Source organism: Ascaphus truei, chromosome 3, assembly GCF_040206685.1.
Source record: "Ascaphus truei isolate aAscTru1 chromosome 3, aAscTru1.hap1, whole genome shotgun sequence".
NCBI classification, from domain to species: Eukaryota; Metazoa; Chordata; class Amphibia; order Anura; family Ascaphidae; genus Ascaphus; species Ascaphus truei.
Window position 1 is genome coordinate 314,267,805 of NC_134485.1, and position 144,179 is coordinate 314,411,983.

The window sequence follows — 144,179 nt, forward strand, 5'->3', positions numbered from 1 at the left end:
GTATGTGTGAGGCTCATGCTGCCTAAGAACAGGGAAGGCCAAAACACAGGTAAAATCAAGACTCCATTTTGTGGTCTTGATTGACATTGCCTCAGGTACCACTCGTTCCATGGCCAAGGAGTATGATTGAAAAACCTTTGTATAAAATGAATGCAATCTATAATGCATGGAGTGCCTGCCTAGATTGTACTTCAGTTGCATGATGTATCTGATACTAAAAACTAAAAAAAAAAAAAAAACTTGAACAACTTTTATATCAATTTTAATAAGGTTTAATTTATTACTACTGAGGTGTCTGTTGGTTAAAGGCAATTTTCTATTATGTGTTGTATAATATTTTGCATGAACTTGTTCTGTGGCAAGGGATTTGTGGATGTGAACACGTAGCTTATGTGCCATATATATTCAGAAAATGATGTGCATTATGTATGAAAAACATATTTATTATAGCTAGTCAATATCTTTTAATAATTAATGTAGATCGAAATAGTGCTTCTCAAAAACAACTTTTGCTAACATGGTTACCTCACAAAATAATTGTCGTTTCTGTTGAAAATCCATGGGGACCATTCCTTTCCTAATGCCTTATAACATGTCTTGGACATACATATTTACTTTAATATTGACAAGAGCAATTCTTTTCAATTGCATTGAAAATTTGAGGTCATTTAAGTGTCACAGAACAATCATGGCGGTGATCACGTTTTAATGGGGAAGAAGCAACACATTTTGGGCCAAGTTGTGGGACTGGCAAACAAAACCCATTATGCTCTTATAGCAGCATCCCACAAATTACTCAAATATATTTTTACTGATGTAGCATTTTAAATGTGCAGTCCCTCATTTGTCCAACACCCCTGAAAAGCAAGTTGTACCAAATACTTTTTGAATGCTGGTGATGCTCTCCATTGCAAAACCCTCCAGCAATGTTCTATTCTGAAGAAATAATGACGGAACAGTTTTTCCTGGGGCTCTGAAACATATACGCCACTGTGATTTCCTTAAAAGCATCTTTAATAGTTCAATTGGCATCTTCATTTTGCAGCTGTATGCTGTCCTTAACATGTGCTGGAAACAAGAATGACACAAGGCACTTCGGATTTTCTAATGCTGAATTTAGCAACAAAAAAAAGACGACGTTTAGACTTAAAATGGTCTTTTTCAAGTGATGAAACGGCCATTTCATCACTTGAAAAACACCATTTTAGGTCGAAACGTCATCTTTTTTTGGCCCATTAAATTCAGCATTAGAAAATCCGAAGTGCCTTGTGTCATTCCTGTTTCCTGACACTTTCTGGGTCTCCAGCAGGCTACCCTTCAACACGAGCACTGGTAACTAAACATATTCTGTGAATATGGTGTGCAGCAGGTAACCTTCTTTGCATCTTAACATGTGCTGTACATTTTATTTTGCTTTTGTAGTTCTGTCCTCAAATTGGAAAGCTATTCAATATATGTTAAATTATGAAGCTATCATCGAACTATATTTTGCTTTTGTAGTTCTGTCCTCAAATTGGAAAGCTATTCAATATATGTTAAATTATGAAGCTATAGTATCCCCATGTAATGAATAACCCCTCTGTTGTTATCTGCAGTTCACATTTAGAACACACTTGAGAAAGGAGATACTGAAAGCAGCAATCCCCTTGCCCCCAAAGGCCTATACGAGTTTGCCTTGTATAATGTTTAATATGAAACATGATTTTCTCAATCTCTAGCTTCTGAGATTACCATGGTGGCCTTGAAACTGCAATGGCCTCTGGGAAGAACTTAATTTTACCTTCCCTGGGCACTTACTATTTCAAATATGTACAGTATGTCTCCTGAATGGAGCATCCGAATAAAAAAAAGATTTAATTCTTGCTTTCAGAAGAGTGCTATTCAGAATAGGACCAGATACACCTTCTATTTAGTGCAGAGCCACAAGAAAATGAACATCTGAAATCCCGAGATGATATATGCTGCCCCCCACAATTACTGATCGCCTTAAAATCCCATTATGTATGTATATCTTTATTTATATAGCGCCATTAATGTACATAGCGCTTCACAGCAGTAATACACGTGACATAATAATATAAATAACAAATAATACAAATAACACATAATGAGAAGAAGTGCTTCAAACATATGAAAAGAAGTCCCTGCCCCGAAGAGCTTACAATCTAATTACAGGGAGCTCCTGTCCAGGGACTGCAAGATCCAGACCCATATTGCTGGAAAGCAGCAGGCTCATTTTAAATATTTCCCCCATGAAACGGCTTTATTAAATATTTTTTCCCCTCAAACATGAATGGTTTCGCTTAAACGACCTCTGTTTTCTTTCTTGCAAAGTAGAAAACTTTATGATGTGCAATATTTATATACGAAGAAGAATTATTATGCAGATTGTGTTTTAAAATTGATCAGCAAATATTTTTGTGGGGTAATTTATCACACCGCCTATAATAATGGGATTACCAGTGCACTACCGTACTCCATCTGTTTAGAATCTGATCTCCTCTCACCATTATAATGCAGTTGATCTGCATATTTGTATATCTTTGTTTTCAGCACTATTACAGACAGAATAATTATCTGTGTTAAATTGTTAAATGTAAAACAGTATCTAATATGTGTACAGTAATTAATAGTGAACTTTTGAACTAATATTTTTATTTCAATATTTACATATAGCAGCTGCCTCTTTGTTTCATCACTAGTTTTTGTGTTTTTACCAAAAATAACATTTTGTAAAAACAACAGAATCTGACATTTGACTGTGTTTGCTGGCGTTTGTGTTGGATAGCAAAGTGGTAAATGTATATAAAAAAAAGTGGTTTGCATGGTTACAAGCGTGCGGGTGTATGTATGTATATATATATATATATATATATGTATATATATATATATTATATATATATATATATATACGTGTGTGTGTGTGTGTGTGTGTGTGTGTGTGTGTGTGTGTATGTATATATATCTATATATCCTGTTGGTAAGAAGGGGAGCTATGTATTAATGCTATATTCAGCTGTGTTGGTGTTAAATTGGTGCCAAGAGATTCAATTTTAAGTTGCATCTTAGAACATAAATGTAGATGGCTATTTTGAGTTGACTAAGCAGTCTCATCAATGTGCGATTTTTTTAATTTTATTTTTTGAAAGAAGTGAGTAAAGCTAACTGGTGTAGTACTTCTATCACTTCTCATTCACACTAGGCACACGCTGCTTTTGCTCGCCAGACTCGAGGATAGAAATGGCTTTGAGATATGATAGAATAAGTTTGTTTGCTGCACAGACTGCAGGGGTTGAAGTCCATGGTGGGTGCTTGGAAGCTGCACAAGATAAAATAATCACACTGAGACCCCAAATAATTAAATAAAAATGTGCCTCACAATCGCAGTAGAATGACCTAAATCCTAACAATCCTAACATTCCCCCTTCTATCGAATTTCAGGGGAAACCCTTTGTAACATAAGGTTATATAACCTAGGACACGGGTGCCCAATGCTACATCCAATTGACAAAACATATATGGTAATAGTATAAAGTTTAAATACTTCAATAATAATAATAATTACTTGGTTATTAAGTTAAACCCTTTGGCCAAAGCGTTATATAACATAACCTACTGTATGACGAAATCTTCTGTTGGTCTGTCTAAACCTATATCCTGCAAGTAACTTGTATATAATACAAAACAGTAGAAAAAGTCATACCAAATACAGTATGTTACACAGCTGTTTTTACAAAGTACTATTCTGCAAACCTCCCGTGTATTATTATTATTATTATTATTATACTTTTTCCTGCATACCTTATAAGAAACGGTCAACATAAGATACACAAGTGTGTTATATAATGTGAACTGTTCTTTCTATACCTGAGCAGAAATGCAATATTGAAGAAGTCTCCTCTTAGAAAATGTTTGACTATAAATATGTGTGCACAAAGTGAAGCAGTAAGGGAGAGTTTGTAAGATTTAAACCGCAAACCGCTTTACATTTTGTATGTGCTTTGTTTTTTTTAATACATGTTGCACTAATGTGCATCATACAGCTGAACTGCACCATTTTGAGTCCCGGAATCCCCAAGACATTTTTTTTTTGTATCCTCGTATGAAATAGAGAGAACAAGATTCCTGGCGGAATTAACCATTTGAGTGCAGCAGGGACCAGGGCACAAGTGCCACGGCCTCTCCAGCACGCGCGACCCCGTGACCACTGCTCCACTGATGATGAAACGTTCCACCTAGAAAAACGAGCAGGATTGTTATGACGTAGCTAACATGTCATGGGGGCCCCTTGACCGCCAGACCCAATGATGTAGTAGTTACGTCTAAAGGGTATCATAGGGTTAAGCAATAGTGGTCATGGTCCCTGCGATGTTAACGATTTCTATTGGTTCAGCAAAATGATGCGGACCAGGGGCAAAAGAGAATAAAATAAACCGCTAAACAAAAATATAAATAGGTTGGGCAGGGATTTTTCTGGGTTCAAAATAGTGTGGCTGTTCCTGGGGGGAAGCCTAGTGCAAAATATGGTTTAAAAAAAAAAGTTATCCGTTTTTCAGCAAATGGACGATAGAAGAAATAAACCCTCTTTGTGATCATATAGGTGGAGTTATAATTTAACACTTCAGGCGCCTTATCCAACAGTGCCCAAAGTGGTTTCAACTGAAAATCTGTATTGAACTCCACTTGGATATTCGGTCGAAAAAACACCCAAACGGCCACTTCTGACTTGATATAATGATCTCCTTAGTGTTAGAGAGGGCATGACAAGACTGATTCCTCACAATACCATGAATTCCATCGGCAGTGCAGCTTTGTTACCGTATTAGAAGAACTACTGATTATGCAGTAAAGTACCTCTCTTTCCAATGTGTAATATTCCCCAGTGCACTTCTAAAAACGTAAATACGTCATTAAAGCAGAAGTTTGTTTTAAATTAAAATTACCCAGACCCTGGAAAATGACTGTTTTCATGTGTACCAATAATTCTAACCTTATATTTGTCTACTCCTTTACACAATTTAATTAGCCAATACATGTTAATTTTCCAAGTCCACTTTCTGCCTTGATTACCCAAAATGCCTTATACTCCTCCGAGATACCACTATTGATTATCAGAATGGGAGTGGCAGGGAATTCGGGATGGGCAGGCATGCTATATTGGGTGCATTCCCAAGATTACTTCCATGGTGTATTTATGCTATGAAGCATATATAATGTCTAAGGTGTGTGGAAACGAATTGGCTTCAACACAAACTCCAGCTTCAACTGCCTGAGTGCCAGAGACTAGCAACGCCTCACTACTGTATGTTTGTGGTCTTTCTGGCATTTAAGGGGTTTATTCATTATGGTAGACATTAAATTAATTTCCTGCTTTTAGAGTTTTGATATATGTTATCATAAAGATGTAATGAAAAAGAAACAAAACTTACCAGCTTAGTTTTAATTTTCCAAAGCCTAACATCTGGTCAATTCAAAGCGTATATTTGTTCTTGTGTGCGTTGATTCCATCTGGTCTCACTTTTCCCCCACACGGGTCTTTGCGATGCATTTCAAGCGCACCTTGACAGTGAGGGGTTAATCTTATTAATAAACACCCACTGTCTAACATGTATTTGATACATAAATTTTTTACCTTAGGGGTATTTTCTTGAACACTTCTTCCAAATGACCTTGATGTAGCATGACTAGATACTATAGTCGTCCATTCGGTGTGTAAGAAAACACTTACCGTATTAGCAAATAATTACAGAATGTATACATAAAAAAAAAAGTATTAAAAAATAAAACGGTTGACACTGAAATATTATTTATATTTTCATTACATACCTACTACTGAATAGTTTCTTCAAAATAAAAGCACCTATCGTCTTGCTTAAAGCATTTTTTTTTTTTTTTGGCCATAAATGAACTTTAGCGGCATCATCAAATTTCTCAAAGTGCATTGCAAAAATCATGATAAGATTTGAAACGTGCGACAAAAAACATCAAATTTCACAATTTGCACCAATTGTCTACGTACTCGTGCAAAATTGAATCCCAGAGACACACTATTTGGTGATTTCTGGCAGTTAGCCATTTTTACAACTTTTTCCAAACTTGCCAATGCTTAAATTGGCAGATCTTGCATTCACATGGAAGTGTTTTGCTCATCGTTATGTAATAGTTTTCGCTTAGTGCGGTAAAGAAACGTTAACACCATTTGGCTCTGTCAGACTATCGTATCAAAGTCGCTCATCAGTTAAAGCCAATATATTTTTTTCTAGTAACATATCAAAGTACAGTATAACCTTTTTACTTCCAGGTGGGTCAGCAATGCAGTCATCAGCAGAGTATGTTAATACAGTATATGAATAACAAACATGTTTTTGTTACTGCAGCTTTCATGTTCCTACTTAGTAAAGCAAATCTCTTCTTGTTGCACATTTACAGTACCACTAAGACGAGTGGTTCAGATCAGTGTCTAGTACACAACGTACTTAGACGTATTTTAAGAGGAAGTGTGCAAACGGCTGATTTTATAAGGCTGCGCTTATAGTACTGGCGACGGAGTGCAAGTACTTGAAGTCCGTCGCGGGTGCCGATAGTGGGCAACCAAAATCGCTGTAGTCAAAGAATTTTGACTTTGGCCAGCGACGGAAGCGTCACGTGAGCAGTTCAGCCAATGAGGGTAAACCGCTCGCGTGATATCATGAGCCACGTCCCTTCCCCCCCACCCCCCCGAGATCTCCTGCACCTAGTGCAACAATCGCTATGGCGACGTGTGACGTCACGCGGTTGCCGTAGCCATTACTATGAGTTTTGGTTGCACTTTCTACTAGTATCTGTGCTGCAAGCAAGAATTGACAAAAAAAATAGACCATCTATAAATATATAATTCACAAGTCCTTATAAATATATAATTCCATCCTTCTGCCACCCTCTCTCTCTCACACACTTTCCATCCTTCTGCCACCTCTCTCACACACACTTTCCATCCTTCTGCCACCCTCTCTCTCACACACTTTCCATCCTTCTGCCACCCTCTCTCTCACACACACTTTCCATCCTTCTGCCACCCTCTCTCTCACACACTTTCCATCCTTCTGCCACCCTCTCTCTCACACACACTTTCCATCCTTCTGCCACCCTCTCTCTCACACACTTTCCATCCTTCTGCCACCCTCTCTCTCACACACACTTTCCATCCTTCTGCCACCCTCTCTCTCACACACACTTTCCATCCTTCTGCCACCTTCTCTCTCACACACACTTTCCATCCTTCTGTCACCCTCTCTCTCACACACTTTCCATCCTTCTGCCACCCTCTCTCTCACACACACTTTCCATCCTTCTGCCACCCTCTCTCACACACTTTCCATCCTTCTGCCACCCTCTCTCTCACACACACTTTCCATCCTTCTGCCACCCTCTCTCTCACACACACTTTCCATCCTTCTGCCACCCTCTCTCTCACACACACTTTCCATCCTTCTGCCACCCTCTCTCTCACACACACTTTCCATCCTTCTGCCACCCTCTCTCTCACACACACTTTCCATCCTTCTGCCACCCTCTCTCTCACACACACTTTCCATCCTTCTGCCACCCTCTCTCTCACACACACTTTCCATCCTTCTGCCACCCTCTCTCTCTCACACACTTTTTTTAAACTCCATTATGTTTTGCATTGATGGAAAACTCTTCTAACAGTCCCTTACATTTTACTATTTGAGTTCCCAAAACTTTGACCCCCCACGATTTTCCCAAATTGTTTTGGTCTCCACTGTTCCATAATCTGGGTTTCTTTATTCTATTGGCCTGTCAAGGTTAGATAGAGTAAGAAAATATTGTTAGTAACGTTTTAAATTGAGGAAGATACTGTTGTTAAGGTTTCTAGCGCAAGATCTCGGATTGGCCAAGTACTGTTAGACGTAGCTCTCCTTTAAGGATTGATAAATAATGTCTTATAAAAGTTGTAAATAAGCCTTCTATAAGGTCAGGGCACATATTACTATCTGTCTGTATCCTCCTAATTTAAAGCAGCAATCCCAAGCAAATTGATTTATTTATTTACATATTTGGAACCAAGGGATCTTCCAGAGCTAAACTACTCTATTTCCCACTCCTGTAACTCACCGCTTCCCCAGATAATCACAGTTTTTCACATGGAGATTTCAGTATGACCTGCGCCGGCTTTGTGCAAATAGAAGCTGCAATGTCATAAGTTGCCGCTCCCTATTGGCCTGCAGCCATATTGTTTCCTTAGGGGGGAGCATGATGAGTACATCGGTGTTATCTCGGTTCATAGGACCCACTAGTAAAAAAACAAAAGTTACAAAATCCCTCGTGTGACTGCTGCTTTAAAGTCGTCAGTGCAATATGTGTTAGTGTTCCTGATTTAAAAATTCAACTTTCAGACCTCAGCAATTCCATTTTTTAAATCACAATCCATGTCTGCTTGGATGTTGACGTGAAAATCTATCTGAACATCAACAGCTGTGTGAGGTAGAACATGACATCTACAGTATGTCACCTGTACTTTTTCTATGACTATGTAAGCTTAGCTAAGTGTTCGGATTTCACCATAGTCCTTCTTAGACACAGGTGTAGCGTGGGAGCCTTTTCATGCCACTTTTTGTAAACAAAGTCAGGTGTTGGGAAATGATATGAAGGCCAGTTGTAGGAGTCCCGTGAATGTGGCCTATGATGCTATCTTAACATGTTTGTACTGAATTTATTAGTATGTTCTGTTTTAGTATGTTCTGTTTTACAAAATGTTTTTGGATGCTATGCAAGATTTACCCTTATTTACCTGTGATTTGACGTTTTGCCCACGTTCTGTAAGTTTGTGGAGTTATTACTAATTCAAAGATAACTGTTTTGAGTTACCATGAATGCAAAATAGGCTGCTTCAAGATTACATGTGTTTGTTTATATGTACAGTATGATAAACTATGAAACCAAGGGTCTTATTTAATGAGAGCTGCAATGCCAAGTGGCTCTCGACTGTGAAATAGGATCCAAGTGCTTGGCACTTTCGGTTCAGTTTTGCAGCTCAGGACTTTGCTATTGTGCTGCAGTTTTCAAAACTCCCCTCAACATTGTTTTATAAGGCACGTGTTTTCTAGTTCCTTTTTGTACTGTTTTTTAATAAGGTAATTGTGTACATCTTCTAACTGTTTTCAAGCATACATTTTAAGTGCCCAATCCTGCTTTTTTGGAAGCTTTAGTTTTTAGAATATTTACTTACCGCATATGGCAGTATGAAAATGCAAATATGAAATACAGTTGTTAAAAGGCAGGGTTATTACTATGCTTTAGATTTAGAGAATAAACCCCTCTATTGGTTAACGCTAAATTGTTAAATCACAAATGCACAGTACTTGCTGCATTTACATTGAATTGTCTGCATTGTACATTAATAGCGACTGCTCTTTATTACATTAATGACCCCCAGATCAATGTGTTCATTTAAGCCAGTCTTGTTGACATTTTTGTTTACTATAATTTATCATTTAAAGCAGCACAAATTTATGCTGCTCATAATTCTCTCCCCTCACCCCTCTATTAACTGCGCAGTGAGTCCGCTGGAGTTGAATGATGGTTCTTTGACGTCTAGGAGCCCCCTGTTCCTGAAACAATAACTTTTAAATTGTCTGAGAAAAATATGGTGATTAGGATCAACCTCAAGACAATCATTAAAATGTTCATTTCAAGGGAGCTGCTTCAAAAGGTCAGATAAGGCAAACAAAATAAATAATAATGTCATATTCTGGAATATTGCTTCTTGAAGGAGATCAAGTAGTTGATGGTGCTCTATAGAGTCGTATATAAAACACATCACATGCAGTAACTCACCTGTCCCTGAAATTACTAATTGGTATTGAATTAATGTATGCCACTATTGAATATGCTGTGAAGTCGCCATCACCTTGTTAGTGAAGCCTTATGGACTTATTCTATATCAACCGAAGTGGCCGATCGTGCTGTTTTTGGCCGAAGTTCCTATCTGAAGTCAATAGGACATTTTAGCCAAAATGTCCCAAATGTTCACTTTGGTTTATATAGAATAAGCCCCTTAGAAGTTAAAAAAAAAAAAATACAGTAGACAGTAAAAAGAAGTTCTGACCAACAATATAAAAAAATATGCAACCAATTAGGGCCCTCTGTAAATGTCTGAGACATTATACACTATATGTTGCTATGTGGGACCGTACGTTTAAATGGCTTCTCTTCCATTACCTTCTAATCTAGTAGCTCTAACTTCATAAAATTACTTAAGCGCTGCAAGGTGTGCATTGTATTACTTGCTATCACATATAACTGCAACGTCTGACGTGCTTCATTTTGTATGATATTGCAAGTAAATATCGCTAGCAAAAGATAGATATGTCAGGTGTTTGAGTCTATTGTCTACATACTGTCCAGGTTCTAAAGCTTGTTATACCCAACTAGAGGCTGTAATGCAGATCAGTACTTTGTATGGCAGGGAAGTGTCCTCTCCAAGTGTTGTATTTGCTCTGATATCAGAAGGTAACATGTATACAACACATAAACTGATCACAGTGGGAGAAGGTTGTAACCAACTTTTTGAGCTACAGTAACACCAGTCATGTTTACTACAGTACTGTGCAGATTTGTTTGACTTTACAAAATAGTATTAAAACATTCGGCTGTACTTAAAATAAGGTTCGCTTTCTAACGTACTGTAACCACTTTTTCCAGCTGTCTCTAAACACTCATATTCTTCATTGGCACCACAAAATCTGGGTCACCCAGGTCAAGCTCCAGGAACCCCACAAGCTCGAGAGTTAACGCTCACTTCCTTGGCCAGTCTTTTGGATGGAAAAAATATGGCCACAAACAGGAAGCTTAAAAAAAAGGCAACCAATTACAATGGCATTAATATTTGGCTCTCTAGTAGGACGCCGCCTGCTTGATATCTGGGGAAAAGGCCAATACTTACTTTAAAAATGTTAATAAAAGGGTCAATATTACCGCCCAACAACCTTAATGCAGCAATTCTTCCCAATGGACATCTTGTTTCCCCAAACTGGCTACATTTTTTCAGTAGTAGTAGACCTTAGTACGCACATAATAATGTAAATGTAGTCCGTGCCAATAAAGGACGTCTGAACAAATCATGCCAAGGTTACCAGGTCCGTGCCAATAAAGGAAGTCTGAACATACCATGCCACGGTTACCAGGTCCATGCCAATAAAGGAAGTCTGAACATACCATGCCACGGTTACCAGGTTGAAATGTCCTGTTGATAAATGCACAAAAAAAGAATTGCCTTCTATCATGATTTTTTTGGCTTTTACGGATGCAGGGGTTACATTTTACAGCTGAAAAGCTAAGGAAATATCTGCTATTTAAAAAAGAGCCTTCTTTAAAAGGCAATTCTCAACACGCAATTGTTAGATTTATTGATTTTAGTTGAACATGCTTTCAACCCTTTCACTGCTGTAGGGACCTTCCATGCATTGCTATGCAATGCACACTGTTATCTGTGCAGTGAAGGGATTCATATTTAAATCACTATTTTGACATTTTGTCCACTGGGTCTTTCTTGCACATTTCACTTGTGGAAGGGGACTACTGTTTTTTTTTTGTTTTTTTAAAAATTTTTATATACATATATGGATTTTAATATTGATTTTGTGTACTGTACCTGTATACACATTTTCTTTTGTGAGCCTACTTTGTTCAAACTCAGAATTAAAGCAAATCTGCTACAGAAGAGCACCATATTCATATATATATATATATATATATATATATATATATATATATATATATATATATATAGATCAAGGAAGAAAGTCTGGCACTCACACAACTTGATGAATAAATCATTTATTTTATTCATCTAGTCTTGTAAGAGTTTCTCCCTTCATACGCTCTCTTTAGATATCTATATCTACACGTGTATATATAGATATGTATGTATATAGATAGATATCTAAAGATATGAAGGGAGAAACTCTTACAAGACTAGATGAATAAAATAAATGATTTATTCATCAAGTTGTGCGAGTGCCAGACTTTCTTCCTTGATACCACCAACCTCAATGCCAAGCACCCAGGCAGCTGAACAAAGTACACTATAGTGTGTGTGTGTGTGTGTGTGTGTGTGTGTGTGTGTGTGTGTACACCTTTTTAAACAGCTTGTAGAATAGGTGGTTTGCACACTTTGTGGTGTCCTTATTACTGCTTACAAATGTGCTACTGGTACTCCTGACCTGTAAGGAGTTAAGACATATATGCAATTATTTATTTTTACCCAGGTAGAGGAAGGAACATGTAATAGTGCTTCCTATATCCTAAAGTATGTTTAAAGGTGTTTTTTGGAAATGGGTTTTTATATGTAAATTAGCATTGTTTTTTTTTAGATCAGTTATTGTACTGAAGTATTTGCATACATAAGTACACAAGGTTTATATTATATAATGTGCATTCCGGTGAACACACTATCTTTTTAATAAAAAAAAATGTTTTCCTGTGTTAACATTTTTGCTATTCCAAATCATGCAGAGCCCATGCATAGCTCTTCAATACAGATGTGTAAAACGGTTATCTTTCATTGCCAAATGTCTACTATATCCATTGTGAGAGTACTCGGGCAGATCTAATGAGAATTAAAATGTACCATTTACAACTTTAACAGAATACATTTCATATAGGAGTCTGTGCTGCTGGGAAGAGGTCATTGTTCTGTTTTCTCCAGACCACTCACTATGGCATAAACAAGGTGCTTGTGTTATCATTGTGTGTGATTTTAACAGTTACAAAAACAGATACGGAGTTAAATGTTAGAGGGGATGTATTTACCATTTCAGTCCTGGCATATGCTTCCTTCTCTCCAGTATCTATTTGATATGCTATGCTTATCTAGTCTTAATTACATGACAAACAAGATAGCGCTATATAAACCCTCTAATTCAGGGTGCACCAGAAGCACAGTTGAGGACCAAATCTTTTGCAGCCCCAATAGCAGATAAGTCCGTGTTTTGTCCTTGATGCGAAAACACTGCTTCCAAGACATGCTGCTTTCCCTTTGTATCCCCTTATATATGGTAAACCAGTATTACCTGTTGTGTTACATCTTTGTACTGGGTTTGCTTTTTATCTTGGTCATGTTAATCGGAGGGGGCATACTACTTGGCCTCCGCATTGAGTTCAATGACCCATTTCCTTTCAAGCCATGGAAAAAGGTGACTATATACTGTAGAATGGTCTTTGCTGCAGCAAATAACTTACACTCACACAATTGCCAGGCAAACTTGCTAATGATGTATATTTAAAAGAGCAGATGTTGTAACTTTTTTTTTGGCTTTATTTACTTATAATGGTAAGAAAAGGTGAGTTTTATTTGTTTACATACTGTTTACAATGGCACAGTTTTTAATTTTATTATATACAACTTTCAGATATTTATTGCATACTATTTTAAAGATGTTTTATGTGGTTTCACCTTTGGAATATAATGTTACAATTCCCTGTACAGACATTGGGTGGCTTTGTTTATGTAGTTAGTAATTTTTATGACTACTAAGTGACCCGTTTTCTGTGCCTTTTCTCGTTGGACGCATCATTACATATTTATTACTGTATGGAAGTCACTGAGATGTGTATTTTTGTATTCTGCTGGAAGCAATGGTGGATTTTTGTTGTAAAAGACTGAGATGCCTTCTTTGTTAGGCACTCGGTTGAGATCTTCCTTCTCAAATAAACAAAATGCATTCACTGAACGTAATGACCTCCGAGTTGTTTGTGTGTCTGGATATTGTCTCAAAAGCAAAACCACGTCAAACAGATGTGAAACATAACCTTGCAATTGCTTTCCATGCAAGACATTACTCCATTGTCACTCATACTGTATGCAGCATTGCACTTGTGGAAGACTCGTTATATCATATGTGTACCGTGTAAGTATAATAGCAGCATTTATTGTTTGCTTAATCCTAAACCCCATTTAAAAAAATGGAATATTTATATATTGAACTATGAAAAGCTGCCTAAAGAATAAATACCCTAAAATATATTCTTTTGTAAACAGACTATTAAAAGAATCAAAGCATTTGCCTGCTTCTAATGCTTTTGCACCCATTATATATTCAGTACACTATAGTTTCATCTAGGAAGAACTCGTGTTGGTCTATTAAAGGATATTACAAATATACCCTTTGCCAGAACTAGGACTGTTACTACAATTATGAACTACGACAAATTGCAATGTGGATAATAGTTTTTATTGTGGTAATGAATCACCATTCATAATTAACAAAGCAACACTTGCGGAAACACATGGTTTGAGACACATTCCCAATTCAGAAACCCAAAAGAAAAGGAAAGTGCTCAAATAAAAATAAATAAATCGGACAACCCTTTGCTTTAAATATGGTTACAGTTGCTTAAGGAAGCTAATTAGATGATTAAATGATTGACAAGATATCATTTTTGGTCATCTATCAGTGATTGCACTTATAAATATTATTTTAAAAAATTAGCCATTGGCATAAACACTGACTATCATCCAACAATGATCACAACTTTATTTAAAGTTATAGTTCAGATTTGTATGTGCCCCCACTACCTCCCTGTTCTCTTATTGTACTCCCTTCTCCACCCATTTTATTTTCTGTACCCACCAACCTAATTATAAACTAAAAACTTACATTTGAAAGCAAATGTGCAACCATATCAAGAGTGGAATGGTTACTGCACACTTCTGTCCATCTTATCTATGATGATTTCTTAAAAAATGGTGAGATGTGTAAACTGATTAAACGTATACTGGAGCCCATGATCTCTGTATCCACGGCTGAAAGAAGACACCCCAAAGGCATACACAAACGCAGAACTCCATGGATAAAAACTAGTCATCATTATGGCCAATCCAAATAAGACTAATTTCTATGGAACTTGAATAGAGGTTCCTTCATCAATGTGTGTTATACAGTAGCACTTTTTTTGCCATGTAGAATAAGGCACTATACCAGTGTTTTTTCATGTAAGTTCTTCTTTATGTGAATGTGTAAATGTTTGGGTATCCACAAAACATCGTTTCCCAGATGAGCGGGTTAAGAAACAGCTAGTTAAATAAATTAATTTAAAAAAAAGTGGCCTAAAAGAACATTAGTGTGTTTTATTTTTCCAATGCAGCAAAGATTTAAACCTTTTGGGTTCGTTCATAATGAAATCACAAAACCTTCATATAGGATGTCAGGATATTTTCAATTTCTATACCAATAGCTCTTACATGTTTCAATGTCCTTTGCAATTTTTGTGCTTCAATAATATTAATGATTAATAAAAATGATTAATATTTTCTTGATAAACTCCTGCAAATAAAAATATCACTTGTGAGCACATTCACATGTCTCAGGTCTGCACCCTGCTTTTCACCATTTTCTTAGCATACAATGATTCCACTACAGCAAGGGATTCTGGGTATGGACATGTAAATAAGCACAGTGTCACATTTTGCTTCTAATCTATCTTAACATGGAGCCCTATAAGTGTGTGCCTGCTGCATTCCATAGCTTTTCAGCACAGCCTGTGTGATAAACTCCTGGAGGACTGCTTTTCAAAATGAAGGTGGACCTGTGACAAATAATGTGGCATTGGACAGTGGGGCTTCCAAAAAAAAGCAACCAGTACTGGGGACAAGTTCTGAGAACTCTGGCATAGACTATGTACAGTAAGAGTGAGTTTAGGGGTGATTGAACTGTAACTATAACATTCAATTTTAATGAAATGTGAGGCATATTGAAGAAAAGAAAATGCAATGGCTGATTGTTTAAAGGGACCAAAAAGATGGCTTGAACAGTAATGTGAGAAGAGCAGATGTACCAGTAACCAAACCAAGTAATTACCTCTGTATCTCTGCTAAGAGTGATGATTAACCACGGTGGCAAGTCGCCTACATTTTGTAATATCAGTCTACATCTTAAAAGAGCATCTATAACCCTAGGAGCCATTCTGCTTTGTTACCATATGCAAAGTCAATGCAATACTGTATGTCTGGAGATATAGTTCAATAGGCGGGAGAGGATCTTCAGAATTCGCATGAATCCCTGTTACCTGCTAGCATTGCACACAATATATAAACAAATCAATTTCTCGTGAACAAGAGGGACAATTAACTGAACAATTTATATTTCAACTGCAACACAGATTGTGTTTGTGTTCTGAATATTGGTGAGAACCAAATCATATATCTTGGTTCGCATGTTGAATTCCGCTATATTTGGTCAGTGAAGGATAAAACACGCAGGGCAGGCTACACCACAAACATTTGAAGTACTTCTTTTTCTTTTGAAGTTAAATACATATAACAAATTAGAACAGGTAGATGTCCCGGTGCCACTTTGGTTAACTACGGTACAGGAGGTTCTAAGTAGCATAGTTAATGTCATTTCACAATACTTTCAGTTCTCCATAGATGATGGGAAGATAAAATGTAACTAAATTATCTAGAACGACAACAAAAAAAAAGAGGAAACACATGCAGGGTTACAATGAAAATAATGCATCAACATACAATAAACCCCATTCTTCACTTGCATATCAAAAAGTGTAAAACCGCCCCTGCTCATCACCACACAAAGGCAAAATCGCGGCGTGATAAAGAGAGACAGTTTTGTCTCCTGGGGCAGCGTTCTCTTTTAGTAAAGGAAATCTGTCTCTACCGAGTGATACAAGGTATCACTGCTGCTCTTTCCTCCGCTGGTACGGTTTAGAGAGATTCCCTTCGTTCGTCCACGCGATGCCCTACGTGATGATGAGGGGTATAAGCCGACTACCTATGCATTTTGTAAAGTCCATGCTTCATCAGGGGTAGGCATCCTGACAGTCTCTCATAGTATATATACCCTCTCCAACTGGTTATTCAATTGAAAGAGCTTCAATATCAATTTATAGCCTTATAAACACAATGTAACCTGTAAGATTTTCATATTTATTATATTGTAATTAGGGTTGATTGGAATATAGGAACAATAATTATTCTGCCACGCAAAGGAATGTTCTGTAGATATTTTTACATAGGATATGGTCAGAACCTATAGATAGACAGGGAGGCCATACAGCTGTGTTGAGATGTCTGGGGGAGGGCCAACTATTGACAACTGATGGTAAAAGCTGATGCAATCAAATCTGATAATAACTAGGGTAGTTCCTTATACGTACATAAGCAGATATGATATCCGTGTTAAGCTGGATGACACATGGTAATACCATATTCGCTCATAATGTTAGCAGTAGGAAGTACGGACTTAGGGCTATTTCCTGTATAAAAGATTGACAGACTAGTTAGCGAAGACAGACAGTATAACACCAGGAAAGGCATCTCACAGGGCAGCACGTTTCAAGCAGAGAAAGAAAGGTGTCCACTCAGGAAAATAATGATTATGTAATCTTTTTTAAATCATTATAATTTATTTGATGTCACCACCATTTAGCTACTATTTCTGAACGTAAGTAATATATTTGGAATAAAAGTTTTTTGTGCTAAAACTGTAATGAAGAATGGTTTTAACCTGCTGTCAAACATACAAAAGTCATAGTACATTTTACATAACCCTATACATGTAAAAAGAAAACTACACATATCAAAATATAGTGAGGTGTACTCAAAATACAACTATACATAGAAGATCTCTCTCTCTCTCTCTCTCTCTCTCTCTCTCTCTCTCTCTCTCTCTCTCTCTCTCTCTCTCTCTCTCTCTCTGAGATAGAATGCACTCTCCTAGAGAAATATTGCTTAAACAGTTTTAATAAAAAAAAGAGGTTAAAATCCTCAATGGTTACACTCACAAACATAGAATAATAAAGTGCATGTATGAGTTCAATACTCAATCTCTGTCTCAGCTCCTTGGGTCCACACTATCTCCCTCTCGTGCATCCGCCGTGGTGTAGGACTACCGGAAACTGAAAGTGGAGATGCCGCACTCCAAACTTTGTCCTCCTGCAATACGTGGCACTAGCATGGGATTCCCCCTTCGTTGTAGTCATCAGTGGGAGCTTGGTTCACAGTGTGGGACCACTTCAGCACACGTCGGAGACAGACTCAACCTTACGCGTTTCTTTGTATTAATGCAACTTCGTCAGAGGCTGAGGTTGTTTTGTAACTTCCCATATTTATGTCAAAAGAGTCCTGCTGGTATTAGTTAAGTGGTAATCGGCATCCTGATGTATCATGGTACTTTTAAAGCTACAACACTAAACTATATGGGATGATGCACAAAACAACCTATAGCGTATTTACATAACATGGATACATATCGAAACATTTCAAAAGTAGTACAATATTTTATACAAAAAAAATTCATAAAAACTTGTCAATTAATTGGACTGGTGTGGATATGAAAAACTCATTTATTAATAGATAACTCAAACTCTAGAATACAAACCAATTGAGGTGATTAACACAATGATTAGTGCTCTGAAAAATAGATGGTAATTAGTTAAGGGATAAAGCTGGATAGCTAAAGGATAGATACTCTAGATGTAATTTCCAAAATAAGAGACTGCTGATCTAATGTGAACCATATTAATCCATCTGTACACCGCGTGCAGAGCCAGGACACAACCAAAAGATATTGTTGACAGCTTAGTAGATCCAACCTGTATCAAGAATAGAGAGGGCTAGCGGAATAAGGAGAAGATAAATATGGGAAGTTCCAAAACAAACCTCAGCCTCTGATGAAGTTGCATAAATGCAAAGAAACGCGTAAGGTTCAGTTTGTCTCCGACTTGTGCTGAAGCGGTCCCACATTGCGAACCAGGCTCCCCCTGAAGACTACAACGAAGGGGGAATCCCATGCTTGTGCCACGTATTGCAGGGGGACAAAGTTTGGAGTGCGGCATCTCCACTTCCAGTTTGCGGAAGGCGTCCTACACCACGGAGGATGCACGAGGAAGGTAGTGTGGACACAAGGAGCTGAGACAGAGATTGAGAATTGAACTCATACATGCACTTTATTATTCTATGTTTGTGAGTGTAACCATTGCGGATTTTAACCTCTTATTAAAACTTTAAGCAATATTTCTCTAGGAGAGTGCGTCTTCTCTTTCCTTTTCCCTTTTCCTAGATTCACATTGGGAGTAGTTTTTCCCCGTGGAGAAGGCAGCATGCAACTCCTAAGGATCAATTATGGGTTTTATTACTATTGCTTGGACTTTCATGTTATTCAATAATTTTATGATGTCAATATCTTCCAGCTATTAAGTTGTTTGTTTTTTTGTTTGACTAAGGTTATTATTTAAGTTATCATTAGTTTACGTTAAACAGTTACATTTGAGTAGTTATTTGAGTCGACTTGAACAGTATATCATTAGCACTGCCCTTTATTTTTGTTATATAATATAAACAAATATGAATACACTAATAACATAAATTCCTATATAGGTATTATATTAATCCTATAAATATGTTCCCACATACCAATATTATTAAATCTGCTCTGTTAAGTTAAATAACGATTTTATCATATAAGCTAAATAGAGTTCTAATTAACTATCATTATATTTATTCATTAAATTCATCTTGCCTCCATAAGTCAAGCGGGTGCGGGCGTGCGCATCCGGAAGGTGCGGGTGTCGCCAGAGTCAGCGGCCGACCGCCTGCTCAACAGGAGGGTGGGGGCAGTGTGCAGGGAGCACACCGGAGGCTCCACAGTGGCCCGAGTGCTCAGTGCTCAGGGCGCTGCAATTTTGTAAGTTGCGCATGCGCAATGGATGCGATTAGCGCGGTGGCCATTACTAAGTCCCGCATGAGCAGGGAAAGGCTCAGAGTGGGAACTACAGGTCCCATGAGCCTCAGGGGTGGTCATCTGTTGCTCAGCAGCCAATAGGGCTCTAGAATTCCCCCGACTGACAAGATATAATCATCGGACCCAGACCATGTTAGTCAGTGGGTGCCAGGAGAGGCTAGGGGAAGGAGGTGCAGGTGCAGAGGGCAAGTAGCCTCTGCACTAGGCCAGTAATTATCCCTAGGCCCCAGTTAGGCCCTGAGACATATGTTGAGCTTGTGGCTGCTTTAGGGACAGGCCCTGGGATAGGGAATCTGTCCCATTAGGACTGCAGTGAGAGTGAGGGAGACAGTGGACGTTGCATACCCTGAAGAGAGGTCTGGGACTAGCCCCCCCTCAATCCAGAGAGACTGCCCCAAGGTGGGATCACCTCAGAGGACAGCCTTCCACGTGGAGATCATGATGCTGGAGAAAGCGTGTTGGATCGCGGATCCATACTGATCGCTGTTGGAGTGACCGGGTGCTGGAGCGCCCGGCAGATACACTTTACAACAAGTGCACCAACTGTAACATTCTCACACTAGTGGGCCGCGCGGTCACCACACACTTAGGGTTTGAGTGTGGGACATTGGGAAACCTTGAAGGATTGGGAGTCTCATTGGACACGGCGTGGGGTACACGGTGGTGGGAGTCAGCCCTGAGAGGTGTGTGGGTAGTTGTACTCTTAGTGCGCAAGGGTATGCTATATCTTTATGCATATTAGAGTGATAAAATTCATGTGCTTAAGTAAAGGTCGTTATATTTTATGGTGTGTGTATTCATTGGTTGGGTCCTGTGAGAGGCTTCTCCCACTTCGTTGGGATCCCTCCCAGGTGGAGGCGCTGCACTTAGTTATAAATATATATTGCTCCAGGCTCCCCGTGGCGGAGGCTCAAGACCTGCAAGCCTACAGGTTTAAGAGCAGCATCAGTAGCTTCTGTGTTCAGGGGGAAACAGGGCTACACATGGATTATTGATAGGTCCTAAAATGGGAAAATCCTTCATAATTGATCTAAAAATATTTAATACAATTTCCCTGATACGTATTTATACCATACCCATACCATAACTAAAGTGACATATACACGTATTGTCGATGTATTTTTATAAATTTTTATTATAAAATCTTTCACCAGGAAATATGCATTGAGAGTTGCCTCTCGTTTTCAAGTTTGTCTGGGCACAGAATTATGATGACAATACATGGTTACATTAAATGAACAGAGGTTATACAATATACAGTATTTACAGACGTTTCATGGACAGTTACAGACAATATATGTTATGTGCGTATGTAATAGTTAGGCCAGATTAAAATGTGAGACAGCTGAAGTCTTGAAAGATGTAGCAGACGTTATTGCACCGTTAATGCAATGTGTTGTGTTAACGCTGGCACTTTATATAATAGCAAAGAATCATACACATCCCGATGGGTATATGCAACAATGATAGCAATGATAACTAAAACGTGTGAATGGTAAAGGGAGGGGAGGGAGAAACAAGGGGAAAGGTGGGGGAAGGAAAGACCAAGGAAAAAGATAATGCCGGGGTAAAGAAGGGTGATGCAGGGGAATAGGGAGGGCGACGTTTCGGGCAGTGAGCCCCTTCTTCAAGCCCGATCCCAAAGGTTAGAATGACCGATAGTACTTCCCTTGTACCCTGTTGCAAAAACTCCCTAAAAACAGTGAACAAACTAAAGATGCAGTGTTGCAGAGAACACACCCTATAAATGTAAGCAATGCCAAGCCAAATGGGAAATAAAGCTCTGAAGTCTGTAGCGTTGGAGCAAAGTCACCAGAGGGATACCACCTGATGTCCCTCTATCTGTCCCGCATATGGAGGTGGTAGGGGTGCGGGACTGATACAGAGGAACGTCAGGGACTGATTTCCCACAACAGTGGTATCCTGTCACGGGAGACCCGGCAATCCACACCTTTTATACCAGGATCATTTCACTGAGCAAAACGCGTAATGAAATAAATTGTAATTTATTCACTTAACATAGGCAAACACACAATGTTTCACAAAATACAGGAAAAAGCACACTTACTTGGGACTGGGATAACCACCTAACTTTCCTAGGTGCAGGGAATCTTTATTTAAGGATTTCCCCCTGATCACAGTTGCAAAAACAGGACAGAAAATATCCAGGCAGCTTTCTGCTGAAGCCCCTTTTCTTCCTGGCTGCAGACGGAAAACCCTTAGAATCCTGAGAAACTAAAAACGTGAGTGAATCTTGGAGAACCTTAGAACAACTGCCAAATCTGAGGTGTGCAAGGGTTTATAATACCTCTCACTTTCATTCCTAAATTATTATTGCCCAATCAAGAAGCCTGAGAAATTACCCTAGCAACCAATCTGAGACAACTAAACTGGGTTTCTTAAACACCTGAGTGTCCTCAGGGGCAGGTGAAATATTCCTCTCGGCCTCTGCTCCCCCCTATGTACCCCCACGGTGATTGACTGTCTGGGGTAGGCCACATGGACGCTTTGATCTGAGGATGTGGGTGCTTCACTTAGCCCCGACATCAGGCGCGTCTACCTCGAAGGTGAATGGTAGTTTGGGATCTGGATGTATAAGGATAGCAGCAGACACAAAGGCATTTTTCAGGTGATCGAAAGCTTGAATGGTGGCTGGCGGCCAAGAAGCAGAATCCGCACCTTTCTTGGTCAAGGCTGTGATGGGGGCTACCGTAGAGGAGACATTCCGAATAAACCTGCGATAATTCGCGAAGCCCAAAAAACGTTGTACTGCCTTGAGAGTCGTTGGACGAGGCCAGTCCAGACCTGCGTTGACTTTAGCTGGATCCATGGTGAACCCGGAGTGAGAGATGACATATCCCAAGAATGCCATGGAAGTTTGATGGAACTGGCATTTCTCCAATTTGGCGAACAGATGATTTTCGCGAAGGCGTAATAGTACCTATTTGACATGGCCGATATGTTCTTGAACAGATTTGTCAAAATCATTATGTCGTCCAAGTAGGCAATAAGAAACTGGTTAGAAGGTCCCAGAAGATCTCGTTGACGAAGTCTTTGAAGACGGCAGGAGCATTGCAGAGGCCAAAGGGCATGACAAGGTATTCATAATGACCATCTTGTGTGTTGAAGGCTGTTTTCCATTCGCACCCTGGCTAATTCTCACCAAATTGTAGGCACCACGCAAATCCAACTTGGAGAAGATGGTTGCCCCTTGAAGGCGGTCGAAAAGTTCTGAGATCAAAGGCAATGGGTAACGATTCTTGAGGGTAATCTTGTGAAGACCTCTATAATCTATGCAGGGGCGAAGAGATCCATCCTTTTTTTTTTTTTACGAAAACAATCCTGCTCCGGCTGGGGAAAAAGATTTCCGGATGAACCCCCTTTTAAGATTTTCTTGAATGTAGTCATTCATGGCTTTAGTCTCCGGGAGTGAGAGTGGATAAGACCTACCCCTAGGAAGAACTGAACCGGGTAAAAGGTCAATAGGGCAATCGAAGGGACGATGCGGCGGTAGGTCCTCTGATCGTGCTTTGTCAAAGACATCACGGAATTTGGTATATACCTCGGGTAAGAAGCTCATCTCTTCTGTGGGGGTGACCAACCCACATATCTTTTGGACGGGAACCGCGCAGGCTTATGCACAAGGGGTACTCCACTGAACAAGTTCTTTATTGGTCCAGTCGATGCGGGGATTATGGCGTTGAAGCCATGGAAGGCCCAGGATCACTTCAATGGCAGGAGTGTGAATCACGTCCAGATGGATCTCCTCCTTATGATCCTCATGCGTTTGTAAGTAGAAAAGGATAGTCTGCAGGGAAATGAAGGCTGGTTGTAATGGTCGACCATCGATGGCTACTAAACCTACCGGAACTCTTTTGCGGTTAAGCGGGCTGTTGTTCCTCTCCGCGAAGCTTTGGTCGATAAAGTTGCCTCCAGACCCTGAATCCACAAATGCCAACATGGTGGAACGAAAACTCTCCCCAGTAAGTGAAACTGGGATCAATATCCTGGTCGGCAAGATCTTCTTGGTGATGGGGGCGATGGAGTGTTCCTAATGAGAATCCCCTAGACCTCATTGGGAGTTGGCTTTTCCCGACTTGTGAGGACAAAGGAGCACTTGATGTCCGGATTGCTGCAGTATAGACAGAGTTCGGTGTTGCGTCGGCGTTGCTTCTCAGTGGGAGACAACTTATTACCACCCAGTTGCATGGGTTTAGAAGAATCAGAGTGAGACGATTCCGGTGTAACGAAGTGGAGAGAAGGTGATATGGGAGCAATTTGACGATAATGGGATTGTTCGGACCTCCTTTCTTGCAACCGTTGGTCTACGCGGATACAGACAGCGATAAGTTCCTCAAGATCCGTCGGGCGCTCTTATGCGGCGAGTTCGTCTTTTAGTGACTTCGAAAGGCCCTGCCAGAAAGCAGATGGCAACGCCTCATTATTCCACCCGGTCTCCACAGCAATGATATGAAATTCAAGAGCGTATCTGGTGACCGGCAAGTTTCCCTATGAGATGTGAAAAATAGAAGAGGCAGCAGTTACCTTGCGACCAGGTGTGTCAAAGACTCTGCAGAATTCCCTGGCGAATAGCCCGATGTCCTGCGTTAGATCAGATCTTTGTTTCCAGATGGGGGAAGCCTAAGCCAGGGTGTCATCAGTGAGATGATGTATGCCACCTCGGAGCTTTGGAAAGGAAATCGAGAAGGCATGATCTTGAACTGGATGAAGCATTGGTTCAAGAACCCTCTGCATTCATGAGGATTCCCAGCACAGCGGTTGGGAGTCGGGAGTCAGGGTTCAGATGTAGTAGTCGTAGGCATAGTGGCAGAAAGACCCAACGGAGTGGAGCTAGGAGAGGCATGCTCCTGGAAAGTGAGAGAAAGAAGGTTGTGTTTTAACAGGTCCATACATCGGTCGTTCTGCTCTAGATATTTCTCTAATTTAGAGAACATGTTGGTGTGCGAGATCAAGACACACCCCACCTCAGCGGGGTCCATGTTTGTGGGGCTGAGCATACTGTCATGATGTGCTCACCACAAACAAGGCGTGACTGCGGGTCTGAGGTGGGGATGGATATAGACGTCACCCACAGTCGCGTGGGCGCGTCTGGAGTGTAGGTTGGTCGAAGTAGCCAGGTTAGGGTTTGAGAGGTATGGATAGTCAGTATACTTGCCAAGGTCTGGGTTGGAGAGGTACGGATCGTTGCAGGTACTATTAGCCGTGGTCAGGGTTGGAAAGGTGAGAATAGTCGATGTCTGGGTGCTGAGGTCGGGGTTGGAGACTAGCGGATGGTCTGGTAGCCGGGGTCAGGAGTTCGGAAGAGCGGAGTCCAAAAGCGAAGCCAGATCAGTAACAGATAGCGAGGAACAATGGAACGAGACAAGACTGAAGACAGATGAGAGGTAAACACAACGTAACAAGGATTATGCTCAGTCGATGAGCCAGTGGGCCAGCTGAGCATTAGAGAGAGTGAGGAACCAATGGGAATACCGCAGAGCGGAAGCTGGGTCAGTGCAGGCTGTGATTGGAGGCAGTGATGCAGGAAAAAGGTGTGGGTAGTGTAGTTTAAGCAATCTGATGACACGGAGGCCGGGTGCGTTGAGCGTGTGGGGCGCTGATGTCCCAGCGCTGACGCAACCTGGAGGCGGGACTACGGTGCTCGGTATTTCTCTCCGCGTGTGATGCCCGTAGTTCAGCGGGTGAAGGAAGAAGAGGTGGATGGTGTGCTGCAGGGATCGGAGTATCCGGCCAGGGGTTGCGGTAAGATGGGAGCGCGCCGAGGGCGGCTTGACTCCCGAATCCTTATATTGGGTTAGAGGGGGACCTGACTACCGAACAGCCAGTCATTTACGTGGGTTGCACTGACATTTGGCGCCGAAAGGATGCAACTTGGGGTTGCAAAGGTTTGCATTTTGCAGCAACAAACCATGCGGTCCTGATTCCAGGCGGAAACGCAATTTTAGATGCTGAAAACTGGCAACCACGCGGTGGCTGCCATCTTAGAACAGTCCACACTATAACTCTGATGGTAAAGTCCATAGCATAGTTCAATCATACATTGCTCTTTGTGATACAGAGATGGGGTACACACTTCCAGGATACATTTCCTACTGGAAACCCTCAGGACACGATCATAGAAGTAATAGGAAAGTGGGGGTCACGCTTCCGGAGAGCACCTCTACCCGGTGCCCCTCCCCCACTGTACAGTACATTGTGCTAGTTGAGTGAATGGGTGCCCAGAGTCATGTTTCTTACAATTCCCTGACCCCAACCTTTCAACAGGGTAGAACATGCTCGAAGGTTCCACTCTCTCTGGAGTTGCCTCAGGGAGAAAGTCCTTCTTTTAATTGAATGGGTGCCCAAGGGTCCCTGGGGTAGCATCAGGAGCCCTGGCCCCTCTCTGTACCATTTCCCTTGCTGCATCCTGCTGTTACTGCTGCTTGATGTTACTGCTGCTGCTGAATCCCTGAAAGCCTGTCCTGATCTCAGCAGCGCCTCCAATTGTAGCACATGTACCCCCGCCCTCTAGGAGATACTTGTTGCGGCTACAGGTGTTTGTGGTGCGCATACCTGTGAGGGTCAGGAAAGCGGAGTCGTCTGCGATGGTGAGGAGACCAGGAAAGGCTTTTGGTGTCATCTTGGGTGCGTTCTCTGATGTTCAGCGCCTCCAGCTTCATTAGGCTCTAGGGGGTCCTAGAGGCAGTCCCATCTGAAGCACATCTCCTACATGCAGGCCTGCTGACTCAAATCCAGGCAGATGTAAAAATTAACAAGGGATTTTTTATTGATCATTCACTGTAGATCTTTCACAGCGGTGCATAGGTCTCAGAGGATTCCAGACCTCTGGATGGTGCTTGCTCTTTGAGTCTGGAGCAGGGGTCTCCAAACTCAGTCCTCAAGAGCCGCACACAGGCCAGCTCTTATGGATATCCCTGTTTCAGCACAGGTGGCTCAATCAGTGGCCCAGTCAAGCACTTAGTCACTGATTGAGACACCTGTGCTGAACAGGAATATCCATAAAAGCTGACCTGTGTGCGGCTTTTGAGGACTGAGTTTGGAGACCCTGGTCTGGAGCATTCAGATCTTGTATGGCCAGTCAGCCATGAGGGCTGACTGGCCTCTCTCACTCCAAGCTGGGAGGAAAGGCTCTCTCACTCCCACTCCTTAGGAAGGAGGGGAACAGACTGACTAAATGTGGCAACAGAAGAAAAAAGTGGTAGTGCGCAGCTAATAACTAGTGGACAACAAATATCAAGTGAACAGTGCACCGTGATTAAACAAACAATATTGTGGACCTTAAATGTGGATCTTGCACTAATCGTCGGTCTGCAGCCTTTCTTGGGGGTGGCTCGACACCCCAGGAACTAGACAAAAAATAAAAGAACAAGGCGCACAACGCACATAGTGTAGTAGAGTTAAAAATGTGACTTTATGGTTAAAAGTAAATATATCTGCGTACATCAAGTAAGAATAAACAAGCAGTTGGTATATTGGTTTACCACACCAGGAGATGACACTGTGCGACGCCCTTGGATGGATCTCGGCATGCAATGGGTCAGGAGACGTCTCATCTGTCCCTTACAGCGTCCTCCGTTTAGGGGTAGTGTGGATATGTCCCTTGTAGAGAAAGCCCCACAGCACACAGCTCACAGGATGGTAAAAGAGCCGCAGGAATCAGCGTCTGTGGATCACTGCACCGTTTGCCGCCACTCCTCGTTGTGCGCTCGGCGATGACGTCACGAGTCGTCTATGCTCTTCTCCCCCCATCTTGTGTGATTCTGGACACTGTTCATAAGCCGCCTGCCTAGTATCCCTCCCCGCTGCCAAGTACCATTGGACTGACACGCACGCTGTGCGTTCCACGAGAAGCATCGCGGAAGTTGCGGAGCGACTCGTGATGTCATCGCCGAGCGCACAACGAGGAGTGGCGGCAAACGGTGCAGTGATCCACAGACGCTGATTCCTGTGGCTCTTTTACCATCCTGTGAGCTGTGTGGTGTGGGGCTTTCTCTACAAGGGACATATCCACACTACCCCTAAACGGAGGACGCTGTAAGGGACAGATGAGACGTCTCCTGACCCATTGCATGCCGAGATCCATCCAAGGGCGTCGCACAGTGTCATCTCCTGGTGTGGTAAACCAATATACCAACTGCTTGTTTATTCTTACTTGATGTACGCAGATATATTTACTTTTAACCATAAAGTCACATTTTTAACTCTACTACACTATGTGCGTTGTGCGCCTTGTTCTTTTGTTTTTAGACTAAATGTGGCACTGCCTCTGTGAAGAACCAGAAGGGGAGGGATCAAGGTCTGGGGGGGGTCAAAAGCCCACATGATGGCCTGTCACAGTCTAGACTGCTTAGGGCTTATATGACAGGGGGGAAAGAGAGGCATAATAGACTAACCATACATACATTATTCCTTTCTCTCATTCTAGTAGACTTTCTCCTACTATATTATAAGTTCCTTTAATTTAATACATGATATTTAATTTATTAACAATTCCCCTATTTCATCCTTTTCCCATTTGACGTTGCACATTTTTTTTGCCAAATATAACTAATATTCATCCTATTTCTACATTATATTCTACTTTCATTCTGTTTTATCAACTAGTCTATGCCTGATATTCGTTCAGTTTCACATATTACTTCAGACCTGTCAACTCACATTGTGTGAGTCCCGGATTCGACCCCCTTCTCATGGTCTCCCATCGAGTGTTCAACTCACATGGGGGGCATGTGGGGGGTTACTGTGTCTGGGTTTTTTTCTGTAGAGTTCATGTTCGTCACCACGCTGGGAAGGCGGAGCGTCATATGTCCTTATTCTCACTATAACACTGAAAACATGTTCCAGTTTGGCAGGTCTGTATGCTCATTCTTTTTCACACTCCCAATCATTCTGACCAACATCTGAAAGCTTGTACGGTGAATTTAGTAGGGAAATGTGGAGGATCTCTTCATTATTCAGTGACTTGATAGGTATATGGGATTTTTTTCCGCAATAGAATAAAAAAATAAAAAATAAATAAATAAAAAAAGATATGCTTTAGCAAGTTAATTATGAGGGACTCTCCCACATCAATGGGTAGAGTTGATGACAGGCTCTCCAACCCAGTCTATTTACTTTATTGTCCAGTTATACATTTTTAAATTTTCTTCATCTTAATTTTATTCCACTTCCTACACTATGTTTTAATGCAATTACTTTTAATTTTTTTTATTTTTTTTAGAATAATGTCCCCCCTTTCGTCCTATGCTCACCCAATGGCCAAATACTTTTGTATTAATTCGGTCAATTTCACCACTCGATATTCGGATTTTTAAAATGTATTTGTTTTAACATATCTTATGTTCGCTCTGTTTTGACCAAATATTGATTTCCTGTCGTGTTCATCCTTTGTACAATATCCTTTGCTCCCCAGAGCAGCGCTCCACTCTCCCACAGCACAGCACGCCCCCATTCTGCGCGGTTGGTTGGCAACGCTCTTACCAACCATCGCCGTGTTAGCGTGTGCACGCAGACGTATGACGTGCTCCTGACGTCTGCAGCTGGAACCCAAACCCCGCGTCAGCTGCTCGCAGCCTCCTCCCCTGTGGTGTTGGTGTCCGGGGCCCCGCGGATGATGTCGCCGCCGCGGCTCAGTGCCGGACCCTGAGCTGTCTCCGGGGAGGGAGCGCAGGATAGGGGGCTCTGGACATCTTCTAGGCCGCGGCTGTCACCGGCCTGCCCTCCCTGCTCCGGTGTAACCCCCTCCCGTCCCCCTGCACCGGAGGAGCCCCGGGTAATGGTGACACTTTTATGTTATTAAACCTTCCCTCTGTATCCTGTTACTCACTCCGTCATATGCACTTGCATAACGGACCTGCCACTTGCTGCTTTCCCCCTGGTAAAAGTTACCCACTGGTGCCAGTGTCTGTGTGTCTGAATGGGAGGTGAAGAGTTAACCCCTTTGCTGTCAGGAGGGCCGGCAACGCTTTGCCAAGAAAATGGGGGTATGGACTGCGGCAGCGAAGGGGTTAATGCGATTATGGACTGCGGCAGCGAAAGGGTGAATGGGTACCTGGCCTGCGGCAGCAAATGGGTTAGTGGGATTATGGACTGTGCCAGTGAAGGGGTTAATGCGATTATGGACTGCGGCAGCAAAGGGGTTAATGGTATGGACTGCACCAGTGAAGGAGTTAATGGGATTGTGGACTGCGCCAGTGAAGGGGTTAATGGGATTATTGACTTTGCCAGTGAAGGGGTTAATGCGATTATGGACTGGGGCACCACAGGGGTTAATGGTATGGACTGCACCAGTGAAAGGGTTAATGGGATTGTGGACTGCGCCAGTGAAGGGGTTAATGGGATTATGGACTTTGCCAGTGAAGGGGTTAATGTGATTATGGACTGGGGCACCACAGGGGTTAATGGTATGGACTGCACCAGTGAAAGGGTTAATGGGATTGTGGACTGCGCCAGTGAAGGGGTTAATGGGTGTCTTGTCTGCGGCAGTGAAGAGGTTAATTTCATCTGCCTCATTTCCTCCTTTGGCAAAGAAATTGATGGTTAACTGTAAGATGCTTTATTTCTGATTGTTTCCTCCTCATCCCAGTAAAGGGGTAAATTACAGTATATCGCCTGACTCTCAATGGGACTCCCTGATATTTAGCTTTGTCTGCTTCTCACCAGATAAATGTACCCACATCCTAATGCCAGTGGAAGATTAAGATCATTTGTTGGTTTCCCAGAATTGGTTGGGCCTCTGATGGCAGATTTCACTTGCTAGCTGCAATGCTGAGTCTGTCTTGGTTGAAATGTCGATTTTTAACAAAAATATGTTGTTGTTTTTTATGTTTACCTTTGCTGTCAGGTAGGCCTGCAAAGCAAGTTAATGATGCTGGCTCCTCTGGCATTTATGGGGATAAATAAGAAGGCAGGGTTCTATGGACCTATGTGGTATATTTATTACATAATAGAGGAGTATTGAGTATACATGGAGTCATTTTTTCATTTAGATTAATATTTTTTTTTTTTAAAGCTCATTTTCTGATAGGGCTACTGTACAACACCTTGCTCACTAGTGTATCTGGCATGTCTGGCGGTACAGAAGTGAAAATAAAAACGAATTGAAGTGCAGATAATAAAGGGAAACGATTGTGAAGGGCTGCTTTAAACCCACCCCATTACAGTCAATGGTCTAATACAGTATACTGAGGAAAACTATGCAGTCAGGAAATAAGTATTCAACATTTTATCAATTAGAACTTTGCTATATGTGTATTTTGTAAGCTCTTTAAATGTTACCTAATATTACATTGTGAGATGAAGCTGTCTGCTATATGATTTGTAATTTAAAGCCGACATTAAAAAAGTTATGAGGGGTAAAAACAAGTGACAAACCCTCCATTGTGCAGTGTATAGTAAATAAAAATACAGCTTTGTGGTGCATTTGCAAGTCTCCGACAAATTTTAAAGCAGCAATGTAGGCTTATCACCATTTAAAAAAACAAAAAAACAATTTGGTCATTTACTTTACGAGACATTTTCTTGCCCTTTCTAACGCTGTTTTTACTTTTACAATCTGATGCTCCATTAAGGAGATGTGTTTCAAATATTAATTGTCCGGGAGGTTAAAATGGCGTGCTCCCCGGTGTGGTTACAATGGTAACCTGAGAAGCTAGAGGTGACTTATAACACCAACATACTTATTTAGTTATTTTAAAGAGTAGGACATAGAATTTTGCCCCCTAACATGTATACGAGTTCAACTCCTACAGTATATGCTTCTGGAGGAGGTGGAGTGCTGCTTTAAACACAAGGGTGAAGGGATACAAGTTGAAGACTAGACCGTGGCAGAACTGTCAAAATCAGTTTCCTCAACGTTCCTTTCAAAATCCGTTCCGTTGGGAAAAATCCAGCTGCGGATTGAGTATTAAACAATCCGAATCAGCATTTGAATTCCATATTGAATCCGAAATCCGCACCGTAGATTGTAAAAAATCTTCCCTCTCCCCCTTCCCCTCAGATTTAATCTGAGTGCAGATTAATAACAATCCGATTATGAATCCGCCACGTGGATATACCAAAAAAATGGGCGGGTTGACCTTTTTGGATACTGATCCACGGACCAAAGGAACCAGACAATCTGAGACGGATCCAAATCCGCCCTAAAATGTTGCCATCTCTACTGGAGACCCCAATATTGAAATTGCATGTTTTTAGCAGGGGGAGAGCAGTCTGAGTTAAAAATATATATATAGTGATTTCTCTAGCTGAATGGACGTGTATGTACACGAAAAGCATAATGTGTGGGAGCCTGCTATGAGTTAAATATAGAATGATTTTCTGATGAATTAATAAAAATATTAACCAAAATATAAAAATGTGTTCCAGCACTCACTGACTGATAGAATACTATAAAACGTGGGAATATGCCAATAAATGAACAAGTTTTAATAATAGAAGCACAAGATATATAAATTGGAACATAGCAAGTGAAAATCACACAAGTACAAAAATGACCCTATAACTGCATACAATGTGGGGGAGCTATACAGGGGAAGGGAAAACCACAATGGGGAAGAGGGGGGCGGGATAAAGGGGGGCAACATTTCGGGTTTTAAACCCGTTCCTCAGGCCCATTTCCTCAGGTCTAATAGGAACAAAGGTACTTCCCTTACCCTGCGGCCCCAATAGACTGAGTCAACCCAAAAAAAGATGGTAATAATATAAATGCACTAATGTCCAATGCAAATAAATGAAGTCCTGATGCAACAAAAATAATATGTATCCAACCTTCAAAGTCCTCAAAATGTGAAACGTCCGCTCTCACTCTCTCTCTCTCTGCTTCAACCCCAGGGTGAAGCAGCGAGAGAGTGAGAGAGCTGACATTTCATATTTTGAGGACTTTGACGGTTGGATACATATTTCTTTTGTTGCATCAGGACTTCATTTATTTGCATTGGACATTAGTGCATTTATATTACTATCTTTTTTGGGGTTGACCCAGTCTATTGGGGGCGCAGGGTAAGGGAAGTACCTATTGGGCCTGAGGAAGGGGTCCTAACCCCGAAATGTTGCCCCCCTATATCCCTCTCCCAAACCCCTTCCTCCCCCCCGCCCCCCACTTCCCCGTTGTTGTTTTCCCTGTCTTTTTCCCTTCCCCTGTATCGTTCCCCCACATTGTATGAATTTATAGGGTAATGTTTGTACTTGTGTGATTTTCACTTGCATTCTTCCAATTTATATATCTTGTGCTTCTATTATTAAAACGTTTTCATTTTTTGGCATACTCCCACATTTTATAGTATTCTATCAGTCAGTGAGTGCTGGAACGCATTTTTATGTTTTTGTAATTATTTTGGAGGAATTTGGATCCTCTTTGTTCCTTTTGCACCCTGCAGTTGGTTCATTGTAATTTTGAGTGCTGTGTATCCCTTTTGTTACTAATACAAATATTGTTTGAGTGAAAGCCTGTACTGGATAAATGTTTGTAATACTGTATGGGTACTTACACTGTTTTAAGGGGAACATGTCTTATGTTCTGTGGTATAATGGGAGCTGCAATGCTCAAAAAGTAGGGCAATTCAGCATCAAAGTCAAGATCTCACTTAATTAAAAGTGCTATCTGCTTTAGTCACACATCTTAGTCACACATTCAACTGACTCACGTAGGCGTGCAAAGCAAACCCTTTAATATTTTTGCAGTTTGTTTCAGAATGTAATAATAAATATAGATACTGTATTTGACAACACAAGTGTTTGAATGCTTTTCACATTTGGCCCTCAAAGCCTAACACTAAGGCCACGATTTCAGTGGCCGCGCTCGCACGAGCCCGTGACGTCACGCGCAAAACATGAACTAGGCTGGAGGTGACAGGGAGGCGTGGCTGTGATGTTACGTGAGCGGTTAGCCCTCATTGGCTGAACCGCTCACGTGACTTGGCTGTCGCGCTGCCAGAACAAATGCAACTGTATTTTCAAAACATGCTCTACATTCATGTGTTCCGGCGTCGTGCAGCGACACACACATGCCGCCACTATAGTCGTGGCATAAGAAGCACTATAGCAAATATGGAATACATAATACTTACATCAATAGCTAGCTAGTGTAGTGAAGGAGGAATAGATGCCTTAACAACTGTCATTCCTTTATTGCAATTATCAGACCAGGGATATAACACTGTTTTTTAAACAGTGACAAACATTGTAAATGACATTAGCGGTCCCTAAATTTCACCATTTTGCGTCAATATTTCTCCAAAATAGATTGCAGGAAGGTTTGACGGTGAATCATTTGATCGGCTGAAGGTGAAAAATATAATCTTGGATAGCTAGGAAATGATCTCCAGAAGGAGTGGCTCAGTGAGTCAAGACACTGACTGTAAAAAAACCAGTTTGAATTAGGGGAACCTTATTCAATTCCCGGTGTTGGATCCTTGTGACTTTGGTTAAGTCACTTTATCTCCCTGTGCTTCAGACGCTAAAATCATATATTGTAAGCTCACCTGAGCAGGGACTGTCTGAAAAATAACTACGTGCGGAGTACCGCACGCTATACTGTAATTGTGAAGCGCTTTGAGCCCCATTGGGAGAAAAGCATTGTATGAAATAACTTAATAATAAACTATTAATATAGCTGCAATAAGAGCATTGACGAACTGTATGTGATATAAAAGTGAACATTGTGATAATGATCCAATCCTTGTTTTGTATTTCAATCTGCGAATCTGTTTGTGACTAAAGCATATGAAGAAATACAGACCTGTTGACCCACAGTGCATTGGCAGGTGTGGCCTGTAGCATTTAGGTAAATGTCTGTGATCTGCTGCTCATTTTAGTATATTGCGTGTCTAGCTTTCATAAAGTTATACGCGTTATAGCTTCCCTATTTCGTCCTATTCTAAATGAACTAATTTCCTGCCACAGTGGTCTGCACTGCGTTACAGAACAAGCTGTTCAGACCGTTAAAGGTTTACTCGCCTGTTTTTTGTGTATGGTTGTTTTGTTTTTCTCTGGATAGGAATAACTTGTTCGAGAAATACACTGAACACATAAAGGTAATAAGTATGGGCCTTAGGACGCTACCGTAAAAACCCACATACTATTTATGTTACGGAGACGTACTGTTTAAAGACTGCCTAACAAGCAGAAGTCCCTTGTGACAGTTTAATTGCTTGGCGTGGATGATATTTACATGCCTGTATTATCTGGCTTTATAAATAGATTGTTTCTCTGGATGTATTGTCATGGTAAAAACACTGCTGGCTGGCTGTGTTATCACAGTGTTCTTTATGAAAGCATGCTGCAAAGTTGTAAGGACCAAGGGTGAGTGAGAGGGGGAAGCGTGAGATTCCCCCAAGTATTTTTTATCTTTCTCTAATTGTAATTAAAGTTTATCATATGTTACTGCACACACAGGTATATATAAGCATTATGTGTTTGTGGGGGTGTATCCATGTATGTGTTGCGACTCAAAATATTTTGGTTAAAGAAGTGTAGCGCAGTTTCCCCCACCCTATGGGAGATATGGCGTCGTGTGTGGTGCGTTACCTGTGGCTCACAGGAGGCCTGAACCTCCGTTGCTGGGATCCTGGGGTGTACCTGATCCATCTGGTGACAGTGCTTCCACCTGTGCGGGATCCTAACAGTCAGATAACCCTGTCACAGGACCCAATGCAAGAATACACACACTGGTATAGATAACAGTTTACTGCATGCAGAGAATAATAGGAATAACAATGTAACACCCACACCAACTAGGCCACGCATGGCCGTAACCCCACAGTACCCTCCAACAGTGTCCACACCCTGATGGGATATCCACCCAAAGTACTGAGGTGCCCCTGGGCCCCCAACCACCCTGGTGTCCACAAGAGACAACCCACCCAATGTGGTGCGAAAGCGCTGCCCAGAACTAAAGTGTTATTGTTTTTGTTGGTGCACTTGGTGATGTGATGATACCTGCCGTGTGCTCCAGCATCCGGTAGCACTGACTGAAGAGAAGTCACCGTTCGGTCCCACGCCGTCAGGGATAAGTCCACCTCCACGTGGGGTGGTATCCAGCTGGAGGGTCCCACCGTAACAGTCTCTGTATACGTTGGTGGTCTCGTCCCAGACCACAGGCTACAACTGATGTGCGGTGTCCTTCTGTTTCCCTGACACTATGAATGCTAATTGGGGCAGTGTCCCTGTCTAAGGGCCTGTCCCTGTGGCAGCAACAAACTTTACAGGGGAGTCGAGGCCTAGCTGGGGTCTATGGGGGTCTCTGGCCTAGTACAGGGGCCACAGACACCCTGCACACACACCCTTTCCTCTCCTTGTCCCAGCTCAGACTGGCGTGCTCCTCCGCGCGCCAAATGTATCAATCTTGTGGCAGGAGCAATGCTGCAGCCCTATTGGCTGTATTTCCCCATCTGATCTTCAGCCACATGGCCTTCTGGGGGCTGTAGTCACCACAGAGCGCCTTTCTGTAATGTCCGCACGATCTGATTTTCTGCGCATGCGCGGGGGTGTACCAATATGGCCGCCACAACTATATGGCCATTGTTCATGCCTGCGAATGTCAAGATGGCGGCTCCCGCTAGCCAGGTGTGCTGCGGACATCCGGCGACCCGCTGGCCCGGCGCAACCTCCCTGCTCCTGTCAGAGGTTCCCCCTCTTTGTGGAGGTAAGCGGGGGGCCCAGAGGGAGACCTGGTCACAGAAGTAAACAAAAAATTTACTTTTTTTCCTTGTAAGGTCACAGATCCCTGGATTAGGGCCATTGAATAAAGCAGTTTTGGGTTATGTGCAATAGTCCCTGCAAATCTTCTATGTCCGTTTTTCTCCAATGAAAAATAATCCTGGGCATTTCACAGTGAAATATTTTTGAGCGGCACAATAAGCATGAATTTCCGGGGGGATAAAATTGAAGGCATACTATACTCCTATCCTTTTAATAAATAAGTCAGTTTAATAATTTGTGTGTTTAACAGTTTTGTGTATTGAAATAATGCAAATCATTACAACTCAAAAATTGTCCCTTGCTTTTTAAAAAGTTTGGTGTGGTACATAAACATTTTTACAAATTTATGCTTGCTCCCTTTTTTTTTTTTTGCTTTTTGTTTAGATAGGTAGTTTTCACTATTGAGAGACTTGCAGATGTCAAACACTAGCATACTGTAGTTATACTTGCTAGCTTTGATTTTAATTAGCAGGAAAATGTACGTAACGGAATGTTGTTTAGCCAGTGAGTGCTAAGGCCCCGCGCGTGTTCGTCTCGGATTCCTGGCGGTCAATGGTAGTGTTCAGTATTGAAACGACCATTGGCTGCAAAGTGCGGCGTCGACGCTGCTGCAGTCGGGGGAGTCTTTTCAATCTGTGATTCCTGGCTGCAGCAGCATGACATCAGTTTCAGCAGCCAATCAATGTCCAGACGTTTTCATTGATTGTCTGCTGAAATTGAGACTCAGCAGTGAAACCGGAGGGACTGGGATGGACGGAGGGAGAAAACATAAATAAAATACATTTTCCCCCTACTTCTGACCAGCCTAGTGTTTGCTGAGGGCTGCTGGCGCAACCCCCTCCCCCCCCCCCCCCCCGGGTCCTGCTGCACACGCCCCCCGCCGCGACCCGACTCCTGCAGCTTGAGCAGAGATCACTGGGCTGCAGGAGCGAGCGGCGGAGACGCGCATGGAAGCAGTGTGAGCTCGGCCCAAGTGTATTTTATAGCTACGTGAGGGTCACAATAAAAAAGCACATTTTGCTGTCTGAAGGAGGAGCCTAGAAAAAAAAATGTTTTAAAGAATTTAGCAAAATAATTGGATTTCTTAAAACAATGTTATTCTCCTAAAATCAGAATTTCTAATTTTTTGTGTTTATGATGAAGTTTTTAGTTGCGTTGAAATGCTGAAGAGCAGACTGTAGCTGTTCCGTACATACTGTACTTGCCCTGACCCTCTTCCTTTCAGAGGACCAAGCATGAGAAGGGGGAAGCATACTTCAGGAAGAAGCTATGGGAAGTACGACACACACTGTATAAACACAAATCATGTAATGGGCTACAGGCCATTCATTCCATGAGAAAGGGAGAACAAAGGTTTTAGACGTATGTAATCAAATTGCAACTATATATAGGCATTTGAGAATTGGCTACAGTATAAGTGGAACGTGTGTGTGTGTGTGTGTGTGTGTGTGTGTGTGTGTGTGTGTGTGTGTGTGTGTGTGTGTGTGTGTGTGTGTGTGTGTGTGTGTGTGTGTGTGTGTGTGTGTGTGTGTGTGTGTGTGTGTGTGTGTGTATACTTACTGTATTTAATCTCGCCAAGATTTAACAACTGAAACATGTCCCTGCCAAAGTTTCATTTTTATACTAATAGAAACACACTTGAATGCAGTGACTTCATTGCAATCTTTAGATAATACTTTGTGTTCACTTATGTGTATTTTTTTTTTAATAATAAAAATAACCCTATGCTAACATTGTACATAGTAGATGAGGTTGAAAAAAAGACGTATGTCCATCATGTTCAACCTATGTTAAATTTAGACAACAGATACTATGTCCTATATTTATATTTACTTATTGATCCAGAGGAAGACAAAAACCCCCAGAGATATCATCCAATGATATCTCATAAGGGGAAAAATAAATTCCTTCCTGACTCCAAGAATTGGCAATCTGATTAATCCCTGGATCAACATCCTTCCCATGTATACTTATTTGGTCTATCCCTGTATACCTTTCCTTTCTAAAATGATGTCCTACCTTTTTTTTTTAACAAATCTATAGTGTCTGCCATCACAGTCTCCATGGGTAATGAATTCCACATTTTAACTGCCCTTATTGTAAAGAAACCTTTCCTTTGTTGCTGGTGAAATCTCCTTTCCTCCAACCTAAAGGGATGCCCTCCGAGTCCTTTGTACTGCCCGTGGGATGAATGAATTGTAGTTCCATATTGTTTATTTAGGTGGGGTATAAATGTTTTGTTGTAATCCTGTTAATGTTTGCAAGTACAATTGCTTCTATATGTCATTTAAAATGCCCTAATGTAAGTGCAATGGGGGGATCTTTCAGTTTTTAAATGCTTTCCCCCTCCCTTTTTTTTTTTATTATACATTTACAGTAGCTGACTACCTTCTCTGGACATCTTCAATCATGGACACTTTTACAAGAAACCAGGGCTGCCAAATGAAGCCTAAAATATCAGTGAAAAAAGAAGTAAGCTTTTCCTTGTTTGTGTTTTACTTATGATCCATGTCCTTGTGGGACTATTTGTGACTGAGGACACGTATATGAAGCAGGTGCCAGTAACATCCATACTTACCAATGTTTGTGCTCAGATTGAGTCCTTGACATAAAATGAATGAATACAACTGTTCATAATTCTTTTAATCAGTAGGTCCTGTGTAGTAACAGCATGTGAGAATTGTTTCTTCTGTACGCACTCTTTTTTTTTAATAAATGCATCTATTTCACTATTGTATTAATGTCTGAAATATCTGATAAAATCCCAAGATATCTTCAAATCCAAAGTTTTCCGTAGCTTTCGTAATGCGTCACTTTCTTGCAATTCTCTTCATATTTCACATTTGTTTTTCTGTTATGACGGATAAGATGGAAAATGTTTGAGTCTCTATTAGTGGCGCAGTATGCAACGTTGTTAACCTGCCACTCCTGGGTTAGTTTGCTCGGCTCAAATAAACACTGCAAAATGTGGCTGTGTAACGGAAATGCAAACATTTCCTTTTCTCTCTCACTATCTGCAATATTTTGAGCAAATGTTTGCTTGACAGCTCTCCAAGCAGATTGTTTAAAAAAAAATAATAATAATAATTAAAAGAAAATGTCTTATCTTGGGAAAAGAAATAAGTTACAGCTGAAGCTAACAGTGGAATATCCAAGCGTCTTAGCAATACCAAGAGCAGCTTCTGATGTGTGTAGCTAAAATCAGTCCATCTCTTGCAAGGAACTAGCAAATGATCTACACAACCTCCGTCACAAAACATAAGTCTACTGAAAACCACCAGAGGAAGAGGAACCTGTGGCTATTATCTGGTCATTTAAAATTGTGGTGTTTTTAAAATCTTAAATGTAGTGAAAAGCTTCATACATATAAAAGCAAAGTCAATGTTACAAAAAAGTAATTATATTCAACTACATGCTAAAATCAGGCCAGTTGGACAGAAATAGAAGCTGAAACTCACACATTTGATAAAGAATTTAGGCCGGACCACAAGAAAGCTCTTGAATATCTTTCAGAAGGAATATGACGTGCACCAAGGTTTCTGAATCTCCCCTAATACTAATACAGGGAATCCAAAAATAGAATGAATTTCCAGCACACTCAAGAATGAGACCAAAGAAGGTACAGTATATAGAAAAAAAGTTATTTATGTATTGGAAAGTATCACAATGTGATCATCATGTTCTCTCCCACAATATGTTGGAGCTATGCGTATAGTATACAACATCATATACCCTCCCCCAACAAGTAGAGCCCAATCTAAGTGAAAAGACCAGAAGCAGAAACATGTCTATATGAAATAGCCTGGAATGGGAGCGTGCACACTACGCTAGAGAATCAACATAAAACAACCTGACTGAGACATAAAAACAGACTATTACAAGACCTATTCAATACAGACATATACTAATAAACACACGTCTTGGTAAGATGCAAGAAGTGAAAACCGACTGAAACATAGAATAAGGGGGCTATGTTTCAAGCACATTCCCACACCTTGCGTATGGTACTTCCCTGTCACAAAATCTGCTGGCAAGCATAATAAAGGAAGAAAAAGCAACAGCTTGTATTCTCTCATCCCATGGGGTAAACCAGGAGAGCGCAATCTTTTTTCCCTGCGCCCCCCTGCCGGCTGTTCCCCTCTCTTCGCACCCCCTCTTACCTTGCCTTCGGCGTCACATGATGTCGCGTTACCATGGCGACACGTCTACAGAAGCAAGGTAAGTAAGGTTTACAGAGGCCTTTGCCGCTTCTCCGGGCACTTAAGTGCCATCGGGAATCACACGGGGCCTCTGTAAACCCCGCGCACTCCGCAGCGAATCTCGCACCCCCCAGTTTGCGCATCACTGGAGTAAACCATGCTCTCAGTACGTCCGCTCACAGTGTCTGTGACAAGTTCCAGCGTCTCAGGGGTGTAGCTTAATTATAGCCTGGGATCTCTGCCTTTAAGTACTCTCACCTTGTGATGTCATGATGTATCGGGGGCCGTCTCTTCCGCCCCTGTGTCACCTGCTCACTGAAGCCAATGCAACATGTATCCATTGCCAGGGTAACCCCATAATGTCGCAGGTCAGGACTCTATTTCTCATATAAGTAAAAAGGGTGAAAACAGATATTTAGATTCGGTACCTTTCTTAAATTGAATCTACAATGTGGATAATACTACTAAAAAAACCCACACTCCTACTGTATGTACCTTGCATTCTATAATCACTCATAAGAGCTACACATTCCCTCCTGTGATCAAACTACCATATAGGGTCCAGTACACCTAATAGATCTCTTATTTATTAAAAACATGCAGAAGAAGAAGACGATGAGTCTATCTAGCTCCAGTCTGCCTGCCTGACATTTTAGAGTGGCGGTGGTGTACTGACTCCTATACGTTGGTCTTAGGAGGTTCTATCTTTGTATTCACATATTTGATGTTTCAAATCTATTCCTTTGACTTGGGTTATTATATTGTATAATTAAGAATTCTGTTTTTCAGGGATTATTAATTGGGGGGGGGGGGGGTGAAATCAGTGATTTGAATGTATTTCTATTCCAAATCTGTGTCAACCATTTAAAAAATGCATTCATTTGACTTTGGTGTTGTATCAGTGCACTTGTTTTCTAGTTTGCACCTTTTGCTGTTTCATTTGTATTTTACCTATGGCTGGGCTGCTACAAGAGTGGGAACTCAACATGAAATAGTTTCTTTTTTTGATTTGAATAGGTTCTAGCAGGAAGTGATAAATGATCAGTCGTGGTGTTTTTTGGTTAACACTGAAACCTCAATGTATAAGCCATTCAGCACTGGCGGAGGCTGCAACGCTTTGCAATGTGAAATATCCCTCCCAGTACTGGGGTCAAGTGTGCGGGTTATCCTTTCTTTTTCTTTTTTTCTTCTAATTTATGGGTTGCTTTTGATATCTGGCAATTGCTTTATTTGGCAATGTTGACTGCTTATTTTTTTTAACTTTTTCTGCAGCAGGCCCTTCTTGGTAGCCACTTTTTTCAACATAAGCCAAAGTGATTTAGTGTTTATAAATAATAAAATAATAATAAACCCCCTATCCCCCTTCCATTTTTTTTATTGCCTTCCATGAGAGAGTAATGTTGTGTAGTTTCCACCATTTTGTGGTTACAGGGTAGTAGAAAACTAGATCATTTTTCTCCCCTTGTCTGTCCATCTGAAGGTAGGACATAGATTTCTGACCTCTTCTTGGCCTTCTAAGCCCCCTTTTTATGCCTGCTTCAGGTCAGTTGTCTGTGTCCTATGCTGTAGAAGGACCAGAGCCGCTATCATGCTGCGCTCGGTGTTCTCTGGTGGGGTGCTCAACCTTTGGCCGACGTCCCCCCACCCTGGACCCACGCTATTGCCCTGTCAGTTGTAAGAGCTTGAGATTCTCACTATGTTGGAGGTACAGGGAGGTTATATCTAGTGGGGATTCGTTTGCTAGAATATTTATTGTCCCTCTTTCTATTTTCTTTGCTGTGTCTAACTCTAATCCCTCCTCTTGCAGTAAATCATTCTCTCCCTGAAGACCCTATAATCAAACCAAAAATGTGTGCTGCTAAATCTAATAATCTAAATTGCATGGGCTGTAGCAAAAGGCGGCCTATGGGTTACCATGGAAATTGTCAGACAACCGCAGTCACGATTCGCTCAGTCCTCCATCCCCCCCAAATTAGAAGCGCTTCATCAGTGTTTGAAGAATGGGCCAAGAACATCTAGGGTTCTACGCTAACCTCTTTGATACAAAAAAAAGGCTCATTTTGCCCAGTGATCTGAAGGAACTGAGCAAATTGATCAAAATAACACATTTCAAGCTGGAATTATTCAGGTTGTTCATAAGTACCTTTATGTCTGGGAAATTTCTGGGCAGCCGTGGATCTCAAAGATACGTACCTACATGTAAATGCTTTCCACAAACCAAAAATGTCTGCGGTTCAGCGTCCTCATCCAATTCGCAGCTCTCCCCTTTGGTCTTGCAGCAGCTCCTTGGATATTTATGAATATTCTGACAGCCCTTGTTGCACACATTAGGAAGCAACTAATATTATTTATCCCATATGTGGACAATATTCTGATAAAAGCCAATTCCAGAGCGAGCAAAAGAACACGTGATATAAGTCCTTCACATATCTCAACAAGGATGTTTGAGAAATTTAAAAGAGAGCACACTTGCCTCCCCCCCCCTCCCGGATGTGCAGACTTTTGGGAATACACTTCGATACAACAGGGAAGGTGTACTGACCTTCAGAGAAGGCATCTATGCAGGAAAATGGGATGCAACATCCTATGGCGCAGCTGTATGTCGCTCTTGAGAAGTATCATGGCCTCTATAGAAACGGTACCCTGAGCTCTATTCCATCTAAGAAAGATTCGAGCCAACCTTCTGTCCAGATGGAACTAGAGCCATCAATATCTGTTCCAGAGTATACCGCTTCTTCCAGAAACTCGGCTGTTGCCGACATGGGAATCAGAAGACCGTTCAGAAAAGGGTCATCATTAGGAGCATCCAACCCACAGGGCCTAACAACAGATGCAAGCTCTTCCGGATGGGGACCTAACTGCCAAGGAATGTTCGTCCAAGGAATTTGGACAACAGATGTAGCACTTTCAAGCAACTTTCTGGAGATGAGAGTGATCCTCGTCGCTTTTGGCATTTCCCCAATCGTTTGCAGCGACTACGTTCAAAATACACTCCGACAAGATCTATAAACCACGAGGGAGGTACCAGGATTGTTCCAGCCGCAAGAGAAGTTGCCAACATTTTCAGATGGGCAGAGCCCAACATTCCAGCCATCATGGCACATACTGTAGTTGGTCACCAGAATTTCCAAGTTTACTTTTTAAGCTGAACTTTTTAGACTCAGGAGAGTGGTCTCTGTTAGGACATTTTTTTTTTATACATTGTTAGCAGATTGGGTCAACCAGCAATAAACCTCATGGCAACAGGGCGCAACACCAAATGCCATATCTTCTCTTCTCCAGATACAAGCATCACCAAGCATCAGCTGTAGATGCTCTCACCAGAAAGTGGCAAACAAGTGTTATTTTAGAAAGGCACTTATCGGATAGTTGAAAACTTAATTATGATAGTGATATTTCAGTGAAATTCAAATGAAATACATGTGCAATATATGCAGAAGTAGTGTCATGGTGAAAAAAAATAAATAAACGAACCATTGATTGCAGTTCAGACCCTTTGTGGATTGCTTTCTCAACCCAGTTTTGCAGTATTTTCGAGTTTTGGGGAGAGCAGTTATATAAGAAAAAATTGAAAAGCACAATAGTGCAAATATGTCTGTGACAATTGGAGGGGCTCGGATGGAGAACCTGCAGGGGATATACTCGCATATTCCCCATTCTTTTAGGCATGACCTGTGGCAATGGTGTATGTCTCTATCCTGTGTAGTCTTTAGGATGGGGCGACCTTTGTAGATAAGGTAAAAAGAACCCAATAGTGCAGACTGATACAAAAGTTTATCAATAAAATGCATAAGCGTAATACACTCACTTGGTGTCAGTTAAAAGCAATGAGCATATCAGAGTACAGCAGCCAGGGATCGATAGCGCTTTCTCCGCACCACTAAGCGTTTGTGTCTTACGAACCGGCTCCTGCACTTCTTGGTTGAGTCCCCGGATGATCGGCGACAGCAACGGAGGCAACAGTGTATCGGTGTCGTCCACAGCTCTTCTCTCTCACAGCATTTCATCGGCTTGCGATTTCATCAGGAGTGATGTCAGACGGAGATACTACCATTAAATACTTTGGCTAAAAATGATTCAACTGTCGTGAGTCATCAACACATCTAAATAGTATGAAGTCTCCATTGCTTATGTAACTATATAGGCAGTAAATGATTCCAGTCATTTTTTATGATGTTTATTATGCCCACGTATTTTTATTATGCATCATGGCAGTTTAATCTCACCAGGAAGTGACCAGTTCCCGTTAGTCTAGGTCTTTCCAGCAATTCCTCTGAGACAGATCAAAGCCGAGGGCATGAATCTGTATTTATAGTCCCAGAGTAACCAAGAAGATTCTGGTTCACAGAGCTAAAAGAAATGTCAGTGGACTTACCATGCCTAATCCACCATCCAAACTTACACTTGTTGCACCTTACAGGTTACAGAAAAGCGATAAGTATCAGACAACTGATTAAGACTAGAAAGCCAGTAAGAGCCAAAATCCTATTGCAGAATATGTTGTGTGCTCCCCAGAATGGGAATGTACAAGTAGCAATATTTACAAATATAAGGCGGTAAGTGGAAAAAAAAACTGAAAAATATATGTACTGTACTTTGTGCAAAGGCATATCCCCTCTTGTTGTTGTTCATTCTCATTTGTACATATATTTAATTTTTTTTCACTTACCACCGTATATCTCTTGGTAAATTGTTGCTTGTACTCCACCCATTATACCCATGTGGACATACATTTTTGTAAATATGATTGTGCAACGTGTTGGATTATATAGTTCAGTCATCCAGTAAGATTAGATTTTCTCTCTTCTTACCTTATGTTGGGATACCCGCTTATTTAACGATAAGTATTATTGATATAATATTATAGCCTGTTTTCCATAAAATCGCTAACATCAAGATATTTATAAGTGGGGGTTACCCTGAAACAATGTGGCTGTTTTCAAACTAATTAGCCAACACTTTTATAATGTGTATAGCATTCTTTTTTAATATATTTTCTTTCTCTATATGTGTCATATGACTATATGTAGCCATACTCTGAAATCGTAGTGATCTACCCTGTATGATTTAATGTCAAAATAACGTTTTGTTTTTGTAACATTTGCATTTATAAACCAACTTGAGTGCTGGGGACCACACATCATTTTTGTAAAGTGTTTGGTATAGAATAGCTATTCAGTCCTATCTTTTAGTTGTAGTGCTGTCTGGACACTAATATTGTATCTATTATAGAATCTATATCAGAATCAGCTCTCAGCAGACCTGATCGGAACACCGACGGAGCCTTCTCAAGCTGCGCACTCACCACGCTTGCTATACCAGGATCGTGTCCCCACAGGGCAAGCTCAGCTAAGTTGTTTGAGGGTCTTCTCTCCCTCTTTTCTGTCCTCTCCCCGCCCCTCTCCCCCCCGTGTGCTGTAGGGGTATGTTATTGAGGGCCAGATTGGGGGAGTACACGATCCTGCTGCACTGATATCCACCCGCAGGGTCAGTATATATTGGTGTGTAGGGATCTCCCCTTCTTTCATCTCCTGTCCCTGTGTGTAGTTACTGACGCTCAGGGTCAGTTTATGCGGGGTTCTCCCATTCGGCTTATTTAGCTACACATTCAAGTGTTTGTCCACTTACCAGAGTGGCAAACACTGCAAGCATGCACCTGTGTGTTATTTAGTCAGTGTATGAGCTTATAATCACCTTACACTGTTGTTCACCACACCACATTGTTGCCCTCATTCGTTATCACTTTTACAGTAGACTATACACTGATGAGAGGCTTTACATGTTAGGTGCCATACAATCAATTACACACTAGTGCTTATTGTGAGTGCTGTGATCTTTAAGCGATCCAGTGACGTCATTTACCAGAAGCAGCCCAATTAGCCAAGTTATATTAGGCATTGGGAATCTGTGCTTCTGGTTTTTCACTGTGCTGATGTTTTAGTCACACTTGGACTACATTTGGCAATCTGCCAAACAGAGACCCCTACGGGGCATCAGCACCATAATACTTTCAGTTTCCTTTACTCACTACATTCTGTCACCATCTCATTTTAATAGTATTTCTTTAATAAAGTATTTTAATAAACACAATTTACCTTACTACTTGGTCCAGACTCCCTCCTGTGTACTGCAAATTTAGTAGGACACTCTCTCTCCCCCAGACCTTGAGTGCATCATTTAGGGCCTTATCTGTATGTACAGTGTCTTTGCTCCATACAGTGTTCTGTGTGTTTGACAATTATCTCCTTGCCCTATTGCACCTGTTTCTCTGACCGCCTTGGTCATATTAGGTTGAGCGGGTGCATTTTCGTTTGTCTCCTATTATAGAATATGCAGAAAACGGATACAAACCGGCACCTTAAAGATATAGTCCAAGCAAATGTCCAAATGCACTAGTAAGTATGTGGCATCTAGTCCTTATAGATGCCACCTACTTATTAGTGCATATGGACATTTGTTTTCTGCATTGTTTTCTCTGATTTGGTTCGGTTAGTGTTTCCCGGCAGCTGTGGCTCATTTATAGGAGTTTACTTTGCACTCTTGAATTATTAGAGTACATTTCACAGTATTGTTTTATTGTTTACTAAGCTTAAGCGCTTTTTCCAGCACCTTTCTTTTTGTTGTATTATAGAATATGGTCAATCTTCAGAACCTGGTGCGCCAACAGTAACGTCAGCATACATACAATTGGTGTCGATTCCTGGACATCTTGCATTTCCTTCAGGAGGGTTTCAAGAAGGGTCTCTGTCACTAATTCCTTAAAGTCCAAGTGGCCGTACTTGGCGTCTTCTTTCAGGACCGGATTGCAAACAAAAGTTTTTACAGCAGTTCTTAAAGGCAATGGGAAAAATAAGAACTACTGTAGGATCATAGATCCAATCCCAACATGGGATTTAAATCTAGTGCTACTGCACCGACACACTTTATTCGAGCAAATACCCGGTATGTACCTGGCAGATACCTGGAATGCGCCGCTCCTCACCTCTGACAAGCCCCGTTGCATTTGCCTTCCCAGCCTGGGTTCATGCCTGGCTGATGGGCGGCTGATCTGTTAAATGATAATGATTAGGATTTAATAGGCTGCAATGCTTCGCGTGTCTACCAGATGGCATAAATTCATGAATTGTAATGCAGTATATATATATATACTGTGCAGTATTGCAGCCAGCGGGAATAAAATGCTTCAATCCAGGCCTGGAAAATAACTCAATGCACTCGGGCAGAAAACAGTCACAAACCTCAATACACCCGGGTATACCCGAATTCGTGGGACTAGCCGAGCTCGAATAAAGTGTGTCGTCAGTGTACAGGCACTATGGACACACCCTTTCAAACCTCTCCATTCTGTACCAATCAGATGGTTGCACATGCAAAGCTGTATTTCTCATGGCAATAACAACAACCGGAAGAGGGGACGAACTAGGAGCACTATCCTGTGATGGTAAACCATGCACCCAATATGGGCATATATTGGCATAGTCTGATGTGTGGTGAGCAAGTCTCTGGCACTACTGTTCTTCTGTAATATTTATTTAACTTAACGTATTCAGCATTGCACTATACCTAGAGAATAAAGACAGTGGCATAAAAATTACATAACATACTGTAGCAACTCCCCAAATACAAATATGAAGTCATAACATCTGATACTTCGTTGTGCTGATCTTTAACTAACTTTTTAATTTTTTTCAATATCTTCATTTTTTTGCAGTTTTCACCAGTTTATTATTTAATTGGCACCAGCTGTTACAATCGCAATACAGGTTATCTTAAGTGTGCAAGTCAGTCAATGGGCTACCTAAAAAAAAATACACTAAATACAATCAATGTGTTTCCTACCTTTGCTGTATTCACCCTCTGAATCCTACTCTGGCACCATCTCTTGACGCACGACGCAATGCTCCTCAATGGCCGATGCAAAGAAGTTCACCCACCCGTAAGGCCTAAACACCCACCCTGGGGCAACTACAAGCTCCACCCACCCCATGTACCAACAACATAGCAGTGCCTGCTATTTAACCCTTTCATTACCTTTAGCGGTTAGTAAACTGTCTGTAATTTTATTTTTATTACATAAGATTGAATCTGGGGGCCTCCAGAGCTGAAATAAATATGCAGGTCTGCTCCAGAGACCCCCGGTATCAGTCCTATGCAGTAAAAATAAAAGAAACTCCTTGATTTGCACATCGTGATTCGGATATCACCACCGATTGGGTTGCGAGAAAAGAATGCAAGTTTTTATAGTACGATATGAATATCGGAGTTTAGTGAATAGCAGTTAATGACAAAAAATTTTGTTGGTATTTTTTCAGCTACCGCACTACTTGTTATTTTTCCTGGAACCAGGGTCACGAATGATGTATGAATAGTTCCAGTAAGCTTAACTCATGCCTTCCCTCTTCCAAAGCACAAGTCCTTTTGTCTTTCATAGTTTTATTGAGGAAAAATCACAGGAAGAAAGGGACTTGCAGATGTAGTGTAGGTAGAGAGTGCTTCTCTGTCTGAAGTGCAGTGTATGAAGGATAAAGCAGTGTAAAACAAAAAGGCCTTGCTGGGGTAAATAGTAGGCAGTTACTCACTCAGAGTCCAGGGTGAAAAGGAAGTGAGGAGCAAGGGTCACACTAGAAGGGAAGTGAGACTATACTCACTGTCAGCAAGGACAGGGGGGTAGGAATAGCCCACTCTCAGCTAGGAGAATAGGAGATGCAGGCAACCAACACAGGCTGTGTAAACAACATGTAACAATAATGTTGCCTTTTCACATGCAGCTTGATGCTGGGACAGGGAAAAAAACAGGCAGCTGAACTAGGGAGAAATGAATCCCATGAGCTGCAAAGGGAGACAGAGAATATGGAATCTGGTTCCAGGACGTTATAGCTTGATAAAAAGCCGTTTTTATGGACCATAAAAGGGAAAACCAGCATCTAACACAGCCAAGCCTGATGGATAAGAAACCTCATTATACAGACTTTATAAAGCATCAGGAAATGCACTGCCAATCTCTTTGAAGGCTTACTCTGCCAGAGCGATCACAACTTCCTGGGCTATGACACAGCAGGCATCCGCAGAGCCAATCTGCAAAGCAGCAACTTGGCCTTCAATACATACATTCTCAGAACACTACCCAAAATCTTAATGGCTTGACAGACTGGGCCATAAGCTAACCTTACACACCACCCCTTACCCTATAATGAGCAGCCACCTTACCTTCTTATTTCACCATTGTCCCTAATTCCCTCTAGAATGTAAACTCTCACGAACAGGGCCCTCATTGTGTATCTATGCATGTCTGTCCTCACCTGTATGTAACTGTTCATGTTTTTGTAATATATACACAACTCTGTACCCCATGGCAGTACTGCTGTATTTTGAGATCTGTTGCAAATGGAGTGATCTATGATTATTCTAGGTATAAGATGCATGCATTCACATTTTAATGGTTCTCTTGTGTATTTAATGTATGTAGAGGGAAATGTGGTTAATTCTCTGAACAATTGTTTATTTGATTTTTTTTTTATTTTTTCTCCACCAGACTTTCGGTGAAGTTGTGCTCAACACTATGAAGTCCTTGCTACAGAGCAGGAAGGAACTGTGCAGCGTCTCAGCCAGCGAGTGTCTGAAGGGAGGCAAAAAAGGAAATGTTATTGAGGTTAGCTCTGTTCACTTGATATTTTGGTTGTGTAAGTACTGTCATTCTAGCTTCAGACGGTGACATTTCCCCAAATTGTCACGTTCAACTTTTATGGATTGGGTTAAAAAGGGGAGACATTGAATGCGCAAACATCACATATTGGCATAGTCTGAGGTGTGGTGAGCTAGTTTCTGGCACTACTGTTCTGTAGCATTTATTTAACTTAACATATTCAGCATTGCACTATACCTAGAGAATAAAGACAGTGGCATAAAAATTACATAACATACTGTAGCAACCCCCCCCCCCCCAAATACAAATATGATGTCATAACATCTGATACTTCGTTGTGCTGATCTTTAACTTTTTAATTTTTTTCAATATCTTCATTTTTTTTTTGCACACTTTTCACCAGTTTATTTAATTGGCACCAGCTGTTACAATTGCAATACAGGTTATCTCAAGTGTGCAAGTCTATAGCCATTTTAGCTTTCCTGGAAGGCAGATTGTTAGCAACTGATATCTCTGGAATTCAACTTCAGAATGGAAAAAGTGTTGGACAAATAACATTAAAAAGGAATGACCAGAAATATAATTTTCCTCTCAGCGGATTCCCCAAAAAGTAAAATTGCTTTTATTGTCCTCTATTCTTGCATATTTTTAGGATGTTCAATTTACTCCCCCCCCCCCCAACGAGGTCTTGGGATTGCTCCTTCATTGTTTATTAACTAGCCCTTTAAAGAAGTTACATATACAGTACTCAGTAATTTTTGTTAGTGTAATTTCTGTTACAGCAAAATTAATCTGATCTTAAATGAGAAAACGACCATTAAAACGTGATCGCCATTTGCCGGAGGGACTGTGACACTTTGGTGCTGTGGCCTCTCCGGCATCCATAGGGTTAAAGCCGTGGACTCCACCGTGACCCTCATTTGTTAAATTATCTAAGCCAGAAGAGAAGGTAACAACGGCAAAGAGCAAAGATCAAACAGAAACAACACTTATCACTATAATGCTTTTTCTTTAATAATATAGAAGTGGTTTCCACTTTTGTGACAGCTTGGTGATACATTGTGATTATGAGAGAGATGTTTTATTCATATGTTTTAAAAAATGGTTTGAAACTAAACTATCCTTTTTTTAGATTTTTTTTAACTTTTACATTGTTTCGTTCTTACGACTGAGTGCACAGGAAATGATCCGTCTGTGACCTAATTTTTACTAGATAAGAATCAATTTACAGTAAGGTAGTGGGAAGGTAGGCAGTACTACAGGGGTCACGGCAAAACTTCCAAAGCGCAAACTCTCGTGGTGGAGATGATATTCAAACGTTTTTCAAACTACAATTTGGTCTGGGTAGTGGGTTGATGCATCAGGAACTCCCCAAATCATAACGAGAGAAGAGGTATACATAGTACAGACCAGCTTTATAAATAAAAAAACACAACTGAGCAGTGAGCCCATACAAACTCACATGCTCCAAAGTAAAATCGAGCATTTAGACTAGTGTTGTACCGGGTAGTGAATTAAAAAAAAACGGTTAACGGGTACCCGGCCAAAATCAATGGTTCTACCCGGCTGGCTACCCGGCATGACACTTACCTGCAGGGTTGCGGCGACATCTAGGACAAGCAGCAGCGGTCCTCTGGCAGCATCAGAGGTACCTTCAGCGGCCTGCTCCTCTTCCGTCCGACCTCCGCTCCTCTTCTGCTCGCTCCCCCCACCTCCACTCTACTCTACCGACCTCTGCTCCACTTCTGCTGCCGCCTGTCCCACCTGTGCTCCTGCCCGCCCCAACTCCGCAACCACCTGACCTCCGCTACTGCCGGACATACGCTCCTATTCCGCTCCCCCCACCTCCTCTGCACCGCTCCTCCTCCACTCCAGCGACCTCCGCTCCTCTTCTGCTGCCACGTCCCAACTCCGCACCCACCCGACCTCTGTTCCTGCCCGACCTCCGCTTCTCCTCTGCACCTGGGTTGCTTGACTCCGGTGCCACTATTACCCTGGTCCGACCTGATATGGACCAGCTAGGTGCAAGTGACCATGCCAGACGGTGGACCATGGTCCATCCAGGTTGCTGGGTTTTTCTTGATTGGGGTGGCATGGGGAAGGTGTGGGGGGGAGGGGAGAGCATCCTGTGGTGTACCTGAGCAGAAATTTACTGCCCAGGGAGGTGGCTTATGCCACAATTGAAAAATGTTTGGCCGTTGTGTGGGCTTTGAGGAAACTGCAGCCCTATTTGTATGGCCGAACATTTACAGTGATTACTGATCACAACCCCTTGAGTTGGTTACCGAGAGTGTCTGGGGAAAATGGCAAGCGCCTTCGTTAGAGTCTTGCCCTGCAAGAATTTGACTTTACATCCAGCACAAAAAAGGCAGTGAGCTTGGAAATGTAGATGGACTTTCACACCAGGACAGTCCCAGCAGCCTCATACCCAGATGTGACAACCAGTTAAACCGCCGGACAAGGCGATCGTAACACGGCCTGCTACTTGAGTGTGGAGGTGTGATGGTGAAGGGGTTAACTGGGCTTATCAATAAAGGTCAAGCCCACCTGGTTACCCCTGACCCGTGTGTGGGGATCCTGGAGTGTCAGCTCTGGGACCCAGATGTCGAAAATACATTACTGAGATTGTATGCTAATTTGCGACATTAAAGATTTGTTTGACTTTTGTCTTTACTGGGGTGCTGGAATCGGGAGATTTCTAGGCTGTAAGTTTCAGGGTGGGGTTGTCGGAGAAAGTCTTTACAGAATGTGGCTATGTATCGGGGTTCCAAAATTATGGGATACCCCAAAAGTTGTATCGGGGAATTAAGTGAGTGAGATTCTCGGATACAGCCAAACACATTACTGCGCCAAACTCTGACTCAAGCATTATTGCGGCTTACCACCAGGATCCCTGCTGCAGCATCATCCAGACAATGTAAATGGGTATGAAGGGGTTAAACTATGTCTGCAGCGATACACAGAGTCCCTAGTGTAACCGGGGTTCCCCAATGTGGAAAAAGAAAAATGTGAATAAAAGCGCTAATGCTTAAAACATATTTAATAAAATGAATTATTAAAAGTGATTACAAAAACCTTAAAAAAAGGACGAGGCAGCCTGATCAATATGATCGATACAGATCACTACCAATAGTACAACACAATATATCTGCGCCTAGATAAGAAACATAAATCACCTAAGTGATCACTGACCCAATGACAGTCCAGCCATTACGATCCAAACATTACCCAAAAGGATCTTGATTGATGTCTCATGACATTGGGGATAAAAGAAAGAAAATATCATAGTGCAACACTAAAATACAAACATATACTAACAATAAATAAAAAATAATAACATGGAAAACAGAATAGCTACAATTAAACTGGTGACATTTAATGAATATTGTTATAATACACAAAATCCTTAAAAAATATATAACAATATTCATTCAATGTCACCAGTTTATTTGTAGCTATTCTGTTTTCCATGTTATTATTTTTTATATATTGTTAGTATATGTTTGTATTTTAGTGTTGCACTTTGATATTTTCTTTCTTTTATCCCCACATGTCATGAGACATCAATCAAGATCCTTTTGGGTAATGTTTGGACAGTAAGGGCTGGACTGTCATTGGGTCAGTGATCACTTAGGTGATATATGGGTTTTTTTTTAATCCAGGCGCTGATATATTGTGTTGCGGGGTTCCCCAATATCACAGAGATACCCAGGTACACTGAACCTAGTGTAGGAGTTCAGGGGATGCTCCAGCTAAGTTATAAAGCTGAGCATGATCACAGTGTCCAAAAGTTTTAAAAGTTATATGTATTTCTAATGTGTGCCAAGAATGAGACTAGGGACTGTAGGGAATATATACACTCACTCCATCCCTGACACCAGAATAGGAATTCATACCTTTTAGCACACAGAAAACAGGACACAATATATTCTATTAAATGGTTACAGTTTAATGTGTGTGTGTGTATATGTGTATATATATATATAGATAGATAGATAGATAGATAACCTGTATATGAACTGTGCGGAGTCCGTACTTGAAAGCCTCAGGGATGCCAAGGTGTTAGAACAGGAGGGGTACTGCAGCTCTGCTTGAGTACCCATATTCTGGGCTAACACAAGGCGATCCGGCAACCATTTGTCCAACCCCAGACTCTGTGTAGCCTGGACAGCGGGGATGGGGGGGCTCAGTATGCAAAGAGGCAGAGGTGCCAGGTTGACGCATGACCCTTTGCAACATGAGAAAATGTGCCCTCCTGGCTTTACAATACCGGCAAATCGGTGATTGGCTGGCAGGAAAATTCCCACGCTCTGATAAGGCTTTCATTGACTAACCTGGGCAGCCTAAGAGAACTTGCAGCCAATCATGAGCGCAGATTCCCCCCTTCTCCCTTTTTTTTTTTGTGTACTCTATTGTATTTTTTCATTTTTAATATATATAACTACTTGCATGTGAGTGCGCACCAGATCTTCTCACTCAACCTCAAGTTGCTGAAAAAATTGATCAAAATAATACTTTTCAAGATGGAATCCGTCAGGTCAATCACAAGTACCTTGCATACAGGAATTTTTGTTGGCAGCTGTGGACCTCCAAAGATGCATTCCTAGATGTACCTGTTCTTCCGCGTACACAATTCCTCCGGTTCAGCGTCTTCAACCGACACTACCAATTCACAGCTCGCGCGTTTGGCCTTGCAACAGCTCCTCGGGTGTTTACGAAATTGTGAAAGAGTAGAAATAATATCAATGAGTCAAGGGTTCAAAGTATCAACGTGAGTTTATCTGCACCAAGGTACAAGTGAGAGAGAAATCAAAAATGAACTCATGCCTCTCAAAACATATTGCTTGGTATCACATTTTTTATACATTTCAAAATGAGTAATACGCCCCTTAAGTGGGCTGGCTTAGAGATAAAAAAACAATATGATGACATACAAAAATACTTATTGATACATAAATATGCTTCACATGCTATATTCTTATCCTATATATCACCATAATGTGGGCCCCTTAACCTTCTGACTTAAGGAGTGTCACGGTAACTTTATGACAAGGTATAATTTACACCAAAAAATACCTGGGTTGAACTGAACACGGCTGAGATATGATAAAATATAATTTATTCCTTGAAAAAGGTGAACACACGAGATATACAAATAACAGACAAAATATAGACACTTACTTAAGATGGAATGATGAAACAGTCAAATCTGGACTGGCAGTTCATACAGCAATCTTGAAAATCACAAAGACAATAGTCATAGGCTGAGCCGTGTTTATATACAATTATTTCCCATTGAACACAACCTAAACCCAGCCCCTCTCATAAATCAGTGGTGAGGTTGACAGTCTTTCCCAGAGTAAAACTCCCACCCAAGGACGTTTAAAAACTGCTTTTCCTATCTAAATAACTTCATAACTTCAGTTTAGTAATACTTACTGGCACGCGAGACATATTAATACATTCTGGCACGCATGACGCTCCCAATGAGACTAAATATTACCGTGTAATATTAAAATTAAGAGAGATATTAATATCTGTCTCTTAGTACCTGCTAGACATCATGTCTGTAATCATTATGTGCAAATCGGTCCCACGAATACACACATCTAGCTTTTAGCACGTTAAGCGGAGGACATCTCATAATATTCTTATATTTAATAAGGTCACTCATTCTGATATCTCCTTGTGTAACCGCACCCCTGGCCCCCATAACCCCTTGTCAAGAAATCCTTTGAAGCTGGGCCTCGTGTGTAGAGAACATTTGTCACAGGTGCTATATTTCACACATAATGCTCCAGACCTGGGTCCAAGCTGTCTCTACCAGCAATATACCCTTGGTTTGCCAATTAGGTATTAACATACTGTACACTAAACCCCCTCTGTACTTGTCACACCCAACTTCAATCAAGCCTTTTGAAGCCCAGATATTTCTGAAAAGACACCACACATATTTGTATTTTCCTAAACTGCAGCTCATTAACCCCTTAAGCCTCCCGCATCAATCCCAATGTATGTGTTGGTGCAAACACTGGAACAGAAACAATACATTTTTACAGGGGAATATACATTAGGATTCTGAAGCAGGATAAAAACATATTACTGGACCCCAGTCCAGTTAACCCCTTGCTCCCCAAGTGAGAGCAGGGGGTGGCCAAATGGGGTGTAACACCTTTAATACCGGGCCAAACCCCCTCTCCCTTGACAAGGAGTAACCCTGTTTAGCCCTCTGTGTGTACTGTATCTGTCAGATAACAGAACCTAAGGTCAGCAGAAATGTCTAAGGCAGAAAAAACCTCTTACGAATGCAATTTCAATTTCGTGACTCGTAGGAATTATACAAGGGCGAGTTACAGCCAGGAGCGATACTCTGCAGGATATCAATCATTCACAAATAAACAGATAAGCATACATACAAGCAAACACTCAAAATGGCGGTTGGGCCAAAATGGAGGTGATAGTCTGTCTTCATATAGCCTGAGCCACACACATTATCTCAATCTTCACAGTCCTCTCTTTTTAGTCTTAAAAACATAGTCTTTTAAGGATAATTCAGATAAAACTCCAGAAACGTTGCGCTTGCCTGGAGGGTCCAAATTTTGAATGACTTTGATAGTTCTGGAAACTCAGAGCTGCTGGCTATCATATTAGCCAGGTTGGTCTTTCTGCCATCATCTTCATCTGTATTCCATTGAGGGGGACTGACTTTTCCTTCTGAGATTGCATCTTCCGTGGTGTCGTCTGTGATCAGTGGCATGGCCTGGGTAGAGGGTGTTACACACCTTTGCAGATGGATTTACTGCACATGACACAGACATACAAAACAACCAGAACTGCAAGCACACAGACAAATCCATTCATCAGTTTCGCTCCTAGGAAACCAATCAATTTGCTAATTCCTAACAGAACCCACCTCTCATCACCGCCTTTCCTTAATCTCTCCTGTATCTCTGCGATCTTCTCTAGCTCATGTTCAATCTTAACACTTTGATCTTTAATAAAAACACAACATTGCTCTTTAACTAGGGCACATATGCTAAAATATAGTCCAGAGCCATTCTATTCTATAGGGCCATTAATCTAATCTGTACCTGTTCTTGATTAAGTATGTTAATGGATAAAATTAAGGCCATATCCTCCCTATACATTTTTAGTTCAGGGCTGTAAATACATTTTTACACAAGTTTCATTGGTTGGTGGTGGCACCTGACTCATAAATTGATTGTTGTTCCAGTGTAAAATCCCGCTACAGGAACCTCATTTACCAGTGGAATTCGGGTTAAAAGTTTAGAAAAGCACTCTCCTAAAAGGAATTCCATTGAATGTTATTTTTTATTTTGCTAAATGTGAGTGTATTTTTGCACTGGGTTTCCCCCAGCAGGTGACGTTGATAAATTGTGAAGATAAAATTAGGATGGGAGTAAGGTTGGTAATGTGAATATAGTGTTATACAATATCTCTGCTGCAAAAGATAATATAAAAAATCCCAGATTGCTACCTTATGAATCTTTAGTAGACCATTAGGAGTATGTCCATGCTCATTTTTAACTTGTTTGATTTTGTGGCACATTTGAGCTATTTGCTGTCCAAATAAGGTAAAAAGATCATCTGTAATGTAACAAATACTGTATGATTGCTTTTCACCATAACTCACCAGAGTGGCCTAAATTATCTCCACTGTCATATCATTATGTTAAATCTCCTATGATTGTTTTGCAGATTATGTTTCTAGGCCTTTCCGAAGAGTCAGGAGCTGCACATATTCAGGTAGGATACAATGGAAATAATTTTGTAAATGTTTATACATTATACTTTTATTACCTTGTATATTCCCATTGGTACTGAGCATCAGTATATATAATGCTTACCATGCTTCTTGAGAATGTTGACATACTGTTCTCTACACTGCATTCTAAACACTGCTGGTCACTCTTGGGAGATTCCCTTCCACTGCAGGCTCAATGCTTTTTGGTAGTGTAAGCAAATTTAAATTTTGACGCCCCTGGTTCAGATTCCTCAAATCCTTGGTGCAATTCATATTGGGGGTGCTTTGGTCTTTGGGGTTACTTCCAATCACAGCACAAAGAGCAAAGTCATGCCCCTAAATACACAGTGCGACCGCAGGGTAGTCAGGTACTGACTATGAAAGGGGGCCAGGGGAGTCGGGAAGTGGCAATAAAAGGAGCCAGGGGAGTTGGGGACTAGCTCTGGTGAAGGGGGAGCAGGAGAGTCGGGGACTGATTATATGAAGGGGGGAAACAGGAGACTGGCTATGAAGGAGGGAAGCAGGGCTCTGGCTATGAAGTGGGGGGGAAGGGGAGCCAGGGACTGATTATTAAGGGGGGGGAATGGGGACTGGCTATAAATGAGCAGAGCTGGGGATCCAGGCTATTGCTATGAAGGGGACACACAAAGAATAATAGAGTTCTGGCTATGATGTGGGGGGTGGGGAAACCTGGGGTAATAGAGTACTGGGGGGGAGACAGAGTAATTGGGTCCTGGCTAGGATGTTGGGTGCAGGGTAATCGGGTCCTGGAAATGAATAGGGCAGGTGAGTTGGGACTGCCTGAAGGGTGCTAAGAGAAGTGGGGGCATTCCTAAAGCAGATCACAGGCTGTCCCTACCGCCTCCACTCAGCTGCATCCCTCTGGTGTTCAGATTACATGTCCATGCACCTCATTCCTGCTATACACTAGCAGCCAGCTGCAGACACCACTCCTGAATCGGCGTGCTGATAGAAGTAAGGGATGAGGGGGTAACAATGAGCTGTCACGCTCAAACCGGGACACTTGGGATGTATGCGATCTCCAAGCTTTTGCTGTCATAGGCAAATGCCCATTTTGCCTATACTTGGGGTCAGCGATTAATTATTAGTGACTTTCTTTTGTCATTGCGGTGTGTTTGAGAACATTGGTAATGTGTGTCACAGGGGACCAGGGACTTTTGTTCACTTTTACCTTCCGGGAACATTTACCACCAGACGGCACAAAGGTTGAATAAATAGGTTTAATCGGGAAGCCCGCAGACACACAGAAATACATAAAAATGGAAATACATACCGTCTGGGGGGAGACACTGGCCTCAACTAGGTGCAGGGCGCCTGCTTGAGTAGGCTTACCCTGTCTGCTCCATGTCCAGGAAACACATACTACTCTTTTCGGGAGAGCCATTGTGTTCTCCCCGCTAGTTGGAGCTCCGTCCAATTCTCAGAACTTGGTCTGAGAACTTGGCCGCGAGAACTTGCTTCCAGCACTTATTCTCTGCTTGGCCAGGCTGCTCCAGCACCTCAATGCCGAGTACCCGCTAGTTGTCGTGTCTTTGGTCCAAGCCTGGAGCAAGTAGGATCGTTCCTCAGAACTTGGCCCCATCCTCAGCTTGGCCGGGCTGCTGCGGCACCTCCAGTGCCGAGTGTTTTGCTTTCGGAGCAACGCACTTTTCAAAAAGCCCGCCACAGCCTCACCGACCAAGTCCCAAGATTGTCTGGTTCTCTGATCGAGCAGTCCCCTTACATAGACCTCGGTGTCCTATGTTTAACATGGAAAAGGGACTGGCGACCAATCAGGGACGGGTTTTCCCACAGGAGCCAGTCACGAGCTGGAGGCTTGCCTGCCTGTAACCAATCAAAAGAGGGGGCATGCTTAGGCTCAGTTTGCTGGCAAGTGGGAATTTCGAACTGGCCAATGGTAACCGCATCGACGAGCTTCGTCTCGGCAACGGTTTCCCATGACCAGCTTCATTCTGCTCGCTGGGCTGGCGCCACAGTGTCTGCTAGTACAAAGGGTCTCCCTCGCTGGTTAACCATTCACAGACCTGTTCCCCTGCCCTTCCCCACCTGCCAGATGGCCCGACAACTCGTCGCTCCCATTTTTTGTTACAATCCGCATTTCTATAGAGGCGATCGGCTAACTCAATTACCGGGTCTACCGCCCGTAGAAATGCTTTACAAACCACTCCAATGCATTTTAATACAAAAGGAGAACTTGGGCTTTAAAACTTGTTTTCTAGAACTTTGTCCTGAAACTTTGTCCGAGAACCGGTTGGGGGGGCAATGTTTTACATACAGTAGGGAAAAGACTGGGACACGTTACACTTGCGTACCCGCAAAACAAGCATGATTTGTGGGTACAATTACAGTACTACCGGTAGCTCCGTTCAGTGACATTTTATAACTATTTTAATCCTTTTTGCCCCCCAACATCCACCCTAAAACTCCTTTTCCCGAAGCCCCTGTTCTGCAGCTATTTCCCTTTAAGTGGCCCAAATACACAAATTGGACCCAGCTTAGGAGCTCACATAGGCGGCTAGGGAAACATGGTTTGAAGGGGTCACAGTCAATACACTTTACCGGCCCTATGGGTTTACATAGTCGACCAGTTACACACGGTTTAGGGGAAGCCAGCCGGGCTTCACCTTTATTATGTGAGGCCGGCTACCCCTACCGTGACAATGGGTACTACACAAAGTGAATACTGTATGATGGACCTGATTTGTATGTTATCACAATAAGTTTTGTCTCTACATTATAATGTTGTTCATTATGATAATTGCATTTTTCACAGGCCAAAAAGTCTGTTTTCCAGAGGACCCTCATGCAATAATGTATTTGTTTTAGCCATACTGTATAAAGTACTACTTACAATTGCAATAGTGCACTTTAAACCATTATGGCTTAGTATGCCCAGATGTATTCTTTATTATGTGAAACTCGTATATGCTATTAACTTTTTGTGTTCCTTTTAGGCTCTTTAAGCAGTGAAGACATTGACATTTACATGGTTACATTACATTACACATTTGTTGCGCGAGAACTTGCCTACCATACTCCACTGTACGGTCATTTAAACAAATCGAGCAATTCATTACGTCATTGCACATGGTTTGCGTGATCAAGGGATCCCACTTTCATGTTTCTTGTGAATTAAATTAATTGTGTCAGTAAATAAGACCTTGCATTTGTATTACTTTTGAGATGAGAATATCAGAGATTGCAATGACTGCTTTGTGCATAATCTGCTTTCATGTAGGATCTAGCTGCTTTACACTTGGATCTCCCTGAGTTGATCAGATCACTTCACCTCTGCAGTGTAAATGATAATGAAGTTATTTTTCTAAAAGATTGGAAGACCATTACAAAGGCTTCTGAATCACAGGTAAGAATAAACTGTAAAACTGTCTTGCAGAAGTTTTTTTTTTTAAAGTGGATATTTATTGCAACAATGTATTCTCTGCGTAAAGCACAATTATTGCTTGGTTTTACTTCACTGAATGTACAACTAAAGTATGACGCCTATTACCAACAACCCGAAATTCCCCCCGGGTTGTGGATCTAGTCTGTTCGACCAACTCAAACGACGGGGTATCGGGGCGATTGCAGACCTCCTAAGCCTTGGGAAGCTCCTGAGCTATCACGATTTAAGGGCCAAATATCAAATCAGAGAATTGGACACATTCAAATACCTTCAAATCAGACATTTTATCCGTCAAATATGCCCACTCCCAGAGTACCCCACTCTCACGAGATTCGAATATCTCTGTAAGGTCAAGACCCATCAGAAAGGGCTCATATCTGAGATCTATCGGACCTTGGAGAATCCAAAGGTCTTAATCCAGCACGATTATATGCTCAAATGGGCCTCAGACCTGAACATCCCTATAGACAGAGAGATCTGGGAAGAAATCTGGCAGGCAGCCTCAGAAACTTCCCTATGTACCACAATAAAGGAAAATATATATAAAGTTCTGTTTGGCTGGTATCTTACCCCAGCACGTTTAAACCAAATCTACCCTCTGGCATCAGACCAATGTTGGAGAGGCTGTGGCAATAGAGGGGACATGGTTCACATCTGGTGGACATGTCCAGAAATTGTGAAGTACTGGACCAAGGTCCAAATTCTGCTGAAAGAGGTCACAGACCTAGATCTACCTATTGATCCACTGACCTTCCTTCTGGCCAGACCGATGTCCGACATTGTCCGGCCAACTAGGAAATTAATATCCTTCATTCTCACTGCGGCGAGATGTGAGATAGCGGCCTCCTGGAGGAGAATGACCGCGCCAGCCTTGGGATCGATCAAAAAGAGAATAAACGAGGTGATGCACATGGAGCGGCTGACTGCCGTCCTTAGACAAAACCTCCCTGCGCACGATTCAGTTTGGGACCCGTGGTTTCTTCTAACCCGGGACAGACGCCCCGCCCCAACAGGGTAGGGAACAAAAATTCCCTCCCCCCAAAGACAGAAAAATTCTGAGTAGATAAAACTCTAACGAACTTATCAATCATACCCCCCTCAGCCAGGAGGCAAATCCCCCTTACCCACTCTACTCCTCCCCCCCTACCCTCCCCCTTATCCCCTCCCCTCTCTGCCTTCACCTCTGGAAGGCGATCCCCCCGTCTCGACAACTTAGTTTGTCTTTCTCTACTCCCCAAAAAATGTTAAAATTATTAGGTACTGTAAATTGCACTGTATTTTTGCCATACCTGTTGAAACAATGCCTAATAAAAAACTTTATGGAAAAAAAAAAAAAAAAGTATGTAAATACCTTCATTCATGTTTATATCATTATTTCAAGATCTAGCAGCTTTTCTTACTTGGACCTAAAAACCATGTTCTCATTGAAATAGTGACAACCATATGTTAATGTACAATGTGTATTGCTTTGCCTCGAATTGTGCATTTAACAAATTGGATTGGATGCTGGCGATGAGTACATTTATTTAAGAAGTGCTGAGAACAACTGTTGCCATTTGCAGCAGCAATCCGGCCTACTACCTTTTTTGTTTAGTTTTTTTCTCTAATGAATTCTTTTATTACTTTTTTTTATTAAATTTTTTACAGAATTTGAACTGGAGGTGGGTAGGTCCTAAAGAGCTAATCAGCGCCATCTCTAGCCCCACGGCTTTCCTGTTTCCCCACCCCTCCTGGTTTCCAAGATACTTACCTTTCAGTTTTCACGGTGAATCAGGAAATCAAAATGGACGCCAAACCCCATAAGTCCCGCAGGCCATTAGCTCAGTTTAACAAAATAATAGAGCGTGACGCTCAACACTGGATTATAATATTAATCAAACCTTAAATAGAATATAATCAAGGTGAAAAATAGTGAATATTCCAAATAATCTGATCAATAATTACTATAGTAGTACTATTGATGAAGTGAACAATCAAGTGAACGGTAAAAAAAAATTCTGGTGCAAAAATAACTGAACCATATAATACAACAAGTGATAAAATATATATATATATCCTCCACTCGTAAACCATGGAAGAGGATATGTCTCAATAGCCTCCACAAGCGATATCCAAAAAAACAGGGGAGTGGGGGGTGCGTCACCATAGGAGAGAAAAAACAACATAGGCCAATAGTGCAGGATTCAGTGTAGTTCTTGTGACTTGAATCTATGAAGATTATACTTACTATACAAACAGAGAATAAAGTAAGTCATATGCAAACGTGGGTAGGACGCCACTTGCCCCAACAGGCCTCAAGGAGAGAAAGATTGCAATAGTGCAGATATCCTTATAAAATGATTTTACTCGCATAAAATAATACCCCCCTGAATTAAAGGCTTACATCATGGTTCATATTTAAAAGCAGTGTATGCACAAATGAAAAAGCAGTTGTAACTCCCGTATGTGTGGTGAGTCGCGTTCTTTTAGATCGCATCACTTCCGGTATCCCGATGGTGCTTCCCTCAGCACTGGTCCCATGCTCTGTCTCCTACTTTGGCAAGTGTCGGACTCAACGCGTTTCGCTCTGGTTCGCTTTGACAGGAGTCCGTAACCCCCACCCACGCCTGCACTTCTACATGTACCCTGTCTGATCAAGCACTAATTGAACAAACGTACTTGGAGGTGGGACCAGCGGCAGTGGCCATACAATACATGCTATAAAGACCTAACAGCAGATCATATGTCTCTAAAATAAATGCCACAATAAGCATTATCTATCTTCTAACAAAGTAAATATAAACATTTACATGAGAATGTACATACAATGAATGCTGCATTGACCAAATAACAGATCACACAGTACTAATGAATTTGAGAATGTGTGGATATCAATAGCTCAATTTAGAAATATACTGTATATATCTATATATATATATATATATATATATAGATATATACATAGATACATATATATACACACATATATATACATGACACACACACTGACACACACACACTGACTGACGCGCACACACACAGTGGAAGGATCAGTTTATGTGAGCCAGTACTACAGTATATTGGACATGGAGGAAAAGGCTGCTCGAAATAATGTAACCTCTTATAAAACTGTTTTATTTTAAATTAACATTTTATGCTTTTTGTAGTTAGTTCTGACCTATTTGCGCTTCTTTACGAATATGTGCAAACCGTAATGGCGAGTGAATCAGGACATTTGGCACCTTTTCATATTGAAAGACGTACTTGTAACCATAATATCCTAAAGTAATTGAGCTGTGATGATTTCACTTGATGCCCTCTGGCTTATTCTTCAATAGTATGTAAATTTATCATATTCATAAATAGGAAACTTTTATTAGAACATTTATTTTTGTCTTGAGATTGAAGGAGAATTGTTTGTAAAATCTTAAAAAAAGAACCTAGTAAAATTGTTGTGTTTTATACACATCTGTCTGCACCAGGAATGGCTGTCCTTGGACAATATGGCTTTATCAGATTGGTACAAATCTGAGCATATAGAATTAACACCGTTTACTATCCCATCGTGCTTATTTAACATTGGTACATATTTTGTCTAAGGTCACTCATTTGTGTTAAAACTGAAGATAACCAAGCTGTTGTGGACTAAATAATAATGATCGGTGCAATACTTAGAAAAACCTTTTTAGGGAAGCACAAACCACACTTACATACTGTATTCAACATTTGAAATCATCATCATCAGTATAAAAAAATATAGAATAAAAAGTATTGCAGGCCTTAATCCGAACACTTTTTATGGCCCGTGTACACCATTATCTGGGAAGTGTGTCTTGCTCCTTCGTACAGTATCACAGAGTTTTGGCATTGATGCCAATTAGTTCTGTACTATTTCTCTTTCCCAGCTAACCCTTGGGTTCTAAAACACTTGTGTATGAGGGAAGGTGGTTGTGCATCTTTATATTGGCTGGCAGGAGGTCTTTATTGACATGCCCAAGCACCTCAGATGCACCTTTTGTACATGGAACAGTCTTCCTGTCAGGTATATGCAGCTATGACGGCTTTCGAGTATATGCGGATATGACACCATTTTCGGCTATGAAACGTTAATTTATGGACTATAGGAGTGGCTCGGTGAGTAAGGCATTGACTCGGGAGCTTGATTTCAATCCCAGTGTCGGCTCCTTGTAACTTTAGAGACATCCCTTTATTTAGATTGTAAGCTCTATGGGGCACAGACTCGATTGAGCCTGCAAAATTCTGTGTAAGAATCAGGTTTCTCTTTTCCTGTAAAGAGTGTGCTAAACCTAAAAACAGATTTTCCTACATGATGATAGACAAACCTTGGAAGGTGAACAGATCCACATCACTATTTCTGTTTAGATTGTGTTACTCTGATGGCTTTTGACTTCTTTTTTTTCTTTTCTTCCCCAAGAACCCTTTTCCTGGTGCAGTGTGTGTGATGACATTGGCAACACTCCCGCACTTTAAAAGTGATTCGTTATTTGTCCTGCTGAGCAAATACACAACGGGTGTAAGGTATTCCATGGAGCAGCACTGCTTGAAGAAAATTAATAGAAAGACATCTCATAATGAGGATGATGATACCAATCAGTCTGTTTCTTCAATTGAGGATGATTTTGTCACTGCTTTTGAGCATTTAGATGAAGAAGAGTCAACAACAAATGAAAAACAAGGTACTGTTTCTTTTGACTTGAAATGTATGTATATCTTTATATAGCGCTATCTACAGTATGTACATTGCACTTCACAGCAGTAATACATGTGACATAATATAAAACTGTGGGAATAAGCGCTTCACACAAGTAAAAGATGTCCTTGCTCCAAAGAACTTAGTCTAAGTGTTAAGAAGAACGTAGAGACAGTAGGAAGATGTTCTGGTAAGTGCGTCTGCAAGGGGCCGAGGTCTATATGAGGTGTATAGTATCCGCCAAGGAGCTACCCATATGCCTTATTGAAGAGGTGTGTTTTAAGATGGGTGTTAAAGGTGGATAGAGAGGGTACCAGTTGGATGTTGAGGGGAAGGGCATTCCAGAGGTGTGGGGCAGTGTGAGAGGTGTTAGTCTCAAGGTTCAGCAAAGTATCCGTCCGCTCCTCCTTCTCTTACCGTGCACCCCAAAACTATAACAATCTACCGGAGACTCTCACAGCCACCACAAGTTTAAGTTCTTTCAAAACTAAAGTTGAGAAAATAGAGCAAGTGAGATAATACAAGGCATTCAAGGAGTTAAGAGGCAAAAGGCAGGAGAGAGACAGGTAGGGTCCAGCTCCCGGTTTTTGAGTAATGGTATAACTTGCGTGTTTGCAGGAGGAGGGAAAGAAACCAGAGTAGAGGGAGGAGTTGAAAATGTGTGAGCGTGGGGTTTAGACTAGGAGCAAGATGTTTGAGGAGATGGGAGGGAATGGGTTTGGGAGGTTAAATGGTGGAGGTTGACGAGGCGATCAGTAGCGACACATCCTCCTTTGTGACAGTGGCAAGAGTTGCGGAAGGCTGGGGGAGAGTTAGGAAGAGGTGTAGAATTTGAGGAAGATACAGAGGGTATGTCTTGCCGAATGGAATCCACCTTTGTCTTGAAATAGTCAGCAAAGTCCTGAGGTGAAATGGAGAAAAGAAAAACAGGTAACAGATGGCGATCTGAGTCATTGACAGAGAAGAGTCAGTGCGTGTTGATTAGTGAAGAAAAGTAGAGTTTTTTTTAGCACTGTTTTTAAGATGTTCAAAAAATTAGCAGATTGAGGCTTGCCCACTCATCAGTTACAATTAGTTGATCCGTTAGAGAGTATTTGGCCAGGGGGCATTCTGTCTTATTGTATGTTATTGTGATGATAATGATCAAGCTATTAAGACTGTAGGGGTTATTTATGAAGGCCATTACAGGTTAACGCACCCTATCTTGCGGTAACTCCCATGTATGATCGGGTGCTCCAACCAGTAACTGACCGTACTAAATAGGCCCCTATGTTTGTCATTACAAACCTATAGAATATGCTAAGCTTAGTACTGTAGGTAGTGAAGATGAAAATTGAGTCTTGTTTTTAAAACATTTAAAATATATTTGTACCATAAATGTTTTTTTAATTTATTTTTCAGAAATAAGATGTGGAATAATGAGAAATCAACGTGATGTAGCTTCTCAAACGCAACCTGCTCATTGCTTAGACATCAGTGGGTCAAAAATCATTTTTAGCTCTGTGCGCCGGAGATCATCTATAAAATCTGCAACATTAATGGGCTTCATGGGATTTCAAGACTTAACTTCTGTCAAAAATACGGTCACAACCTCTATATGTGATCCCTGGAGGCAAAGGCATTGTTCAGGCCAAGACAAAACAATACTCTCCTCCTCCCCTGCGGAGTCCTCTGAATCTGATTGCTCAAGTCCAAGTCCTATTATTTTCCTAGATGAGGAAGGATATCAAAAAAGCTTGAGAGCAAAACTTAACCTGCCAAAAATTCCTGTTGTGAAAGATGGTATTGAAGACTCAGATTCCGAACTAAGTGAATTTTTTGATAGCTTTGATCGCTTTGATGATCCAGAACTATTTCTAGAAAACAACTATAAACTTCATCCGAAAGCCATTCTTGCTTGTCCACCTAAAAAGAGAAATTGTGCCCAAAACCATCTTATTACTGTCTCTATGAATCCTCAAAAGTTTAAGTTTGATGCCCCTACACTGCCAGCCAATATAAGAAAGCCAACCCCTCGTAAGCCAGAATCTCCATACAGTAGCATATGTGATGTACCAGATTCCCCCCGACCAGTGAAGACCTCTGCAGAGGATACTGGTACTCTATTTAGTCCCATTAGATCATCTGCTTTTAGCCCTCTTGGCATTGCCTCGCCTGCAGAGGCCTTTTACCACTTGGATGGTAATGAAAATGTTACTTCAAGGAAAGACCAATCTTCCACTGCTTACAGTGATTATGCAAACCGTGTATGCATTGAACTGTTTGACTCTGTATTGAATTCTAAACCTTCCATTAACTTAGGTGTATCAAAAAAAGGGCTGGAGAAAACTACGAAACTTAAACGCAAATCCTACAACAAAGAGTCAGAGCTGAAACAGAAATCAAAGCAAAAATCTGTTAAGGTTGGTATTCAAAAATTTGCCACAGAACTGGTTGAAAAAAGTTTTGGCAGTGCGTTTAAAGACCTGCAAAAGGGAGTTTCAACTTGTACGACTGCACTGTGTCATTTAGCTGCTAGGTTAACTTCATATGTGTTTCAAATGGCTTTTTATGAAATTGGAAGGAGGCAAGCATTTTCAATAAAAAAACGAGCTATTAATAGTCTAGCAAACCTCATGGTGAGTGAAGTCATTACAAGTGCTCTACAGGAACTCAGGTTTATAAAGAAGCAGATGTTTACCAATGCAGTTACCCGCTTTGCTGCAGACTTGGCTGAGGAGCTTGTTTTTGAAGGTATTATGGAAGTATGCCAGTTTTCACATCCGCCTACCCCAACGGTGGCATCATTGCGGTCTTTTGATTATGATAATGTAGTAGTAAGTTCTTACGCTAAAGATTTATCAGAATCTGTGATTCAGGAAGCATTTATTGAGCTATCCCAGGTAAATGTAACTTTTACCACTCAAGCAGCAATCAGTGTTTCCATGGACAACCTAAAGTACGGAAGCTCAGAAGGTATGATGCAATCAACACAAACATCTATGACTTTCCCCAACTTACCTGATAGATTACAAGTACCACTGACTACTGGACCGGAGTCAGATAAGGACTACACCGTACAGCATGCCTTGTTCTTTACATCTGGCCTTGTAAGTTCTATTCCGGTACCTGTTGCTGCCAAAGCCCTTAGCCAGCAACACATTTTAAATGATATTTTTACTGTTAATGAAAGAACGCAAATTTCAGTCAGTGATGTGTATATAAATACTGTCGAAAAATCAAACCTCTCCCCCAAAAAGACAGACGAAATAGCAGCCGATAAAAATGTATTGCCTGCTTCTGGAAGCAGTGGTGATAAAAGCCAAAGAGCGCAAGAAGGAAATAAAGATTCGGAGACGAGAGAACTGAAGGGACCGAAAACTTTCTCTGTAACGATGGTGGACATGATTGTCAATGAAGCGTATGAAGTTACATCGTCCAAACTGGCGAGAACTGTAGAAGATGATTCTGAATTGTTAACAAAGAAAGTTGTTGAAATTCCTTCTCAACATCTGATCTTGGAGGGGGAAACATCGAGCAATAATTTTGCAGATGATTTGGCCAAGTGTATATTGCAACATTCTGTAGATGAAACTACACGCGTGCTTTTAAACAAATGTGAGGCAACTACACCCAACATTGACTTGGCAATTCCTGCCATTGATCAAAATAAATGCATGACACAGGACTCTGAAATGCTAAATTGTTCACCAAAAGCTACGGAGCAGCAGCTAATGATTTCCAAATGCCCCCCATCCCAGGAACACCTTCCCCAGTGCTCACTCTTAGTTGCAAAACCGTATACCCAAGAAAATGAGGGCACAGTTGTAGATAAACATTCCTGTAGCACGTCTATGCTAAATTCAAATGTTTCATTTAACAAAATGAGTTCAGAGGGAATGTCTTCAAAAATAAATATTCATAATACTGATCTTCCAGTTTCATCCATGTTTGGTCTGCAGAGCTGTCTTTCACACATCAATAGTTTTTCCTCTGTAATGTGTAGTTGTGGCGATGATTTCTTTTTTGAAGATAAAACAAGTCAAAGAGATGCAAATTTCATTTCACTGCCTGGTACACCACCCCCCACTCCTCTGGCATCATATAAAATAAGCCCTGACCGAAGCCTGAAAAAGCTAAGCAAGAAGCTCAAAGGACAGTTGGCAAAAGAGTTTTCTCCAGCCACCCCACCCTCTACACCACATCTGTCTGTTTTAGAAAATGACTCTAGTAGGAAAGATGATTTCATGCTGAAACTCATGAGGTCACTATCAGAAGAAGTTGAAAGCACCAGCAGCGACGACAATTATGAAGACGTTGAGGTTTCTGAAGAAACTTTCCGATATGCAGATTATTTATCCAGTCAAATCATATCCATGTCCACTGAAATTGCTGCTTATTGTTTAGATGATGAATCGGCCCCAGTAGCAACTGTTAAAAACAAGTCACTGTTAAGTGTCTTAAGTGATAAATGGGGACATCCTGCATACATGAGAAATATTACTGAAGAAACTTTAGAGACATTGTGCATATATGCAGGCGGAATTTCTGGTGAAATTATTGATGATGCAAAGAAAGCATTAAGCAAGAGGCAGTACACACTAATGAAGAAATTCAATTGTGATGTTGATTGCCGTTACTTTAGAAAACGTGACAAAGATTGTAGACCAAAAGAGAGAGGGTGTACATATACATGTATGACGTATAAAGAAGTTGATCCTTGCACTCTCTCTTTGCCTCAAAATAACTTTGGTGCTGGTTTGACCTCAAAATATCCAAGCTGTGAAAGTGTGACAGAGGAATATGCAGATCACATTATACGTGTACTAAAAAAGGAAGGAGGGAACCGTGAGTTGATCATGGATCAGTATGCCAGCAGACTAGCTTATAGTGCTATCAAGTTTGGTCTACAGCAAGCTTCCAAAAACATGAAACTAAAACGTAATAGGAGAATTGTACCTAGAAGGCACTCGGAAGCAAATAGTACACAGGAAATACTAAGACTTCTGAGCAGAACCCACCACCAAGAAAAGCCGAACAGAGGTAGCGTTGGTCATCATTCTTATGGTGAGGAACCTTTCATAAATGGGAAAAACGTACAAAGGCCGGAATTCATCGGACTACTTCATTTTGCGGAAACTCTTGCACACACCATAACGTGTGATGTAAGGAGAAAGTTAAAGATGTCTGCTGCTTCTCTTCCAAAATCTCTGACCGATTCTTGTCTCTATACAAAATCCAAAATAGATGATGTTACTGGTGACCTTGTTAAAACATCATTTTCCAAAACGCTTCTTCCTATTTCACAGAATCGCAAATTATACCACAGCACCGGCAGTCTAAATGAGAATGGTTTTAGTGAGAGTATTATTCAAACTATTGAGCAATATGCATGCAAGGTTGTTGACAACACCTTAGAAATTGGAATGGAGACTGCAAGACTGCAAGCTGTGGAAAATAGAAAACATTTGGATAAAATTCCATATGCTGGAAAACTTGTACCTTCATATGGTACAGCTTGTGGACATTGTAGTGCAAAAGAACAACAATGTTACCCCTTGTCTTCATGTCATTCCTTGTTGGGACAGGAAGCCTCCAGAAAAATACAGCAACCTTCTAAGTCTAAACACAACAACGCTTGTCAGAAATCAAGGCGTTTTCATCTAAATGTGCCTAAAATACACATTGATCGTGATAAAAGAGCAATATTTGCAGAGAAAATAGTTAGCGCTGCTATTGAGAAAGCAGAGCGTGAATTAAGCAACACGAGTTTGGCAGCTGACAGCGGCATTGGACATGATGGGATCAGCTTTGCAGAAAGCCTTACCACAGGGATAATGATGTCCACTATGAAGACTATTGGCCATGTTGTTAACATGAGGTAAGAGTAAACCACGCTCACTCACGCACACACATGCACGTATGTGTTTTATATATTTACTTTTTTGAAAGTCTAGTGTAGTATCCATTTTTTTTCTTTTCTTAGTTTAACACAGCATATCATAAGCTATCACATTACATAATGTTTGCAACTAGGATACAGATGGTGCCCTATACTATTCTCGGTGTGCAAAGTTACACAGTATATGTAAACATTGTACATTACATTCTAGTTCTCTGTTACTTGTTGGAGCTGATCAAGAGTAATCCAAACATCACATAAATTATACGTACAATTTATGTAGGAATTAAAAAAAATTCTCAGACTTTTATGTTATACTTTGGTATAGCTACAGCATGGCGTGACGTTTAAAAAAAAAAATATATATGTATATGCAGTGGTTGACAAATCACCAAAAAATCTACCCGCCACACAAAAAAAATCTACTCGCCACCTAGTACCAAACGTGTGCTGCTTGGGCCAATATTTACTCGCCCGGGGGTTAAATCCACCCGGGGCGAGCAAATGTATAGGTTTGTCGAACACTGTGTATGTGTGTATATATATATATATATATATATATATATATATATATATATATATATATATATATATATATATATATATATAGTGTTTATATGTATATGTATTTGCATGGCCTCCCAGTTATGTCAGGCAGTTCTACTACACTTTTGCCCCAAAGGCATTTTTTGGAACTCCCACATTTAAATATGAAATATTTCTCTTAATTTTATGTTTTTATTATTATTAAGAGAGAAATACTGCAGTGTAAAGTCATGCACTGGGAGTATATTTATACAGCCATTGTGTGTATGAATATTGTATATATACACCGCCAAGTCTATCTGGACAGGAGGAAATGACAGTTGCGCTCATGGTTGACGTAGTGAGCTCAGTGACATTTCTTGCCGGACATTACGGAAATCTAGGGAACTACCATTTGATTGGGAGTTGGCAGGCTGCTATTCTGTACCCTACTACTGCACTTGATGTATCACACGCCATGCTCAAAATCTGTTCCATGTTTTTTGTTTAGTTCTAATGGGAGAGATGGGTTTCAGTCAGCTGACTCTGTTACCAGTCAGCAGACAAGCGTCAGTGTTGGTGATGACAGCACAGGCAGCTGGTCCAACTTGAGTTTTGAAGACGAACACCACGATGAGAGCAGCAGCTTTCTTCACCTCAGTGACAGGTACATTGAACACTATATCATACTTATTAACAGCCTGCAAACTATTGGGCTACCATCCACTGAATAATTCCATCAGTGAAGTGATTTCTGGATTAATGAACTTGGCACTATCTAACACAGGATAAATGGCATTAAAGAAAATCCATTTTTCTTTTTTCTTATTGCAAAGATTATAACCAGAGATTCTCCAAATTTATAATTTCACCATTTACATTTCAGTAAGCGGTTTGTGTTCCAATATGATTGCATAAGTCAATACCAGGTATATTGAACGTAGCTGGGAAAATGTATTGCAATTGTAGGATGCCTTACTTTTTCAGTTCTAGACCAGTGGATTTCAACCTGTTTTCTCTCGGTATACCCCTAACCACAGTGCTGAGTTGCTTAGACACCCCTACAATAGGACAGGGTCACAGAAAACAGGGAGACTGTCACCGGAGATAGGGGGCAGGGGAGGGACAGACGGGAGTCAGAGGGGGGCAGAAGGGGGTCAGGGGGAGTCGCAGAAAACACACTTGCACCCTCACCTCTCTACTGCCCATGCTGCTTCCTTCTTTGCTTGGCTGCACCCCGCAGGCTCCTGACACCACCTCCTGATTGGCTGCTGCTGGGTAATGAAGCCAATCAGGATAGAGGAAACTGCCCTGCTCTGGGTGATCAATGTAATCCCGCAGCACCCTTTTGATCCTCTCACGGAACCCCAGGGTGCCATAGAACCCCGGTTAGGAAACACTGAGCTAGACCATTATCAGGAAAATTTGCATGCAAGAAAAATATTTCTGCTGGCCTTTGGTTTTAGCATTTCTCCTTGCAAGATTTTCCTCTACTTTCCACAAGAATACACCATTTTAATATCCTATTCCATCAACATTAGTAGTATGCACAAAATATATGAGCCACAAGGGAATCCACAAACTGCCCCAGGTCTCAAAGGTGACAATTAAAACAAAGTAGATGCTGTATGTATTTTTCTGCACAAGTGTTTAATCTTCTCTGCATGTAATATACTCGTTTCTGAGCTTGCTTGAACAGATTAGCAACAGATACAATTGTGTGAATTAGAATTTGAGTCACACAGTTGTTCAAAACTGGGACACTCGCATAAACGCAGCCGTTGATTACAGAACCCTAATTGCTTGCAATAAAAATACATCAAAAAAAACTGTTGTCTCGCTCATAGGCTGGTTAATGATTAATTTCTGAAATGTATGTATCATTATATTTCTACACCGTCAGGTCAGCAGTGTATGCAACACTTTACAAAATTACAATCTGGGGAAATAAAGTTCAGACAGTGGGGGAAAGTGCAGCAAGTAAATGATTAACATCAAGCAAAGGGAGGAAATATAGACTATACATATCAACATAGAGCATCAGCCCCCAGCAAACACATGAGATGAAAATGATTACCCATGACACCACTCTCGTGCAGGTTTTGGGCCTAACTTAGTATTTGAAGTCCCGACTCCCAAGAGCCACAGATCACTGCTAAAAACATCACTTGAATTACTTTTTTTGTCAAGCACCTGAAATCTGACAAGATGACACATTAAATAATATAAGCAGTTGGTCTTTAATAGTAATGTTTCTAGCATTTAAAAAAAAAATGTAATTTCAAGTTCTTCAGATGTTTAGCAATATTGTCTTCTCCTGGTAGTAATGGTAACAGCAGTAGCTGGAGCAGTCTTGGTTTAGAAGGAGACATGTACGAGGAGAATATATCCTTTCCACCATCAGACAGGTTGGTCTAGCTACTGGGCCCTTTGGTAATAATGCATGCACATAGGTTATGGATCAGCCATGTAATCATTATCAACATGAATGACATTTCATTTATCATTTACAATGGAATTGGTATAAAGAATCTTCTTCTGGTGTGATTTATGATTATGCATGTTTGGCCTTTTTCTATTCAGAACCTTTTTATTTTACATAAAGTAAACTTTTGCTTCCATAAGTATATTTCTTTCTGATTTAACATACATTTTTTTTTTTAACCAATTTCAAATTATGGTCTTGTTTTTCATGACATTTGTATTCTCATGTCTTACAATTACCCACACTTTCTAAGCATGGACAGATATGAACCAGTCTAGAAAGATGATCACTCCATAGTGATAATATTCTTGATCGTGGCACTGAGAATCGGGATCATTCAAAAGAACTATCAGGCTGTATGTAAATTTGAGTTAATCTGAAGGTGTTTTTGGCCTTGTTAAGTGGGAATTTTTTTTCTCTTCAATCTTTTCATTTGAGTACGTTTTGAAGTAGGAAAAACAACACTGTTATTTAAGACTTTGGAGTAGACACTGTCATCCAAGGAGCGGAATCATGGGAAACACACTCACAAATGATAGCTAAGCATCTTTAGCCCCCCTTGCCACCTATGCCCACCAGTGATCTCTAATCCTCAACCATGTAGATTAAAAAAAAAATAACCTGCATGGTTTGTACAATAATCTGTGTGTGATACAAAGGCATATTTCATTGACCTATTGATCTCTTGGATACCATCTATTTCAATGCTACAAGCCAGTCGTGAGTCAATATAGGAAAATACTGTTGGAAGCAAATCATTTACTTATTTGTGTGTACTTTCCTCCTTTCTCTGTGAAATCCTGCATGTTATAAACATGTCTTTATAGGTCATCAATGTTTTGTTTTGTTTTTCCGCTTCTTTTACTCTTCCTTAATTTTTCTGTGACTAAAATCCACTTTTTTTTTGTTGAAACATAGTGACAGTGCAGAAGAAAAAAATGAAGATCCAAAAGTAACCGCAGAAGGTAATAATTTGATTGTTATATATGTTAACATTCGTACTTGAGGTATAAATAAATGCTGTACAGACCCACATTCAGCGAGATTATGGAGTTAAAAACTTTAAGATTGGTGTACCATGAGTAACTTTGAGCCCCGGGTAGCAGTCTTTCCCAGGCACTGTATAAGCTATCGATCCTTGCCACAAAAAAGTTTTCACCAACTGCTATCCAAGAGTTGATGGGGAGAGATTTCTTCCCACCCCCCTCCCCCCCACTTCCGCCAGTGAGGTTGAAACTCGCATACGTATTCGAAGAACTAATTTATCCAAATATTGAGTAAAATGCAACAGTACTTTTACATTACGTAACAAAATACATTTTTCATTCTTCAGTTTGGGACATCTTTGCACAGAGCCTGAGAAATCTAAACCTGATACTACTAGTTTGAATACTAGATTGTAGAAATCTTGTGGATAGACCTTAGCAGTGGAGGAAAAAATACACAGGAAATATTTGTAGGGATATGCTATAAACCAACAAATGTCTGAGATAGAGGAAGCCAAAAAACTTTTGCAAATAGAGAAGGCATCAAAACTAGGTCATGTTTGCGTGATGGGTGATTTTAAATTATCCAGACATAGACGGGGGCACTGAAATTAACATTATAACGAAAGGAAACAGGTTTTTGGAGGTGTTAAAACACAATTGCATGACCCAAATTATGGAGGAACCAACCAGGAGAGGGACATTACTAGATTTGGTGATATCAAACAATGCAGAAGTAATAACGTATTCACGTCCGGGAACATTTGGGAAACAGTGATCATAACATCATCTCATCTATCTATATCTATATTTTTGAAACCATTGTATTTCACTGTGTCTAGGGGCAATCACATTGGACCTTGGGCCCGTCACTCCGCCTCAGGCCAATGAGATTGCTCCCTTGGCCCTCCCGCCCCCGCACACCTCTCATTGGCCTGCGGACAACACACCTACTCCACTGCCACACTCTCCCAGCCCTCACTGAGGTTTGGGAACGCTTCACAGCACCTAACCCTCACTGCTCTGGGAGATTTGCACAGCACCTAACCCTCACTGCTCTGGGAGATTTGGGAACGCTTCACAGCACCTAACCCTCACTGCTCTGGGAGACGACGCTTCACAGCTCTCACCTCTCAACTCACAAAACCCTCACCGGCTGCTACCACCAAAAGAACTGCGGAATCAGGTACAGACTCTTGCCATTTACAACACTTGACACACACACACACAACACCATGCCCGCAACACTCCCCAACCTCACCCATCAGGAGCGCACGCCCTCACGGGAACGCAGGTCCGCTACCGCAGACCCTCTCCGTCCCACACACACACTCATGACTGCCAGCACCCCTCCCCTTCAACCCGCGCGGACTCACTTCAAACCTGCAGACAACAGTGCACGATCACCGCTTACCCACAAACACCGGCCTGAATACCACCTCCACACACCTCACGCTCACGGAGCGCACACCGACGGCCAGCGCCTCTTAAACACCCCCCCCCCTTACCCACCAATGCAGACCACGACCGCACGCAACACCTCTCCCGGTACCGCAGACCCTCTACAAAACGCACACACTCCTGCCTACCCTGCCACCACCCTCCCCGTCACCTTAACACAACCATGCCGGACCGCACGTTCACCGCCAAAACACGAGACACTCTCTGCTACTCACTTTCACCGCCACAGAACCTCATCACTACCGGACAACGCCCGCATCTCAGCAACACCGTCCCTCCTACGGAGGCCGCATCCAGAGCCAGCAACACCCCAACAACATTCCCCTCACCTAGCCCGCAACCCCACACCCCCCCAAAGCCTCCCGTAGCCCGCAACCACTCCCGTAAGACGCAAACCCTCCCGTAAGACGCAAACCCTCCCGTAAGACGCGTCGCATCCGGAGGCAGCAACATTCCCATCACCTAGCCCGCAAACACCCCCCCTTCCCCCCAACAGCCTCCCGTAGACCGCAACACACCACAACCACTCCCGTGCCGCGCAACCACTCCCGTCAGCCGAAACACCTCCCGTAGCCCGCAAAGCCCCCCCCTCCACAACCCCTCCCGTCAGCCAAAACACCTCCCGTAGGCCGCAAAGCCCCCCCTCCACAACCCCTCCCGTCAGCCGAAACACCTCCCGTAGGCCGCAACCCCCCAAAAACACCTCCCGTAGCACGCAACCCCTCCCGTAGCCCGCAAACTCCCCCCCACAACCCCTCCCGTCAGCCGAAACACCTCCCGTAGCCTGCAACCCCCCTCCCCCACAACCCCTCCCGTCAGCCGGAACACCTACCGTAGACCGCAACCCCCCCCAAAACAACTCCCGTAGCACGCAACCCCTCCCGTAGCCCGCAACCCCCCAAAAACCATCACGTACCCCACAAACCCACCCCTAGCCCGCAAACACAACAACCACTCCCGTAGGCCGCAACAACACCCCTCCAGGGGCCACACCTCACCTTCACCGTACTGCCACATCAGTGCTTCACAATACAAGATAGCACTGATTCCATTCAACACGTCCTGCCACATGTCTGCTCACAGCGTCACTTAGACAGAAACACACACACAACAGTCAACCACACTCACTCGCCGCACGCCCTCAGCCCCGCTGCACGCCCTCAGCCACGCCCCACGCCTTCAGCCACGCCCCACGCCTTCAGCCACGCCGCACGCCCTCAGCCATGCCGGACGCCCACAGCCACACCGCACACGCCCTCACCCACGCCCTCACACACGCTCTCACACACGCCACGCGGCCTCACACATGCCACACGCCCTCACACACGCCACACGCCCTCACACACGCCACGAGCCTCACACACGCCACACGCCTCACACACGCCACACGCCACACGCCTCACACACGTCACAGTCACTCAGCTCTTCGTTGAAATAAAAAATATTCGGAACACAATGCAAATTGAGTCGTCTGTGTCATTTCTTGCACAAACAACAGTCAGCACACCCACACACAACACTCACAAACACACACTCCACCAACCACACAAACAACACTACAACATCCACACACACACACACACACCACCCAGACACACAACACTCACACAACCACCCCCCACACAACAGCCACCCACCACTCGCACAAACACACCCACCACTGACACCCACAACTCAATCACACACCCCCCCACGCACCCACCCCTCACACCCTCATCCACCCACCACTCACACCCCCACCCACCACTCACATACAACTCACACACACCCACCCACCACTCACACACAACCACACTACAATCACCCAACAGTCACTCACCTACACAAAACTCTCCAACATCCACACACACAGCAAGCAACCAAACACACATCACCCCACGCGCGCACTCGCCGCCCGCTCCCACGGTCAGCACGCTCCACACGCCCACACGCTCCACAGCGTAACAAGTAACATACACTTTGGAAAATTGGGCTCAGATACATGTTCTTTGTACTGTTGTTGGTTTACAAACACACTTTGGAAAAAGATTACATAACATTTACATGAAATTACAAATTTTCACTACACATTATTATACAACATTAACACATATTATTCAGGGTTCACATCCCGGGCAATGCCGGGTCTCTCAGCTAGTTTGATATAAATGATCAAAAACCATACAGTATTACATGGGTGCAACAAAGACTTAACATTTTAGAAAGGCAAATTTTAATAAACTGAGGAATATTCTACAATGAATACATTGGGATGATGTTTTTGCAGGGAAAAATATGGAAGGTAAATGGGCAGTCTTTAAAACATTGTTAGAAAAGCACACTTATCAGTGTATACCAGTGATTCCCATATTGGAATATATAAACTATGTTTAAAAGTTTGTGAATCGTCTTGTTTTGGGGGTTTTGTTCATATGTTCAGGTTTAGCATGTAGCATGTATCTGCAAAGGCTTTTTTTCAGGCTTTGTGATGAGGAAGTGTGCACTGAGAGATTTTATGGGCTTTTCATTAACCATTTGAGGGCCGGAGGGGTGGTGGAGTGGGCTGACTACGCCGGCGCAGTGTGGCGGCCATTTTGGCGAAAACGGAAGAGGAGGGATCCACAGTCGTTTCCTCACTGGGCAGATAGCGTCTTGCGCCGAATGGGAGCGCAGGACCCGATCTAACCACGAAAAACAAGCCCTTTGAGCATAATGTAGTGACTACATCCTGGGCCCCTGAAAGGGTTAACGAGATAGTGGGTTGGTCCCTACTTCACGGAACCTCCCATTTTTAAGCAGCAATCCCCTCCAACAACCCTCCGCCTTGTCTTTATTTGCAGAATGGGAAGCGGGGGTCCCCCGGATCTGAATCCTGCTATTTTCAGTGCCGGAGACCCCCATGGTATTTCTTCCTGGTTTTAAATAGTTGTTCAATAGGTTGCTGCAACAGATGACTTTAAGGCTTCCAATTGGCTCAAGATTTTGCAACCATTTTGTTTCCCTCGGAGAACGGTTGAAACCCTGTAGCTTTACCAGTAACTTATGCTGGGATTCAGCAGGACCCCGGAGCTGAATATACCATGGTTCAGCTCAGGAAGACACCCTGCTTCCCATCTTGAAAAAAAAAAAGTGGGAGTAAACAAATGAAACCAGGTAGGGGGAATTGCTGCTTTAAGTAAATGGGAGGTTCTGTGCGGTAGTTCCGATCAGCACTGTCTCTCTTTCGCACAACAATGCATTCTGTTGTGACATAGGAAGCATATCACATGTCCTATAGTGTCATTCAGGAAACTAGGTATTGCGATCTAATTTAAACCAGGCTTAAAGTTTTGCATCTACAGGTATTAATAGTTTCTGAAACTAGATGGTAGAAATAATTTCTTGTTGGTTTGACAAGTAAGCCCAAACCTTTACCTACTAACAGTGCCATTCAATTTCTAAACATCTCACAGTGGGAGTACAGAGATGAGAAAATAGGAAAAAAAATAAAGCTTGTAGTATAAGAAATCATTAAGAGTTGGTTTTATAGTTGAATGCATAATAACCACTTTTTTTTTTTTCCGTTCAGCCATTAGGCCGCATAGCAAGATATTACTGATCAGAAATATTGACGTTGGACCATCTACTGTTGATTCACAATTGAGGACAACATTACAATGGATTGTTGCCTCAGAGTCTGACATATCTGACCTGTACTTTCCAGAGACTGCCAGAAAAGAGCTATTGGCTGTGAGTGTTTTTCCTGTATTGCTAAAATGTTTACTGCTGCACGTGTTAAAAATGCAGAATGTTGACCACTTCGGAGCACAGCCATAACTGCTTACAGACTCCAGTCCTCAAGTTTCCCCAACAGGTAAGGTTTTAAGGATATCCCTGCTTCAGAAAATGTGGCTCAGTCTTTGACTTTGAGACATCTGTGCTGAAGCAGGGAGTGAGGCTTGGTTGTGAGGCGGTGCTGCTGCCGTAGGGAAAAAAATGTAAAACCGGACTGCCGTCGGATGAAGTACAACAAAAGATTTATTGGCACATGAATATAGCGAAGGATGATTCTCTAATGCATTTCACGCGGATGACTGCCCTTTATCAAAGCACAGGCACCTGCGTGAAACGCGTAAGAGGTTCATCACTCGCTGTATTCATGTGCCAATAAATCTTTTGTTGTACTTCATCCGACGGCAGTCCGGTTTTACATTTTTTTCCCCTACAGCAGCTGCACCGCCTCACAACTATGCCTCTCTACCGATTTTCTCCCCGACAGGAGCACGCCGACAGCCCCCGACGACCCACGGAACGGAGTAATTTATTCAGCTTTTACACTCACTCCACCACGGACTTTTATCATATTGGGCTTCATTGCTTTACACAACTGCAGACTCGCACAATATGCTCCTAAACATTTAGGCTTGTGAGCCTGCTTCCATTGTGGTTTCCAAAACACCCATCAGGTTATATAATGGCTTCATGATATCAGTAACAATTACTGACTCCGTGGGACAATTTATTCGGGTTTATAGACACTGTCTGGGACAGCATGTATATTTTTCTTTACACTCAGAGATGAACTTTCATTTTTTATATTGTATAGACTATCATCTTAGTTGCATCGCTGGGGTTTTTGCTCCCATTACCTGTGCTGAAGCAGGGAGCCACTGATGGAGACACCCATGCTGAAGCAGGGAAAACCTGGTTGAGGACTGGAGTTGAGAACCCCTGGCTTACAGACATCCTAAAAATACACCAAAACGCATACAACGGATAATTTGTTATGGTATCAAGTGTGCTAATGTAAAATCAAATGAGCCACATTAAGGTCCATTCAGTTTTGTTGCTCTTTTATGACACTATTCCAACTAGTTAATAACTAAATATCGGGAGCTGTGCCTGATTAGTAAGATTTCACGTATTATTAAATACACAAGGGGAGAGGTGAAAAAAGCTAGAGAAATAATACAAATGGATTGTGAAAGATTCACCCAAATTTGCACTTGTAACTGTTACCATTGTTGAGACCTACAGCAACCGTTCATGAGTCTACAAATGAGGCTCTTGGATGTTGGCTGTATAGTGTAAGACAGTAAATTCCCAAATCTACTGTTAACATTCGATACCTAAAACCCTAGCTTCGTCATCAACTGATACTCTTCTACTGCTCTTGCATACTCTGCAGACTACAAAAGGGTTGGAAATCCTCCTTTTTGTCCTCTAGTGTCTGTTGAGCTTTGTCAATCTTACATTTAAATGTTTCTGTAATTTGTGTTTATTGAACTTGTGCATGTTTAAACACTTCTCCACTGTTGTACTATAAACGTTCATATTCCCTTCTAACTCATAAAGCCCTTGCAATCAGGCTGTTGCTGAGGGTCTGTTTGTCACGTGAGACCAGGCATTTACACCTTTATACCGACCGGGATCATATCACTGAGCAAAACCTAATGATAAAACAAATTGTCATTTATTCCATTGAAACAGACGTACACACACAGTGGATTACAAAATACAAGAGAGAGAGACACACTTACTGGGGGTCTGGGGGGAAAACTAGACTTTCCTAGCTTCTACAGTCCATAAAACAAAGTTTGAAGTTGACTGGGACTTAGCCCGAAAAGTCCTGGAACTCAAATCGGCATGAAGTTCCTGACGCCACCACTGTATCCGCTCTGGAGACACCGAAATCCCTTGACCGGGAGATAGCACCAAATGTCCTGGTACTCTTTTCGGCTTGAAGTTCCAGCCGCGACCGCTACGTTCTCTTCTCAGAACTTTGCCCCGAAAAGTGGGACTTAGAAAATTTCTTGCCTTGAAATTTCTGAAGCCGGCTCGCGTCTATTTCTCCCAGAGCATCTTTTGGTGAGTTCAAATTTGCTGCTGCTGTCTTGGAGCTCAAACCTTAGAGAATCATAACACCGGGTTGGCTGCCGGGTTTCTTATAGTAGTTTGGAGTTCATTCACGAAATACTACAGCCAATCCCAGCGTGGGAACTTTACAACCAGCCAATCACATGCTTGCCAGTCTTCTGAAGCCGGGCAAGCGGATCTTCTGAATGAAACAAGGGCATGTGCGAGTTTGCCACCTTATCCACTTGCCATGCAGAAGCCACCCACTGGCTTAGGTGCCTCCAGGTCAAGCCGGGACGACTTGTATTGATCCCAGGACGTGCGTACTTCACCTAGCCATCCTGCCCAAATGTTCTTCACACCTCCGGCAGCATCTGTGGCTTCCAAGTCAGGACCCTGAGTAGACACAGTGGCACCACAGTTTGGTAGCCATCTGGCTCATTCAGAATACCAGCTTTGAAAGTCCCAGCTTATTTTACAGTGCACAAGTATAATACATTTTAAACATACCAGTTTAATAAAATATACTTTTACACTTTTATCCTGTCTAAGTCTTTTGGTTATGAGGGGTAGAATGGGACTCTATACTTTTATTCCCACTAGCCATATCCCTCAGACACTGCAAACCTGACTTAGACCTCATAGCCTTCTGGGCTATTACACATTTATGAAACAGAAAATATTTTTCACCATATTTCTTCTAAGTCCCAAAGTAGAATGAAAAGACGCTTGGGTTCACTCCCAGAACTGTAGCTTATTCCCTTAAGAAAAACCAAACTCTGATAGAACTAAGAAACGCTTAGGTTCATTCTCAGAGCTGTATCGCCTTCCTTTACTGGAAATAGGATTTAGGTTTCATAAAAACTCTCGCAATGGTTGGAGTAACCCCCAGAACTTGTATACTGGTTTGGGGAACCCTGGGCATATACTGGGGGACCTTCACTAACTTAGGGACCACTGACTGTACCCGGAATACTCATATCCCTATGCCCACCTTTACCTTTCTGGTCTGTGCTGAAGCAGGGAAACCTGGCGGTGAGTCGCGTAACTGTTTTCAAGGGAGGATTTTGACCGGGGCGATGTGTCTATCTGTCCCCGGGAATCTGACCGGATTCCCGGATACTTTTTTGGGGTGGCCAGCAGCTCTGGTCCCCGGCTACCTAGACACAATCTGACAACACTTTTACCTCAAAACCCCCCCTTGAAACTCATAGCCTCTCAATCTCCACTGGTTAGCGCTCCTGGAAAGGTAAAACACACACATTCTTTATTGTTATACAATCTTATGCATTTCATGTGAGACAGACAGGTGCAAGAGATGACACTCTAAAACCCTAAATATGGATCAAAGGTAACCAGCCAGGCATAATACCTTTATTGATGGCCTGGTCACCCCCTCACACTCACACTGTAACATTTATTTTTAAACACGCAAACACAGGGCGTTTATGTATGAAGATTTATTTTTTTGAAAAACATCCAAACCAGCACAACAATTTGCAGTTTATTTCTATTTTTTTAGTTCTAGAATGGAAGCAGTGGGTCTCCGGAGCTGAACTGCGTTGATTTCAGCTCCAGGGACCTGTTGATTCCCGAGATACCTCTGTACGGGGTGCCGGTATCTCTGCAGGTAGCATCTCCAAGCTTTATAAATATGATGCATCTGGAAAATCATGCAAACATAGTTTTTTAGTATGCTATAAGCGTTCATAAAAATAATCGCCGGGCCATTTAATGAGCTACAGTATTATCCATATCTGGATAATTTTGCCCATTACTGTACTGCATGTGTTGGGGGGGAGGGGGGATGTATTTATTTCAATGTATTGCACATTTTTTATTTGCCACAGGATTGGTACCACAGGCCAGCGGGGACCACCCAAGGGCCCCCAGACACGGGCGGGGACCACCCGAGAGCCCCCAGACACGGGCGGGGACCACCCACGGCCTCTGATATCAATCATGTGGGGGTAGAAGAGGTGGTATTAGTGTTTATTGTGGCTAGCGGGGTGGGTGAAGGGGGGTATTTTGCACTTGGTGAGTAGCGGTGGGGGTTAGCCCCTTCATTACTTTTAGTGGTTTGACGCTAAGGTAATGAAGTTGCCTGTAAATGCATTTGTATTGCATGGGATTCATGCCGGGGGTCCCCGGTGCTGATATCAATGGATATCAGCTCCGGAGACTCCCGGCATCAATCCAATGCACCCCCTAAGTCCTGTCTCGCCGCCTCTCAGCTGTTTCTCACCAGCCTCACGCCAACTTTTCCTGTTGTAACGATTTTGGGAGAAACTTATCGCGATAGGCCTTGATAACCTAATCGCAGCTACTAGAATTGCACGAGTTTCATAACCTGCCGATAACTTGCCTGGCTTATCGCCGCTCACCCGGCGATCTTTTTTTTTTTTTGACGGCTGAAAAATGTGGCGATTTATTCCTTTATCGCCCACTTATCGAGGCTTACTAGTAGTAAGCATTTTGGCCGATAAGTGCTCGATAAGTGACTTATGAACACTTATAGTATAGGCCCCTTAGTCTCCAAGGGGGTGGAGGGGGTGACTGCTGCTTTAATCCACTTGCCAAGTTAAACTTGACTGACAATTTTGACACATTTATGGCACAAAAAAGAGACGCATGCTTGCATTTTGTTTACACATATTGGGATATGCGTGACAATAACAATCTCCAAACCTCGAACTCCTCCCTCAGTGTCATTTTTTTATTCTTAGTGAAGAAAAAGTGACGCATCTGTCACACACAAATCCATATCTGGTTTATACACTGATGCACTAAAACACATGAGTTTGTTACTCTTCTGTGCATCATTTTTATGACAGAATTGCTTTTGGCGATTTTTTACACACATAGGCTACATAGAATTTGATGGCAGATCAGAATCCCCGTACTTTGCCCATTGTCCGATCTGCTGTAAAACCTCCGACTCTATTTAATCATTGGCATTCTTTTATCATCTAGACTAGTTTTGTTTTATCCCAAACTATTTTTTCATTTCCTTTACGGTATTATCCTCTGCCTCCTCTGTTAGGAGGCTACTCCATGAATTCACCACCCATTCCATCAAGGAATAAATACTTCCTTGCATTTCCCCTGAGCTCGCCGCTCCCCAGTTTGCGCACCCCTGCTCTAATAGACATAAATCATTAATAATGTTGTTGACCCCACTGGAGTATCAAGCCTGTTACAGGCCTTTGTGTCATCTGCAAAAAGGAAATATCTCCTTCCATGAGTGGTTATTCCATGTGCAGCTGCTTTTCTAAGTGTGCGTTGCAATGGATCGAGAGCTGTAGTTTTCTGAGAGACATTCTGGAAATTCAGGCACTGTCCCAGTTGCAGGCACTTATTTCAATTTTGGGAGAAGATTGATAGGCTGCAGGCTGAAATAGGATATTTGTCTCCTCCCTCCCAAACAGATACCACCGCTGCCTAAAGTCCTCCCAGGAGGACGGAGGTCTCGACTACTTGGGGATTTGGGAGGGTGAGAGTTGTAGATCGCATGCATATTCCACATATAACTTCTACTCTTTCTACTACATGACCAATTTATTTCAGTCATACTTTCTCCATTTTTCACCTGGTCTACCTGCTTCTAAAGTCTTCTTTCTGCAGTCTTTACTTCAAGATATTATACCTTACTGCCATATCATCTCATTCTCTACACAAGAATATCTTCTCTTAGGAGAGTCAGTTGGCGGCCTTACCAACCCAATGAACTTGACTGGATTGTTTTGTTTTTTGCAAATAGCCTCTTAATTTTCCCACATCTGGAAATAGTAGATCAAAAATAGTTTTATATAAATATATATAATGGACTTATAATTGCCCAATTTTGCTTTAAGTGATATTTTAAGAAAATATATTGTAAAAAAAAAGTGAATTCCTAAAAACAAGAAAATGTTTTCATAGAAGGTGGAAACAGACATACCACTCTAAATTCCGTAATAGGAAAAATCCACATAATTTATTAAGCATAATGTCTGTTTCCATGTATAGTATTTGGGTGTGGTGGCAAACGTATTACCATTGTGGTCAAAGTTTTTATGAGCTTTTTGAAAACCGCAGGCCACTAGATTGTAGGGGTTCATTACTTAAAATCTTTATCCTGTCAAATAAATAAACAAAAACTAAAACGCTGATCCTGTTGTCGAGGACGATCTGCTGTGTTGGCCTGATCTTAAATTAAGTATGTGCAGAGCAAATGTATCATTGCTGTCTGGTTAACTGTAATTGCTCTCTTGACTTTACGATTTTTCTTTTTTTTTACAGCTTTCTAGAAGACTAAGAGAGAGAGACTGGAAAGTCGGTGATCTTTTACAAGCTGTTCTTCAATACTATGACACCCTGCAAATGTCACCAAGTGATATTAACAAATCTTTGTTTGGTTGGCTTTTGGAAAATTCCTAGAAGGCACTTTATTTACAGTTTCACAATACTGAAAAAAAGTAAAAGGCGCAGTGGTGAAGTTTGAATTATATCTGCTACTGAGTAACTGGCAGCGTTTAAAATAAGCAGTCAATATGCTGTAGCTTTGCATTGTGGAATACTTGTACTGTACATGCAAGTATGCATATATAACTAAATGCATATCCTTATTACTACCAGGACATCGTGAGTAACTGTGCGTCCTTGGTATTGTTTAGTTTTGAAACTTCTTCAATGAAAAGCTATATTGAGCACTTGTTGTATCAATGTTGTGATTGTATGTTTTTGAATTACACATATCAGTAGCTCCAATAGTTTCTTTTTTTTTTCTAGATAAAGTTTACAAACAAAATGTACAACATTCTTGTTAACATTGTCTGCCACCTTCAAGGCCAATTTTTGTCTCAATTGTAATTTCATAGACTGTGCATTTCTGACTCTCCTTAACTTAAATTTGATTTGCTGTATTTTTGGCAGCAACTAACATTTCATCAGTAAGTGATTAAACTATGAATGCTTAGTTTAGGTGGTGACTGCCACCCTCAATTGGAACAAAGCTAATAAAATAGATGAATAAAAACTGCCAGCAGAAGAGAATGTTACTAACCTTGTCTGCCCATTATCCCTACTTACTGTAAAGCTTTACACCAAGTATGATTTCTCTCTAATATATTGAGGTGTGCAGCATATGAGCCATCTTTGCTACATGTTTTGCGTGCACACTTGTACATATTAATAAAGTATTTTTCGTGAAGTTGGCTTAAACCCACTTAACTAAGCAAAGCTTTTGTTTTCTGCCTTATAACCTATGGATACTTGTGTATGCCCTCAGTACTGGAAGGGCCAGTAATGCATTGGAGAGCAATGGGCTTTCTTAATGATCTGATTTTTGATATCATGATGTCAAATGTCTCCCTGCCACAACAGAAGGAAACTCTACATATTGCAGCCTTTCACTAGTTATAGCAGTACAGGGGACCATATCAAAATATAAAATGCCAATCAGTGACTACATTCTCAGTATCAGACTGTCATTATAGCTTTGGTTCATATGTCCTGATTTGTTAAAGGGTACTAAACTTTAACATGCCCCATCTTCTATTCCTTTGAGGGGGAGTTGTGGTGTGATAAAGCTTAGCATCCTTTAGTGAATCTGGGCGATGGTGGTGGAACTCCTGACCCTGCACCCAGCTCTTCTTTCTCTAGTGCAAGGCGATATCACATAGTCATCCCAGTGCAGAGCCTACTATGGGTGATAATTACTGGACACAGATCTCCCTCAGGCACGCTTTGGAATTTGACTCTGAAACACATTGTCATAACTCTGTGCCCAAGATTTACTTGAAAACGAGAGGTAACTCTCAATGTATTACTTCCTGGTAAAACATTTTATAAATAAATAAAAAATAACATTGGAGAACACAGCAATTCTAATAGTTTTAGGTGCCAGATAAACGTTTAAATGCAGGTTGTGATACGATTTACTTAGTCCATCCCTATAAGCCTGCCTCTCCTTCAATAACCAATATGGTGAGCCACTTATGTGAGATGGACAATGGAGTAAGGGCGCATGCATGACATAAAATGGCACAACTCCTGCTTTAGTGTTAAACACAACTTTCCAGGAAGACTTTCACAAATGCATCTAATTATAAAGTACGGCCATTCACTGCAGCACGCTCATGTGTGTTATTTATTTTTTATTGGGAGCTGGAATTTATCATAATTGTAACCAGGAAGACTAGACTTGTTTTTTATTGAGAGGTTGGCGGGGGGGGGGGAGGGGTGGGAGGGTTCGCAGTCATTTCCACTTAGAACCCTGACTGTCTATCTTATGGAGGGAAGGGGAAGTAAGCATAAGAGAGACATTGCGGAAGGCGTGAGGCATCGAGGGTGTACTTCAGTTCTGCCTGTACTCCCCAATACAGGAGGAGCAGGAATACTACAATCTCCCAGGCTTTCTGAGGCAGAGAAAATATGCAATGTAGTAATGATTGAGGCACTGAGCAGAGTAGACAGGTAGAAGTTGTAATCTGGATCTGAAGTGTCCCCACTCATTCAGCACCATGGAGAGAGGGCAAAGGTTATGAGCAGCACCCAGACTCTTCACAGTTTGGAGGTGGCCTATGGGCTGCCAGTTTAACATCATGGTTGTATATGAACTTTTGGCAATTATAGCTTGTACACAATAAAATATTGATACTAGTGTGGTTTCTTTCGCAATCCCTTGGCATGTTGCTTCAGACCACATATTGCTGTTGACACCGTCAGTGCAGCACTGATGTGTTAATGACTCCTCTTTGTAGGAATTCAATCAGAACATCGATTTCTACATTTTCTCTTATATTTTGTAACAATTTAATGTTTACAGGTTTCCTAAAACCAATCATTAAATATGGCATTCTTTAACCCAAGGCAATGCCCCCACCACAGAAATGTTATTTACACAAGTAGAGTATAAAAAAAGAGTGTGCAATCTTATTTCTGTTTCAAATTTTGAAGCTAGTAAAGATTCATTTTGTTCACTGTAGATTTATGCAGGTATTATTTCTAAGGCTACACTTTTATACAGTCAAGCAATTTAGTTTGTAGTTTTTAATACCAATTCTGTGGGTGTGTAATATTTGAAATTCCTTCAAAATTATTGCAGGGTAACAGAATGACAAACTGCTTTGATCTTCTTGCCAGGCTTTAGTGGTTTTATTAGGTACAATGTCCCACTCTTTTTTTTTTCTTTCTCTTTATGAGAATCCACAGACCTTCCCGAAAGTGATATTAAATTCTGCCTGGCGCGATTCCACCTTTACTGTGCAAGGGAACCAATGGAAGGAACAGGTTTCTGCCGTTAAACCTTGTCCACCGCCTTTATTCTATTCTAAGGCTAAACTGTAATAAAATAAATATATATCTATATACAGTATATCTCTAGTGACCTATTGATGAACATGGTTAACGCAAGCTTGACTATTTACTTCCTGTAACCCCTCCTTGGTGTTTGTTGTCACTGTACATTGAGTAGTGCATGGGAGTTGACATGGATACTTCTAATGATATCATAGTGGGTGTACGGCCAATCAGGCCAAGGGTTAAAAGGGCCATAAGGGGCCGCGCAGACTGTTTCCTGCGACAATCCTCTTAAATGGTTATAGAATAAGCCCCTAAGTGGAAAACAATTTGACATTTTAAAGAAACCAGATGTTTGATGTTTTGGTTAAGGAAGCTGGTTACATCGGTAAGAAGCTTATACAATGTTTATTGTAAGCTAAATTGGCCTGCCTCTTTAAATGAAAAAATAAATAAAAGGTTTTTGGAATTTTGCACTTTCACGCCTTTTACAATAGCTGCAGCTAAGCGTTTAGCAACATTTAGGCCCTACTTATATTTACTGAAAGGGTGATCACATCAGCGGCTCTTGGGAAACTGTGCTGAAGAGAAGGACCTCCTCTTCTGTTCCCTTGACAGCCTGGTGCTGCTTGAAACACTGATCATAACAAAAGTAATCACATGCGCGGGGTGCTGGGATGTCCATTGCACTCTGGTGCCGCAGTTATTCTGACAGCAAAGAGGTAACGGGATTAGACCCCGTGCTGCATAGTAACTGTTTGCCAGTGGACCATAAACAAACGTGGTTATTTTAAACATTTTATTTTCATTATAAAGTTCCCCTACATTTCTGGTTCTGTGAATTATATGTATGTATCTATACCTCATTAAGTTGGGTATGTTGTAATCTTGTAATATCGACAATATTTGTAATCTGATGGGCCTGGTTCAAGTGTGTGTGTGTCTCTATGAGATTATTGCCACTGTCATTCACACTCCTTAAGACTACAGAGTTTGCCTTGGTGGTAGCTGACACCCGGTAAATGATAAACATGTGAAAACTCAGCCAAAAGTGCAGGTATTGAAAGGTAGAAATGGATCAGCACCACAAGAACTTACACTTGGTATGGCTTCATTTTAGTTTTCTCGGGGGGTGATTGCTGCATTAAGGTATTTCAGACATCAGAAATTACTGTACAGCGCTGCCCCTGTAGCCAAAAGATTCATCTTGTTTCTAGCAGTAGAGTATGGGTTAAATTTGCTTTAGATCGAAGGAATTCAATAGAGTAAAACGGATGTTACTATTATATACAACAGACTAACAGAATGTTGTAAAAAGCATAAACTGTAAAACAAAACATGTTTGAGCATTTTGGATTTCTATCGTTAATACATTCTTGTATTTGAGAAGATTAACGAGATTTATGTAGGAAAAACATTTTGTATTTTCTAGATCACATTATTTTCATGCACACAAAGAACACCTAGGCTCATAAAAAATAGGACCTAAATCATTAACACGTCAGTGATAAACATATATTCTACATCTTGTGTAATGACTTGTACGTTTAACTTGTAATGCAGAAAAATATAAAATTACAGACACTAAATCTTGATATTCCCACAATATATTTTCTTCTGGATTATGCTCTGGAATCAATACTCAAAGATGAATCAAAATTACTATTGCAGTAGTGCTTTATATTGTATTGCTTTTCTTAAAGGAGCTATCCAAGCATTTTTTTTTAATACAGTATTGAAGCAGGGGGGTCTCTGGATCTGAACCCCGTTAATTTCAGCTCCCGGGGCACCCTGCTTCTGAACATACCACCGAAGGTATCGCTGCATTTTTCTGCAGTTAACATGTAACGAATAAATAGTAAACCGCACCAGATGACATCACGGCTTCCTATTGGCCCGCAGGCCCGGGTGCTTTGAAAAGCGGCCATAATGTGAACCCTGGAGTGGCTACTTGCACCCCCTGCAGAGCTAAGTATCTCCTGTAGCGGGCGGTGCCCAGAGCTGAAATGAATGGGGTTCAGCTCCAGAAACCCTCTGCTTCAATCCTGTATTATAAAAATGAAGAAAAGACTGTTTGGATTGTCTCTTTAAATGGTAAATTGGTTAAACATTAACATCTGAACTGATTTTTCTATTTTAGAGAAAACAGCTGTTTGACGCACACCCAACAACAAAAACCCCAGACTAGAATCACTGCGCAACTTCGGTATCTTGTTTTGCACTTATTAGGGGCTGTTACCATGTAAAACATGTTGTACAGGTTGCTGGTGCTTTCCATCGTTATCCATGACACATGTTTCATTGCAGTATTATACAATACTTTAACTGCAGACAGTTCTGAGGGATCCCAATATATTGCAATAGTGGAAAGTAGAAATGCCTCTTTATATGGGAATTTTGATAAAATACCAAGATCAACCTTCAACTGCAACATTTCAGTTTATATATTACATGTATCTTGTAAAAACCTGTTTGTTTTCTGCAGTTTCTTTCACGTACATTATTGCTATAGAGGTTTTTTGTTTAGAAACATTTCCCCTGATGTGATGTTAATGTAATTCGGAAACCATACTGTTCCCATAACTTTGCATAGTGTTAATGTATTTTCCACTCCTGCCTATTAAATTGTCTATCAGGATTAATAAAAACAGCCAATGAAATGTGTTATCATACTGCACTTATGTGTTATTGCTGACAATGTTTGTGTACTGTCAGTAGAGATAAATATCTTTTGTCATTAGTAATAATAATGTATTTATTTTCTGAATTTCAGGTTGCACTAAATCTGACCTCGTTTAGTGGCCCAAAATAAATATGTATATCAAAAGCTTTTCTTTATGTGTATGTGGGTATAATGGGCAACAAATAAACACATTCACATTTAAGGCTGATCCAAAGGGCAGTCCCAAATAACTGGACAAATTATTTTGTTTTAAAAAAAAAAACATTTTAATTAGCTTCCTACAAAAGATGTTATACCTGCCAAAATAACATTTTATTGAATTGTATCCTGTGCACCGAATTTATTCTTCTGAACTTCCAGTATATTTATCTGTTTGACTTAATATGACATCATAACTACCTTACAAACATTTAAAGCCAATAAACGATTTGATTTGAAGGAGAACAGTCTTACCACAAGAGATAGAATGTCACCTTAAAAACCATCCAAAGCATTTAACATTAAAAATAAACTAAAAGGAAAAGTGGTATGATACCTTTCATGGTTAAACGTTCTTGGTTAAGACTAGTATTCCAAACCTAAATGTTTAAAAAAAATACCTAGACTTTTATTTAAAGACACCAGTCCACCTATAGGTAACCTTCTAAACATACTACCAACTATTCAGTTTGGACTGTTTACTATCTATCGCTATTTATATATATGTACATACAAGAACTGTATGACATAATCTATGTGGATGCATAACCCCTGCATACCTGAGTCGGTAGAGGTGATATGATATGTCCAAAGCACCACATTGTACTGAAACAGATAACACTGAAACGTTTCTTAAAACCTCTTTGATGCAAAAGATAAATTATTTTATTCATAAGGTGCCAACATATTCTGCAGTACAGTGCGGTTAAGAACAGGAAGAAAAGATAAAATACATACAATTTAACATAATGAACCAATAGGTAATGAGGTCCCTGCTCTGAGAAAGTTTATAATCTAAAAGGAGTGGGTGAGTAATGACAAGGACAGGTGAGGGGTTACAAGACAACTTGTAGGCTTGTAAGGATAGGTCTCATTTAGGAGGTGGGTTTTGAGGGAACTTTTGAAAGTGTGGCGGAGTCTGATAGTAAGACGTTCAGTGTTTGGGGTGCAGGCCCGGAAGTGATGAGAGAGGAGGAGAGCCATAGGTCATATGCCAAGAGGAGACGGTGTGTGGGAAAGTACTTGAGGATTAGCTTTGAAATGCAGAGATTATGTCATGGAGAGTTTTGTATGTGAGAACCTTGAAATAGATTCTGCTGGGTATAATTATCCAGTGTAGAGATTTGCACAGTGCAACAGCAGCCGACAAAGTGTGAAATTCTGTAGATGAGCCGGGCAGCAGCATTTAGGGTGGACTGGAAGACTTGGGAGAGGGGAGACGGACTAGGCGCAAGTTACAGTAGTCAAGTTGGGATATTAAAGTGTATGAATAAGAATTTGTGTTTACTGTACTGAGCAGTGGTGGATTTCCCATTAGGCGCGATAGGCCCAGGCCTAGGACGGCAAAAGTTTCCACCCCCCATACACATATTAGGTTGGTGCCTTAGGCTTATCAAGTCTTTATAGTTGGTATGGCAAACCTTTTAGGAAGTGTGGGACGGGACTCATTTGAATATACTTTGCATGGACATTAGCATCTCTCAGCCGGGTACCTCAGGTGTGCTCCTTTTCCAGCACAGGCATGTCTCCCTAATTTATTTGAGGGGATATATATACATCTGTCGACTGGTAATAAAACTGCGTGCGTATCTGCAAATGGATTAAGAATCTGCAGATTAAAAAAAATGTTTTAATCCGGATTGCAGTCAAGGAGCGAATTTGAATGAATCTGTCCGGATCTTCAAGTATGAATGCCATGCTGTTACTAATTGGGTATGATTCTTTACTAGCTAGTTACTGTTAAATGAAGCATTATTTGTATTGAATCCCCATATTATTTTTCCCTTTTCTATGGGAATATTTTAATTATTGTGATTTATGTTTTAATGATTCTTATTAAATGTTATATTTTGTTTCATAGTGTGCACTCAAGTGAGTTGCTTTTGGAGGGAAGTGCATAAAGCACTTAATGTAATAGTGCAGGTGAAAAAATGTGTTTCAGTGCAAGTGACCAAGTTAAAGTCCAAAAGAATGATGAGGAAAATATTGGAGAAACGTTCCTTGTAGATTGAGAGTCTGCTGCTAATCAGAAATGATGGCTCAGCATCACCAAGCTAAAGTGGATGAAAAAAAAGAAAAGCACAGAAAACTATCATAGTGCCGTATTATAAAAATGTTTTCGTAGTATACAAAAGGTGGTAATACAGTGTATATGCACGTACAAAAAAAATAATTAAAACAAGCATTGAAGGTATGAAAACTGTACAAATGATCTCTCCCAGGCTGGAGGGACCTTCGTACCGGCACTCGATCAGAATATGGTGAAAACCGAAGTCAGATAAGAGTAAGTCCCAAGAGTGATGCAGGACGCCAAGTAGATTCGGCAAGCACCTATTGTCCTAGCCCTGAAAGAGGATGCCGCTACCCGCCGCTCAGGCAGACGGAGATGGGTGATCTGGAACTCGGCCTCTCAGGAAGTGGATTATAGGCGCTTGCCGAATCAACTTCGCATCCTGCATCACTCTTGGGACTTACTCCTATCTAGGCACCGAAGTTGTTAATATACAACATAACCATATCGGGTGTGTATAGAGCAGTGCACAGCAAGAGATATCCTATATATTGTGCACATCTACTGAGAATAGTGACTGATGACTAAATGGTTGTACAGTAGATCAATAAAATATAACTTTTAATAAAAAGCAGAATATCAGTGGTCAGCTAGACATGAGTTGACCATGACAAACTTGCTCCCTGGACTACTAATGGGTTCAAATAATAATGTGCTCTGCAATGTTAATATAATGTATTTTTTATCACCTATCTTGGCTATTCTTATCTTGCCTATTTTTATAGTGACGATTTATAGACGTGGAAAGATCATCTTAACGCCTGCCTGGAATAGGTGATAAAAATGTGCAGTATTTGTTGGTGGTAGCCAGATATCTCCAGATATCAGAGTTCAGTGAATAAATAATGTGGCTTTAATTGTTTATTTGCATACGCTGCATTAAAAATAATGTTGACATATTGCCACCCTTATCACTGCGGTACCACTGGCAATATGGCTTTAATGAATACGTTGATAAATAAAATTAGCGTTAAACATCTCAAGTGACTGCACGCCTTTCTAAAATCTGCAACAGGGTTGACACTCCAGCGGGGTAAATAAAATAATTTAATGATTTAGGTTGATTAGAGCTATGGTCAATTTATAGGTGCAGTCCCAGGTAATTATCTGTTCCACATCTCGTGTTTTTTTTTTTTTTTTCAACTTCAATTTTCTTTATTGGGGATACACATTCTGACAGTATATCACAGCCCATTGTAATACAATACCCCAACATTTTTTTTTCTTTTCTCTTTAACAACATCTTTCAATTATTAAAGCTACTTTGGTTTGAAACAGAGACAGTACGTAAAGGACATACAAGACAAACCGGACATCGGACAAGGGAGGGGGAGGGAAGGAGGGGGAGGGGGGGGGTGGGGTCTACTCCAGAAGTTTCTGCCGTCGAGGAGTCAGTTTACATCTTCTTTTCCGTGGAGGTAATTCTTTTTGCTATCCTGCTTTCAGCTCTAGTTAATCACCTTGACTCTGTATAGTAGGTTCGTCGGGTTGTTACATAGGGGGCTGTCTTCTACCTGTATGTCTCTATGTGTCTATCGGGTTCTGCCCTCCAAAGGAGAACGCGTTCGCGATTATTATAGCAGAATTGCGGTGGTGTCCACCCCGGGGATGTCCGTCTGTGCTAGCCATGGTGACCAGACTTTCAGGAAGTTTGTGCCGGTGTCATTAACCAAACTCGTTAATTGTTCCATCCGACAAACGTGCCAAATTCGATTGCGAATCTTTGGGATAACTGGGATTGCTGGCTGCTTCCATAATGCTGCAATCTCGCACCTAGTGGCTATTGCGAAATGCGTTATTAATTTGTGTGTCGCATTTGGCATACCCTGGACCCGCCTGCCCAGCAGGAACAACCACGGGTCCAGGGGGATCTCCCAACCGAGAATCCGCTGTAACCAATCTCTAATCTGTTCCCAAATCGGGACCACTTTAGTGCAAGACCACAGCATGTGTTGCAGGTCGGCCGCCTCCCCACACTGTTTTGGGCAGAGCGGGGAGTAGCCCTTAACAAATTTAGCCAATCTAGTTGGGGTGTAGTACCACCGCATCAGGACCGTATACGCGTTCTCCTTCAGTGTGGTACAGATGGAACTTTTAGCAGCTGCTTGTGTAATCTGCTCCCACTCCTCGTCCTCTAACGTCTCCCCTAAGTCTGTCTCCCACTGTCGGATGTAGTGTAACCGCGTCTCGCTTGTCATTTTCGGACAGACCACTTCCCTGTACATCCTAGATCTGAGTCGCCTTGTGTCCGTGTCTCTGGAACACAGCTGCTCAAAATTAGTACGTTTTGGTCTAATTGTAGTTTTGTTATAGAAATCCCTGATCTGGAGGTACTTAAAAAATTCTGTATTTGGGATATTTTTTGCGGATTTGATTTGTTCAAATGATTGTATATGTATCCTGTCCCTCAGATCATTAAGTCGGATAATGCCCGCTTGCGTCCAATATTTCATGTTCTTACTGTTCAGGCCCGGAGCGAAATCTGGGTTGCCGATGATTGGCGTCATAAGTGATGCCTTTGTGGTTAATTTACAACTAAATTTGGTGGCCTCCCACACCCGAATAGAATTGGCAATGGTCTGTAGCGGCGTGCCGATCTGACGTGCCCTTCCCTTGGGCAACCAGATCAGCGTTTGGATATCAATTGGCGCACAACACTTTTTCTCCAACTCTACCCATCTCCTAAGGCTTGGGTCTGTGTGCCATTGGAGAATTTGGGCTAATTGAGCCGCTTTGTAGTAAGCGAACAAACAAGGTACCGCTAGTCCTCCCCTGGTTGTGGGTCTCATCAGGATACCCTTAGCAATTCTTGGGTTTTTCTTATTCCAGATGAATTTCATTATTGCCGACTGGAGGGAAAGGATGTCAGAATGCACCAATGGTATAGGTAGGCTCTGGAAAAGATATAACATCCTTGGAAGGAGATTCATCTTCACGCTTTGTATCCTTCCAATCCATGAGATGCCCCCTTTTGCCCATATTCTGAAATCCTCTCTCAGCGTCTTTATTAACCTGGGAAAGTTTGCTTTATATAGAGTTTTGTAGTCCCTTGTAAGATAGACCCCTAAATATTTGATAGCGGAGGGTTGCCATTTGAAATTGAAGTTAAGATCAATCAGTTTTTCGACTTCTTTGGGAAGATTTATATTGAGGGCTTCTGATTTAGACTGATTAATCTTAAAGCCAGAGATATGGTTAAATTTGTTCAGAATTTCGAAAACATTAGGAAGGGACGTGAGCGGTTTAGATAATGTTAAAATGACATCATCTGCATACAGGGCGGCCTTATACTCTTGCTCACCAATTGAGATTCCCGTAATGTCGGGGCTATTTCGTATGTGTGCTGCCAGGGGCTCTACACATAGCGCAAACAGCAGCGGCGAAAGTGGACACCCCTGTCTCGTTCCACTTTTTATGTGGAATTGCTCAGAGGGAAAACCCTGGTGCCTCACTCTCGCCGTAGGGCTCTCATATAGTGCCATGATGGCCCGCATGAGGCGTCCTCCAAAGCCAAACGCCCCCAGCGTTTCTGATAAGTAGGGCCAGTCTATTCTATCGAAGGCTTTCTCCGCGTCTAGACTCAACACCATAGAATGTATATTTTTCTTTTGGGCCAGATCAATCAGGTTTATGATTCTTCTGGTGTTGTCTGCCGCTTGCCTTCCTCCGATAAACCCTACTTGATCCGTGTGGATTAACCTGGGAAGGACACTACCCACCCTGTTCGCTATAAGTTTAGAGTAGATTTTGATATCCGAATTGATCAGTGAAATGGGCCGGTAGCTCTTACAGTCTGCCGGGTCCTTTCCAGGTTTGTGGATCACCGAGATAGACGCCTGGAGCATCTGTGCCGGGAAGGAGTCCCCCTCCAGTACACCATTAAACAATTTTAGCATATGTGGGGCTAGAATTTTAATATATTTCTTATAATATAGATTAGAGAAGCCATCGGGCCCCGGTGCTTTGGCCGGTTTTAATGCTTTGATGACTTCTTTGAGTTCTTCCAGGGTAAAGTCCGCCTGTAGTGCTTCACGCTCTGCCCTTGCTAAGGTTGGTAATTTTGCCTCTTTCAGGAAAGTGGACAATAGGTCCCCCGTTTTCCTGTTATGGGTGACCTTATCTCCATTATAAAGTTTTTCATAGTAGACTTTGAATTGCTCCACTATTTTCCCAGGTATGGAGGTAAGGTCTCCCTTGTGGTTCCGAATTGCGTGGATAGTTATTTTGAAGATTAAAAAGTTAACGAATAACCACCAAGTCCTGTTGTTTGAACCTGGCACCGTTCCCTTAGCGCAGTTCTTCAACCGCAAGACAAATGCCGAAAAATGAACAATTATAATAACACCACTTACCTTGACAAGGTGTGAGAGCAGCTTGGAAGATCCCGGCGGCATCAACAGGAAAAACACGATGGTTCCCTTACAAAGAAGATGGCGGCGACACACGAGGCAGCTGGAGCCAAGGTGAGACGCAGGAGCCGGAAGGCAGCTTCAGGCGGGAAGCAGGAACGCGCTCACACTCAACCGCCAGGGATGAAAGCTCAATCCAAAATGGCGCCGGACCGGAAGGACGTCACCAAACAAGAGGTAGATCCGGTGAGAGAGACGCCATCTTGAAGGTGGCAGCACAACGGAAGGCCCCAAGAAGTGGCGAAGGAGCGCCTGACTGAGACAACTCCCCGCACAGGCATAAAATAGACAGCCTCAGCAAAAAATTCAAACAAACGCCCGCGAAAAACAGCAATTGACGTCGGTACAGTCCCAGACAAGACACAGAAGGAAGAGTAGACAGCGTGAAGGGCGGGACAAAGGTAGATGAGGGTAGAGAAGGGGGAAATCCCACACAGAGAAGGAAAGAAGGAATAGCAGGTAAGGTGACTAACAGTTTAATGAGGTAGTATGCAGGCACTAAAAGTAGCATAGCGATAGCTGGGAAGACAACACTAGCAGGCGAATATAGAAAGGTAAAAGGATGGGGATAGTAAGATTAAGAATGGGGAACAGGAGAGAGAGGGAGAGAAGAGGGTACAGCAGGTGTTTAAGAAGGTTTGGAAAGTAGAAAGGGAGGGATTGCAAGGATAGTAGAAAGAACAGAGAGCTAACGCAACTGTGTAAAGAGAGATGACACACTAGGAGGGTATCCATAGCAGTTGGAGAGCAGAAAGTGTTAAGACAGTGAGGGGGAAGTAGATAGATGAGGGAGGAAAAAAGGGAGGTGGGGGGAGGAAAGGGGGGGGGGGGAGGAAAGGGGAGGGGGGGGAAACGAAGGAAGATATGAGAACGTTACAAGAAGGGAGGCAGGAAGGTTGTACTGAGCCCAAGACAGATGGAGGATAAGTGGATAGACTCTAAGAGAAGATAATGGAATAGCATCCGTGAAATGGGATAGAGCAATAGCCCGGGCAGAAATAGACAATAGGCAGAGCTGAGCAGGGGGAAGGGATACAAAACCCAGAAAGGTGGAAGCCAGGGAGCACCGCAACAAACGACCAAGGACTGCAAATGCGACAAGACCAGCGCTATAGTAATAAGGGACACAGGATTACGGGGATTTGGTTGGTTTACCCTAAGTTCAGTGAGTGAGAAGTTTAACGTTTATTAGAAGGGGAGAGGCGGGAGAGGTGGGAGGTAGCCTGCCCTGAAGTCTGCATGGGCCTGGCGTTAGTAAATAGGGGAAAATTCCCTATGCACACTAGCGCAACCCTTTGGGTTGGATGTTCGGGGAAAGGAGGTAAACACCCGGCCTCGGGTCCGAACATTCGAATTCTGGACTATAAACCCAAAGGAGGAAATCTCGGCGGAAGGAGTGAGGAAAGAGAACGCCGAGAAAGTTTATATGTTTTGATTGTTTCTGAGTTTTCTTGTGATGTTGTGTACATGTTCACCCCCATGTTCCCTCGTGTGTGTCCCCCTCCCTTTATCCCTACAGATGGGGCCATCAAGATAAAGGTGGCTGGAGCTCACTGGAAGCACAGAAGTGGACTTGCCCGGGAAGGCAGAGAACAACTACGACAGCCGGATCCACACAGCTCTACTAATGAGTAAGGATATAGTTCTAATATCCCATAATGTTAAGGGCCTGAATAGCCCGGCTAAAAGGCGAGTCGCATTTAGAGATTATAGACGTAAGGGCGCAGAAGTACTCTTCCTACAAGAGACCCATTTCTCCCAAACTAACTTCCCCAAGTATTTCGATAAAAACTTCCGAACCCATTTCCTAGCTTCAGATCAAGTTAAAAAGAGAGGGGTCGCCATTCTAATTCATAATCATATCCCATATAGACATGCCAAAACGTACCAGGACAAAGAAGGGAGATACCTGATCATCACGGGTTTCATCCGAGAATCCCCAATAACATTTGCTACTGTATACGCCCCAAATGATAACGCCACATCCTTTTTCGATGGCTTCTTTAATAAACTAAGTAAAGTTGCAAAAGGCAATATCATAATGGCAGGCGACTGGAACAGAGTCCTTAACCCTAGTCTAGACCGATGCACGACCACTAACAAACAACACAGACAGGACGTATTAACTCTAACAAAAGGTATAACAAATTGTCAACTAATTGACATATGGAGAGAACTGCATCAAGGAGAACGAGAGTATACTTTCTACTCTCACCCACATAACTCATACAGTAGGATAGACTACTTGCTCGTGTCTAATGGTATGGTCCCTGGGGTCTCTCGCACAGAGATACATGATTTGTACAGAGATTTCATGGTCCGACCATGCACCAATAGAGCTGCGGTGCACACTAATCCCACTGGACAGACCTAGAGCGAACTGGAAACTAAATGAGATCCTATTAAAGATCCCGGATCTCGGAAGAGAAGTAGGTGCTAGAATTCAGGAATATTTTGAGGAGAATGAGGGAAGTGTGGCATCACAAGCCACATTATGGGAAGCTCATAAGGCGACTCTCAGGGGGACATTGATGAATCTGGCAGCCAAACGGAAAAGGGAAAGAGAGAAAAAAACTAAGGCCTTAGAAATCCAAATAGCGGAACTCTCTACCCTGCACAAATCTAATAAAAAGGCACATATACTCAAACAACTGCTAGACACCAAAATTAAACTCAACCTCCTCCTTACCTCCCAGGCTGAGAAGGAAATAGCTTGGTCTAACCGGAAATTCTATGAAAAGGCGAACAAACCTGATACACTACTTGCCAATAAGCTAAAAAAGAAGCTTCAAAATAACTCTATCCACATCTCGTGTTTTTTAATGAAACCATTTAACATAGTTTCCTGTACTTGTGTGTTTTTTTTTTTTTTTTTAAATATATTTGTATTGATTTTGTTAATTGTTGGAGGAGGAGGATACAACAGCATCCTCGACAAATATACATTCAGAATATTTTGTTTACATTATCGACTTGGATGGAACATCAAGTATATATATATATAAAAAAAAATAACAAAGTATACATTTCATCCAGAGAGTTGTACCAGGAAAATATACAGATTGAACAGTACAGTGTCATTATAATACTTTTGTTATAATGCTAGATTGAAGTCTACTATTTCCGCCACCACATGACTGCAAAGATTTGCCCCAGGTTATCATTGAGAGTCCTACAGGAGAATATTAGTTTGATTGAGAGGTTGGCAGCCATTTGATTGAAGGCTTTCATGTATCAGCCAGGGTTGCCACACCTTCTGGAATTTTGATCATGAATCCCTGAGTATGCCCATTAATTTTTTCATTTTAAGGGAGTACCATATATATATATTTTGTATAAGAATTGAAAGGTATGGAATCATCCAAGGGGAGGCTATGGAACATCTCGGTGCAGTCATGATGTGAGCTAACAGTTTATTTGAATGTTTATTAATGTCAATTAGAGGTCTGTATAGGAGACATAACCAATAAAAAAGGTTGAAAACCACTGATCTAGACTGACATAGGATTGTTTTATTTACACGTGGAGTTTTTTTTTTTGTTCCATACAGTATAAAAGATTTTATGTGGGATTGTAAATCTTGTATTGTGCCCAGAGGTACTGGAATGTGGAGTGTATGAAACCGAGAGAGGATTCTTTGTAAGAGATTCATTTTTACTGTGTTAATTCTTCCAATCCAAGAGATATTATATTTGGACCATTTTACAACATCTGCTTTTAAGTTTTTGATTGGACCAGGGAAATTTGACTGGTAAAGTGAATCATAGACGCCTTTGAAGAATGTGCTGAGGAACCTCCAAGCAGCTCTGCACATTTAAAATCAAAGTTTATGGAGATTAGCTTGATTACGGTAGTTTGATATTTAGTGCTTCTGACTTGTTGGTTGTTTTGAAACCCGAGAGCTTATTAAAAGCTCAGAGTTCCTAGAATACATTTGGTAGGTATGTAAAGGGTTTGGTGATCATTAGGAGAGCGTTATCAGCAAAAAGTGAAATCTTATATAGTTTGTCCTGTACTGGTATACTGTTAATATTGAGGTTGGCTCGAATGTGGCAAGACAGAGGTTCCAAAGATAGAGAAAACAACTGAAGGGGAGGAATATCGTGCTAGGCTGAAGCAAAGGAATTTCCCTGTCAATCTGTATCGTGTCAGGTTCCCTGTCATCTATTCCCAGTCCAGTCCGGCAAATGCCTTTTCGGCATCGAGGGATAGCATTAGTGTTGGGATGTTTGACTGTTTTGCTTCGGCTATGAGATCAAAAGCCCATCTGGTATTGCTTGTGGCCAGCCTACCAGGGACGCATTCCACTTGGTCAGGATGGACCATTCTAGGTAAGACCTCATTCAGGGACTTTGCTAAGACTTTAAAGAAAATGTTTTGGTCTACATTAATAAGAGGTATAGGTCTGTAACAGGGGCAGCATGCAGGATCCTTGCCTGGTTTAGGGATGAGACATATATGGGCTTGTAACATATTGCTGGTAAACTGTTCTCCATCTATTATTGAGTTGAAAAGATTTTGCGTGTGAGGTGGGCACATTTCCTGAAGTATGAGCTTGAGAACCCATCTAGGCCTGGAGCTTTATTTGATTTTAGGGCTTTAATCACCTCCATTATCTCCTATGGGGTGATTGGTTTGTTCAGGTTCTCTAGCTCTTCCCCGGACAGAGTGGGAAGGCCTGATTCGACCAAATAGATTTCTAGCTCTTGGTTGTTATTTTGGTTTTAATCAATTTCTTTTTACCATCCTACAAAGTGCTCATGGAATTCTTTAGCAATTGTCATTGGTTTTGAAGTCAGAAACCCTGTTTTGGTGCGGATCATATTGATCCTGTGCAGGGGTGGTCTGTGTCTGTCGATAGGCCAGCAGGCCCGAATAGTCCAGCTTGTTAGCCTTTCAAACAATTTGTCTTTGGTCCAGATCATTGCTTTTTCCACTTCCTCAGTGTGACGGGGAGGAAAGGGTTAATACCTGATTTGCTATGCATTACTGTTGTTGCCCTGTCCCCGCCATTTTTATTCCCCATTTGCAGGCCATTTCCTGTCTGCGAGGGTAAAAGACAAGATGCATTGCTTGCCATACCCTCTAACCGACACATGATGGCAGATCTTAAATGTAAGGCAGGAGGTATTTTTTTGTAAGTCCAAGCAGGAATTACTTGGACATCCAGCTGTGATATGGGTGAATGAGCTGGGGCTATTTTTATGACCAAGCCTCAAAGGGCTGTAGTTATTTTTATGACGGAGCCTCAAAGGGCTCTCACAGATTTAGAGTCTGCCTGTCTAAAAGAGTGTCAATTATGAAAAGACCCAGAGACCCATAATGTATACAATACTGGCATACTGATGCACAGCAGATGTCAGGCTAGTGACACCTTTGAGTCAGAGACCAGACACAATAGCCCCAAGTTATGGGTGTAGCCCAGGTATGCTAAGTGGCCTGGGCGTCAACCTGACCCATGCGCCCTGCCCACCGGACAGCCCTTTTGACCGGTCTGATGAACTGTGGGTATTCGTGGGTTTTTTTTGTTCCCACGAGGGGATTGGATCCTCATGTTAAAGATAGCTTTGGGCAGTCTATAACTGTGGTTTCCCAGTTATTCCCAGTGTGATTCCTGAATTTTAATCGATGATGTAAAGATGCAAGACTTTGTTCCAGTACAGCAGCAACCAGTCCAGGAGTGAAGGGGTTAATACCCACATAACCACAGGACTTTTAAAACCAAGGCTGCATTTCTTGCTTGCAAGCAGAGGACAATTTCTTTTGTTTCAAAGGACAATTTCTTTCATTCCCTTATTCCAGTAAGTGTTGTTTTCAAGTGTATTCTGCAGATGTCGTGTGTTTGTCTATTAAGGAAATAAATCACAATTTATTTTGCAACTTGTTCTGTTCAATCAAGTACCCAGAAATATAAATGTGTTGATAAAGTTGGTGTCATCGTGACACTCAGAAAAGCAGATATTTAGTGCTCCTCAACGAGCGTCAGGAATATAAAAAAAATTTGGGAAGGGTTACGTTTATGCGCTAACTCTAAGGCCCCAATCGCTTCACTGAGAGATTCTATTTTCACAAGCCTCATCTTTTTTTTTCTAGCTGCAGCTATCCCGATAATATTTCCTCTGAGTACCAACTTGTGGGCTTCCCAGAGGGAAGACTGTGTTGAGACGCTGTTTACGTTGTAATGGAAATAGTTTGTTCTCTTGATCTACTGCTTCTTACAGGATTTTAAATCAGAGATTCATTTTGGTTTTACCAGGTCTTTAAGTTTAATTTCCACTGGTGCGTGATCAAACTAGGTGATTACTTTGATATTTGATGACTGTATTTGAGAGATTAGGGAGGCTGAGATGAAGATGTAGTCTATTCTGGTGTAAAGTCTCTTGATTTAAGGTTTAGCTCTGTCCAGAAATCCATGAAGCCGAAGACCTTTAATTGTCCTAGTAGTTTCGCGTGTTCATCTGAGCTTTGTGCGTATTGACTCTCTGGCATGGGGGATGATCTATCTATGGATTTATTTAATGTGATGTTAAAATATCCACCTAGTATGATTTGACCGTTAGCTATATTTCCTAATCTCTTGAAGAATTTCTCAAAGAAATTAGTTCTTTCAACGTTGGACACCAATATATTGGCAATAGTTATATCTGAGTCATACACTGTGCCTGTTACGATCAGGTATCTGCCCTCTCTGTCCGGTACCACTCTGCCTGGGGCGAATGGGAATTGTTTGTGGAGAAGAATTGCCACTTTTTTTTTTTTTAAACTGGGGCTTTTTTAACCCCTTTTCATCCATGAAAGTTCTCGGGCCCCCCTGCCTGATGTAATCAAAATCACATGAAAAAAAAACCTTTATTAAACGGTATACAATGTAAATACAAATACGTCTAAATACTTACATATTTCAACATTTTTAAAACATTTAAACATTACAATTTGTGTTTTTAATTTTTAGTAACATGGCTTGGGTCGGCTCATTTTATCTAATGGGATTATGGTGCTAGTGTCGCTTGTGTGCACGCGCCCAGCAACCACTCTGCTGTATTTTATTATGGGAGCTACCCCCGTGCCTGCGCCTAGAGGTGGAGAGGCGCATTGACGCGGCAACGTTTTGAAAATACAACAAATGTATTTTCAGCCGGCTGCCGCGTGACTGTGCACGTGATCTGGTTCAGCCAATGAGGGCGAACCAGCTTTGTGACGCGTCCGCCATGCCCCCGCCACGCGTCTACAATCTCCTGCAGCCAAGTTTAGAAATCGCCTGGACTGCAGGAGTGCGCACGGCTGCGTGTTTGCACGTGGACTGTCAATATCACAAAGGCAATCCATTTGGGTGCATTGATCCACCCCTTTGCCATCTCCCTGCCACCTCCCTGCCTTCTCTCCCCCTCCCTTTTTTTGTTCCTTCTCCCATTTGACTTTTTCCCTCCTGCTCTTTAGCTTGCTTTCCCCAGTGTCACCCACCCTCCTACAGTACCTACCAGTATTATTTATTTATTTTTCTGTTTTTAATGTTGTGCTTTTTCTTTGTATTATTTTATTGCATTCAAAGTACTGTAACATTTAGATAGCTGCAGCTTACCCTTTCAAATCTCAGCTGTGCAGATTGTCACAGCAAATCAGTGTGCCAGCGTAGAGCAGGACCAGAGAGTTATTGCAGGACAGACACTGGGAGGGACATTCAACGATACCGCGCTGGTTTGTGCCCCTCCCTTGCCGTCCTACTGCAGTTCTGGCCTCTTCTGATTTTTCTTGTGGAGCCGCCGTACCTCCGTGCGCACGCGCACACACCAAGTTCAGACAGCTACCCGGCAAAAGGGGGTTGGTGGGAAGGTATCCATGTAGTTTAGAGAACCTGGACAAAATAGCCCTTGGTGCGGAGTAAGAGGGGAGAAACAAGGCTAATAGCACTGGGAGGATGATGCAGGGCCAGCCTGCATACTTTTACTGCAGCATAGCATACTGGCAGTAGGAGTTAGAGACAAGCCAAGGGGGAAAATGAGCAGGCCCAAACTGCGGCCACAAAACCGGTCTTAGATCAACAGGGGACCACTGGTCCGAATGAATTCATTAATTTTATTCAGAGGGTACCTCCTATGGTGAATGAATGTAGGTATTGCCGTTGGCAAATAGTTGAACAAAGCAATATATATTCCGCCCCTTATTGAAACATTAGGGCAGTTCTAAGTAGGAAGCCCTCTTTTGTGTGTGATCATTATTTTTTGTATAAGCTTTTATGTACCTTTTATCTGGATCATTAGGGTGAGTCTAGATATAAGACCTCTTGTGGAGTGGGCACCCAGATGCAGATTTATCCAAATGTAGCCAATAAAGACTGAACCGGGTTTAAAAAATATATATATATATTTATATATTAGGGGGGGGGGAGGTTGGGAGGGGGAGGAGGAGGAGTAGGATGCCCATTTTGATACATTTGTAGACATGTGTAGCGGTACCCCCTTTTTTTTGCCTTTTTCTGAATCAGTAAGGTGAATCAGGATAGGAGACCTCTTGTGGTGTCTAAAGCAGGTATAGATATGTCCATATATAACCAGTTAAACACATATATATTTATATATATATTTGGTAAAGTATACTGTTTATCAAAAGATTTTATTATGGCTGTCCAATTGTCCAGCTGTAGGTACCTTGGGCTGAGGTTACCTCATCCAGATGGGACTCCTGGAAGACACCAAGTGAGGGTGTTCACTTTGGGATTCAGGGTCAGTTAGCCATCCTTTTCCATCAGAGTTGGTGTGCGGGATTGTTATCTGTTCGTGCGTCTTCTTTCTGAAGTCCGGAGCCACTCTGGGTCTGGGGTCCGTTGTGATTTTAGGCCTTGTGTAGGCCTTATGTTGCAGTGATCCCCAGGCTCTCTAGAAAGGGGGCCGACCTCTCAATCGACCCAAGAGCGAAGGTACATCCTTCGTGGCTCACCAGGATTTTACATCCATCATCGATAGTGGACCTTGTTTTCCCGTAAAACCTCAGTCACTGGTCTCAGGGCCCTTCTGGGCATTTTGAACACTTCTCGAACGAGTTTGCATATGAAGCTATTCAGAAGGCTTCTATAACATGCCAAACTAGCTCGAGAAGTGCTTCTTCCCGAGCGGTAGCTCTCCTGCTCAGACAAACAGACTGGGAGCTCAAAAAATGCTCAAAATCGCATTTTTGAAATATCAAGCAATTCAGGTAGCTCCGAGAGTCACATCGCGGCTGCAACTCGCAGGTTCTTATCTCGTCATCTCGAGGGTGGTGAGATGGGATCCGTGATGTGACTTAGAAGAAAACATTTCTTTTTTCTGCATCGGATTGAAGCCGGGAGTCTCCGGAGTTGCCCTGCATTAATATCCGCTCCAGAGACGCCCTTTGCTTCAATCCTATGTAATACAAATATATTTACAGGCAGCTTCATTACCTTTGCCTTAGCCGTTAGCTGCTATGAAGGGGTGTCACGCTGCACCCACCACAAACAGGACTAGACCGCGGGGCTGAGGTGGGGATGTATATAACCGCCGCCCTACAACCACGGAGCCAGGTCCAGAATACGTAGTCGGAGTCGCGGAGCTGGGTCGGGGTAGGAAAGTTCGGGGAAGCCGTGGTACTTGCCGCGATCCGGGGTTGGAGAGAGAAGAATGGTCATTTTCCGAAGCCGTGATCAAGGAGAGGAGAGAGCGGGGGTCCAATAATAAGCTGAAGTCCAGGGGTAGAGAAGAGACAGGTCCAGGTACAAGCAGGGGTCAAAACACGAGTCAGGCAAGGCACAGGAACAGGTAAGATCCAAGAAGAGGCAAGCACAGCACAACAGTGTTTATGTCCGGCAAAGTGAAAGTGCGTCGAGGAGTGCGACGCAGAGAGGGTGCCGTGGTGATACTGCGGGAGCGCGCCTCCGTGGATGAAGCATTGTGCAGCTGCGTGCGCACAGATAGCGGTCTGTGAATGCCAGAGGTACAGCCATGTGACACGTGCTGGGGGCGGGGCCTGGTGGCGACCCTGACAGTACCCCCCTCCCCCCCCCCCCTTCAGGGGAGACCTCTGGACGACCCAGGGCAGGCTTCAAAGGGTATTTGTGATGAAAAGCCCTGACCAATCTGGAAGCGTGTACCTGTTCCCGAGGGATCCATTCACGTTCCTCTGGACCAAAACCCCTCCAATGAATGAGGTATTGCAGTTTCCCCTTTGATACTCTGGAGTCGAGTTTGTCTGTACCTCAAACTCCTGTTGACCCTCCACAAGAACAGGCTGAGGTGGCAAGTCTCGAATGGATGATTGGGAATCCTGGATAAAAGGTTTCAAAAGTGAAATATGAAAAGCGGAAGGAATCTTCATGGTTGCCGGCAATTTAAGCCGGTAGGTGACAGGATTGACCCTCTCCGTAATGAATCTGGGTGTCAATTTGGGTGAAGAGACCTTGAGACGAATATTCTTCGTAGAAAGCCAGACCATTTGTACCGGAATAAAAGATGGAACCTCCCGACGGTGACGATCGGCTTGTTTCTTCTGCATATTGATGGCTTGTCTCAGGTTCCCCTGAATCTTTTCCCAAGAGTCCTGGAGGCACTGGATTCTGTCCTCGGCGGCGGGAACTCCCGAACTGGAGACTGTGGAAGGAAAGGCCGAGGGATGAAATCCATAAGTCGTGAAAAAATGGGACTGTTGAGTGGACTCATTTCTAAGATTATTATGTGAAAATTCTGCCCATGAGAGGAGATCAGACCAATTGTCCTGTGAATCCGAGACAAAACAGCGAATGAACTGTTCTAATGACTGATTGGTCCTTTCCGTTTGTCCATTCGTTTGTGGGTGGTACCCAGAGGAGAAATGAAGTGAAATGCCCAGACGTTGGCAGAAGGCTCTCCAGAATCTGGAGATAAATTGCGAGCCTCGGTCCGAGACTATGACTTGTGGAGTACCGTGGAGTCTGAAAATCTCCTTGACAAAGAGTTTAGGCGCGCTGGGCAAACCTTTTAGTGGGATGAAATGCGCCTGTTTAGAAAAGCGGTCCACGACCACCAGTATGGTGTTCATCCCTTTAGAGCTGGGTAACTCCACGGTAAAATCCATGGAGAGATGTGTCCATGGACGATCTGGAATTGGTAGTGGTTGAAGAAGGCCTGCTGGCCTATTGCGAGGAGTTTTATTCTGAGCGCACAGGAACAGGCAAGATCCAAGAAGCAGCAAGCACAGCACAACAGTGTTTATGTTCAGCAAAGTGAAAGTGAAACAGGAAGGCATTTAAAGGGGAAAGCACCAATCAGGAACTAGCAGATGATGACCTCACACATAAGCCACGAGCCGATAGGGTAGTGCAGGATTGGCTGCTGGTGTAACACAGGTGATGCTGCTTGTGTTCGTTGGCGCGCGCGCGTACGAGGAGTGCAACGCAGAGTGGGTGCCGTGGTGATACTGCGGGAGCGTGCCTCCGCAGATGAAGCATTGCACAGCTGCGTGCGCACAGATAGCGGCCTGTGAATGCCAGAGGTACAGCCACGTGATGCGTGCTGGGGGCGGAGCCTGGTGGCGATCCTGACAAGGGGTTAACTACCAGTGCCTGGTTTATTGTGGGTAGAGGGGGTGGGTGAAGATGATATTTGGCCTGTGGTGGGTGTTTAGGCCTACCGGGAGGGTTGCGGGAGGAGTTAACCCCTTCATTACCTTAGTGGTATCGTATCTTGGGACATGAAGGATGTGGATCTCGGATGGAGTGGATCAGGTTGGATGGGCCGGCTCCCTTTCGTTGGGGGGACAGACGGGTGAGGTGGTACAGGGCGAGCGGGCACACCAGGTGGGAGCCAGTCAGGCATCTGTCAGGCATTCAACGACCGGTCGAGCGAACGTGAAAGAAGGTGAATAAAGCAGTGGGGAAAGTTCGTAGCACGGTGGGTGGCTGATCGCCCAGCCTCCACAGACTTCAATTCCAGGTTGGTCTGTTTGTTTAGGTCTGACTGGGTACATTTCTCAGATATTGGGTCTGATCTATTTAATAATGAGTTGCAGGTGGAAAGGGTCCTTGCGGGCCTGGCGTTACGGCCTAGTTTAAGAGGGATTAAATAGACCCGTTGGTTGCGGAAGTTGGGAGGTAAGTTCTTGTCCTTACCTGATGGGGCTCGGGCTGATAAAGCCCGGTGGGAGTGGCGAGTGGGCGTGGTCATCTGAAGTGACTTCCAGGAGCCCACTCACGACAACGGCTGGGTCACGTGGGCCCGGCTAGAGGGTTACGTGGTCAGCGGTTTAAGGACCGTCTGATCTTTCACCCGTTAAGCGAGCAATCTGGCTGGGTACTGTCATTTAATCAATTATTTAATAAACAAAGCCGCTGCCTTTTATACCTCCAGATCCAGTCTCCGTCGTTATTTGTATGTGTCTATGTGGGTACTGGAAAGGGAGGGGAGCTCCCTCACAGCCTCCCATGTCATGAAAATATCATTTTTACTGGGTAGTCTGAATGTTTCTAACTAAAATGTATCAACTTTCTTATACATTTAAGACACGTACTACAATTGCAAGTCAAGAACATGAATAATTTATCACACTGGGTAAAAAATAGAATGTTATGTATGCAGTCATTTTTCTCCCTCAATAACTTTAAGCTCCATTTGTAACAAAAGAAATACAAAATACGATATCCAATCCTACTACTAGATACAGTAGAGTCACTCTTGAAATTTCTCCAGAAATCTTAGTTCATCAATATGGTTTCATCCTCATTTTATATTAAATGTAAAAATGCTGCTTTCTTTTCACCACTCTTGGTATTCTAAGAATACAGTATTAATACTTTTAATGATATACAGTACTGTAGTTGAGAATAAAACCATAACATTATTTGATGATTTACAGTTTAACGTTTAAATAATGTATTGAGGGTTAGGGTAATCATATATTTAGATCACCCCCTTCTGGATTTCCAATATATTGTTGGCTTATGCAAACGTGTCTCAGCTAAGCCAACACACACATTCCCAGCACACTCTAACTCCAACACCTACCACATTATATATACATATATATATATATATATATATATATATATATATATATATGTGTGTCAATAAGAGTGCTACTGAGCGTGGCCAATGTATACAAACAAAAGACGGGTGCCCAATGCTACACCCAATTGACAAAACATAGAAACTAATAAGTATAAAGTTTAAATACTTCAATAATAATAAGAATAATTTGATGATTTACAGTTTAACATTGAAATAATGTATTGAGGGTTAGGGTAGATCATATTTTTAGACCAGCCCTTTATATATTTCCAATATATTATTATTATGCAAACGTATCTCAATTAAGCCAACCACAAATGTGGCAGTTTTGAATTAAGAGGTAGGAAGAACCTACAGTACATCGTACAAGAAATGTTTACCATAATTGTAAAAGTGCATGCATATTTGATATCATTTCATACACTCGCCACATAGTATTCTCCACTCCACTTTAAAATATAGCGTAAAGCTGCTCTTATTTAGCAAGAAGAACCTGCTTTTTTTCCCTGGCTGTGGTGTCCGTTTGTTGATTTTCATTCCCTGAGGAGCATCCAGTGGTTGAGGGAAGCACATGCTTTTTTTGAGGGATGGAACCTTGTGCTTTATTTTTCTTGGGCACAGAGGAGAGTGTTTTGTTATTTTCCCAGGAGATGAAGGATGATGTACTTTTTCCTCTTTGTGGTGACCTGTTAGATAGTGCCACGGTTTAGCGATTTATAGCCACAATAAATTGCTGCGTCCATAACATGGAGTTCAGAGAGTAAACAGTAAACCCGCTAGAAAAATACTACTAATCAATTCTTGCCTCCACTTATGTTTATCTAAAATGAAGAATACCCAACTTAACCAATACGGATCCCCAGTTTTAAACACATCAGTTGGTCTTTGCCTTCAAGAACTTAAGTGAACTTTCCTTTTTAATGAGTAGAAGTTACTGAGCCAGAGCTGTAAGTCAGCTGTGAACTGTGTATGTGTGCTCTTCTCCATGGATAATAAGAGTCTAACAATAACCGCTGAGCAAAATTGCAAACCGTAAATGTGTAATCCGTTGTATGTGGAAGTACAGGGATCAGCAGCCTACCTACAGCAGGTAGCAGTCATGTCGGCTATCGCCAAGAAATTCAAAATCACAACCAACATTTCACTGAGCACCAGCAAGTTTTAGTGGGCATGCAATAATACGTGCCTAGTGCTCCTTCACTGCTCCTATAAACGTAGGCAAGTTATCAGGCCCTGCGCTTTAAACCCAAGGATGGAGCAATGCTTTATTGCCAATTAATATAATATAACTTGCAGTGGTCGCTGTGGCCTATATTTTCCCTGCACGTTTTACTCGGAATGCCATTTCCTGAAAGGATCGTGGGTAAAGTCATCATACGGGGCTCAGTAACTTCAGTATCCTGGCTGCAAAGCTGAGGTAAACCCAGTGCAAAGAACACACCCTATTTATAAAAATGCTTTTATTCCTATTAAAAAGCCTATTGAGTTTAATTTTAATTTTATTTTTAGATTTAAAAAAAATTGTAATAAAAATTGCTTTCCGTAAATATGTATTTATGGCAAGTCAGTCATACTGTATGTTTTTCATCTCTAATTCATGAGGCTCTTTTCTCTCTTTTTATTATCAGAAAATGAGGATTGCTATCTTGAATATTATTTACAATAAATCTTAGTCTACTTTAGTGATTTTTTCATTTAACTCGTCGTAGGAAGAAGCAAAAGTGATTCATCCAACACATATGTAGGGGAACTTATGTTGCGGTTTCAGTATATGCCTGCTCTGTTTGACAACTATTTGCATAACATTGCAATATGCTGAATACGTGCTGTCTGTTACACATCACAGATGAGTTTGGCTTGCCACAAAATGGAAATATATATGTAGCAAGGATTTTGATATTATCATTTAAGACTAAAACACTTTTAACTATCACGGCCATAAATGCTGACTGTTGTATGTTGAATCACTTTATTCTCTTTTGCTTAATAGAAGCAGCTTGACGTAGTTTGCCATTTTTGCTAACCACTTCATGGCGGGAAGGCCGGAAACACCAATTAAAAAAATCACATATACAGAAGGGAACCTCTTAAATAAATAGCAATAATTTGCATCGTTTCCCCCTTGATAAGGCAAAAAAAGGCAGAAAAAGGTAAATTGTGGTCTGCAATATATTGTGAAGACCATAAACCAGGTTATGATTAGAATAATGGGGCATATTTATGGGAATAAGAATGCTAGTGAAATTATTTATAAAGGGAAAAGTGTTTCACAATTATATAAACATGTTATGGAGATTCATCATAGTGATATTAGTGGTTTACAATTCAGGGTGGTTAAAAATGTGCCCACCTCACGTAGAGACTGTGACAGAGGCAAGCAACTCCAACAAAGAGAACACTTCTGGATATATCAATTGTAGACAAGAAAACCACGTCGTTTAAATGATATGATAGAGCTTATGCCTTTCCTTAAATGAAGAATAATAAAGAACTATTGCATAGACGTTCTCCCTTTCCCCTTTCTGTAGAGATCATCTGATTTTTATGTTGGCTACATATAGCAAGATATGTATATTATTAGAGGGATTGTATTGGTTATTTCTATGGGAATTGTTTTTCATGTGTATGTTTCCTGGGATGTATATGTATACTTTCTGGATATGTTTGCTTTTGTAAGGGTATCATTTTACATATTGTGAGTGTTGCTGTTCCATTTCCTTATGGAGGATATATAGTGTACTGTATATATTTTCAATATACAGTATGGCGTTTTCCTAAAAATGAAAAGTTTAAACATTTTTTATTTACACATTTTTAGTTATTGTATGTATATATTTTTGTATTATCATGTTGGATTAATATATATATATGTATATATTTTAGTGGTGTATAGTAGGCAAACCTCAAAGATCAAAAAATGGAATACGTGTACATGAGATAGAGGATCAATACAGAAATACTTTACTCAAACCCAAGTCCAATGAAGAAAACCCAGCACTCCAGATTGAAAAATCAAAAAACTTGTATTAGATATCCATAATAACCAATGTTTCGGTATTGCATAGAAGAGCTTCCTCAGGGTCCAGGAAGGTCCTCTGTGCAGGACCACAAAGTTGACTATTATGGATGTGTAATACATGTTTTTTTGATTTTTCAATTTGGAGTGCTGAGTTGTCTTCATCGGACCTGGTTTTGATTGAAGTATTTCTATGTATTTGTGTGTGTGTATGTGTGTGTATAATAATAATAATGCTGGATTAGTATTTACTCATCCATTCGCTTTAATGGAGAAGTGTTAATTATTGTGAATTTTAGGGCTATTTAATGAGTCCAATACGGATAATTAACCTTACACCTGATGAAGCACGTTGCAAAACGCATTGCGGTCAAAGGTGATGACATTGCGCACTGATGTTTGCTATTGTGTGTTCAAGCGGGGAGAGAGCCTGCAGAGGTGTGAAACTCTGCATTGTGAACTAAATATGGACACAGTACACAACAGCTAAATATCTTGTATGTACGTTTTTGTATTGGACTTTTTTCATATATAATATATATATTTTACTTATACTCGCTTCTTATGGGCCCTTTCTTGTTTTGTTTGGATCTAAAGATGCCTAGAGTTGGTTTACTTGCCATGTATATTCTAATATTCCCATAGGTTAGAGCATTCTAAGTATAGGGGCTGTAAACATCACTTCAACTTAGAATTCATATCGACAATGTATGTGACAATATAAAATTCCCACCAATGAATTTACTATCAGTACCTCAGTTAGTTGACAAAAGGGGGTTAGAGAAAAATGAGCAATGTTCTGCCATAAACGCTTCTTCATTTCATAAAAGGGGGATACCGCATTACAACACAACAATACAGCGATGCCATGCCTTGAGCTGACACTGCCATTTGAACTGGATTCACTTGCTTTCAAGGCATCACTAAGCAAGTCATTCAGCCCTCAGCAGACATATGGGTTCCATGGGATAGAGACATTGCAGTTGAATTTGTAGCACTGACACTAACACAACTTCCCAACTATTGCTCTTGAAATGGTAACCTAAGCCAGCTAAAATTGCTGAAACAGAAACAAATGTTCTTATTTGGTCCATAAACACCTCATTGTCTATCAAAGTGTGATGTTTATGTTTCTCTATGTAATGTGTCACTGAATCAGGCTGACAATCGAGGTGAGTATTTCTTGTCTTCCTAACCACTAAAAACTCAGTGCCCTGTCTGTGGTTTTGGACATCATCTTATGTCTCCAAGCCTTATTTTCCAACGCATAATTCTAAGTCCAGCTGGGTTTCTGTCAGACAGAAACACAATCATTTTTACTTGTCCTAAAAGTGGTTATGCTTATTTTCAGTCTCCTTAAAAGTAATCAAAATAATCTTTGACTGTTTAATTAAAAAATAATGGCGTAGCTGAGCAGATCATCTTGCCTCTTTTGCTTCTATGCGTTATTCCTAGAATCCTGGGGAACAAGTCTTCTGTCCCAAGATATTGTTTTCCTGCTTGAATGACTATTATTGTGCTCATAGTTTAATGGTTGTTTACAACATTCTTCATTTGCAAATAGTCAAGTAAACACAAGAATTATTATTATTCATTCTTTTATATTCATTATAATATTCATATTGAAATATTAAAGCCGCATCATAAACATAAACAAAAACTTATTAAAGAAGAAGGGAAAAAAGATGCCCCTATTGTAGCACACCTAGTTCTAATGTAATGATGTATATATTAAAATCAATCTTTAATAGGTATAAATATTATAAAATAATGTTGGACAAACTCACAAAAATAGCTACAATCAAATGATACTCCTATGCTGGTATACACTGAGGTTACTGGAATATCAGCAGTGATAAATTCAATTCACTGATACTGACACTAGTCAGGATATGTTATATTAGAAACATATACCATACTGACACATTCTGAGTTGTCTCCATAAATAAGAGAAATGTATCTTCATAAGTTACTGTCATATATGGAGACATGTTGAACTCGTCAGTATATTGTGAACCTCAGATAATGGGTTGACTTTGGTGTCTGAAGGTGGAGTATCAAGAGGGTAGAGATGTATAAAAACTCTTAGTAGAATAAGAGTAAAATGCTGGAATCTTATTGTGTCACTACAGATATGATTAGAGTTCCGAAGTCTGCCATGTATTGGACCCCAAACCCAGCTAATTTAGTATGCTGAGCTTGTAGTGGATATACACAGACACACTGTTATATGTATATCAAAGCGTGCTGTGTATTAGAAGGCAACAAGTGCATCTTGCTTGCCAGGAGCGTGCTCCCAATAGTATGTAAATATACTATGTAACAACATTGTTACTGCTGGCGTTGTTGTATGAACACCTCCAGCTGTATATTTGCCATTAGTAGCATAAAGTAACACAGTAGCATACAGTAGCAACAGGGACCGAGGGACCTATAACCATGCTGTGTAACATATCAGCGGATTGGTATTCTGCTGTAAGCGCACTATCTTTCTGACTGGTCAGTGATCATAAGCTGCTATCAGATGTTCTAGCTTCATTATAGATAGTGAATGCTTGGCGGGACTATATATATATATATATATATATATATATATATATATATATATATATATATATATATATATATATATATATATATATATATATATATATATATATATATATATATATATATATATATATATATATTGTGACAGAAACCAGGGGATGGTAATAAATTCCGTATATAGGGCTCCCAGGATACTAGACAGTTTCTATCCTGTTTGGCCTGGGAGTGCAGCCTTATAATACATACACTCCATCCCACAGTTTGGCAAGCGCTGGAACTGAGGGATGAGAGATCCAGACCAGAGTTTGTCTGCTGCCTGATTTCTGTCACCTGTCATGCTAATTAGGAATCAGGTATGAAAGACTGATTTCCTGTTTGCTCTGGTCTCCCCACAAGAGCCAGGAGGCTGGAAGGCTGCTGAACTACAGAGGGGAGAAGCCTCTTCCCCAAACAGGTTCAATCTTTCTGTTCATTCGTGTAAGACTGCAAAAGTACCATGTTTTGATGTTGGAAGTGGAAAAGCCACTTCCAACCCTGAGTCAGGGATATCTAAGTTAAGTTATCGCTCAGGTGAGCAGCTTTTGTTTTGATCTGTTTTCTGTTGTATGCACTGTGGCAGTCTCAGTGCCTGGGACTGAATAAACCAGGCATAGCCTGTTTAAAGGAACAGTACGTGACGCCTCATCATTTAACCTACCCTAAAAGACCGTGTTCTAAACAGTCCCGGACAAACGACGGAGCCCCGGAGTAAGCCGTTTGTCACATATGGTGGAGAATGCGGGCAGAGCACTAGGGGGTCTGCGGGTTGAAGAACTTTGAAAAAAAAAAAAAAAAAAAAGTTTTTTTCATCCTCTGCAAACAAGATGGAAGACGTGGTGGGTGCGCTGGTACGCAATGTCGCTGCCCAGAAAGACGCGAATGAAACCCAGCAACAGCTGTTAATAGCCCAGCAAGAAACTAATGCAAACCAGCAGCAGACGAATGCAGCCCATCAACAGCTGCTAATAGCCCAGCAAGAGATTAATGCCAACCAGCAACAGGCGAATGCCAACCAGCAACAGGCGAATGCAAACCAGCAACAGACGAATGAAGCCCTGCAAAACGCGAATGCAAACCAGCAAGAGACAAACCGCTTGCTGAGAGAGGAGCAACAGCGGTTCGCTCAGGGCTTACAGCAGGAACTCGAGATCCTGAGGGGGACTATCAGTAACCTTCCACTGGCAGCGGCAGCCCCAGTTCCGAAAATGACCAGGGCAAGCCACTACCTTCAGAAGATGGGACCCTCGGATGATGTGGAAGCCTATCTTCTCACGTTTGAACGCACGGCACAGAGAGAGGGATGGCCAGAAGCTGAGTGGGCTGGTCTAATCGCACCCTTCCTAAGCGGCGAACCCCAGAAGGCTTACTTTGATCTAGAGCCAGCCGAAGCTAACGTCTATGCAAAATTGAAGTTCGAGATCCTCGCCCGCCTCGGCGTAACCACGGCTGTTCGCGCCCAAAGGTTTCACGCATGGTCCTTCACGATGGATAAAGCCACCCGAAGCCAGATGTATGACCTCATCCACCTCGCCCGGAAGTGGCTACAACCCGAGATCAACTCAGCCAGCCACATCGTGGAACGGTTGGTCATGGACCAGTTCTTGAGGAAACTTCCCTCTGCCTTACGCCGTTGGGTCAGTCGGAGTGACCCCCACAATGCGGATGAGCTTGTGGCCCTCGTAGAAAGGTACAATGCAGCAGAAGAGCACCCGCAACCCACAGTCGTGGAGCAACCCCACTACCCGAGGTTCCAGGACTCTTCCAGAGACGGTAAAAGGGTACCGGGGTTAAGGGGCGCTGAAGAGCGGCGACCACCTTCACGCAGCACCAGCAACAGTGGTTCGCACACTAAGGGCAATAGCCAACATGGGGAGCTGGGAAAAGGCTCTAAGTGGGACACAGACTATGTACCTAAATGTGTAAATTGTCATGAGAGGGGCCACACAGCAAAAATCTGCCCACTAAATTATGAGCCCATGCAATGCAACAGCGTGGAACCTTATTCGCTGTTGTCCCAATGTATGGGCCCTAGCCCAGAGGACCCCTTGAATAACCATCTGTGGGCATTTGTAAAGGTTAATGGTAAGAGGGTTCGGGCACTTCTTGACTCTGGGAGCATGGTCACACTAGTGTCCGAATACCTCTTGCCCATTAAGAAGAAACAGGGAAACAGTTCACAAAGAGTGGCAATTTGTTGTATACATGGGGATAATCATGAATATTCCACTGTTGATGTTTTTTTTGAAACAGAGTTTGGTTCTTTAGATTTCAAGGTGGGTATTGTACCCAAACTGGCACATGATGTGTTAATAGGGACCGACTTTCCCCATTTTCTAAAAATGTGGTCCCCCGCTCAGAATAGCGCCCAGAGTTCAATAGCGGACCATAACGAAGTATTAGAAGAAACAAATCCTTTCCCTTTTTCAGAAATGGAGGTTGACGAGGGCCCAAATAAGAAGGGGGAAAAGGAGGAGTGCTGTAAAATTCCCTTCCCCATCACTACTTTGGTAGGGAATACCCCAAATCAAGATGTTGAGCAGACACTTACCACCCCAGAACCGGATAAGACCCTCGCTGACCTAGAGGTCAGTCCTGGGAGTTTTAAGAAGGCCCAGTGGGAGGACCCCACATTAGCGGTAGCAAGGGGAAATATACGGGACCAGAATAGTACTCCTGGCCAACCAGATAGGTCACTTGCTTACCCCTACTTCGAGGTAGAGAACGACCTAGTATATCGGGTTGATAAAAGGAAATCAGTTACAACTAAACAATTGTTGGTACCACGGACATTCCGTAACGTAGTATTACACCTCGCACATAGTCATCCATTGGGGGGACACCTAGGGGTGGAAAAGACAAAAGAAAAGGTTCTCCGAAGCTTCTATTGGCCTGGGGTTCTGGCAGAAATTACGAATTATTGTTCCTCATGCCCAGAATGTCAGATCACCGCCCCGTTCAAGGCGTACCGCAGCCCATTGGTACCCCTTCCCATAATAGAGGTACCATTTGACCGGATTGCTATGGATCTAATAGGACCCCTAATAAAGTCTGCTAGGGGACATCAGCATATATTGGTAATATTAGATTATGCCACCCGATATCCGGAGGCAGTTCCCCTACGTAGCACCTCAGCTAAAAACATAGCAAAAGAGTTAGTAGTTCTGTTTTCCCGGGTCGGGATTCCTAAAGAGATTCTATCTGACCAGGGAACACCATTTATGTCCCAAGTAACGAAAGAGCTATGTAAACTCCTAAAAATCAAGCATCTCAGAACCTCAGTCTATCATCCACAAACAGATGGTTTAGTGGAAAGGTTCAATAAAACCTTAAAGAGCATGTTACGGCGGGCGGTTGATAAAGATGGGAAAAACTGGGATTGTTTGTTACCGTACCTGTTATTTGCCATTAGGGAAGTTCCCCAATCATCCACAGGCTTCTCCCCGTTTGAACTATTGTATGGCCGACACCCAAGGGGCTTACTGGATATAGCCAAAGAGACTTGGGAACACGAGGTTACCCCTTACAGAAGTGTAATAGAGCATGTTGCCCAGATGCAGGACCGCATTGCTGCAGTCCTACCCATAGTGAGGGAACACATGGAGAAAGCTCAAGAAGCACAGAGGAATACATATAATAAGGGTGCTAGGGTCAGAATTTTTTCTCCAGGTGATAGGGTACTAGTTCTGGTTCCCACCGTGGAGAGTAAATTCCTTGCTAAATGGCATGGGCCATATGAGGTCTTGGAAAGAGTGGGAGAAGTAAATTATAAGGTAAGACAGCCAGGTAGGAGGAAACCTGAGCAAATTTACCATATAAACCTACTCAAGCCCTGGAAAGATAGAGAAGTCTTGTTAACCCTAGTACCCCCAGGTCCGTCAGAGAATCAAGAAACTGACCCAGAGGTTAGCATAGCTGAAACACTGTCTGTTCATCAGAAACGAGAGGTTCAGAATTTAGTGAAAAGAAACAAAGAAATCTTCTCTATACGGCCAGGTAGAACTAGCGTAATTGAACATGACTTAGTCTCTGAACCGGGGGTCCGAGTTAACCTTAAACCGTACCGAATCCCAGAGGCCAAAAGAAAGGCTATAAGTTTAGAGGTTAAAAAAATGCTAAAACTAGGTGTAATTGAGGAATCCCAAAGTGGGTGGAACAGCCCTATAGTCTTAGTCCCAAAGCCAGATGGTACAACAAGGTTTTGTAATGACTACCGGAAACTAAACGCGGTGTCAAAATTTGATACTTATCCTATGCCCAGGGTAGATGAACTTGTAGAGAGACTGGGCAAAGCCCGATATCTCACAACCCTAGACCTAACAAAAGGGTACTGGCAGGTTCCCCTCACAGAAAGGGCAAAAGAAAAGACAGCCTTCTCAACCCCAGACGGCCTCTTTCAGTATAAGGTGTTGCCTTTTGGCTTACATGGAGCTCCCGCCACATTCCAAAGAATGATGGATAAAATTTTAAAACCACATGCTCGGTATGCTGCCGCCTACCTGGATGATGTGGTAATCCATAGTGAAGATTGGCAATCCCACCTTCCAAAGGTCCAAGCTGTGCTTGACGCAGTCCGGTCTGCTGGACTAACTGCTAACCCCGCTAAATGCACTATTGGTCTGGAGGAGGCCAAGTATCTGGGATATTCTATTGGCAGAGGTTTACTCAAACCCCAAACACTCAAAGTGGAGGCGATACAAAATTGGCCAAGGCCAGTTACAAAAAAACAAGTAAGGACCTTTTTGGGCTTAATTGGGTACTATAGAAGGTTTATTCCCAATTTTGCAACTAAGGCAACCCCACTAACTGACCTCACAAAAGCAAGAGGACCGCTAATGGTAAAGTGGTCCCCCGAAACCGAACAGGCCTTTAGAAGCCTGAAAGAAGCTCTCTGTGCCCAACCAGTGTTGGTCACACCTGACTTCTCCAAAGAGTTCGTAGTCCAAACCGACGCATCTGAGGTAGGGCTGGGGGCGGTACTCTCCCAGGAGTCTCAAGGTGAGGAGCACCCCATCCTTTATTTAAGTAGGAAACTAAATCCCCAGGAGAAAAATTACTCCATAGTAGAGAAAGAGTGTCTCGCAATAAAGTGGGCTGTAGAGACGCTCAAATACTACCTGTTGGGGAGAAAATTCCGGTTGGTCACAGATCATGCACCCCTTACCTGGATGTGTCAAAACAGGGAAAAGAATGCTAGAGTGACCAGGTGGTTCCTAAGCCTACAACCCTTTAAATTTTCTGTGGAACACAGGTCAGGGCACAAACATGGCAATGCTGACGGGTTGTCAAGGATGCACTCCCTAATATCCATGGTCGCTCATCCCTCGAGGTCTGAGCTGGGGGGGAGGATATGTGACAGAAACCAGGGGATGGTAATAAATTCCGTATATAGGGCTCCCAGGATACTAGACAGTTTCTATCCTGTTTGGCCTGGGAGTGCAGCCTTATAATACATACACTCCATCCCACAGTTTGGCAAGCGCTGGAACTGAGGGATGAGAGATCCAGACCAGAGTTTGTCTGCTGCCTGATTTCTGTCACCTGTCATGCTAATTAGGAATCAGGTATGAAAGACTGATTTCCTGTTTGCTCTGGTCTCCCCACAAGAGCCAGGAGGCTGGAAGGCTGCTGAACTACAGAGGGGAGAAGCCTCTTCCCCAAACAGGTTCAATCTTTCTGTTCATTCGTGTAAGACTGCAAAAGTACCATGTTTTGATGTTGGAAGTGGAAAAGCCACTTCCAACCCTGAGTCAGGGATATCTAAGTTAAGTTATCGCTCAGGTGAGCAGCTTTTGTTTTGATCTGTTTTCTGTTGTATGCACTGTGGCAGTCTCAGTGCCTGGGACTGAATAAACCAGGCATAGCCTGTTTAAAGGAACAGTACGTGACGCCTCATCATTTAACCTACCCTAAAAGACCGTGTTCTAAACAGTCCCGGACAAACGACGGAGCCCCGGAGTAAGCCGTTTGTCACAATATATATATATATATATATATATATATATTGTGGTGCCATCGCTGTCCTCTAGGGGCTGAATGGGGAAGCTATTGGACTTTTTCACCACAAAGAGTTAATTTAATCCTCCTTGGAAAGGCTATTCAGGTGATAACTAAGGGACGGTGTACCTATTCATATTATTTATCCCTGGAAATAAACCCCAAGTATAGAGAAATACAGTGTTTCCTGCCTCATTTGGGACAAAAGAGACTGCAATGTGGTGTCGGCATCACAATATGGTGGAGTTTAACGCGGGCAGTCCCTAAGGCACCAAGCAGCGGAAACTGTGGGTTTGAACATAAATGCGGGGATTTAAAATGGCCACCCAACTGAAGTAAAAAGCAAGCAAAGCCTGTCCCACTATGAGTGATCAGTTGTGCTTACAGCATGCACAGAGGATGTGTGAAGTGTTGATGCAATAGCACCCAGAGGTCAGAAGATTTGTTAAGGTGCTGAACTCAAGCAGAAAAAAAAAAAAAAAAAAAATTTTTTCTGAAGAAAGTGTAAAGTCTGCCGGTCGGGTATGAAAAGGATTGCAGTGCTGTATGTAACGTGATGCTTTTTGCTGAAGTGAGTGAATTTGCAGCTAGCAAGTGCTGTGTGTAAATGAAATAGTGCCTCCTGTAGATCAAGGTGAAGAATACACCTGAAGGTAGAAAATGGAGGAAACAATGTGTTTTATGTGTAATATGCCTGGCCACACAAAACAATGTCCTTTCAGGAAAGGGTATCCTGGCGTGATCCCACAAAAGGAGCCACACCAGAGATGTTTATGGTGTGAAAAGCTGAACCATACCAAAGACTGATGATGAGAGAGAATGTGTGCCCAGTATTGCTACCTTAAAGCAGAAGTTACAGCCCAGAGTGTTTGGCGCAATAGTCAAGGGAACGACGACACGCCTAGAGATGACAGAGGCTGCCGCTTCCACCGTGTGCAGAGAGCCGAGCGAACCAGAGAGAACAAGTCCTGACTGGAGACTATGCTATGAGATGTCCCAGAAAGATGTGCAGAACTTCATCACCGACTTAGAAATTTCTCACCAAGAGGCTCGCGCGCTCAAAACAGAGCTGGAACTCTCACGCCATGAGGTCTCTGAATTGAAGGATTCTGAGGAAGAAATTCTTATTCGTTTAGAAAAGGTAAAAAGAGCAAATACAAGCCTGGGACAGAAAAATTCAGACTTGACTGACCAGATCAGTAAATATGCTAAGAAGCTTCACCAAGCAGGGAAAGTGGAGAAGCAATTGATCCAGGAAAAGCTAGAGGTACAGGAAGCACTGAAGAATGCAGAGAGGATGCAACATGTCTCCCTGGAGCAGCACAATCAAGCAGCGCACCTATGGCAGAGCCACCTGCAAGAGCAACATGCAAGTCTGCAAGCAGCCAAGGAGAAGCAGCGAGTGCTACAGGAACGGCTGAGTACCCAGTATGTCCCCACAGACGAGCATGAGGAGCTGAGGGCCACGCTGTATGCCACAAGAGCATCGCTAGAGGCGGAGCTTGAAAGCCAGGTGATTCTGTATAAGAGGGAGCGTGAGAAGATCCAGAGACTGGAGCAAGAACTGGAGGAGCAGAGAGGCAGCTCCATCTCCATGAGTCAGTATGCCAAGGAGAAAGAAGCCGGGAAAACAGAAGCAGCGGCGATACTGGCAACAAAAACTGCAGAGCTCCAAAAGATGAAGGAGGTGCTGACGCAAGCCCAGAGCAAGCACCGTGAACAGGTGAGGGCCCTGAGAGGGGACTTGCAGGATCAAACTGAAGTCCTGCAGACGCAGATTGCTGAGTGCAAAATACAACTCGCCGAGAGGGATGAGGTGACCGTCCATCAGGTGGCTTGCCTGACATTGCGCTATGAAACCGAGATGGCTGATACCCACAGGCTGCTGGACCACATGGCCAATGAGAAGGACCGACTGCAGCTGGAGCTGGACAAGGTCTGGGAGGAGCACAGGCAGTTGCAGGTCAGAAATAGAGGAAAAGAAACAGATTTAAGCCTTGCGCTGAACCTGGTAGGAGATGTGGAGTCGCGACTCAACGCCAAAGAAGATGAACTGGCAGCTGCACTGAGTGAAAAAAGAAATGCAGAAGGACAGCTTCATGACCTGAGGAAGGACCTGTAGTCTGAGCATGCTGGCCGCAAGATGGCGGAGAAACAAAAGCGTGACCTGAACGAGATACTCAAGGTTCTGAAGACTGAGCAGGACGCTACGTTGGACTCTAATGCTGCCCATCAGGAGGTTTCTCAGCTGAAGTTGGAGAAAGAGGTTACCACCCTAAGACAGACACTTGGGTCACAGAAGCGGTCCATGGAAAAGAGGGCGGTAGAGATAAAGCAAGTGAGTCGCACCAGGAAGCGCGACTGCAATACCGTTGCAGTGCTACAGTCTATTTTCCACAAGGCACGGAATGGGAAGACCAAGGTGCGACGAAGTAGCACAGTAAGAAGCCAGTTGTACTGCAATACCCATGGGTCCCAAAGTGGATTCCTTGACAGGAAGGCAGCCGCTGTGAAGAGACAGCCGAGAATGGGACTGAAGAGTGTCCATGTTCGTAAGATGAGAAAGACCTCACAGGTGGTCCAGCAACACTCCCAACGGAGTAAGTTAAGGGGACAAGGAAGAAAGGCCAAAGCCTACGAGTCTGCCGACTGTCATAGAGAGGCATCATGGTGTGCACTTGGGGTTAGTAAGACCCCCACCCAAATTGAAGTTCTGAAGATAAATGATGTGAAAACCAACCCTAAAAGTACGCTGATGGAAAAAGGTTCAAAAGCCATCACCGCTAAAGCGGAGTTGCTGTCTTCACAAGAAAAGGCCAAACAGGCACTGGTGAGTGAACGCCATGAGCTAACTGAGGTATTGGCTCTTCTACAGGGTAAGGGAGACTCTGAGCACAAGAGGAAGAAGGCAGAGATAGCTGATAGACAGCAGGATGCTCTGGAACATTTGCAAAAGGGGACACAACAAAGGCGGAGCTTCAACCCTAGACTCAGGACGGCACAAAAGAAAGAGGTAGCGAAGGATGACTGTTCAGGCCCAGATGGCCTGGTAATTGCCCCAAAAAGAAAATGCCTAAATTGGAAGGCAAGAAAAAAAAAAAAAAGGGGGAGGGAAGGGCCAAAGTCTGACAAAGAGGTGGGTGCACAGGAATAGTGCACAGGTCGCTCACAGGATAATGTTTCGCTGGGGTGAGGGATATGTGGGGCCATCGCTGTCCTCTAGGGGCTGAATGGGGAAGCTATTGGACTTTTTCACCACAAAGAGTTAATTTAATCCTCCTTGGAAAGGCTATTCAGGTGATAACTAATGAAGCTAATCAACCTGTTCTGAATAGTCAGGAAGTGCTTTAAAAGGCTGGAAGCTGCAAGGCACAGAGAGACAGTTTATCCCAGAGAAGGGATGAGACAGAGGAGCTCCCCAGCTAATGGATGCTGGTAAAAGAAGTCTGAGAGACACTGCTGAGAGAGCTGTGCTGAAGCAGTGACGTCTGGTTGCAGAGGACCTTAAAGGACTAAAGATAAGGCAAGCGCTTTGTTATTATCTGCAGAGACTTTGTATGCAATGTACATGTTTTAGGGCTGACAACTGGCTTAGCTGGCAGCCGGGTTAGTAAGGGTTGCTGCTGAAAAGTGTAGTTAGCTTTCCTAAAGGAAATAGGATTTGATTTTATTATTTGGTTTTTCTCAAAGGGACGGTGGGCCTATTCATATTATTTATCCCTGTAAATAAACCCCAAGTATAGAGAAATACAGTGTTTCCTGCCTCATTCGGGACAAAAGAGACTGCAATGTGGTGTCGGCATCACAATATATATATATATATATATATATATATATATATATATATATATATATATATATATATATATATATATATTCGGCATTAGGCATTGGCTGTAGCAGAGGTGCAAATTTAAATAGTTGCACACGCACAACAATGAGAATTTCCTGCTAAGGCGCTTGAAAATTTTCTGCATATATGCCTACTCAGTTGTTAACGAGTATAAAAAGATATTCCCCCACAGGTTCCAGTCTTCCGCTGACCGAATACATAGGAAACGGAGGAGCGACCGACTGGTGAGTATACTTCTAATCCTCCCTGGTATTATAACACAGTCAGGTGCGCAATTCACAGGATGGTAGCTCCGATACTATGATATAGGTGTGCTACAATAGGGGCCTCTTTTTTCCTTTATTCTTTAATAAGGTTTTGTTTATGTTTATGATGCGGCTTTAATTTTTCATTATTAATATTATAATGAATATTAAAGAATGAATAATAAACATTCTTGGGTTTACTTGACTATTTTGCCCCAGCACCCTATTCCTCATTGACTGTTGCCAGAGTTCATTCCTTACCCCTCCCATCTCCCCTTTATTTTCATCATAAACATAGTTCCATAAATGATTCCTGTGAAATTCCAGCCTTGAGATTAGAAGGTATTTTTCTGAAATATCTCTTAATATATGCATATAATCCAGTTTGGGGATACGGCCCCATGTATGTATGTATGTATGTATCAAAAATCAACACAAAAATTAAGTAGCGCTAAAGAGGATGTGAAATAACCATAATAAATGATAAATAATAATAACATATTTAAAATATTAAAATAAATTCAAATTACCACAATGATTGCCAACACTTGAAATTACCGCCAGCCGCAGCGCAGGGAAGCCAGGGACTCCAAATACACCAACACAAACGCGATGACGAAGTCGCCGCAGTGTGATGAAACGCATAGAGCTGTGACATCATCGCGTTTGTGTTGGTGTATATGGAGTCCTTGGCTTCCCTGCGCTCCGGCTGGCGGTAATTTCAAGTGTTAGCAATCATTGTATGAGGGAGCAAAGGACGTGCAGGCATTGGATGCCTTTATATCTTGCTGCCAATTCATGGTGAACCTGGGCTGTTTACATCCACTCTGCAAACCTGGGACTCACCCTACCACCGCAGATGACCACAATAGAGATTTCTCTCCCACGAATGGTTCTGTTTAAAATCCTGTAAGTGCACATTCTTATGGGTTGCTGATTTTTTTTAATAAATGTACCTTATTTTTTACTCAGTTACGTGCTATGGAGCTTGCGCTTTTGTTTGTTTTATGTATGTATGCATGTCTTTATTTATATAGTGCCATTAATGTACATAGCGCTTCACAGCAGTAATAGTGACAATCATATAAATAATAAGATATAAATAACACAAAGGGAAGAAGTGCTTCTGACATAAAAGTAACATTTAGGAAAAGGAGTCCCTGCTCCAAAGAGCTTACAATCTAATATATAATAGGCAATTATTTCATTTAACAGTTTCCAAAATGGATGAACATTTTAAATGAGGGACCTGCAAAGCTTTGCACATTGAGAAGCGAGGCGCAGATTTCAGTGACAGTTTCAGTAAATAACTCAAGGTAAAGGTGAGCTGTTCTATACACAGTGACTCATGTTTCAGCAGGGAGCATCAACCCACACACGAGTTTCGAGCAGAGAAATATATAACTTTCACTTGGAAAGAAAACTACATTTGTAGTGTAATCTCATCTGTTTTTGTCTTGATGACTAAAGAATATTTCTGCAGAGGAAAGCGACAGCTTGCAAATTTATCAGCAATTAAAATTTTCTTTTACATGTTATTTAATGCAAACCTTTCTTGTGGCTGAATGTGGAACCCATTTACAGTACATACAAGATAAGATTTTACAGTAAATAGTTTGTTTTAAACAATCCTGAAAGTGGTACAAAAAAAAATGGTTTAACACATGAAATTGAAAATAGGAAAAAAAAGTGTATATACTGTTTCGTTGTACTGCTAAGATAAGCAATTTTCAACTGCTATCTTTGCTTAGAAGGTGCAATGGACACTAGGTAACTGCAGAGGTCAAATGCTGGTTTAAATGTAACATAGAAAAACAGAATTAGGTGAGCTTAAATCTACTCCTTGTGGGAATTCAGGTTTCCAACATGGATGCCTCCTGACCTCACTACCTATACCAAGATGGCCCCCTATTCAGGAAGTCAGCTAGAAAGAGAAATTGATAGCACGTGGCCATGTCCTTTAAAAGACTGCCATTCCCAGTCCTTGTCTGTGCAAAGTACTCTGTGCCGTGATTCCTGTCTGCCGTCTTTGATCTTTGCCTCTCTCCTGCCCAGACGTTGGAACTACGAATTCGTCTACTCTGACTCTCTCCTGCCCCAGTGAAAGAAAAACCGGGCGCTAACTCAAAGGCGGTAGATACAGGATAAATAGTCACAGATATTACCTTGTAGAAATTCCCCAGGTGCACCCCGAAAATGGAAGCACCTTTGGGGAAATAGGCTCCTGCGGCTCAACCCCACTAGGATCTATCCTGGATCCTTAAATAGATGTGGACAAAAACATAAGGGAGCACTGGATCAGTAAACACAATCACAGATTAAGGCCCAATGTATAAATAAATAACATTGGGCCTTAATCTGTGATTGTGTTTACTGATCCGGTGCTCCCCTATGTTTCTTTTCTCTCCTGCCCAACCTTGGAACTGTGACCTCAACTAAGCTTCGCACCCTGCTCGACCCCGGAACCGGACCCTACTATTTATACTCGTTTAGTATCCAGATCCCAGGTACGGGTCTATGCTCCCCACCTCTGCCTAGCGGGTCTGTCTCCTGGACAGTAACTAGCAATGTACGCAAATGTAACATGTTGCACAGGCCATGCAATGAACCCTGCAGAGGTGGAGGGCCAACGCCTGAGGACTCCCTCCAACCACTTGGCTACATTGGATATGAAATTGGACTCCATCACCTCCACCTTGCAAATCCTCAGTGCCCATTTTTTCTTCCTATCTCCGGCTGTTTCATCTTTGGCACCCGCACCTTTGGTGGCAGATGCTGCATCGATTCCGATAGCTCAAAAGGAACCAACTATCCCCAACCCTGAATGTTATGGTGGCTCCCTCTCTGGCTGTAGAGGGTTCCTGAATCAGTGCTAGATCCACTTTGATTTACAGCCATCCTCATTAATTTCCCATCATTCTCAGTGGCATTTATCATGTTTCTCCTGACCGGTGAGGCCCTAGCATGAGCATCACCATTGTACGAGAAGGAATCTTCTCCCCTAGATGATTCAGTGACTTCATCCAGGCTTTCAACACTCCAGGTCGAGCAGTCACTGCTGAGGCCACCCTTATGAGGATTCAGGGAATTGCCCAGTTGGCCACTGCACAGTTGAATGCAGGAGATTGGCATCTTATTCTGACTGGAATGAGGGAGCCCTGAAGTCCACCTTTCAGCAAGATCTCTTCGAAAAACTCAAGGATGAAGTTACTTGTAGAGGCTTCCGCCCTTCTAGGTCTGCCGGGATCGCCATCTGCATTTCCTGGGACATCCGCATGCAGGATAGGCAACAGGAGTGGGAGCATAATAGCAGAATGTTGCTGTTTATCTGGAATTTCGTACCCCAACTCCCCTTCCTGATACAGCAGAACCCATGCAATTGGGGGTATGCATCTCTCGGAGAAAGTAAAGCAGCACCGATGTACTACTGGGCTGTGTCTTTACTTTGGCAAGAAGGGGCATATAGGTTGATCCTGTACGAGGAAACAGCAATGCCTAGAGAAGGTTGTAGTAACGTCTCTGAGCACATTCAATTTCATTCCTCCTTCCTGCCATCTGATGTTATCCACCCGTCTCCCCCGGCAGGGTGCTCCATGTCAACTCAATTTCATAGACTCAGGTGCCGCAGGATCTTTTGTGGCTCAGGCCTTCACAGTTTGAGCTGGTATTCCACTCAAGAGGAAGTCCTTGCACCTATCCATCATGACCCTGCATGGCAAACCGCTGAGTTCTGGCATTAACTCTCGGGAGACCTCTCCGCTCACAGCTGCTGTCGGGGTGTTTCACCATGAGTCTTTGCAGCTGGATGTCATTCAGTCCCTGGTCATTGATATCATCCTGGGACTCCAATGGCTGCGGGCTCACAACCCACATATCGACTGGGCCTCAAGTTAGGTAACAGTGTTGGCTCTATCCTGTATGTCCAAGTTTCTGGTCACTCCACTCATTGGGGAACCCACGTTGCGCTGAACCGGAGACATTTTTTGGGGTTTCCATCTGCCCACTTAGATTTTCTAGACGTGGTCAGTAAAAAGCAGCAGAGGAGCTACCCCTTTCTTTTTTTTTTTATGGTCCCTGTAGCAGGGACATATAACCTGTTTTAATAGAGCAGCCACAGAGCTCTGAGAATCCAGCAGAGAGAGAGTTAATTGCAGCCACTCAATTAACTAGTCTTCACCTGGACTAATGAGAGCTCTGTAAAAAGCCTCATGTGAGACACAGAAGAGAGATTCCTTAGCTCACATTTGGGCTGACATAAGGAGAAGGAGGATTGCAGAGGAAAATATGATGTCTTGATGCACCCAGAAGGACTGTATGCTGACAGCAAGACAAGGGGACAAGACCTATACCTGGATACAGAGATGGCCATAGCACACAAGGATGCTGACCCAGGAGATCAGAGAGGCCTTCTCCTACAGCAACAACAGAAACAGATAAGATACTTCCTGTTGGACTGTTGTGTGTGTGTATGTGTGTATGTGTATATATATATATATATATATATATATATATATATATATATATATATATATATAATTGAAATATATATATATATATAATTGAAATATTACTGTATGCTCATTTGCATGTCTTAGACAGGTCTGCAACCCCGCTTTTCACCATTATTACACAGCACTTCCACTGCAGCAAGGGATTCTAGGAAATGACATGCAAATGAGCACACAGTGCCACCTTTTGCTTCAACACCATTAACATGATTCCCTATAGGCTTAAGCTTGCTTCATGGTCACAGCTTTGAGGATCAATTCCAGTCTCACTGATTAAGGTATCCATGACAGATTCTAATGCTCCCACTTTAAGGTTTTCCGCTCACGGATTCCCTGGCACCTTTATTGATGCATCCCAATACCCAACTGGCCAAGGGTGCTGGTCTCCTACTGACCGCCGATCCAAGGGAGAGAACTACTTCGTCATGTCGACTGTCACATATTAGCAGCTATATGTAACAGGACTAGTCATTGTATCTGAGTCTGTCATTGGGCCCCCTCAGTCACTGTCCATGCTAACCTCTGACCGTATTCAACCTGTGGCAGAATTTTTTTTAATGAACTCCTGAATGCTGATCTGAGTAATATGATTACTCCACTAGAATTTTTGACATGATTCTGATCAACTCTCTGTGCTTCCTACGTCATGCTCTGGAACTCCTACGGAGAAGTTCACATCCGTCTTTCTACCTTCCAATGGGCTTATACAGCCCCTACCTGAGTCCCCAGCTTTGCTGCCACTCTTCATGTCTAATTATTCCAACTCTCCTCACGAACTGTTCTCTCAATTGGCTGAGCAGCAAGTCTTTGCCTCTGAATTAACGATACCGTTGATGTCATCAGTCTTAATGTGACACTACTTCTGAACTACTGAGCTCATCTTTTTTGCCTGAATACCAAGTCCGGGAGGAGGTCTGACTCTCAACTCGTAATATCCATCTACACCAGCCCTTTGCGAAATTGGGACCATGCTTTATTGGTCTTTACAAGATTTCCTGAACGGTGAATGAAGTGGCTTTCTAATTGGAACTCCCCCTCGCTAAACTTGCCCTCTAGATTTCACATCTCTCTCCTAAAGTGCAAAGTACTCTGTACTTTTTGCTTGCAATTGATGTTTGTACCACAGTGTATAGTTAAACATAACCAAACATATAGAATGAATGATAAATGCAAAGAGAACATTGAAAAGGGAACAGTAGATTGAAAGTAAAGAAACCACTAATAATTAAAGGGTGATTCATAAGATGGGAGAAGAGGACCACAGGACAGGGAGACTACTGAGGACAAATTAATTAAAATAGTATATAAAGGCAATATATTATACCAAAATACTAGTATCAATGCACTCATTAAGGGTGCAAGTGTCCCCATACTGTAAATCCAAAAGGTTTCCCGAATACAGAGAGACTTAAACCTATCACCTCACACTTTCGATGCAGGAATATGTTCTAGACCCGCAACAGTTAAACTGGCAGGGTCTTTTGAGTAACAGGACGAAAAGTGTTTAGGAACACTGCAGTATGTGCACGGTTTCGCTTGAGAATAGCACGCCTAATTTTTCTGGCAACTGCCGCCTGCAAAGGAAAGAAGCCAGGAGGAAGTCATCTCCCAGAGGATGTGCCTGGGATGGAGTTGGTCTTGCCTCAGAAACGAAATTAAAGACTGAAACAGGAGTGATGTTGTACTGTCCCTTGAAGTGCCTGAGAGTCTGTTTGCCTAAATAAACAACGTTATTCTGTGAAATAAGTGGTGTGAGAGTCCCTTACTGACCCAACCATAGCGAAAGCGAGCGCGAGCGCTACAGTGCTACTTGCTTAGCGCGAGCTTTCCTCTCCGATGTGTGGACTGTAGGTTTTTGGAAAGCGAGCAAGGGGGGGACGTGGTCATGAGGTGGGGGACGTGTCAAGGAAGTGTCATGCATGAGAACACGCCTTTAGCAAATAATAAAATGTATAATGCCATGCAATAACAGTGTTCTGCAAATATATATATATATATATATATATATATATTATATACATATATAGTATATACATATATAGTATATACATATATACTATGTCATGCATGAGAGCAAGCCTTGTTACAAAATGTTTTTATAAAATGTGATGCATTGAAATAAGCCCCTCCAAGGCATGAACATAATTCACAGGTCCTAACACTGATTAAAATTCTTAATAACCTGTACAATACTAGGAAGAATGATCATAATTGATCTGTCATAATCAGCTGCATGGTTTTAAATCTGATTGAAATTCTTATTTACCTGGACAATACCAGGAAGAATGCTCTGTATTAGACCTGTCACAATCAGCTGCATGCAAAGACCTGTGCATGTGGAAAGTGGGATGGGATGAGCTTTAAACCTGGGAGGGAGGGGCCAACCTCCCAAGCAGCTGAGACCAGCTGGACAAAGTTAACAAACACACAGATACCCAGTAAGCTCATTTAAGCCCCCAAAGTTACCACAAAATATATATGTATATAAATGTCAAAAAGAAGTGCTACTGGGCATGGCAATATATACTACAAACAAACAGAGCCCAGTGCTACATCCAGTGGCAAAAATACACAGTGAAATACCTATATATCTCTTGAATAAAAGGGTCATTTAGTTTAGTACTTTGTGTTTGGTTTGTAGGAAGCAGTGATTAGTGTCTCTCTTTTTTTTTTTTAACATGTTTAGGTTTATCACCGACATTAATATTTCCATTTGGTACAACTAAAACCTCAAATTTACATCACCATGAGTCAGAGTAAATCTCGCCTCAGCTACAATTGACAGGATGTGAATAATCATGTAGCGCTTTAATAGTGGAAGTGTGGTAGTATTAGGGATACAGACTACCACTACATATTCATGTCATATTCATTTTCAGACCCATAGCACCATTTTTTTTTATTTCTGCCTTACAATTTCCTAGGAAAAGGGATTTATTTTAGAGTCTAAATAAATATTGTTTAAATCTTTCAATAATTCAAGTCAAATAGCTTAAAATCATGCACAGTACTTCCGTTTAAAAAACAAACAAAACAAAAACCCACTATGAACCACTGAATTTACTCCTCGTGTGTGTACAGATGAGATTAATGTAATATTTACTGTTTAATTATTTGGCTTGTCTTTTTTTAGCAAAGAGATCATATCACTCCTCAGTAGGCACATATTCATAGAGGTTTCCGGCAATTCTACCAACAGACTTCATAGATATTCTTCAAGATCATTGGAGTAACATTCATAGCACATGACTTCCTCCTTTTTAGAGTGCTTCGAGACCTACCTATGCACTGCACAAGTCGGAGTTCCCCTACAGTTTATGGTATAGTTCTAGAACTTCTGATTGGTCCTCTGGGGTAAAGGATTTCAGCTACATCAGTATCTGTCTCTTTTCTCACTGTATGGTTAATATAACTTCCCCACCTGGAAGTTTTACTTTACTGGACCAATATGAGATGCACCTGGACTAGTTAACCATGATCTTGATAACTCTGTAGGTGTTGGCGCTTAATCTTAATCTTAATATCTCTCTCCCCTCTCTCTCTCCTTGTTTTTCTCTATGCTTGATTTCAGGTACAGTAAGTCTTTGATCTAATGACCAAGTTGCACATCTAGTAAACACGCATATATGATACATGATAGAAGCTAAGTTTTGTATTAGAAATAATTAAATGAGTTAATAATGCCAGTTCTGAAAAACATTACGGTATATACATTACAAACAAGTATATCAGAGCTCTAGGCAAAGAGCACATGTTGTGTGTGTGTGTATATATATATATATATATATATATATATATATATATATATATATATATATATATATAATATGTCTTCCTCCACAAGATGTTTGTTCCTTTAACTCATGATTTAACATTGATATCAGATCTAGTGTACACGTATATACACTTTTTAACAGCGCGTACCCAAAGCGTATGTGATTCCTTCTTCAAACATTGCTATCTTGACAGTGGTGTAGCTAGACATGCGTGGGCCCCCGTGCAAAAACATTTTCAGGGCCCCATTAATATTAATACTGACTATTTTTTCTCCCTCCCCATCCTCTCCTGATCCTCTCTCTGGTCATCCCTCCTCATCCTCATTCCTCATCACCTCTCCCCCTCCTCCTCATCATCTGTCCCCTTCCCCATCATAATCATCATCTCTCCCCCTCCTCCTCATCATCTCTCCCCCTCCTCCTCATTATCTCTCCCCTCCTCCTCCTCATTATCTCTCCCCCTCATCCTCTCCTCATATCTCCCCCTCTTTCTGCTCATCATCATCTCTCCCCCTCCCCCTCCTCATTATCTCTCCCCCTCCTCCTCCTCATTATCTCTCCCCCTCCTCCTCCTCCTCCTCCTCCTCCTTATTATCTCTCCCCCTCATCCTCTCCTCATATCTCCCCCTCTTCCTGCTCATCATCTCTCCCCCTCCCCATCATCTCTCTCCATCCTCCTCATCATCATCACCTCTCCCCCCCCCTCATCATAACATCTCCTCCTCAGAATCATCCTCATCATAATCTCTCTCCTTCCTCCTCCTCCATGCCTACCTGTGGGTGTTAATAGAGACAGGCGGGGGGGAGATTTTATTCGGTGGTGGGCCACCGATGTTGAACAGAGGACAAGCCGGCAGAGGAATGAGCAGCTGTTACACAGGTAGAGCAGGACATTATTAAATGCATCTTTTATCACTCCACCTTCTTTCACCTTTTATTCATACCTCCTAGGCATTTGTCACTTCCAAGTTCAACAGTCATTACCTTGAGCATCAACAGTATTACGCTACTGTATGTGCGTCCTATTTTTTCTTCCCTTACATGTGCGGTGACCATCATCTTCAATAATACTGCAATTGGAGTGGCCAGGAAATTTTTCCCATGTTGCACATTTTACGGTTGTATCTACAACACTTCTTGGTGTTACTTATTTAAGTCACATCTGCCAGGCACCTTTACATTACCCTTTTCTCTGCACAGTTTTCACATCTGACCTACAGTAGGTAGTCAGATTATTTGTTGGGCAGCCTTTATCACTTACTGTGATATACATATTATTTGTTGCACATTTATTGCACATCCACATTTTTTTTCAATTTGTATACATATCACGTTATTAGTAGCAGCGCTAATCACATCTTTTTTCTTGCATCATGAGAAAAAGCTACAGTGGGTTGTTTGGGGCCAACAAGGGAATATAATAGACGTATGCCTGGAACATAGGAGCAGGTCCAATTCTACATGATTATTATAATCCCTTCTTGTTAATGGTTTGAGTCCCAAGATATAAAGAAGGGAGTAGATAAGGGTAATGGAATTACCTGTGGTGAAGAACTCACTGTTTGTTTGTTTTATCTAAAGACTGTTCAATAAAAAGTTATTTCTCTTTTATAAAAATCCCTTTAGCTTAATAAACTTTTCTGTGCTCCTTAAGATCACATGTTCCTGCCCAGCAGAACCTGCTGTAGAGTTAAAACATCACCCCCGAGGTACACCTGCAGAACTGTTTGCCTAGTACCCTGAGCTACACCAAGTGAGGGCCCTTGGCCAGGAGAATGCGGCTTCAGTTACATAACAAATATGCAATATTAATATGCATTAATGTTTGCCACATTGGTTAAAATCAGACATTTGAAGTTACTTTGGAGGGAGGAGGGGGGGAGGGGGAGATGCCCTTTTTTGTAAGTGCCAACTTGCAAATTTGAGCACTGTAAAAATCACTAAGATTTAAGCCCTTAAACCTATTACTGCAATGGTTTAATGGATTGCACCTTTAAGATTGTCCAGATGAGCTGTGCCCTGCGGGCATATTTAAGCCATGATGAACATTTCCAGACACTTATTACTGAAATCCGATGAATCATATTGTGTAATCTAGGTTAGAAAATGAGGAATCCATGTGCTTCGGGATGGCAGTATTGTAAACAACCCATTAGTGGGCAAACAAAAATAAACTTTTAGCAAAGGCCGTACCCTAGTAAAACACCCAGTGTGAAGTTTGCACTAAAGTTTAACAGAGAGCAAAAGTGTTGCTAGATTTATCAATAATAATATCTTGTTAGTACTAATGACAATAGAAAGAGGGGATCTGGCACACGATCAATGAAGCACTATAATGTCACCTGCCGGTGCTCACAGACCAAGGGGGGTCGTCCTACCAGGTCCCCAAGTGGTATCAGGGTAAAGAGAATAGTCCAGGCACACGGTCTTATCACAAAGTAGAACATTTAATCCAGCATAAATCCAACGTTTCGGCTGCACACAGGCAGCCTTTGTCAAGGTGTGCAACCGAAACGTTGGATTTATGCTGGATTACATTTTCTACTTTGTGATAAGACCGTGTGCCTGGACTATTCTCTGTCCCCTAGTACTAATGACAAAACACCAGCAACAATTAGGAGCCATATTTGTTGCATACAGAAATTGTAATACACTCTCCTGATATATTGTGTGTATTTCACATCAATGGGCTGTATGGGGACTTCCAGTCCAAAAGGTGTCCTGTGTCATAGCACTGCTTAGAGATTATGGACCATTATGTTTCATACACAGGGGTCTCTTACATGTGGTCTTGTTGGATTGCCAATCCATTTATTGGAAGGCTACAAAGGAAAGCAGAGAGAAGAAAACGGGAGACGTTGCAATTGTAGTAAATGTAATTCTGTGTGGCATGTTGGGCAACTTTAATAAGCAACTTAAAAGTGCAATACGTGAATCATACCTGGTCTGAAGGCTCTGTTGTAAGATATCACCACATGAAGCACAGCTATTATACAAAGTCAGTGCGATATTGTCTGGAGATCAGAGTGCAGCTCAGTTTCATGATTTCGTTCAATATGACTCAAGGTACTGATTTTCCATAGAACAACATGAATAAGCATCCATTTACCCAAAATACAGCAATTATGCATTGTTTTTGTTGTTCAGACACTGAAATGAAAAAGATTAATAAACAGGAACACTACCACAAACATGAAGGAATCTGATATATTCTAAGAAATACAAGAATCGGTCTTCTTTTGTCTTTGTAAAACTGGTTACCCAGGTGACCTCTTTGTGGGGGAGGTGTGGTAACCTGCATGTATTTCCACAACGGACAAACAAAAAGTAAAGCCCCAGAGCAAAAAAAGACCCTTTAATCACTGCAATTTCTGTTCTTTCACATTCTCTCTCTTTTATTAAACATTCAATATAAAAAGTTCATACCACATACTACATCCCCTCCTGTCGCCATGAACACAATAGGCAACAAAGCACCCCATTACGTTACGTCATTGGTGCGAACATGAAGGACAAGATTGCATACTGTACATCTGACGCCTCTGGGTGGGGCAGGCGCTGCCGCTGCACTTTCTCAAGCCTTGAGAAGCCTGTTACAAGAATAAATAAACATTCGAGCTTTACACATAGACCCCACCATTAAAAAAAAATCAACGAACATGTATAAAAACAAAACTGCAGAGGCAACAACAGGTATTCTAATGTCTAGCGTGATGGAAATAATATTCAAAAAAAGCTGTGTGTGCTGTGCACGCGCATAGTAAGTGAAACTTCTTTGACTTTTGTCACAGAAATTGACTTATAACGCGCGTGCTCGGCACACATGTGTCAGTCAGTATATGTGTCAGTCAGTGAGTATGTATGTGTGTCGGTCAGAGAGTATGTATGTGTGTTTGTTTGTGTGTGTGTGTCGGTCAGTGTGTGCGTGTGTGTCGGTCAGTGTGTGCATGTGTGTCGGTCAGTGTGTGCATGTGTGTCGGTCAGTGTGTGCATGTGTGTCGGTCAGTGTGTGCATGTGTGTCGGTCAGTGTGTGCATGTGTGTCGGTCAGTGTGTGCATGTGTGTCGGTCAGTGTGTGCATGTGTGTCGGTCAGTGTGTGCATGTGTGTCGGTCAGTGTGTGCATTTGTGTCGGTCAGTGTGTGCATGTGTGTCGGTCAGTGTGTGCATGTGTGTCAGTCAGTGTGTCAGTCAGTGTGTGAGTGAGTGTGTCAGTCAATGTGTGTGTGTGTGTGTGTGTCAGTCAATGTGTGTGTGTATGTGTGTGTGTCAGTCAATGTGTGTGTGTGTCAGTCAATGTGTGTTTGTGTGTGTCAGTGTATGTCTCTCTCTCTGTGTCGGTCAGTCAGTGTGCGTGTGTATGTCTGTCAGTCAGTGTGCGTGTGTATGTGTGTCAGTCAGTGTGCGTGTGTATGTGTCAGTCAGTGTGCGTGTGTATGTGTGTCAGTCAGTGTGCGTGTGTATGTGTGTCAGTCAGTGTGCGTGTGTATGTGTGTCAGTCAGTGTGCGTGTGTATGTGTGTCAGTCAGTGTGCATGTTTGTGTGTCAGTCAGTGTGCGTGTGTATGTGTGTCAGTCAGTGTGCGTGTGTATGTGTCAGTCAGTGTGTGTGTGTACGTGTGTCAGTCAGTGTGCGTGTGTACGTGTGTCAGTCAGTGTGTGTGTGTGTCAGTCAGTGTGTGTGTGTGTGTGTGTGTCAATGTGTGTGTGTGTGTATCAGTCAGTGTGTGTGTGTCAGTCAGTGTGTGTGTGTGTCAGTCAGTGTGTATGTGTGTGTGTCAGTCAGTGTGTGTATGTGTGTCAGTGTATCTGTGTCTCTCTTTCTGTGTCCTGCCCCCTCCCTCCTGACTCCCCCTACCCCAGGCAGAGCTGCGGACCTGCAGCGGCTCTGTCTGAGTCTCTCCTCCCCCGCACCCCCACCCCCAGGGAGACGCGGCCGCACCGGGCCCGGCGTATGTGAGGGGCAGATACCCTGATTGAGAGCCCCCCCTCGTCAGTGCTGCGTTGGAAGCGGCGCACTCAAACCCCCGCTTCCCGCGTTACCGGAGCAGTGAGAGGCGAGCACCCCCCCCCGTGCTGTGCTGTCCTAGTTCAATCGCGTGGATCGGGGAGGGATGGGGACAGCTGCATCTCCACTCTCGGCGCCGCTTCCGCTTCAGCCTCCGACGAGGGGTGGGCGACTCTGCGCATGCGCTGCCTCGCATCAACGGATGCAGATAGCTTCCTGGCATGCGCCTCAACCTCCCATGTCTGTGTGGACGTGTGGGGGGAATGGCGGCTCTCCTCCTCCGGCCCCGGCGGCGCTCAGTCAGCGGGACACATGGCAGGGGAAGCGTAGTTAGGGAGGAGAGAGGCTGAACAGCCGGAGGACTTGCGGGGCTTCCGCCATCTAACTACACCCACACCCGCAGCACCGGAAGCTCTGCGCCAGCCATATTTGTACACCTATGGCAGCGGACGTGTGGGGTTAACGGCGGCGTTGCCGCATGTCACAGCGGGTGCGTGGGGGGAACGGTGGCTGTTAGGAGCATGTCACAGCAGGCATGTGGGGGGAGGGATGGGGGCGCCGTGACGTCACTTCCGTTTCACATTTGTCCCCCGTCTCTCCCGTTTTACCCCATCAGAATAGGTGCCACTAAAGAAGTTTCACTTCAAAATAAAAAAAATGTGCAGGAGGAAATGCAGTTTTAAAGCTGCAGACCAAGCAATATTCTGAATGTGTGTGTTCTTTTGTAATAAATCAGTTCTGTACTGTGAGAAAATACTTGTATTTTTTTTTAAACAACCCTGAATGACATTTTGAATGTATTATAATCTAACAAGCCTTTTTTGTTTCTTTAGCAACCATTTACAAAGTCACAGAGACTGAATCAATAGTCCTCTGCAGCCATTTAGTGAACCCCTGAGCAGAATCTTCGCTGATCGATCACAGGAGAAAGGATCGATCGGCAAATTAGCTAATTACTTATCATTATGGGGATTATATTGATGCACATACTAAGGGGACAAAAATGAAAATAATAAATGGCAGCTTGGACAGCGAATTTACACAATAAAGGCGTTGCTTATACCTTTATTCTACCAATATCAAGGATGTTATCTATGTAATAACAGTAACAGATAGTAATAAAGAAAAATCATATAGAAAGTGTTAATCTTGTATTTGAGTAAAGAACTGTGAAAAACAATGACCAAAAATAAAGCATAGCATTTTACCTGCCACAAACATTGTTAGAAAAAGTACTGTTGCTTTTAAATACTGGACAACACTTATTTCATTGAGTCAGATTGAGAATGCTTCAATCCTCCTCTTCCTGTGGTTTCTTCTGTTTTTGCTGTCCAGAGGGCAGTTGTACTTGGCTACACCAAGCTCATACCGAACTAGAAGTTGTGGTAGAGCTGGCACTCTATGTACTTGGAAAACCAAAGGCTACATCATCCACATCATTCCTACTCAGTATTTTACCATCAAGAGTCAAAAGAGTTCACAGATGTGCTGCAATAAAGAAGCGTAGTACTCCCAAGAGGAAAAAAGAAAGACCTTAAACTCATGATCAGTACATGTAGTGTAACAATGTTACACCCTTGAGTTTGTATAGCAATACAATAAACACCCACAACTATTTACTATTACCACAATCCCAAAAACCTACAAAAACACATTTACAAACATCTACTACATCAATCAAATATTCTATTTATGCAAACAATGTGTTCAGTACACTTTGCTTTTAGTTTATTTGGATATTTGCAGGTTTTATAGGTTATTTTGTTGCAGTTTTGCTGCCATACTTTTTAGTTGTATTGTATATGTCTCCTTGGTTGGTGGTAGTGGCTTTGTTTATGGGGTTGACGGGGTTCATGTTTGAGGTTTCTTCATTGGATACAAGCTCTTGACTTCTCTTTTTATATGTATTTTTGTGTGGTTCAATGTGGAATAATGTGGTTCAATGTGGAACAGTTTTTGAGCCATCATCATTTTTGTGTACTTTTTGTTTTGTTATTTTGCTATTTTTGTGCCATATGTACACAGCAAGCAAACTTCCATGAAATATAATTCTAGAAAAATAAAATGCTTGGCCGATTGGTCTTGAGAAGCTTACCGAAAACCAAACATTTGATGACTTTATTTGTTGATCAATCTAATTACATATAACCTTGCTTTCTGTATCCTGGCATACTGGTCATATAAATTACAAAGATTATTACAATGTATC

The 144,179-nt window shown here is 42.1% G+C and overlaps 2 protein-coding genes across 7 annotated transcripts in view; both read left to right on the top strand.

The window, feature by feature from the left end:
- DGKH (diacylglycerol kinase eta) overlaps positions 1-13,733 on the top strand; it is a 295,282-nt gene extending 281,549 nt beyond the window's left edge. The window contains exon 30 of the mRNA XM_075591074.1: positions 1-13,733. This exon is cut by the window's left edge and continues 477 nt beyond it. The gene's annotated coding sequence lies outside the window, so the exon portion shown is untranslated.
- Positions 13,734-29,303: 15,570 nt separating this feature from the next.
- AKAP11 (A-kinase anchoring protein 11) lies at positions 29,304-88,572 on the top strand. 6 transcript variants are annotated; one of them, XM_075591077.1, is made up of 13 exons: positions 29,304-29,553; positions 37,623-37,841; positions 38,857-38,951; positions 50,211-50,327; positions 58,041-58,088; positions 61,346-61,471; positions 65,925-66,186; positions 67,602-72,060; positions 73,118-73,273; positions 74,931-75,014; positions 76,010-76,056; positions 81,086-81,246; positions 87,634-88,572. In XM_075591077.1, exons 3-13 carry the CDS (start codon positions 38,889-38,891, stop codon positions 87,769-87,771), a joined length of 5,661 nt encoding a protein of 1,886 aa, XP_075447192.1. In that variant the 5' UTR covers positions 29,304-29,553; positions 37,623-37,841; positions 38,857-38,888; the 3' UTR covers positions 87,772-88,572. The 6 variants fall into 6 exon arrangements, with proteins under 6 accessions (XP_075447192.1, XP_075447190.1, XP_075447193.1 ...); XM_075591075.1 differs by having other exon boundaries at positions 37,623-37,755; XM_075591078.1 differs by lacking the exon at positions 74,931-75,014 and having other exon boundaries at positions 37,623-37,755.
- Positions 88,573-144,179: the final 55,607 nt, after the last annotated feature.

Coding starts and splice junctions, on each gene's coding strand:
- AKAP11 (XM_075591075.1), top strand. Junction 72,061..73,117: donor GGCCATGTTGTTAACATGAG/GTAAGAGTAAAC, acceptor TTTTTTGTTTAG/TTCTAATGGGAGAGATGGGT. Junction 81,247..87,633: donor CCAGAAAAGAGCTATTGGCT/GTGAGTGTTTTT, acceptor TTTTTTTTACAG/CTTTCTAGAAGACTAAGAGA.